The 144,179-nt window shown below is 47.9% G+C and overlaps 1 long non-coding RNA gene across 1 annotated transcript; it reads right to left on the reverse strand.

Annotated features, from left to right (window-relative positions):
• Positions 1–54,810: 54,810 nt before the first annotated feature.
• Positions 54,811–110,341, reverse strand: LOC140422753 (uncharacterized). The gene is made up of 3 exons (XR_011947581.1): positions 110,252–110,341; positions 74,855–74,999; positions 54,811–57,831 (listed from the first exon to the last, which is right to left on the reverse strand). It is a non-coding gene; the product is annotated as an uncharacterized lncRNA (long non-coding RNA).
• Between the last annotated feature and the right edge of the window lie 33,838 nt (positions 110,342–144,179).

Consider the following 144,179-nt stretch of genomic DNA (forward strand, 5'->3'; position numbering starts at 1 on the left):
ATGAGCAGAAATGGGTTATAAGCTGAGGCGGTTCCTTTCACCAGTCAATCTCCTGATGCCTTTTTAAGTACACGACTGTGGCAAACGCAAATTACATTCCATAACACGTTACAATACTAAATACCTTAACATAGAATAATGGTGACAAATGACTTGCGTAATTTTATTTTCTTTTATAAACTGTTAACTGAGCATTGTTGAACTTATACATTCGGGACAAGATGGCATTCAAATGCATCACTACACAGGGCTATTCATAAGCTGCATTCATTTTCCTGAAAGTGCTTTTTTATTCAGTGGCAGCTTCTTTGAATTCAGTAATCGCCACACTTACTGATTTTGACATGCTGAAAACTGCATTTATTTCCCCTTGCCCTACTTTTGCAATTATGTTGTGGAAATACACTGGAGAAGATGTGCCTCGTCTGATGGATATGCAGCCGGCTTGTTCTGCTCCTTTATCAGATTCCTCCCAATCTGTATTAGTAGTCAAATTTTCCAAACACTTTTCATAAGCTCCCATCCATCATTGCAGTAATGCCATCCAAAAAGAATCTCAGGCAACTGTGACCTTCTCTCTGCAGTGGGAATGATGAAAAGACAGAAATAAATCACCTCCCTCGTGATAATTGGAGGGGTTACTCAGGGAAATGATCATCTTGAACGTAGAAATGCTTCAAATGGTGATGTCAAGATTCAGTACTATTTTACAGAATATGAACCGTATTAATGGAAAATAAATTTACTGCAGTGACCAAACACTGCACACTGTCAGAAAGATGGATTTTAAATCAAAATTATTTGGCACGCACAAATGAGTAAAATAAAAAGATTTAGGATAAGTGGTGGCTCCATGCACTAAGTAAATTGGCAATCTATAGGATAGATCTTGTTGGAATGATGCAAAAATGATTGGCCTGCTAAAAGGCATGGAACATACATTTTGATGAGATCCAAATTGCCGGAAGCGTTAAATATCCAGATCAGGGATCATGTTTAATTCGACTGGAATTCTTGCTGTTCGCAAATATTAAGGAAATATGGGCCGGAATTGTCCAGCCATTCGCTGGTGGCAGGATTCTTTGCTTCCGCCGGCAGCGTACCCCCGGTGGCGTGGGGTGGTTTCAATGGGAAATCCCATTGACAGTGACAGGAACAGAGAATTTCCCGCCATCGAAGGGCATGCTGCTACCCATAGCTGAGAAACAAGTGGCTGGATTCTCCGTTGGCAGGTTCCTCCGCTTCGCCGGCAGCGCCCGCGGATTTCCCGACAGCGTGGAGATGCCCACTATGGGAAACCCCATTGGCTGGCTGCCGGGTCGGATGATCCTGCTGCTGGCTGTGGCACGCCGCACCAGAAAACGGATGTGGCAGGACGGAGAATCCCGCCCCAGATGGTTGTTGCGACCTGAGCTATGCATACTGATACAGTGGATTCAATGTGGACTCAATGATGGGTCAGGTTAGGAACAAGTCAAACAGCAGCCAGAAACCTCAGCTGTGTGAAACAGTGGTGCATATTAAGTTGCCACAATTAGCTATATTCCAGAGTGAGATCTGCTGACACAGGCCTCATTAAATGGATAGTCAAGTTTTATTCCCGTAACGCATGTGGTCGATTGATTAATATTTTGATTTATATTAGATTAATAACCTAGTATCTGTCTGATGAAACTACATTAGCCTTACCCAGCTGTGTCCAGAACTCCACTGGAACTTGGTAATGGAAAATTGGGTCAAAGTCTGCCCGAAGAGAGTCAGACTATGAGGTTAATGGCCGCGCTCCCTGTTTCTATGCGGTGCCATTTCTGGATTGTTTGAGAATGTGCTGCTTCCAAAGCAATGTATAAAATAAGATCTTTTTCTGTTGGAACCAAAGATGAGCTACTTGTCTCAGCAAGCCCTTCTATGCAATATAGCTAAGCATGGCAATTTATGTTGAGGAAACAACTTGAAAAACATGCTTCTGGACATCAGTTTGTGAAGCCAATTATTGTCAATTAATGTTGCTTTGTTAACATATCTTGCTGCAACAATTTAGTGACTTGCCTTTATATTAGAAATTGAATTCCATTTGTCCATGTTTCTAACACCTCACCAGAGTAAGTTTTCAATTGAACTGTTCTTGTCAGTTATCTTCATCACTAAATTTGCTCTCATACATTTCTCTACCATGACAGAATAATCTACAACCATATTGATGTGTATATTGATGTACTGTGATTTACCAACGCTTGTGTGCAAAAGTCTCTGTGATGTCAGTAATTGCTAGTGACATAGCCATTGTACGGTTCTAGCTCCTCTTTAGGCAAACAATCTGAATTTATTTCAAGATTGTGAGTTTCACCCTTGTGACCTTGCTGTTTTTCAATGCCACTGGAATGACTTCTCTTTTCTGCTTTGGCCTTCACTTGGCAAGCCGTTTCAATACAGCCTATTTATTGACAATTGAGTAGATGGGGCTGAATTCTCTGTTATTGGGACTATGTCCCCACGACGGCGTCAGAACGGTGGAGTTTCACGCCAGAAAAACTGGCATGAAAGGGCCACGAATTCCTAGCCCTGCATGGGGCCAGCAGGACCCGGTGCAGATCTAGCAGCTTTTGCTGCAGATACGGGCCCCCGGGCCCCCACACTTCTGGGCTGGAGGCCGTGCATGTGCACGGCGGCGGCCGCGCCATGCTTCATGGTGGACTCGGACCGCGGAGTTGGACCTGAAAAATAAAGCCCCCCGATCGGCCACACGCCCAACCCTGAAAGCCCGCGCAAACATTTCCTGGTTGCCTATAAGGCCTACCCCTGGCCTCCGATCAGCCCGCCCCTCACCAGGGCAGCCGCGGACTGAGTCCACAGCTGCCACACACGTATCCCGACCATATTAGATATTAGATCCACGTCATTGGGACTTTGGCCGGTCGGGGGCAGAGAATGGTGGAGCGGGCCTCTGCCAATGGTCCCAGATAGGTCCTCGGCAGTGCGACGTACTCCCCAAGTACGCACTTTTCATGGCCCGCAGAATCGAGGAATCGGTGCCGATCCCGATTCTTTGTGAGAAAATGGACTCTCTGCCTTTGCGCCGGCCGCAATTTCGGCATCGGGGTGCAGAGAATCCAGCCCTTGGTTTTTCTGTACTGGCATGTCTGTGCCATGTAGTTGCCATTCCAGTGACAACAAGTCACTAAACAGCTATCACCAGCACCCTTCGGACCGGGTGTTGCTACTTTAGGCTTGGTGGAAACCTTCTGCCATTGGACAGAAGTGACCTCCAGAGGACAAAGTTCCTCAGTATTCTTTTGCTATTTCCATTGAAAAAGCAACATTACACACTAACTCAAATCTAAGATTTTGTGTGTTTTGTAGCTTTGATTGGATTAATTCATCTACCAACTCACAGACAAATCTATCTCATAACACATGATACAACTATGTGCTGAGTTTGCAATGCAATGATAAATTCTTCAGTATCACAATGTACTCACCAACTGTTTCACCACATTTCTGGTTCCAAATTTCCACTATCTCTTCTCACCCAGGATGAAACGTTCTTTTAACTTGCTGATAGTTCTTTTGTATGGCACATCTTTTTCCTTGTTCATGTGTCATAAACCTATCGGGCAGTCTTCGTTCAGAAATTGTTTCCGTGCATTCAGGAATTGCCTTATTCTGAGTCTGGACTTATTTACTTTTGCCTCGGAGTTCTAAAATATTATTAACTCTTGAAAGCATTTTCATTATTTGAATATATGAACAAATGGTTCTTTTGCTCTCCTATATATCTGTAGCCTTCCAATGTATACCGCAGACACAGCCACACCTTTCCACTTCCAAACTCATAGTGACCTAGTGAATACTTCACATGACAATTACAGTAAAGTCTAAGTCAGGCTATAATAAACTCATCCCAAGCCAGTACAGGCAGTAATTGAATCAGGTGTATATTAGGACCCTACACCAGCTGAAGGCGGCCACGCAATGTTAGAAGCAGCGAGGTTGAACACAATCTAGAACGAGAGATCATCGTCTCAGGATAAGGAGTAGCAAATTTAAAACAGGGATGAGGAGAAGCTACGTCTCCCAAAGGGTCGTGAATTTGTGCAATTCGTTACCCCAGAGTGTGGTGGATGCTGGGACAGTGAGCAAATTTGTGGAGGAGTTAGACAGATTTTTAATTAGTAATGGGTTGAAGGGTGACAGAGAACAGGCAGGAAAGTGGAGTTGAGGCCTTGGTGAGATCAGCCATGATCATATTGAACGGTGGAGCAGGCTTGAGAGGCTGAATTGCCTACACCTGCTCCTAGTTCTTATGTTTCTTCCGAGTGGAATCCATCATGTTCTTACTGGACATAGACGTTTCACAAATGGAAATTTAATTTCTGTTTGTCTGAACTTCAGCCAAGCCCTTTTGGCTTCGCTGTTGGTCAGGTTTGTCTCCGATAAAGTGTTGACTTGTTTCTATGCTGTTGCCCTTCTTGTAGGCTATTTCATTGTGCTCCTTCTGGAGTCTTTCAGTGCCCTCCTTCTGGAATCTTTCATAGCCTTCCTTCTGCGATCTTTCATTGCCCTCCTTGTCATGATATGCAAACATGCAGCTAATGAACACATAGAATAGGACACGACCAATGAGCAGTCATGACACTCAGGGGTGGTATCTCACAAGAAAGGGGATGAGGCACTCACATCCCACCTCTTTCCACAGACCAACATCTACAGAGTGAGACAGGGTGTATCCTCAGCATCACACCCCAGCACATGGCTTAGAGCAAGGCTGGTTCAGTTAGAATGAGTTACTACATTTAGATTAGCAGAGAGTCGAACTCATTGAGAACTGTGCCAATAGTTCCATAAAACACATTGACCTCACTTCAAAGTCTGGAGCATCTTTTACTCAAAACTGCATCAAGTGGCAGCTTGTCTTATTCCAAATTACATAACACAACATGATACCAGGAGTCTGTTCAATCTAGTTAGTTCAACTCAGCAAGATCCATGACGACCAGCGAATGTATACCGGCACAATGGAAAAGATTCCGGTTCCTCACCAGCTCAGGACCTCCGGCAATTTCAGGGCCAACTGGCGGACATTCAAGCAGAAATTTTAGCTTTACGTCCAGCAGTTACTGAAGGTCAAGCATATGACCCTGCCAGTCGCGATTGAAACATGCACAGAGCATGAGCACGCTGAAAATCGCCATTCCCAGTACAAAACGGCAGAAAATGATAAACTAGCCTTCCACGATGCGTAGAGGATGCAGGCCATCTCCCGGATGCAGCGCCTCAACATTGACGAAAGCGACCATTTTGCGCGCTCTTCCCGGGCCCGACGCATGCACAATGCGAATGGGATAACAAAGCGGCCGAAACCCGCAGGTGCAGATGTCTGAGAACCACACTGCACATGTGCAACGACGCACAGAGCGACAGGATGCTGACGTCATGACGTGTTCGAACTATGGCACCGCCCATTTAAAGAAACACTGCCCTGCGAGAGGCAGAGGCTGTTTAAAATGCGGGAAGCCAGGCCACTATGCAGCCCTGTGCAGATCTGCACCACCAGTCAGGAGCCAGCGCTCCCAATTCCGACGATGGCGCACCCGGAGTGTGCAACAACGCCTACAGGATTCTGATTCCGGCAGTACAGTGGATCCAGATGCTGAATGCCTGGACAACGCCTACCATGTGGCATTATTACAAAGTGTGAATATACCACACCAGACTCATCACAAGTCCAATCGATCCTAGCTGTGGATCCCGAGGACGAATGGCAAGCAGTGATGAAGGTCAACCACTGCCCCATCCAGTCCAAGCTGGACATAGGTGCCTCTGCCAACCTCCTCTCACAGGCAGACTTCAGATGCATTAAGAAGCCCCCCACAGTCCGTCCAGCTGCCTGCAAGCTCCTGGATTACAACGGGAATGCCATCACGGCACTGGGATCCTGCCATCTGCATGTATCCAACTGACACACACAAGCACGGTTACGCTTTGAAATTGTTAAGCCGGACAGGGCATCCCTACTAGGTGCGCAAGCCTGCAAGCAGCTGAATATCATTTAAAGGGTTTACACCACAACATCCTCCCATGTGGATCTTCAGGCCGGCATCGACGATGTCCTCGCCCAGTATCCAGATGTGTTCAACTGGATGGGCACGCTGCTGTATCGATACAAGATTCTGCTACGACCTGATGCCAAGCCAGTGGTCCACACACCAGAACGTGTCCCTGCTCCACTGAGAGAGTGCCTGAAGGCACAGCTCAAGGATCTTCAGCAACAAAGCATCATAGCCAAGGTCACCGAACCGACTGACTGGGTCAGCTCGATGGTGTGCGTAAAGAAGCCATTGGGGGACGTGCGCATCTGCATTGATCCCAAGCATCTCAATAAGAATATCATGTGGGAACACTACCCCATCCCGAAGCGGGAGGAACTCACAAGTGAGATGGCACACGCACGCTTCTTCACCAAATTGGATGCATCACAGGGATTTTGGCGAATCCAGCTGGAAGAGTCCAGCAGAAGGCTTTGCACCTTCGACACGCCTTTTGGCAGATACTGCTACAATCACATGCCATTTGGCATCATCTCGGCATCGGAGATATTCCATCGCATCATGGAGCAGATGATGGAAGGCATTCAAGGGGTTCGTGTGTACGTGGACGACATCATCATATGGTCCACGACCCCTGAAAAGCATGTGTCCCGTCTCCAGAAGGTATTCCGCCGTGTACATGCCAACGGCCTAAAGTTAAACAGGTCCAAATGTTGTTGTGGTACATCGACGCTCAAGTTCCTAGGCGACCAGATCTTACAGCATGGTGTGCGCCCGGACACAGACAAAATCCAGGCCATCGAGGCGATGAAGGTCCCTGAGGACAAAAAGGCGATGCTGCACTTCTTGGGTATGGTCAGTTTTCTGGGCAAGTTCATTCCAAACATGACCACACACACCATGGCCCTACGCAACCTGGTGAAAAAGTCAACTGCCTTTGAGTGGAAGGCGGCACACCAGACAGAGTGGCTGGAGTTGAAAGCCAAGCTCACCACTGCACCTGTCCTGGCATTCTTCGACCCGGACCGGGAGACAAAGATATCCACAGATGCGAGTCAGGATGGCATCGGTGCGGTGTTGCTTCAACAAGATGACACATCATCCTGGGCACCAGTAGCCTACGCATCAAGGGCAATGTCGTCCACTGAAACCAGATTGAGAAGGAGTGCTTGGGCCTTCTCACCGGCATCCTCAAATTTCATGATTATGTCTATGGCCTGCCGATATTCACTGTCGAGACGGATCATAGGCCTCTGGTCCACATCATCCACAAGGACCTGAATGACATGACACCTCGGTTGCAGAGAATCCTGCTGAAACTTAGGAGGTATGACTTCAAATTGGTGTACACACCTGGCAAGGAGCTCATCATCACTGATGCATTGTCCCACTCCGTCACCTCGCCCAGTGAGCCGCTGGAGATCATCCAGCACATCGAATCGCAGGGGCAGCTGTGTGCTAGCACTAACCCGGCGACAGATGAGAAGGTAGTTCTCATCTGTGATGAGACAGCCAAAGACCTCCTCTTGCAGCGCATCATCCACAACCCCACCAATGGCTGGCAGAAAGGGCAGTATCACAATTTTACAATGTGAAGGATGACCTGTCGGTGATTGATGGTATCCTCCTCAAGCTGGACAGGATTGTCATTCTGCTTAGTCTCCAGAGCTTGGTGCAGCGCCAGATTCATGAGGGACACCTGGGCGTCGAGAAGTGCAGACGCAGAGCCCGGCAAGCTGTCTACTGGCCCGGCATCAGCCAAGGCATCACAAACATGGTCCTGAACTGTGCTACCTGTCAGCGGTTCCAGCCAGTGCAGAGCAAGGAGATGCTCCAACAGCATTGTCGTGTTATTCACCCTGGGGTAACACGGACTGCAACAGGATACAGATGAACTGTAAAGCAGACACCAAACTTAGGCGTTGGTTCAATACGATTTATTGAACTTCTGTAATAATGCACACAGCTGGCTGTGGGTTGACGCTCTACTACTCTAAGTGTACTAACTCTAACTTACTTGACCAGGCTAGCTCTGATCCACGTATAGAAGGTGCTGACTGATTTCTACACCCTGACTGTCACTACAGTTGTCACCAGTAGAAAGAGACGGAGTGCTGATGCCTCGTGTGTTTTATAGTTGGAAGCCCCCCTCTGGTGTTCTGTCTGGTGATTGGTTGTGTTCTTTCCTATATGTTGATTGGCTAACCTGGGTGTCTGTCACTGCCAGTTTTTACCTCATGATGTGCATGGGTGCATATTATGACAAGTATGACATAGTGACCTCTCCGTGGTCCAAGGTTGGCATCGACCTCTTTCATGCGAATGGTCGCGACTACTTATTGATCATCAACTATTTCTCGAATTACCTTGAGGTGCTGAAGCTCCCAGACCTCACCTCTCGGACCATCATCAAAGCCTGTAAGGAGACGTTCTCAAGGCATGGCATCCCAGTCACTGTCATGAGCGACAATGGCCCGTGCTTTAACTGTCGAGAATCGTCCACGTTTGCCAGGTCATACAATTTCCAGCATGTCACCTCCAGTCCGCACTATCCGCAGTCCAATGGAAAAGTCGAGAAAGGGGTGCACATTGTGAAACAGCTCATCTGCAAGACCGCGGACTCTGCTTCCAACATACACCTTGCACTGCTCGCGTACAGGGCGACTCCACTGTCCACTGGCATGTCGCCGGCTCAACTCCTGATGAACAGGGATCTGCGGACGACGCTTCCAGCCATACACCTGCCCAACCTGGATCACCTCCCGGTGCTGCAGAAGGTGCAGCAGCTCAGAGACCATCAAAAGCAGGGCTATGATGCCCATGCCACCGATCTGGCCGTGCAATCCCCGGCAGACACTGTCAGGATCAAGATACCGGATGGTGGGTGGTCTGCCCTAGCTGTCATTGTTCGACGGGCTGCGCCCCGCTCTTATGTTGTACATATGGCTGATGGTTCCATCGTGCGAAGGAATCGATGGGCACTGCGCAAAGTTGCCTGCCCACAACCACTTTCTCCTCCATTTCCATATGTTGAATTGCCACCTCCTGATACCTCGCACTGCGAGGCCACCTGTCAGGCTTCCATCCCGCCTGTCAAGGCGCCGTCGTCCCCTCCGCCACCTCTCCGGCGGTCGACCAGGATCAGTTGCAAGCCTCAGAGACTGAACTTGTGAACGTTTGTTTTGTTTGCTCTGTTCTGTTGTCCTCCGTCAGTCACGTTAGACAGACTCATTCACATGTAAATACATTCACATACGCCAACAAAACATTTTTTAAAAAGGGAGATGTCATGATATGCAAACATGCAGCTAATGAACACATAGAATAGGACATGACCAATGAGCAGACAGGACACTCAGGGGTGGCATCTCACTATAAAAGGGATGAGGCACTCACACCCCGCCATTTTCCACAGACCAACATCTACAGAGTGAGACAGGGTGTATCCTCAGCATCACACCCCAGCATGTGGCTTAGAGCAAGGCTGGTTCAGTTAGAATGAGTTACTACATTTAGATGAGCAGAGAGTCGAACTCATTGAGAACTGTGCTAATAGTTCAATAAAACACATTGAACTCGCTTCAAAGTCTGGAGCATCTTTTACTCAAAACTGCATCAAGTGACAGCTTGTGTTATTCCAAATTACACAACACAACACTCTTTCATCAAAATTCCTTCTTTTAAAATTTGAAGCCACAACTCTTCTAGCTGCAGCTCCGCAAAGCCACCTTTGCTTTTTTTTAACTTTGTACATTTCTTTTTTAAACCTTTGACTCTGCCAGCCAATTTTACAGGTTTGTTTTTCTATGTCTAACATTCAGTTTCCTTCATGCACTGAGCCTCCCGGACTGCACCTAGTTTCCAACATAAGTAGAGGTGCGTTTCTGTATTTCGCTCACCCTTCTTGTTGGTTCTGACCCAGGGGTCTCTCCATTGCTCACCCACCTTGTAACATTCCATCTTTTATGAGTCTACATTACTCACGGTCTGGCAATGTCTCAATATCTTAAATGGGTTAATTTGTCCATAGAGAGGCATTCTTTTAAGAACTTTTTTTCGGCTTCCATTAAAAACATATGCTCACAGGTGTCAGGTCAGAGGCAGTGTTATGATCATTTGACCTCGGCCTAAGATGCAATGATGTACTTTCACAGACTTTGAGGGCAGCTCAGTGGTACAGTGGTTAGCACTGCTGTCTCACAGCACCAGGAACCCAGGTTCAGTTCCGGCCTCGGGTTACTGTCTGTGTTGTCATGATAGGGAGATATTAGGAACTTGGGACCAGAAATGGGGTCCAAGATGGAGCAGGCAATTTAGAGTTAAACAGATTGGAGGAAAAGACTGTTAGCAGCAGAATCAGAGAGATACATCCACAGCCTGAGTTACCTTGTCCCATTCAGACTTAACCTCGTGAGTCAGAATACACAGGATGCCCCGGTTAAGACAAGATGATGCATTGTCATTCGGGACAACCTTTGTTTGACCAGAAAATATCCCACCACAGAATCTGATGACCTAATTGTCTGTTAGTGGAAGGTTAGTTGCATATGAATGCATACCTCTGTCCATTTGTGGAAACGGGAGTGGGAAATCAGACAGCCAAGATAACGACAATGGATTCAAGTCTGGTCACCTCAGGGAGAACCTTTGTTTTGGGGGATGGGTGGTGCTTAGAGAGAGAAAGCGATAGATTAAAAATTGCTGGTTTAAACAGTTAGAGGAGAAGACTGAAAACCAACCAAAGAGGTCATCGTAGTTGTTACCGAGGCAGGCATTGGAAAAGGGTTCAGATCAAATGTCCCTAACAGAAGAAAGGTGTTAAATGCTAGAATGAAAACATGGAAGTGCAGAAAATAGAAGCAGGAGGAAGCCATGCGGCCCTTCGAGCCTGCTCCGCTATTCATTATGGTCATGGCTGATCATCAAGTCCAATACCCTGATCCCACATTCCACCCATATCCCTTGATCCCTTTAGCCCCAAGCTATATCTAATTCCTTCTTGAAATTACACAATGTTAGGGCAGCACAGTGGCGCAGTGGGTTAGCCCTGCTGCCTCACGGCGCCGAGGTCCCAGGTTCGATCCCGGCTCTGGGTCACTGTCCGTGTGCAGTTTGCACATTCTTCCCGTGTTTGCGTGGGTTTTGCCCCCACAGCCCAAAAGATGTGCAGGGTAGGTGGATTGGCCACGCTAAATTGCCCCTAAATTGGAAAAAATGAATTGGGTACACTAAATTAAAAAAAAAAGAAATTACTCAATGTTTTGGGCCTCAACTACTTTCTGTGGTAGCGAATTCCACAGGTTCACCACTCTCTGGGTGAAGAAATTTCTCCTCACCTCAGTCTTAATTGTATTTTCCTCTTATTAATCAATCCCTTGGTCAGCCTTTGCTGAACTTTTAACTGTTCCCTATTCTCAGGTCTATTGCTTTTTCGAGCTAATTTGTATGCCTCTTCTTTGAATCTAATACTATCTTGAATTTCGCTTGTAATCCATGGTTTGGCCACAATTCCCTTTCTACTGTTGCGCCAAATAGGAATAAACATTTTTGGAGTTCACCGATTCTTTCCTTGAATGACTACTGTTGCTAACTTTCCGGTTGGTTCAATTGCTCTGTTTTATTGCCTTTGCTCTCATGTCGCCAGGTATCTTTATGATACCGCCACGAGGTTCAAGTCCAAGTAATGATCAATAACTCAATACACTGATTAGTAAGATTCAAATCAAAGCACATTTATTATACACAGTAATCGCTACTCATGCACAAATTCTACGTCTAAGCTACTTCTACAACTAACAGGCCTATACTTAGCTTCGGACTGGCCCACCAGGTCAAGGGAACAAATGGCCTTTCGTTCGGGTTCTGTGTCTGCGGGATTCGAAGTTGGTACGGATTGGTAGCTAGGAGCGCCTATCTCGTAGCGAGCATTGACTTAAGACTTACTTCTTTCGGCGGTCACTGCACCGTTCACGGTCAAGGTTAATTTGCGTTGCTGGGTGACACGGGCAGGACGAAGAGAGAGAGAGCGGTTTGAACTTGGGGCTTAACTCTTATAGTCCCCAGGGGCTTCCCGCCTTTCGGGGCAGACCCTGTGGCTGGTCCCAAGTGATTGGACTTTGTCCCAATCGCTTGATTCGATTTCTCCACTACTGGAGCGGTTCCCTGATCGATGGGTGGTCTTGAGGTGTTCGTTCACCTCCTTTGTGTTGGCTCCTGCTGGCGCCGGGAAGTCTGGCTTTGCTTTGTGTGTCCCAAATGTTACTTATTGTTCCCGGGGATTGCTCATCAGTATGTAGATGGCTGCTACATTGTTATGCTGATGGTCGCTGGTATCGATGTTGTCTGGCCTTTTGTTGAGTTAAATACACAGCAAACCAGCACCTGCTGGTTTCTGTCTGTGTTGGCTGACTTTCCCATCATCCTTTGCCGTTCGCCATTTTAAATCGGGAGCTGGCCAATTTAGGTGGCTACACTACCATTTCCTGTCCGCTGTCCTTCCTTTCAGAAATTTTCCCCAGTCTGTCGTAGCCAGCTCATGCCTCATACCATCATAGTTACCTTTCTTGAGGTTCAGGGTCCTGGTCTCAGAATCAACTACCTCACTATTCACCCTGATAAAGAATTCTACCATATTATGGTCACTCTTCCCCAAGGGTTCTCTGACAACTAGATTGCCAACTAATTATTTCTTATTGCTCAACAGCCAGTCCAAGATGGTCTGTTCCCTTGTTGGTTCCTCAGCATACTGGTCCAGAAAACCATCCCGTATGTACTCCAGAAATTTCTCCATTATTATATTGTGACTAATTTGAGTCACTCAATCTATATGCTGATTAAAGTCCACCATAATCACAGTTGTTCCTTTATCACATGCACCTCTGATTTCCTGTCTAATGTCCTTTCCAATGTTGCCACTGCAGTTTGGTGGTCTGTATACCACCCCTATGAATGCATTTTGCCCCTTCATTTTTCTTAACTCCACCCAGAGTGATTCCACATCATCATATTAATATCTTTCCTTTTTAATATTGTTTCAATATCTTCTTCAATCATCAATGTAACTCCACCACCTTCTCCTTTCTGTCTGTCCTTCCTAAGAACTGAAAAGCCCTCAATGTTTAGCTCCCATCCCCAGGAATCTGAAACCCTTCCCGCGCACCATCTCATCAGCCACAAATTAATCCGATACATCCTATTATTTCTACTCTGACTAGCACGTTGCACTGGCAGTAATCCTGAGATCACTACCTTTGAGGTCTGACTTCTCAACTTTCTTCCTAACTCCCTATATTCTGCTTTCAGGACCTCATTCCTTTGTTTACCTATGTCATTGGTACCAAGTGCACCAAGACCGCTGGCTATTCACCCTCCCCCTCCAGAATGTACTATAACCGCTCCAAAACATCCCTGACCCTCGCACCAGGGAGGCGACATGCCATCCTGGAGTCTCGTTTTCAGCCATAGAAATGCCTATCTATTCCCCTTACAATCGAAACCCCTATAACTATTGCATTCTCACACTTTTTACTCCTCCCCTCTGCAGCAGAACCAACTGTCATTCAAAAAATTTGACTGTTGCTGCTTTCCCCTGAGAGGTTATTCCCCTCAACAGTGTCCAAAATGGTAGATAGTTTTTTTGCAGGGGATTGGCCACAGGAGATTTCTACACTGGTTGCCTGGTGTTCACCCATTCCCTTCCTGGCTGAGGAGTCTGAGACTGCAGTGTGACCACCTCTCGATATATGCTATCCATGACTCCACCTCATGGATGCTCCACAGTTTCACCAGCCCCCGCTCCCGCTCCAAAACCTGGGCTTCCAGGAGCTGCAGTTGGAGACACTTCCTGCACACATGCTTGCCCCTGGCAATGGAAATGTTCCCGGCCTCCCACATGGAGCAAGAGGAGCAAACCAAGGCTTTGAGTTCTCGGCCATGATTTTCCCTTTTAAATTAAGCTTTGGAAAAGGCTTGATATTAGATTAAATCCAATTCTCTATGGCCCTACCTTACTTGTCCTCATTACTACCAATTATATGCTTTACAGTTTATAAATCACAAAACGTATTTTCAAAATGGATGAACGTTGTAAAGACTGACTGACAATGCCCAATACTTACCAATCAACTCTCCCTTGTAGCCTCAGCTGTGGCAGGGCAACACCACTCTGAAGATTTAAAAGTTACAAAGCATGGAGAAAAAGCAAAGAGCACCTCTTCCTGCTCTGCAGCTAATCCCCACCCTGCTTCAAGTGTCCTCATTCTCACTGCTCCTGCGCAAAGCACACTGTGACTGCGCTATGAAGCTCTTTACCTAAATAGAGCTGAGATTGTCTGAGCTGACTCACACACCAGTTAAGCTTCAAATTATGTAAATAACACTTCTTGCCTGTTAATCAGGTTTCAGGAGATTGACAGGTAACTGCAACTCGGCTATTTGGGATAGCATCTTATTAACCCATATTAACCTTTTAACTGGACAACTAAACTTATGGAAAAGGAATAGACTTATCAATTCAATCCCCACTCTATTTCAAATTCACTTTGGCTGCAGCCTCACTCCAGATGTGACCTCTCTCCCTCAGCTCATGTGCAAAGCCTTTGTATGTTTGTGCAAGTGGAACAAGGGCTGCATGTTGATGTAAAGGAGTGTTCAATAGGAACTAGGGTGTTTAGGTTAAGAAACTGCATGTAATCTGTTACAGTTAGAGCTGAAGTAAATATTGTTTTTTTTCTTTTGTTTTAATAAACTTTATTTAAAAAATAACCAAGCCATATTTCTTATATCATCCCTCCTGGAAGAAATTGATCTTTCCACACCACATTAAAATTTTAAAAGAAGTTGTCGGGTAGATGCCAGTGCTGTAGTTGTATTGGAACAGCTTGGCTATGGCTGCTGCAAGTACTGGAGCACAAGTCTTCAGTACTATTGCCGGAATGTTGTCAGGGCACATAGCCTTTGCCATATCCAGTGCCTTCAGCCATTTCTTGATATCACGTGGAGTGAATCGTATTGGCTGAAGACTGACATCTGTGATGCTGGGGATGTGCGGAAGAGATCGAGATGGATCATCCACTCGGCGCTTCTCACTGAAGATTGTGAATGCCTCAGCCTTGTCTTTTTCACATATGTGCTGGGCTCCTCCATCATTGAGGATGGGGATATTTGTGGAGCCTCCTCCTCCAGTGAGTTGTTTAATTGTCCACCACCATTCATGGCTGGATGTGGCCTACTCTGTATCCTGAGATTGTGGCCCCTTGTTCTAGTGCCCCCAGCCAGAGGAAACATCATCTCTGAATCCAGTATGTCCAGCCCTGTCAGAATGTTATACACTTCAATGAGTTCCTCTCATTCTTCTAAACTCTAGTGAACACAGGCCTAGTTGAATGAATCTCTCCTCGTACGACAATCCTGCCATTCCAGTGAATAATTGGCCACTTAAGGATCCTAATTGTGGCAAGAGCGGCCGACCTGCCTGCCCCAGCAAAGAATTGCTGAGTGGTCGGTGCAGTTGGAAACCCAGCAGGAAGCCCATCTGTGATATTCCACACTCACCACCCCACCTTCAAACTGGCCTGTGGGGGAGAGTAAAATTCAGGCCTCTGTAATACTTACTTTCCAACTAAAGGCACATAATTAGGTTTATTAAAGCCTTGAAATTAATGAACAATATTATATGTGAAGTTTCTGAAACTATTACAACATTTAATTAGTGTTTAAATTGAAAACATTCAACCATGGTGGGTGATGTCACCAATGAGCTCATGAGTAAGGTGGATAGAAAATCCATTACAAAGTAGTAATGACATACAAATTGAACATCTCGCTCACGGTATTTTTTTTAATGGATGCTACCGGAGACCCATAAATATATCTTTCATATAAGTTGCTACACACCAGAGATTGCTGTATCCAGACAATCTGGTGTTAATATTACTGCTGTGATGGCTTTATTAGACCCTGCAATCGCAAGATTATTTAAGAAGACAATTTGTATTTTCAACACTGTTGCTTTGGTCCTGCATTTTCAGCAAAATCTCATTTGATTTATTCCACTATGACCAGAAGGTACAGCTTATAAAACCCAATTCTAAGTTCTGTGTGGCTGCTGCCGCATTTGTGAAATGAATAAATATCCCACACTGTGAACTGTTATACAAGATCTTCTGATAATAAATATACATGTACGTCCTTGATGCGAAATTTATTATGTGTATTAGAGGAACAGCATAATTTCGGCTGTTTTCTTGATTGATTGGAAAATCAAACGAAACGATGATTTCCTTTCTGTATCCTATCTCCAAATGTATCCAATACTAAATAAAATGCTGGACCTGAAATTTAATCTCCTTTCATCAATATTTTAGTTCCAAAAATGACAGAAACAAATTTCATGCCGAATACAAATTGAAATGATGTGTGTTCAACATTTTTCCTATGTAATGTAATCTACTGATTATTATATCTTACTGTGAGCTCTCTCTGAGTTCATCTTGGTGAGCTTTAACGTGCTATCAATGTATTGTCTTACACACTCAACATTTGTTGTATGAGTGGGAAAAATAATGGAAAAGTTCGGTATGCAATCAAAACAGGAAGATTATTCTAGTATTTATATGCTATTTGTATTCCCACAGAAGGTTAAGGCTCTAGCAGTTTCCAACAAGATCAATTAATAGATATTACAATTATTTTGACGAATAAACTCATTTACTATTCAGCATTTGATCGTGAGGTGGCCTTTGCAGTTTTAGAGGTTTGAATTGGACACAGTTCAAAAATTTTCATGGGGATGTGCTGCCTGCTTTTCTTTACCGGATTGTTGCATTCAGCCTGGGTTCATTGATTGTCCGCATTCTCCAAGGCCCAGTATCGCAAGTGGCTGGCACTATTAAATAGGCACGATTACGTTCTCGTGCGTTGCAATGATTGAGTCAGTGCATCAAAGAACGTCTAGTTCGTGACGAGTTAAGATTTATTAAATTACAATAACGTAGGTAGAAAACAACACTAATTCTACTAATGAACTGTAAACTGTTGACAACTAGAATATGAAAACTAATACAAAACACGACTATCCACGATGACTCCTCATTCAGACTCCCCGAGGTTGCAGTGTCATGTGGTAAAGTTCTACTGCCACCTGCTGGTTGGAGGTCGAACATATTAACATACAGAACTGCTTATGTATATCATTGCATCACCTTTCCTTTAGATTTCAACAAAAATATAATATACATCATTTCAACCAATCATCATACATATGATTTGCATAGCATAACAATTCTGATTATTTACAATTACAGTGTTCAGTACAAATTCAGTTTATCAGGCTTCTTTCGATGTCTCGTTGACCTTCTAAGCTTTTGCTGATCTGCCAAATCTGCTTGACATTCTAGTGGCTCTGAAGAAGCTTCTGGAACTACATTCCGCTATGCATCTTCAGGTTGTACACTTGATTCTTGTTCAGGTTGTGTTGGTTTGGATAGACAGATGTTTCCACACACAACATCTGCTGACAGTGAAGTAACAGGTTGTTGAATTTTTAACAAGGCTCTTCTGTTTTTCCTGAATACCTGTCCTTGTTCTGTGATGACTGTGTAGGATCTCAGACCTATCTTCTGTATCACTTTTGCACACTTTGATCAGCCACCCTTATGATATCATTGTGTTCTAAAAGATGTAGAGGCATCGTTGACCTGTCATAGTATCTCTTCTATTTGTCATAGTATCTGCTGCCTCTTTTGAGACGACAGTTGATGTTTTATTTTGTGACTTGATTGTTGATTTGAAAGACATGGCAACGTTGTTCTTATCTTCCTGTTGATCACTAATTATGATGGTGACAAACCATTGCTCAAAAGTGATGCTCGATAACCGAGCAATGCCAGATATGGATGATCCTGGCTGTCCATTGATGGTTTAAGTAATTGTTTTACTATTTGGACACCTTTCTCTGCCTTTCCATTTGACTGTGGATATAAAGGACTGGATGTGACATGCTTGAAGTCGTATTTCTGCGCAAATTCTCTCCATTCCTGACAGCTGAAACATAGACCATTGTCACTCATGACAACCTGTGAAATGCCGAAATGAGCAAAGATAGCTTTAGTATGCATTAAAACACACCTGGCTGATGAGCTGGATAACTGTGTCACTTCAGGAAAATTGGAAAAGTAATCTATGACCAGTAAATATTCTTTCTCTTCGAGATAAAATAATGTATTCCTATATTCTGCCATGGAAGTGTCACTATGTCGCCCATCTGCATTGGTTATTTCATTTGTCTATGGTGGAATTTTTGACATGTCGCGTGTTCTTCTACCATCCTTCGAATATTGTTGATTCCTGGCCAATATTCCGTGTCTTGTGCTCTCCTTTCACACTTTTCAATTCCGAGGTGGCCCTCATGAATTTTTTGTAAAATTTTGGCTCGCAGATTGTGATATTATTATTCTTTGTCGCCTTAGTAGGAATTCATTGGCTGAACTTAGTTCTGCTCTGATGCTGTGGTACATTGAACGTGACCCTTTTGGCCATACCTCATTGAGATTCATGATTACCATCTGCAGAACTTCATCCTTTTTGATTTCTGCCACTGTTAGTTTCGATTTTTCATCAGACACCGGCAGTGTCTCTGTTATCAGATTGACATGCACCTGCACATCATCTTCAATATGATTGTCTTTCAGCACAGCTGTAGCTCTTGATAGCGCATCTGCAACTACAATGTGTTTGCCTGGAGTATAACTTAGATCAAAATCATACCATTGGAGCTTCATCATCATCCTTTGGATGTGTGGTGACATCCTACTTGTTTTTATTTTTACGATGGCTACCAATGGTCTGTGATCCGTTTTTACCAGAAAAGTTGGTAGGCCATCCACGTAGCTATGAAACTTTTCCAAACCATTAACTAGTCCAAGACATTTCTTCTCAATTTGAGGGTATTGACTCTCAGAGTCGGTCATGGACTGAGACGCAGAAGCAACTGGCTTCCAATCCTCTCCACCTTTCTGCTGTAACAAAACTGCACTTAACCCATCCTTTGACGCATCAGTCGAGATTTTAGTTTTCTTGGTCGAGTCGAAAAATGCTAGCACTGGAGCTGTTGTCAAAGCTGTCTTCAGAGTAAGCTATTCTTGCTCGTGCTTATCTGTCCATTCAAAAGTATTCATCTTCTTGATAACTTCTCTTCGGCACGTTGTCTTGGCTGATAAATTCGGAATATATTTTCCTATAAAATTGATCATTCCTAATATCCTCAGAACTCCTTTCTTGTCTGACGGTCGTGGCATATTTATTATAGCCTGTATTTCATTTGATCGGGTTGTGCGCCTTGCGCACACAACCTGGGCGGGATTCTCCGAACCCCGCCGGGTCGGAGAATCGCCGGGGGCAGGCGTGAATCCCGCCCCCGCCGGTTGACGAATTCTCCGGCACCGGAGATTCGGCGGGGGCGGGAATCGCATTGCGCCGGTTGGCGGGCCCCCCCGGCGATTCTCCGGCCCGGATGGGGCCCTGCTGGAATCCTTGTCCCGCCGGTAAGAGAGGTGGTTTAATCCACGCCAGCGGGACAGGAACCCGCGCGGTGGGTTCCGGGGAAAAGGGCCCCGGGGAGTGCCCCCATGGTGGCCTGTCCCGCGATCAGGGCCCACCGATCCGCGGGTGGGCCTGTGCCGTGGGGCCACTCTTTTCCTTCCGCCTTCGCCATGGTCTCCACCATGGCGGAGGCAGAAGAGACCCCCTCCACTGTGCATGCGCGGGGATGCCGTGAGCGGCCGCTGACGCTCCCGCAAATGCGCCACCTGGCAATGACATTTCCGCACCAGCTGGCGGGGCACCATAGGCCTTTCCCGCCAGCTGGCGGGGCGGAAATCAGTCCGGCGCGGGCCTAGCCCCTCAAGGTTAGGGCTCGGCCACTCAAGATGCGGAGGATTCCGCACCTTTGGGGCGGCGCGATGCCGGACTGATTTGCGCTGCTTTTGGCGCCGGTCGGCGGACATCGCGCCGATTACGGAGAATGTCGCCCCCCTGTCTTCCAGAAATATGATTTCTTTAACGCCAAATTGACACTTGGCTTTGTTCAACCTTAGCCTATACTTCTTAACACTCTGTAGTACTTTGATGAGTCGGTCGTTGAGTTCTTGCTTCGTAAAACCCCATACTATTATATCGTCAACGTACACATGAACTCCTGGAATACATTCCACAATGTGCTCCATTGCCCTGTGAAGGATTTCAAATGAGGATATTATCCCAAAAGGCATTCAAAGAAAACAGAAGCACCCAAATGGAGTGTTAAACATACAATACTTTGTACTCCCTTCATTCAATTTGAGTTGCCAAAAACTGTGATGCATCCAGTTTACTGAAGCACATCGCACCTGACATTTCACTCATCATTTGTTCACTTTTTGGAATTGGATAGTGTTTTCACTTGATGTTTTTTGATTGAGGTTTTTAGGATCCATGCATATTCTAAATCATTATTGCGTTTCTTAACGCATACCATTGAATTTACCCAATCTGTTGGTTCTTCGATTTTCTTAATGACCCCCAGATTCGTCATTCTATCAAGTTCATCTTCCAACCAATCCCTTAATGGTGCTGGTCCTCTCCTAGGAGCATACATTACGGATTGTGCATTATCCTTTAGATAAATTCGGTAAGTAAATGGCAAGACACCAAAACCTTGAAATATCTCTGAAAATGCTTGTACTATTGAATCCACTGTGTGCATTCAAAGCACAGTCAGTAGTCTTGACTAACTGAAGTGTTTCACAAGCTTCCACACCTTGTAACGATTCACAATCTGTGGCTACAATTGAAAATTTCACTTTATGGATTCTATCTTTGACTTGAACTTCAAGCTCACACACACCTAAAGAATCAATCTTTTCACCATTGTAATCTTTTAAAAATACTGGTATGTTCAAAATCTTGGGATTGATTCTCATCGCTTCAATATCCGTGATACTGATGAGATTCGCTCTCGCTCCTGTGTCGAGTTTGACATTTGTAAACGTTTGATTTATGAGTAAAGAAACTATCCAGTTATCTTTATTTATAGTACATACCTTATTATTACTACTTCTTTTGTTCATTGAAGACGTTTCATTTTGCTTGGCTACGTTAGCCCTGTCTTCATTAGTAATGACATCAATGAAGAATGTGTCATAAAACATAGAACATACAGTGCAGAAGGAGGCCATTCGGCCCATCTAGTCTGCACCGACCCACTTAAGTCCTCACTTCTACCCTACCCCCGTAACACAATAACCTCTCCTAACCTTTTTGGATACTAAGGGCAATTTAGCATGGCCAATCCGCCTAACCTGCACATCTTTGACAGTGTTTATAAATTTTTGTGAGTTAATTTTTTTGTTGGAAAAACACTGCTTGGCAAAGTGTTTTTTGCCTTTGCACTTCGCACAAATTTCCCCAAAGTTGGGACATTGCCTCTGTAAGTGCCTATTTCCACACCGCTTATAGTGGCATCTGTTAATCGTTTAAAATGGCCACCGCTGTTGAGATCACGTTTTACATTTGGGTCACAACATCTATGGCGTTGACTTCGTGCCCGATTTTTGCGCCGCAACTTCTCACGTTTAACATGTTGATTTACTGTGCTGCTAACACCTGGCATGGCACATTTTTATTGCGTCTTCAAGTTGGAGCTCATTCTCCCTCAAAAGACGTTCACGCACTTTATTGCTTTTTTATGCCAAAATACGATTCGATCCCTGATCATTGATGATTTTAATGTCGCAAAATTACAAGTCTGACCCTTCAATTTTAGATCCGTGAGAAAACTGTCCACCGACTCGCCTGTCGTGCGCATTCTGAAAATGTACCTTTAAAAGTTTTGTTTTGCTTCGGGGTACAATGCTCATCAAACTTTTTAATGATGGCATCAAATGTCTCACGATCTGCCTCTCGTTCAAATACAAACGTGTTAAAGATTTTGATCGCCTGTGGACCTGAGCTGCAATGCTATTTTTCGCTCATCAGGTTGTGCCTGTAGACCTAGAGCCGCTATGTACAAGCTAAACTGCTGCTTACAAGTGTGCCAATTTGCATCAATGTTACCAGTTTGTGGTGTTTTCAAGCTGTCCATCTTTTTCGTTAGTGGCCAGTTAAGCGTTGAGATGTTTGCCCCGATTCCCCGACCCTGCGCCGGCTCGGAGATTCCCGGGGGGGAATCGAGAATTGCGCCCCGACGCCGGCTTACCGATTCTCCAATGGCAATTCTCGGACACCCGCGGGATCGCCGTCGCGCCGATTGGGGGCCGTTGAAAGCGTCGGCGATTCTCCGGGCTCCGATGGGCCGAGTTCAGCCAAGTCCCGCCAGCGTGTGTTACTCAGGTCCCACACGGTGGGACCTGGAAGGTGTGTCTGTGGGGGCCGTCCTGGAGAGGGGGCGGGGGGATCCGACCCAGAGGGGGGGCCCCCACGGTGGCCTGGCCTGCGATCGGGGCCTACTGATCTGCGGGCAGGCCGGTTCAGTGGGGGCCTATGTTCCTCCACGCCGGCCCCCTGTAGGACTCCACCATATTGCCTGGGGGCCGGCGCAGAGGCGGGAAGACCCGCGCATGCGCAGATTCACGACGGCCATTCCGCACATGCGCGAACTTGTGCCGGCCGTTCCGTGCCGGCTGGAGCTGCGAGGACAACTCTGGTGCCAGCCTAGCCCCCTAGGAAGGGGAGAATTCCTCATTATCGGGGACAATTGATGCCGGAGTGGTTGGCGCCGCTTTTCACGCCGGCACCAGAACTTGGAGAATCCTGGCCCTGGTCTTTTGATGCTCTTTGTCGATTAGTAGTTTTTCTTTAATAATTTCCTAAGTTCTTTCATTCAGATCTTCAATTCGTACATCATCACTTTTGGCACCATGTTATGTTCTTGTGCTTTGCAAATATTAAGTCAGTGCACCAAAGGACGTCTAATCGTGACTAGTTAAGATTTATTAAATTACAATAAGGTGGGTAAAAAACCATACTACGACTACTAATGAACTGTAGACTGTTAACAATTAGAATACAAGAGCCAATACAGAACATGGCGATCCACGGCGACCCCTCATTCAGACTCCCCGAGGTTGCAGTGTCAGGTTGTGTGGTTCTGTTGCCTTCTGCTGGTTGGAGGTCTAACATATTAACATACAGAAATGTTTATGCATATCATTGCAGGCACCCTGCAAAGTTCTAGGGCGGGATTCTCCGACCCCCACCTCGCTGCCCCGACGCCGGCTGCCGTATTCTCCGGCGCCGGTTATCGGGTTGGGGCGGGGTTCACACCACGCCGGTCTGGGGCCGTTGGCAGCGTCTCCCCCGGCAATTTTCCGGGCCCCGATGGGCCAAGTGGACGTACGTTTTTGGCCAGTGCCGTCGGCATGGGCTACACATGGCCCCACATGGCGGGACCTGGCAGGTAAGTCGGCAGGGGCGGTCCTTGGGGGGGGGGGGGGTGGGGGCGGGGGGAACCGACCCTGGGGAGGGGGGCCGGGATCGGGGCCCACCGATCTGCGGGCGGGCCTGTGCCGTGGGGGCACTCCTTCCTTCCGTGTCAGGGCTCTGCCATGGCTGGCGTGGAGAAGAGAACACCCCTGTGCATGCGCCAATATACGCCGGCTGGTCAGACCAACGGCAGCGGTTCCGCGCGTGCCGAGATCACGCCAGCCCTTTGTCGCATGTGCGAACTTGCGCAGTCCCTTCAGCGCCGGCTGGAGCGGCCCTTCCGGCGTCCACTTATCTCCCATAATTGCGCACTTTCGGGGGCTGTTGATGCCAGAGTGGTTGCCGCCGGTTCTCCCGCCGGCGTGGGGACTGAGTCCCCAGAAGGGAGAATCCCGTTGCTAAACTGCGGAAAGACCGATTTTAATATGATCAGTTATGACCTGGCCAGAATGGACTGTGAGCAGGCACTTTTATGTAAATCTGTGACAGAACATTGGGATACATTCAAGACGGAAACAGGGAGAGTACAGGGCCAACATGTTCCAATCAAGAAAAAGGTTGGGACCAACAACTCCAATGAACCCTGGATATCGAGCATTGGATTAAAATGAAAAAGGGAAACTTATGGCAGATATCAAGGGCTCAAAACAGCAGAAGGAAGCATTAGAGGTATATAGAATGTGCAAGAGTTAAATTAAATGGGAAATTAGGAGAGCAAAAGAGGACATGAAAGGATTCTGAGATAAAATAAAGGAAAAGTGTAAGTTATTTCACAAGTACATTAAGGGTAAAAGGATAACTAGGGAAAGAGTAGGGTCATTAAGGGCCACAATGGTAACTTGTGTGTGGCGCCGGAGGATGTCGGTAGGGATCTAAATGAATACTTTGTGTCAGTAACCATTTGTGAGAGGAACAGAGTGGGTATAGAAATCAGGGAGAAGGACTGTAATAAAATTAAAGAGAACAACAGACAGAGAGGAGGTTCTGAGTGGTCAGGTAGGCTTAAAAGTGACACATCTCCAGGGCCATATGAAATGTATCCCAGACTGTTGAGTGAGGCAAGGGGCACTGGCAATAATTACCAATTACTCTCTGGCCAGAGGAAAGGTGCTGGAAGACTGTAGGATAGCCAATGTGGTATCATTATTAAAGAAGGGAGGAAGGGATAAACCAGGAAACTACAGGCCAGTTAGTCTAACCTCAGTGGTGGGGAAACTATTGGAAGCAATCCTGAGAGACAGCATTAATTGGCATTTGGTGAGGCAGGGATTAATCAAGAACAGTCAGCATAGTTTTGTTAAGGAGAGGTAATGTCTGACCAACTCGATTAAATGACCTAATAAGGTATCAACAGACCTCATTGTGGGCCTGCTGTGCAGGCATGTCTCGGTACCATCCCAGATCATGAGTGTCACGATATGCACTCATGCACATAATGAGATACAGACAGGCAGTGACAGACACCCAGTACAGCCAATCAACACACAGGACAGAACTCAACCAATCACCAGGCAGAACACTAGACAGGGGTTTCCCACTATAAAACACGCGAGACATCAGCACTCTGCCTCTTTCCACTGGTGACAATTGTAGTGACAGCCAGGGTGTATATATCAGTTAGCACCTTCTACACGTGGCTCAGAGCTAGTCTGGTCTAGTTAGTTATAGTTAGCACACTTAGATTAATAGAGTCTCAAACCACAGCAAGCTGTGTGCACTGCTCCAGAAGTTCAATAAAACGTATTGAACTAACGTGTCTACTTTACAGTACAACTACATCCAGTTGCAGTCCGTGTTACCCCAGGGTGAATAACACGACAATGAGCAGATAAGACTTGTCATCCAGTTGCCAGCCTTTGATTTGTCGTGATGATTCAAATGCACCAAGGACTGGTGCAGAATGAAGGAATCACTACTACTTCCAGGATCTTGGGCAGGGCAATCACCTACTTGGTGAACGACGTGCAGTCAGCTGAAAATAGGAGTTGAATCCCTCTCAGTTTAGAAAATTTGCAGAGTTAGTGTGAGGTGCAAGCAGGGTAATGTGTGCAGTCAATGGCAGCATTCCCCATGGAGGAGGTTGTAGTGCATGCAAACCGTCATGCTCGCACTGCTTGCTTGTCTCCGGCCAGAAGGAAAAAGCAGAAGCTGTCTCTCTGAGAGCCTCGAGTGACCTGACTTATGCAGCAGTGTAGGGCAAACCGTGAACATTGATAATACCCTCTGGAATAATCCAGATGCATTCAAGTTAAGAGGCATAGTCACATACACTGCAAACTGCTTTGAGGTTGTAATTGTGACTGCAGCGATTGGCCGATTTCACTCATGGCCTCGTTCTTGAAGCAAAGACAGCTCAAGAACTCGTCATCACAGCCAGAAGCTGAGTGGGTGTGCGCGGAAGAGGCCTCCTGCATGGGGACTTCCCTCCGGGCCCTCGCCACGGTGGCGCTCCCATCCCCACCCAAAAAACACTCCAGCACGGACCTATACACGGACGGCAGGATCGCAACACTGGGCGAACTGACACAGAAATTCCAGCTAGCCAGGGGGAACAAGCTAAGGTACCTGTAACTAAAAAACTTCCTACGAAAGGAGACAGGGACATACCCATAACAACCACGACAGACACTACTGGAAGAGTTACTGGACGCAAGCATACTAGATAAAGGAAACTGAAGTGACATGTATGACTGACTGGTAGAAGGGGCCGACACCGTACTGGACGCAACAAGAATGAAGTGGGAGGAGGACCTGGGGATCGAAATAGGGTGGGGACTCTGGAGCGAAACCCTGCATAGGGTCAACTCCACTTCCACGTGCGCAAGGCTCAGCCTGACGCAACTAAAAGTGGCGCAGGGAGCCCACTTATCAAGAACCCATATGAGTAGATTCTTCCCGGAGGTGGAGGACAGATGTGAACGGTGCCAAGGAGGCCTGGCCAACCACGCCCACATGTTCTGGTCCTGCCCCAGACTTGTGGGGTACTGGACAGCCTTCTTCGAGGTAATGTCCAAGGCGGTGGGTGTGAGGGTGGAGCCATGCCCAAAAGTGGCGGTCTTCGGGGTTTCAAACCAACCAGATCTATCCTGGCGAGGAGGGCGGAAGCCCTTGCCTTTGCCTCCCTGATCGCCCGCCGTAGAATCCTGTTCGGCTGGCAGTCAGCAGCATCACCCAAAGCTGCCGATTGGCTGTCCGACCTCTCGGAATCTCTCCAAATGGAGAAAATCAAATTCGCCATCCGAGGGTCAGACGACGGCTTCCACAGAACATGGGAGCCATTCACCCAATTGTTCCGAGATCTATTTGTGGCCAACAAACAAGCAGAAAAATAGCCAGGTAGCCAAGAAACAGGGGAGAGTAGCCAAAGCATGAGAGGGAGAGATAGACCGGGAGAAGGGGGGGGGGGGGGGGGACAGCTAAGTCTAAGAGGAAGGACAGGCGAGCCACAGGGTGGGGATGGGGGGGTGGGGTGGGGGGTGGGGGGGGGGTGGGGTCAGGAGCGGGGAGGGGGGGGGGTAGAGGGAAGAGACAGAACAATAGAGGAGAGCCAGGGAGGGCGAGGGGGAGGCAGGGAAACGTTAACAAACTTAACGTCCACAGGAACAGAGAAAACGGGGAAGACAGGAGGGCCGCAGAAGCGGAAGTGCGCAGAAACGGAACAAGACGACAACGGCAGCGAACACCATCTGGGAGAAGCAAGGGACGACAACACCACGAACAGATGCCTACTTATGTGTGTAAATAATTTTGCCAAGTCTACAGAGCTGCTGCTGTTGAGCGGGGGCATAATATCATCCGGTGGCTTCTCAGGGAAAATTAAAACGTCAGCAGCAGCGACCCATAAGGGAGTGGGAGTGAGTGCTCCGTTGGGAGGGTGTGGGAAGACTGAGGCGTGTGGGGTCACATCTAGTCAATTGCTATTGTATATTCTCTTTTTGCACTATGTTAATATTCACTCTATTTTGCTGTGTTAGGATTATTACTATTTATTATGAAAAACTTTGCAAAACTTTAATTTAAAAATTATTTTTAAAAAAGAATTCGTCATCACCAGAGTTGAGATCAGTGGGTTGCTCCCTAAAGATACCGGGCGATAAGAAATGTTTTAAAAGTTGCATTTTTAAAAAAATAATCCATTATAAGGTTGACGTTCATGCTTCACTATTGGCTTTGTTGGATGAGAGTTAACAATTGTCCCATGGGTACCAATAAATATCGCACAGGCTATTGGAGATCTTATGCATTATGGGTGTCAGTAATCCCTCATAGCTCACTAAGGTTCTCATTGTTAGTCTTGGGATATGAATTGCACTATTTTTTCTGTTAAATTGGTCTGAACCAAGATCTGGCTTCAAATTTCTAAGTGCTTTGCCTGAGAACAGACATTATTTTTTGGTGCTTGCAGTGCACTTCAATGCCTATTTGTATTAAAAAATATATGCTTACCTGGAATGTACAATTCTGGAATAAAAAGTGCATCATTATTCACAATATTTGCATATATAACACACATTAAATTGAAATGTCTGGTAACACTTCACATAATGGGTTACTTTTGAAGTTCAGTGATTGTGCTTGCGTGGCCAGTGTTAATGGGATGAAATTATGAGAATGATTGACCTTGTTCACACATATTTGTATAATCCTCAAAGTAATATCTATAATAAAGATCTGTCTGGATGAAGCTCCCCGAGTTTCAATCCCAAAAAGAAACTTTGTCCTTCAGGCATTGACTTTGATCTTCAGTGATGCAGATGAGAGTATATTATGACTATCTCCACTGTCTTTCTGGCTTCCCTTATGTTACTCATTCCAGCCCCGGGTGCCAAAAGCATTTTGTCTCCTCTGATCATTACATATTTTGCCTTACACTGCTTTTCTGTCTATTTGAGATCATTTGAGCTAATTGACTCTGTTTATATTTCGCTCTCCTACACTAACTTGATATCCTTGAGCAATTTAACTCTTCACCCTTAATTTCCTACCCAGCTGACCTTCCTCTATAGTGGAACACACTGGCCCCGGTAATGATCCAAAAACCGGATATATTGACATAAGTGCTGATAATCTCACCGTCCTTTGCTGTGAGAAGGGATATCAGCTAACAATATCACAATGGCAGGACACCACTGACCCTGAGAACAACTGTTTGCTGAAGTTATTGCAGTAGAATGCCGAAATGAAATGAAAATCACTTATTGTCACAAGTAGGCTTCAAATGAAGTTACTGTGAAAAGCCCCTTTGACATAAAATGTGTAAGCAAGACACAGTGAAAGTAACTTTCATTTCCCTCAAAAAATAAAAGGTTTAATTGTGCATTAATTGTATTAAGGGAAGCCAGATGACATTGTTTTATTTACCAATGAATAACAAGGTATGAAATAATATGGAACAAGGTGTGAAATAATATGGGGCAGCACGGTAGCATTGTGGATAGCACAATTGCTTCACAGCTCCAGGGTCCCAGGTTCGATTCCGGCTTGGGTCACTGTCTGTGCGGAGTCTGCACATCCTCCCCCTGTGTGCGTGGGTTTCCTCCGGGTGCTCCGGTTTCCTCCCATAGTCCAAAGATGTGCAGGTTAGGTGGATTGGCCATGATAAATTGCCCTTAGCGTCCAAAATTGCCCTTAGTGTTGGGTGGGGTTACTGGGTTAGAACATAGAACATAGAAAATACAGCACAGAACAGGCCCTTCGGCCCACGATGTTGTGCCGAACCTTTGTCCTAGATTAATCATAGATTATCATTGAATTTACAGTGCAGAAGGAGGCCATTCGGCCCCCTGAGTCTGCACCAGCTCTTGGAAAGAGCACCCCACCCAAACTCACACATGGTTATGGGGATAGGGTGGAGGTGTTCACCTTGGGTAGGGTGCTCTTTCCAAGAGCCGGTGCAGACTCGATGGGCCGAATGGCCTCCTTCTGCACTGTAAATTCTATGAAATTACCAAGGACAACCTTCGAAGTGAATCACATAAATAAACTTGAAACAAATAGACGTAATAATAAATGAAATTTGGGGATTTGGGGATTTGGTAATTTGGGATAAGAGGCATTGCGATCAATCAAGGAAGGATGGCTCCTCTCTAGATTCTAAAATCTATTCTGTTTGAAGAGTAGCAGAAATTAGCTGAGATGATTGGTTTGTGATGCAGAATAAGGTTAATAGCGTGGGTTCAATTCATGTACCTGAGGTTATTCATGAAGGCCCTGCCTTATCAACCTTGCTCCTTGCCTGAGGTGTGGTAATCCTCAGATTAAATCACCACGAGCCAGGGGTCTATGGTAATCTGGGACCATGGTGACGTTACTTTACTTTAGTGGAAATGCACAACACTGTTAAATTCCGAAATAAATGTGGACAAGAGTTAAATTCAGGTAGGAATAAACAAAGCAATACCAATGCACACATCAGTCCTCAGACCTAACTGTATTAAAACACACCAATTCAACATATGCTCTAATTGAGCACAGTTACAGTTAGGAATTTGTGATATATTTTTCATTGCAAGGATTTGGTGACGAATTATGATAAGTCTGTTTTAAAACAAAATTATTTCATCCAGGTTTAAAAATCCACATCCTGCAACCACTGATACAGAAATGTACCTGTTAATGAGCCAGTTAATGAAGAGGTTTCCACAGGGACTCTGGACATTAAACGATTTGTAATCTCATCTCAGATGGCCTTAAAAACATCCACACCTATTAAGGTAAGGACAATGCTCCTCACGTGAGCTGTGCACCAGGTGTCAGCTATGCATATGCCACTGGGAAAAGGAGCAACTGACTTTATGATTAGAGGGGATTTCTCTTCTCCACTACCCACACATCAATTATTTTGCTGCCCTGCACATATAGTGGGAAATATCGAGGGAGTTAAATTGGAGAACCCACGAAAATTGATGCAGAGATTGTGTCACAAGATTAACCCATGCCATGCACAGTGGTTAGCATAGTGGTTGGCACTGCTGCCTCACAGCACCAGAGAACCGGGTTTAATTCCGGCCTTGGGTCACTGGCTGTATGGAATTTGTATGTTCTCCCCTTGTCTGCCTGTGTTTCCTCCGGGTGCTCTGGCTTCCTCCCACAGTCCAAAGATGTACGGGGTAGGTTGATTGGCCATGCTAAATTGCCCTTCGTGTCCAGGGATGTGAAATTTAGATTATGGGGTTGCAGGGATAGGGTGGGATATGGATCAGTGCAGATTCAATGTGCCAAATGGCTTCCTTCTGCACTGTAGGGATTCTATGAATAAAGCAGGATACTTCATGCTGCCTGCTCATTATAATATTTGTGACCTATAACAAATGCTACTTTGCTGTTTATTAGAACCATTGAATTTATACAGTGCAGAATTAGGCCATTCAGCCCATAGAGTCTGCGCCGATCTTTGAAAGAACACCCTACCTAGGCGCAATTACCTTGCCCGATCACTGCAACCCTGTAACCTGCACATCTTTGGACTCTAAAGGGCAATTTAGCGTGGCCAATCCACCTAGCCTGCACATCTTTGGACTACGGGTGGAAACCTGAGTCCCCAGAGGATCCCCATGCAGACAGGGGGAGAACGTGCAAAATCCACACAGTCACCCAAGGCCAGAATTGAAATAAGGGGTGTCATTCTCCGCCGCCGGTGTCTCCGTTTTGCCGGCGCCCGGGGGTTTCCCGACGGTGTGGGGCTGCCCCAAAATGGGAAACCCCATTGACCGGCCGGTGTAACGGAGCATCCCGCCGGCCGGCCGGGGCAGAAATGTGGTGGGGTGGGATGGAGAATTTCGCTCCAGGTCCCTGGTGCTGTGAGACAGCAGTGCTAACCACTGTGCTACAGTGCTGCCGTGGCTACATACAATAGTAGGGGTCCCATAATCATGGCGATTGAGCACAAAGCTAGCCTGCACTGTTTAAAGCTATCCTACCCCGCTTCAGTGGAAGGTGATTTGCAGCTGGAGCAGATGCTAGCAATTTCATAGGAAGTGAATATGACCAGGCAAACAAGAATGATATAACAAATTCTTGTGCCGAGAATCAGGATAGCCTTTCCTCAGCTGAAAAAATCCCAATAAAAAAGAATGTCGCTGTTCACAACATATTGAATTGATCCGGGGCATGTTTCAAAGAGGTATGGCACACTTTAGAATACAGTGCATTCATGTGGTTTGACATGAATATTCCCAACAACTAAAAGTTATGCCTTGGAAATGCTCTCATTTTGACTACAATTGACTGACGTTAAAAGGTAATGAGCGGAATTCTCCATTTGGGAGACTAAGTGCTGATGCCAAGACTGAATCATGACTCTTCTACATGGAAGAAAGTGGTGCAAGTCCCAGATCCATTCAGGGCCCATTCATGGACTAGCACCAATGCAATTCCAATGCCGACCCTCATCCCAGCCAAGATAATGGCACTGGTTGCGCTGGTGCACGCCCATCCCGTTGATGGGGCAGCTAGGGCCAGACGGTACCTAGGGGGGTGGCCTAGGGGAGCACCCATACAACCCGTGGCGCTAAGTACACAGAGGGCAGTCAGCGGCATGCACTGCTGGCATAGAATGCATTCACAAAGCTGTTGAGGGACCGGAGCATGGCATTTTGTTTGGCGCCAGGCGCTAACCTCGATTTTTGGCTGACGCTGAATTCTCCGCCCGATTGCATTTCACGATTCCGGCATCGCTGGACGGAGAATCCCGCTCAGTATCTTTGAAAGAAGTTCCTTAATATCATTACGCAGTGCAGTTCAAACCCAAAATTTCACATTTTTAAGTCCAACAAGGCGTTGTTTCTACGGTTAAACCTTTGTGTCTTTTTGTTGAAATATCAGCTGCAGACAGGCATCATATCTGACAGCAGAACTTTTCCTTCCAAACCTTCCACAATATTTTGTCCTTGTAAAAAGTAACATTTCACTGTGGTGTGCATTCAAACATCCTTTTCAGATGAGAATCTCATTTAAGGAAAGGAGCTACTTAAAGCTGACTTGTGTCAGTTGTAATGATGAATCGATTTCACTGCATTCTCAATAACCTTTGAGGTCAGGGAGAAACTTGAGTTTTATCTTTTATCCTTTGTCTTGCTCGGAAGACTGAATTAAGTTAAGAACAGTCCTTGCGTGTGCAAATTGTGTGTGGGATCAAATGTGAATTATTTTTATGAATTATGAATACTTCACAGTTTCTTATGCCTTTATAAAGATTTATTTCTGAAATGAGACAAAATATTTGAAGCTACATACTGAAGTAGTTTCTAAAAAATAGTGCATAATTGCAATCGGAACATAGGAACAGGAGTAGGCCATTCAGCCCATTCAATACTATCATGGCTGATCATCTATTTCAATGCCTTTTTTCCAAACTATCACCATATCCCTTTACTTCACTGGCATTTCAAAATTTATCAATCTACTTTAAACACACTGAATGACTGAACTTCCACAACCCTCCTATGGTAGAGAATTCCAAAGATTCACAACCCTCAAAGTAAAAATAAATTCCTCATCACGGTTCCACGTGGCTCCCCCTTATTTTGAAATTGTGTCCCCTGATTCTGGACTCCCGAACAGGAGGAGCATCTTACCTGCATTTACCCTGTCTATCGCGTTAAGTAGTTTGTCGGTTTCATTGAGATTCCCTCTCATGGAGAATACAGGTCAGTTTCCCCAATCTCTTTTCATTGGACAGTCATAGAATTATAGAATTTACATTGCAGAAGGAGGCCATTCAGCCCATCGACACCGGCCCTTGGAAAGAGCACCCTACTTAAGCCCACACCTCCACCCTATCCCTGTAACCCAGTAACCCCACCTAACTTTTTGTACACCAAGGGGCAACTTAGCATGGCAAATCCACCTAACCTGCACATCTTTGGACTGTGGGAGGAAACTGAGGCACCTGGAGGAAACCCACACAGACACGGGAGATAGTGCAAACTTCACACAGACAGTCACCCGAGGCTGGAATTGAACCCAGGACCCTGGAAGTGTGAGGTAGCAGTGCTAACCATTGTGCCACCATGCCGCCCCATCCTGGAAACAAGGCTGGTGAACCTTTGTTGCACTCATTCTATGAAAGTTCTATACAATTGAAGCAAGACTATGCTACTTTTGTACTCAAATCCTCTTGCAATAAAGGCAAACATGCGATTAGCTTCCTAATTGTTTGCTGCACCTGCATTCTAGCCTTCAGTGACTTATTGATGAGGACACCCAAGACCTTTTGTATAACTGCACTTTCTAATCTCTTACCATTTAAGAAAGAATCTGTGCATTGTTTCTTCCTACCAAAATAGATTATCTCACATTTTTCCGCATTATATTCCATCTGCCTTGTGCTTGCCACTCATTAAGTCTGTCCAAATCCCCTTGAAGCCACTTTGCATCTTCCACACACCACACATTCCCATCTATTTTTGTGTCATTTGCAAACTTGGAAATATTACATATAGTCTCCGTGTCCAAATCATTGATATATATTGGGAACAGTTTGGGCCTGAGAACTGATCCATGTGTTTCCCCATTAGTCATAGCCTGCCATCGCGAAAATAACCTGTTTATTCCGACTCTCGGTTTGCTGTTTGTTAGCCAATCCTTAATCCATGCTGGCATATTACCTCGTACCCCATGTGCTTTAGTTTTGCTAACCATCCTTTGTGGGCTACTTCATCAATCCAAGTATACTGGGCAGGATTCTCCACTCCCGCGCCGAAATGGCCGCGCCGTCGTGAATGCCGTCGAGGTTCACGACGGCGCGAAACGGCCCCGGTCCCGACCGATTCAGGCCCTGACAATGGGCCAGGATCGGGGCCACGTCATCTACACGCGCCAGGCCTTGTCGCCCGCGTAAAGGCGGCACCACATAGATGACGCGGCCGGCGCCGCATAACAGGCGTCATCCGCGCATGCGCGGGTTGGCCAGCGCCAACCCGCGCATGCGTGGTTGCCGTCCTCTCTAAGTCCGCCCCGCAAGAAGATGACGGACGGATCTTGCGGGGCCACGGAAGGAAGGAGGTCCTCCTTCAGAGGGGACAGCCCTACGATCGGTGGGCACCGATCGCGGGCCACCCCACATTTAAGGTACCCCCCCGGTGCAGGCTCCCCCCCTCGCTCCCCCCCACAGGCTGCCCCCCCAGCGTTCACGCACCGCTCACGACGGCAGCGACCAGGTGTGGACGGCGCCGGGGGGGAACCCGCCGTTTTGGCCTGGCCGCTCGGCCCATCCGGGCCTGAGAATAGCAGGGGTGCCGGAGAATCGCCATTTTCGGTGTCTCCGGCGATTCTCCAGCCTGCGGCCTGCGAAACTCGACCGGGTCGTTCCCGCCGCTTGGGAGAATCGCGGGAGGGCGTCGGACCGGTGTCCCGGGAAATTTTGGCGGAACAGTCGATTCTCCCAACCGGCGCGTGAGTGGAAAATCGCACCCCATATGTCCACCGACTCCCCTTTATCAATTTTATGAGAAACATTCTCAAAAAAGTCCAACAGGTTTGTCAAACATGATTTCGCATCCATAAATCCATGTTGACTATGCTGAATATCATCATTATTAACCAAGTGTCTATTTAGCACATCCTTTATAAAAGATTTGAATATATTCTCCCTCCACTATTAATGTAAGACTAATATGCCTGTATTCACTGTCTTCTCTATCCCTTCCTTCTTAAATAGTGGAGTGGCATTTGCTACCTTCCAAACTGCAGGAACCAGTCCAGAATCTATAGAATTTTGGAATATGATCCCCAGTGCATCCGTTATCTGTATAAGCTACCTCTTCCAACAATGTAGGATGTAGAGCATCAGGTCCCAGAGACTTCATGACCTACAGCCTTATTCATTTAATAATAAATCACTTAAATGGGGTTTTCACAGTTAGAGAAAATATTAGTATTATGCATCAGAGGATACATTTTCTATCCATTTAATTATAGGACTGTACATAATAAAATGTTACTTGTGTTTAAGATTACAAACCTGATGATTGTAGTCTTTTGGGCTCAACCAAGGACCTTGAGTATCATAAATAAAATCTAATTTCACCTGTGTTGTGACTCCGGGTCAAGTGGGATTGAAATTGACCTCGTACTAGCCCAGGGTGTCGTGAAACAACTTGTTTGCAATGCCTCACCCGATGGGGTTGATGCGTTGTCTTGCACATAATGCCTTCAGGAGAGGGATAACCAATAACATTTGCTTCATGAACTCTTACTAGCACAGAAATGAATTATGATCAGCTACAAAAAGAGGATTTGAACATCATTTATGGGGTAAGAGGGTTCCACCATTGCCTTTATAGGCATCATTTCACTCTTTTGATGAATCATAACTTATCCACAAGTGATGATTCTCTTGACCACAATCTTTGGGCCTTCTTTGGCAGCTGGTAGATTGCAATGATGGCCATTGATACTATCAGCACACAGTTTACGATATCCCATCTCACAAGGCAGAGCAGCCTGCAAAGCTGATACATTATCACAATTGTCGTTACAAGCATGAACCTGAAGAACATTTTGTCAACATTCTGATTTTCTCGCTTGTGGATAATGTATCTGTGACTTCTTCTCAAGTTCCAAGGTACACAAGAACCAATCCAGTGGTAAGGAAGATGATGGACATGGTCCAAATAGGAAGCCTGTCAGACGTTCGTAGGAAAAATCCAGGCCTTTAGCCCTACATCACATGAAGACTTGAGTTGACAGTACAGAATGGAGTTCTATTATGAGAAAGCCATGTGATCCATGCTTGCGTAGTAGAGTCCTTGACCAGCTGCATGAAGGACATTTTGGTGTGCTGAGGGTGAAAGAATTGGCACCAGTTATTTTTGGTGGTTAGGATTAGATGCTAACATTGAAGAAAAAGTAGAGAAATATCAATCTTGTGAAAAACTAAGGAACACTCCACCATTACATCCATTACATCCTTGAAAATGGCTGGCACATTCATGGCAGAGAATACACATCGATTATGCTGGTCCACTCGAGGTTCATATGTTCTTAGTGGTTGTGGGAACACATTCTAAAAGTTGAGATAATGAAGTAAATGATGACTGAGCAGACCATTGAGAAACTAGGCGAAATATTTCAAGATTTAGAACACCAAAGCAGATTGTTAGTGACAATAGTACTCAGTTTACTGTGAAGGAGTTTGAGGATTACTTGAAGGAAAAAGATATGCACCATATCAAGTCAGCTCTGCATCATCCTGCAATAAATGGATTGGCCAGGTGTTTTGTGCAATCGTTAAAGCATTCTATCACAGCGGCAAAGGACCAGGGGACATTGACAAAAAGAGTAATCAAATTCCTAATGTCTCGTTGGAACACTGTACAGGCTACCATGCAGAGTTCACCAGCAATGCTATTGTGCAAAAGAAAACTATGAACAGTTTGATTTACTCCACCTTTTACTTCAGAGATTGTTAAACGACAACAACAAGCACAAAAGAGTACCTGCTATGATGCTAGCAAAAACAGATCCAATGAAGGGGAGGGATATTATGTATCAGAAAATACATCCCTGCTGATAAAGCCTCAAGGGATGTGTAGAGGCATCAGCAGAGTGTTTGCATGGGCTTTGCAGAGTTCTCCGTCTCCGATTAACCTCTTAATAAACATCTCGTTTTTTGAAATAATCCAGAGTGTGAGCACCTCCTTACCTTTTCCCTTTGTGGCAACAAAGAAAGATAACAGTGCGTAACTTCTCTTCCATATCTAGTAATGATTTATAATTCTGCCAATAGCTTTGATAACCCACATGCACAACCTCGGACATTCCAGAGTCATTATGTTACAAGCGACTACAGCTGGAAAATGTTTCTGGGCATCCACATAAAAGCCAATATATAAATGAAAGCACTTTCTTGGCCCACAGTTTTCAGAAACTGCGATCTGAAAATGAACTCCCAAAAATAGATGGGATTCTGTCAGAGTTTAAATTTCAAAAAATCTGAAATAGGAGTTCAATTTGTCCACTCAATTTGCCCACATCCATGTTTGAACAGAGATAGGGTGAAGTTCAGCAACAAATCTGTGGCAAGAGGTGGGTTTGTTAGTCAGAGATTTTAATGAGGTCGCCAAACTCAAATTTACCTGTGATTTTATTTGTAATTCATACCAACTAGGTGTACTGTTGCCTTCTTTACTTTGGGGTGAACCCAAAGTTTCTTATATTGACCAAATGACCACACAACCAATATGTTAGCCCAAAAACACAGTTTATTAATAACACAAGACTTGTATCTCTGTGCAATAACACACTCGGCCCGTACTAAACTACACCTAACGATTAAGATGGCCTTTACTTAACTTCGAGTGACCGGCACTGTGCGAGATAAGGCCTTTATCCGGGTCCACGTGGTCGGTTTGGAAGTTGTTGGGTTCGCCTCAGCTGTCCTTCAGGAATGGTCGCGGGTCCTTGAACTTGGTTGTTCTACTGCGGTTGGCCGCACACAGGCCGGTCCCAAAAGAGGCAGACCTCTAGTGCGCAGGGCTTTTTATCCTTCATCTCTTTCGCGCCCTTTTGGGCGGTCCTTCCTCCGGGTCCAATGGATCGATAGGGCTTTCGATCACCCGCATCGATCTCAGCCAGGTAGGGGGCGGATACCTCGATAGCTGGGCAGGTCCTAGCTATTATTGTCGCAGGCACATAGGCCTTTCCAAAAAAGGGGGGGTGGCGCCGGTTAGTCTGCTACAGTTGTGACTCCTTGATTCAAATTCTATTGTCCCGGCGGAAATAGTGATCAACTCTTAATGGATACAAGTTTCAGCCAAGTCTGGTTTCTTTGCGCAATACACAGAGGCTGTGTACCAGTCTGTGTCCCAAATTGACCAGAATTCCCATGGTCCTTTGCAGGTGGCCATTTTACATGGCTACATTCTGTCCTCTTGATCCCATAGTCTACCTTATCAAGCCGGCACTGGTCAGTCAGTTCAGGTCCTACTCTACTCTGTCCTGAATTCATTATACAATTTTACCTAATTCATTAATATTACATACATTCATTAAAACAATTCACTACTGATAGCTATTTCATTCCTAAATTCGGATCCATGTAAAACATTTTAACTTAAATTAGCATATAAAATAGTTGGTTTCTAACTAAACTTTCTAAAATACCCTCATGCTGCTGGTTTTGCCTAAAGAACTTATCGATAACACAAAATCTACAAAACTTAAACAGCACCACCACATTCTTTTGTCTTATCACATTTCATCGATATAAAGGGTCCATTTAGCAGCGGTTATCAGTTTTGTAAGTTGTACATTCTTAGTAGAGTTCTGTTGGATTCCAAAGAGGGGGGCTCGAACTGTGTATATCGGAGGCCGGGAGGCTTTTGCCTTCCATTTACGGAGTTTGAATGTGAGGACTACACTGTAGATTACTGCAATCAGGAAGAGGGTCTCTGTTACGTATGAGAGTGGGTTCCATTTTGCAATGCCTTCCCACCAGGTGGGGGTTTCAGTTTCTATCTCTAACAGTTGTTGTGTGGTATCCTGACTGGAGGTGGTCTGTGGGGTGGTGGCGCTCCGGGCTGGCTTAGGTCCTACTCTAATTGTGTGTATTGCCAAATTACATTTAGTGGGTGTCCCAGGGCAATTTTGACCGATTCTTATTGTGTTCCCTGCAATTTTATTTAAACATCCAATTTTGGGGCACCCTTCATTAGTAAGTTCCCACCAATCCTCTGTTCCGGTTGTGCTAATACTGTCTTCAGGGGACTGGAGAATAGCCAATGTTGTTCCTCTGTTTAAGAATGGTAGCAAGGATAATCCAGGGAACTACGGGTCGGTGAGCCTTACGTCAGTGGTAGGGAAATTACTGGAGAGAATTCTTCGAGACAGGATCTACTTCCATTTGGAAGCAAATGGACGTATTAGAGAGAGGTAGCACAGTTTTGTGAAGGGGAGGTCGTGTCTCACTAACTTGATAGAGTTTTTAGAAGAGGTCACAAAGTTTATTGATGCAGGTAGGGCAGTGGATGTTGTCTATATGGACTTCAGTAAGGCCTTTGACAAGGTCTCTCATGGCAGACTTGTACAAAAGGTGAAGTCACACGGGATCAGGGGTGAGCTGGCAAGATGGATACAGAACTGGTTAGGTCATAGAAAGCTGGGAGTAGCAATGGAAGGGTGCTTTTCTGATTGGAGGGCTGTGACTAGTGGTGTTCCGCAGGGATCAGTGCTGGGACGTTTGCTGTTCGCAGTATATTTAAATGATTTGGCGGAAAATGTAACTGGTCTGATTAGTAAGTTTGCAGATGACACAAAGATTGGTGGATTTGCGGATAACGATGAGGACTGTCAGAGGATACAGCAGGATTTAGATTGTTTGGAGACTTGGGCGGAAAGATGGCAGATGGAGTTTAATTCAGACAAATGTGAGGTAATGCATTTTGGAAGGTCTAATGCAGGTAGGGAATATACAGTGAATGGTAGAACCCTCAAGAGTATTGACAGTCAGAGAGATCTTGGTGTACAAGTCCACAGGTCACTGAAAGGGGCAACACAGGTGGAGAAGGTAGTCAAGAAGGCTTACGGCATGCTTGCCTTCATTGGCCGGGACATTGAGTATAGGAATTGGCAAATCATGTTGCAGCTGTATAGATCCTTAGTTGGGCCACACTAGGAGAAAAGTGTTCAATTCTGGTTGCCACACTACCAGAAGGATGTGGAGGCTTTAGAGAGGGTGCAGAAGAGATTTACCAGGATGTTGCCTGGTATGGAGGGCATTAGCTACGAGGAAAGGTTGAATAAACTCGGTTTGTTCTCACTGGAACGACGGAGGTTGAGGGGGCGACCTGATAGAGGTCTACAAAATTATGAGGGGCATAGACAGAGTGGATAGTCAGAGGCTTTTTCCCAGGGTAGAGGGGTCATTACTAGGGGGCATAGGTTCAAGGTGCGTGGGGCAAGGTTTAAAGGAGATGTACGAGGCAACTCTTTTACACAGAGGGTAGCGGGTGCCTGGAACTCGCTGCCGGACGAGATGGTGGAAGCAGAGACGATAGTGACATTTAAGGGGCATCTTGACAAATACATGAATTGGATGGGTGTGGTAAACCACTGTTGCACCTGTATTAGGTGATGTAAGGTAGGACCAGTACTACAGGTTCACCGGTAGCCCCTGCTTGCTGGCTCCACCCAGTAGGAGGAGTATAAATATGCGTGTCCTCTATTCAGCAGCCATTTCGCCTGCTGCTGTGGGAGGCCACACATCTTACTGCAATAAAGCCACAGTTGTATCCAACCTGAGTCTTTGTACAATTGATCGTGCATCAATTTATTACAGTAAGATTTTCTAGAAGATGGACCTCCGAATCGAACCAGATCGCCTGCAGCTGGACCGCAATCTAGCGACGCCAGAAAGGACTTTAATCACTGGCTAGTCTGCTTCGAGGCCTATATTAACTCAGCGGCCACCCCTCTGACGGAGGCTCAGAAGATACAGATCCTGTACTCAAGGTTGAGCTCCAGCGTGTTTTCACTGATCCGAACTACGCGGACGCCATGGAGCTCCTGAAAGAAAACTGCGCACAGAAAGCGAACACACTCTTCGCCAGGCAGGTACTCGCCACTCACTCTCAACTCCCTGGTGAGTCCATAGGAGAGAAGACTTCTGGCGGGCCCTAATCCCACTCGTCCGGGACTGGGACTGTCAGGCCATTACGGCCACCGAATATTCTAACCTTCTTATGCGCGATGCTTTTGTCACGGGGATTGGGTCGGACCTCATTCGCCAAAGGCTGCTTGAAGGGGCCACGCTCGACCTAGCGGGTCTACGAAGCTAGCACGCTCCATGACGGTCGCCTCACGTAATGCTCAGGCCTACCCCTATGGCCGTGCGGCCCACCCCTCCTATCCCTCTTGGACCCCACAAACGGTCGCCCCAGCCGGGGCTTTACCCAGCCAATACGTCTGCGCCACACGTCAATCCGAGCACCCCGGTGTTACTTCTGCGGCCAGCAGAAGCACCCTTGCCAATGCTGCCCGGCCCGTGCTGCTATTTGCAAGGCTTGCAGCAAAAAGGGCCACTTTGCCACGGTGGGCCAGGCCCCCTCCCCTCTGACCCACACACAATGGGCACCGCCATCTTCATCCCGGACCATGCGCGGCCAGTGGACGCCGCCATCTTCACCTCCCGGGGCCACACGCGGCCAGTGGGCGCCGCCATCTTCATCTCCTGGGGCCGCGAGCGGCCAGTGGGCGCCGCCATCTTCCCCACAGCAGTCCACGTGTGGACAATGGGCGATGCCACCCTGTCCAGCCCCCACAACATGCCGCCCATGGGCGCCGCCATTTGTCCAGCCCCGCAACGTGCGGCCCATGGGTGCCGCCATTTTGTCCCCGCAGGATCTTCAGGCACAGCCATCTTGTCTTCCCCACAGGGCATGGACGCCGACAACATTCCACGACCTGGGCCCCCCACGCTCTCCATCTTCGGATGCCAACGACGACCAACCGCAGCTCGCCTCAATGACGCTCGACCAGTCTCGTCCACACAACCTGGCCACCGCCTCGACTACGGTGAAAATCAATTGCCACGTGACCTCTTGCCTGCTGGACTCCGGGAGCACCGAAAGCTTCATCCACCCGTATACGGTAAGGCACTGCTCCCTCGCGGTCCACCCCCCAGTCTCCCTGGCCTCCGGATCCCATTCTGTCCCGATCCGGGGGTTCTACACGGTCACTCTCACGGTCCAGGGTGTAGAATTCAGCGGCTTCTGCCTCTACATCCTTCCTAATCTCTGCGCTGCACTACTACTAGGCCTGGACTTCCAGTGCGATCTCCAGAGCCTCACCCTCAAATTCGGCAAGCCCCTACCGGCCCTCACTGTGCGCGGCCTCACGACCCTAAAAGTCGACCCACCCTCCCACTTTGCCAATCTAACTTGAGATTGCAAACCCGTTGCCACCAGGAGCAGACGGTGCAGCACCCAGGACAAGATCTTCATCAGGTCCAAGGTCCAGCGGCTGCTTCGGGAGGGCATCATCGAGGCCAACAACAGCCCCTGGAGAGCTCAAGTGGTAGTCGTTAAAACTGGGGAGAAACACAGAATGGTCGTGGACTACAGCCAGACCATCAATTGGTTCATGCAGCTCAACGTGTACCCCCTCCAACGCATATCTGATATGGTCAATCAGATTGCGCAGTACCGGGTCTTCTCAAAGATAGACCTTAAATCCGCCTACCACCAGGTCCCCATCCATAAATCGGAACGTCCATACACTGCCTTCGAGGCAGACGGTCGTCTCTATCACTTCCTCAGGGTTCCCTTCGGCGACACTAATGGGGTCTCGGTCTTCCAAAGGGAGATGGACCGAATGGTCGACCGGTACGGTTTGGGGGCCACCTTTCCGTACCTAGACAATGTCACCATCTGCGGCCATGATCAGCAGGACCACGATGCCATCCTTGCTAAATTCCTCCGCTCCGCCACTCTCCTCAACCTCACGTACAACAAGGAGAAGTGCGTGTTCAGCACAACCCGCCTAGCCATCCTCGGCTATGTGGTCCAGAACGGAGTTTTGGGGCCCAATCCCGACCGCATGCGCCCTCTCATGGAGCTTCCCCTCACCCACCGACCCAAGGCCCTCAAACGCTGCCTGGGGTTCTTCTCCTACTACGACCAGTGGGTCCCAAACTTCGCGGACAAGGCCCGCCCACTCATTCAATCCACCCACTTTCCCCTTACAGCCGAGGCACAACAGGCCTTCGCCCGTATCAGAGCTGATACAGCCAAGGCCGGGATGCATGCAGTAGACGAGACACTGCCCTTCCAAGTAGAAAGTGATGCATCAGACGTCGCACTTGCCGCCACCCTCCACCAGGCATGCAGACCCGTGGCAATCTTTTCCCGCACCCTTCATGCCTCAGAAATTCGGCTCTCGTCCGTCGAAAAAGAGGCCCAAACTATCGTTGAAGCTGTGCGGCATTGGAGGCATTACCTGGCCGGCAGGAGATTCACTCTCCTCACTGACCAACAGTCGGTAGCCTGCATGTTCAACAATACGCAGCGGGGCAAGATCAAAAATGATAAAATCTTGCGGTGGTGAATCGACCTATAATTACGAGATTCTGTATCGCCCTGGTAAACTCAACGCTGACGCCCTATCCCGAGGTACATGTGCCAGCGCACAAGTAGACCGACTCCGAGCCCTACACGACAGCCTTTGTCACCCGGCGTCACACGGTTGTATCATCTTGTCAAGGCTCGCAATCTGCCCTACTCCGTTTAGGAAGTACGGACAGTCACCAGGGACTGCCAGGTTTGTGCGGAGTGCAAGACGCACTTCTACCGGCCGGACCATGCGCGCCTGGTGAAAGCCTCCCGCCCCTTTGAACGCCTCAGCGTGGATTTCAAAGAGCCCCTCCCCTCCACCGACCGTAACACGTATATTCTCAGTGTGGTCGATGAGTACTCCAGGTTCCCCTTCGCCATCCCGTGCCCCGATATGACGTCTGCCACCGTCATCAATGCCCTCAACACAATCTTCGCTCTGTTCGGCTTCCCCGCCTACATCTACTGTGCCAGGGGATTCAAGAGTGATGAGCTGCGTCAGTTCCTGCTCAGCAGGGGTATAGCCTCCAGCAGGACGACCAGCTATAACCCCCGGGGAAACGGGCATGTAGAGAGGGAGAATGGGACGGTTTGGAGGGCCGTCCAACTGGCCCTACGGTCCAGGAACCTCCCAGCCTCTTGCTGGCAGGAGGTCCTCCCTGATGCACTACACTCCATCCGGTCACTACTGTGCACCACTACGAATAACACACCCATGAACGTCTTTTCACCTACCCCGGGAAGTCCACTTCCTGGGTGTGGGTCCTGACTTGGCTCGCAGCTCCAGGACCGGTCCTGCTCCGTAGGCACATCCGACTCCACAAGGTGGACCCGTTGGTGGATAGGGTGCACTTGCTCCATGCCAACCCCCAGTATGCCTATGTGGCATACCCCGACGGCCGCCAAGATACTGTCTCCCTCAAGGACCTGGCACCAGCAGCTTCTACTCATACACACTTTCCCGGCCCGGCGCCACCTTCCCCTCCCCCGGCGCTCCCAACATTAACCCCACCAGGACCATCCCTCCTTCCCCTGCCCACGCAAGAGGATGAAGAGGATTTTGTCACGCTCCCGGGGTCACCTGACATCAGGCCAGCACCGACGTCGCCGGCATCAACATCTCCGCCACCGTTACGTCACTCCCAGCAGAACGTCAAGGCACCGGACCGGTTGAATCTCTAACTGGCACTGGACTTTCAAATTACATTTTTTTTCTCTCCTAATAAAACACTGTACATAAATTCACTCCTGTATATAGTTCTCCACCACCCCCGCCGGACTCAGTTTCAACAGGGGATGAATGTGGTTAACCACTGTTACACCTGTATTAGGTGATGTAAGGTAGGACCTGTACTACAGGTTCGCCAGTAGCCCCTGCCTGCTGGCTCCGCCCAGTAGGAGGAATATAAATATGCGTGTCCTCTATTCAGCAGCCATTTCGCCAGCTGCTGTGGGAGGCCACATATCTTACTACAATAAAGCCACAGTTGTATCCAACCTGAGTCTTTGTACAATTGATCGTGCATCAATGGGAATAGAGAGATATGGACCCAGGAAGTGTAGAAGATTTTCGTTTAGATGGGCAGCATGGTCGGCACAGGCTTGGAGGGCCGAAGGGCCTGTTCCTGTGCTGTACTTTTCTTTGTTCTTTGTTCTTTGAGTCGAGGGGAGAGTGTTGTCCTGGGGGGGGCAGGGTTGGAGCCGGCATCGGGCTGAGTCATCAGTGGGCAGAGCATCATCCTCTCCCATTACCAAGGCTAAGTGGTGGGCGTGGCTACGTTGTGATCCGTAGAGTTTGAGTTGGTTGATGTGGAACCAACCAGTCTTACCGTTGGGGTACGCTATCTTGTACACAGAGGGGTTTACTTTGTCAGAGATGGAGTAGGGGCCTACGAATTTAGGGGCTTGGAAGGAGCAGGGGTTGTACAACGAGATCATAACTTGCTGGCCAACTGTATACTCTATGGGGTGAACCTTTTTGTCAAAGCTGGCTTTACTCTGCTTTTTCCTATCGCCTAGTCGGACAGCAGCAGCTAGTTGTGCCGCTTTCATGTTTTCTGTGACCTGTTGGACTGCTTTTTCATGGGTGAGCGAGGTTACTGTGGGATTTTCCAAATCGATCCCTAATAAATAGTCAATGCCTTTCAAGGGTCTCCCTGTCATAAGGGTGTGGGGGGTAAAACCTGTGGAACTGGAAACTGTGTTCCTGATAATCATGAGAGCGAAGGGTAGTACCGTGTCCCAAGTGGAATTGTTCTGCTGTACCGTCTTCCATATGGTCATTTTTAAAGTGCGTTTCATGCGTTCTACTATGCCGCTGGACTGGGGGTGGTCGGCTATGTGGAATTTCTATTTAATACCGAAAATGGTCATCACATTTTACATTACTCTGCCGGTGAAGTGGGAACCTTGATCTGACTCAATGCTGCGTGGAAGACCCCAGCACATAAAGATCTGTTGGATCAAAATTTTAGCAGTGGCCTTTGCCATGTTTGAACGTGTGGGGGAATGCTTCAACCCATTTTGTAAATGTATCGATGACGACAAGCACATACTTGAAACCATTTCTGCAGGGGGGAGGGGACCAAATATGATCAATTTGCAGATTTGTCCAGGGGCCTCCTTTAGATCGGGTGTGTCTTAATTGTCCCTTCTTTGCATAATGTTCTGGATTGTTCTGGACGCAAATGAGGCAATTGTTCACATAATGTGTGACATCGCTTTTTAATTCGGGCCACCAGCACAAGGGTCTTAAATGGGCAATGGTTGTGTCTATTCCATGATGTCCGTGTCCATCATGGAATTGGTAGATTAACTGGTTTCTGTCTTGGGTGGGAACCACATAAATTCTGTCCTTTAACACTATTCCATCCTGTATTGTGAGTGTGTCCTTCCATTTTTCATAGGGGGCTGGGTAGGTGCCGTTCAGTATCTGTTTGAGGGAGTCGTCTGTGTGGTAGTCACCACTAGTGGCATATTATATGTATTATGGCACTGCCCGTATATTAAGGGTACAACGGTAAGTCCTTGCCTGCTGGCTCTGCCCAGCAGGCGGCGTATAAAAGTGTGTGCTCTCCGATGCTGCAGCCATTCTGGTTCTAGCTACAGGAGGCACAACATCTTGCTCAATAAAGCCTCGATTGTTCCACTATTCTCCTCTTTGTGATAATTGACAGTGCATCAGTCTGCTTTCTGTGCCTGAGATAAATCCTCAATATTGGCTTGGGAGACCTGGATTGAATGTATCTGTTCACACTCGGGGGGGTTGCCAGAAGTGACGAGTGCGTGATCCAGCTTTAGCTAAGGCGCTAGCCTTACGATTCCTGGAGGGGTGGTGTGGCGATGGCTCTTTACTTTAATGATGCCGTATGTGCGGCCGGTGGCTTTCTCAAGAATATGTTTCAGGAGAGGGGTGGATGGTAGGGATTTTCCATCGGTGGATACAAAACCTCGGGATTCCCATAGGGGAAGGAATTCTGTTAGACTGTTGCAGACATACAAACTGTCGGAGTGTATGTCCGCAGGCGTTGGAAAGGAGTCTGGGTGGTCAATTACATAAGCTATGGCTGCCAGTTCGGCTGCCTGTGAACCCAAGTGGCCGGGTAATTTTAAAGCTACCTCTTCTAGTGGGCGCCCCTGTGAGTCCTCCATGTAAATCCCGCATCTGTGAATCTTACTCCATCCTCAACAGTAGAAGAGCCTCTACATAGATCTTTACTGTGTCTCCTGTCTTGGGAACTTTGTGTCTCACCGTTTACACGTGGTTGTAGCGATTTGGGAACAAAGGGTCCCGTGGGGTGTGTGGCTGTAATTATCTGGCATTCGTGTGGGGTCCCTGCATATTGTAAATTGTCTGCTAAGAACGTGTGGGTCTTGGTGCGTTTCACAGAAAGAACCCTGTCTTGTAATAAGAGTGTCCAGCGAGCTTCTCTGATCTGGCTAACTGAACCATCCTTTAGTTTGCCGTCTAACAGCAGTTGGGTGGGGGTGTGCTCAGTTAATATCGTGACTGGGTTGAGGCCTGTAATGTAGGCAAAGTACTGGACTGCCCAAAAGTCTGCAAGCAAGTGTCGTTCACAGGCAGAAAATCCTTGTTCTACGGGGTCTAAAACTCCAGAGGCATAGGCTACCGATCCTAATCGGTCGTGGCGTTCCTGTAGGAGCACTGCTGAGAGGGTTCGGTCAGTGGTTGCTACCTCTATGGCATAGGGCAAGCTGGAGTCGGGGACTTGTAAAGCGGGAGGTGTACCTAGGGCGCGTTTTAAATAGTCTATGACCTCGGTGTGATGGGGAAGCTAATTCAATGGGGTGTTCTTTTTCAGAAGCTCTGAGAGCGGGGCGGCCTTGGTGGCAAAACTGTCTATGTAATTTCTGCAGTATCCCACTGAACCTAAAAATGAGCGGAGTGCACTTACATTATGGGGCAGGGGCAAGTTCACAATGGAGTCAATTCGTTTTTGTTCAATTTCACGTTTGCCATGTGTAATAGTGGTGCCGAAATAAAGTACCTTTTCCCTCAATATTGTGCCTTTTTGGGGTTTACCTTACATCCAATGGTCTGGAGCAGGGTTAGTAATTCGGCCAATAGAGCCAAGTGCTCTTCCCTGGTATAGGTTAGCAGGAGCAGGTCGTCTACATACTGAGTTAGGCATTCGGGGCGGGAGAATTTGGAAAGACCAGCAGCTAGCTGTCTGTGGAAAATGGAGGGGGAATTATGGAAGCCTTGGGAGAGACATGTCCACGTATACTGTTGTCCTTGAAAAGTGAATACGAATTTGTACTGGCAAGCCCGATCTAGGGGAATACACCAAAAACCATTGCTGATATCCAGCAAAGTGAAATATTTTGCTTGCATTCCCTGCTTAAGCATGGTCATGGGACTCATAGCAATGGTGGATGCTGTGAAAGGGATGACTTTGTTTAGTTCGCGGTAGTCAATGGTGAGTCACCATGAACCATCTGGTTTCTTTATGGGCCAAATCGGGGCATTATTAGTGGAAGCTACCTGTCGAATCACTCCTTGGTTTAACAGACTGTGAATTACCTTTAAAATTTCTCTCTCAGCCTGCTGTGGAAATCCATACTGTTTCTGTAGTTTGGGGTAGGGACCTGAGACCTCAATCGGACCTGGAATGTGCCCGCAGTCGTGCTTGTGTTGGGCAAATGCACCTTTGTGTGTGGCTAATACCTGTCTAATGGTGTCGTCTGTGCTAATTGTCGAAGGGTTAAACCAATAGTCCCCTACTGAGCAAATCCTGTTTTCGTAATCTCCCACTGAGAGCGTGGCGGGGGCTCTAGCTGTCTTGGACATTCACCAGACACACTTGTTTACGGGGTCTAAGGAGAGGTTACATGAGTTCATAAAGTCTATGCCTAGGATGTGTTCCGCAGTCGGGGACAGGTCTACTGGAACAACGGGGTTGGTAGTGGTTACGTTTCCTATTTGGACAGATATAGGGGCTGTGATGTATCCCTCTTGCATGTGGCCTGTGAATCCACTGAGTGTGATGGTATCTGTGGTGGGCCAGGGTGTTTTGTGGAATAGATTTGCGGCGTTTAGCGTGGTTTGGGATCCTTCTGTGTCCCAAAGAAAATCAACTGCTTGTCCCCGGACTGTGCCAGTGACTACCGGTCTTCCTACGTTATCCCAGCATGTGTCACAGACCCATGTTGGAGACTCTGGACACCGTCAATCTCGGGAGTTATAAGCGAGGTTATCTGAACGGGCATTTACGTTATCCATGGGGCAAGTGTTGCCTTCTAGCTATCGCGGCTGGTGATCGTGGTCTGGCCTATTGTTTCTGGGTGGGGGTTGGGCTTTTGGGATCATTGGTGGTGTGGGGGAATTTGGTCTGCAATCGCGGGCATAATGTCCTACTTGTCCACAAGTGTAACATGGACCTCGTGGTGTGTGGGCTGTGGCTTGTGCTCTGGGGTACAGTTCTCGAGAGAAATGTTCCTCCCTTCTGCCCTCATTTATCCATGCGGGTTCCTGGCTAGTTCTGATTGGGTACATTGTGGCTTCGACTGCATTCTGGTCCATCTGATCCTGAAGGGACTGTTCCCATGCCCAGGATAGGCGTCTAAGTACCCAAATCTCATTATGCGTGGTATCTGCCGGGTCATAATTCACACAAGCCCGTTTACCTATTTCAGTGGCATGTGAAACTAATGTATGGGGCCGTTTAGTAGTATCTTCCTCATCGAGGTGAAAGCGATCTAAGTTTCCGTATCCTGCCTTGAAATGTATCCAGAGGCGACTGGCAAAGGCGGTCGGATGTTCCCCTTTCTTTTGCCTGCATTTGTTCAAACCCTCCACCGGATCCCCTTTGTTGTATCCGATAGCATCTAATATTGCGGCTTTTATTTCCTCTAGGGTTCCTCCTCCTACGTTTTGGGGTCTGGCAAAGCTGACCTTACTGACTGGCTGAGGCTCATTACTATCAATTTTCCCTCCTCACTCTCATTTAATCCGTACATAAACTTTTGTTGGTGCACCTCAAAAAAGAAGCTATGCGGGTCTGCGGTGGGCTGAAATGGAGTAATTTTACTGCAAGCGTCCCTAAACTGGGTTACCGAAAGTGGGGTGGTGTAGGTGATATCTGGACCTGCCTGATCCCTTATCCTTCTTTCCGTGGTTACGGATTCATGTGTGTCGGGGCAGCTGTGGAGGTTGGTGTGACCTGTGCGGCCTGTGCAGCCGTTGCCTTTCCTTTTTGGGATGCGTGGCGGCTGCTTTTGACGTTCCGCTCCTTTAACATACATTTGCGCGCTTTCAGTTAACTCTTCCCAGTCTGCCATCTCTTCCTCATCTGTCTCGTCTGTCCCGAAGGCACACATAAACCCATTCTGGACTGAAAGTAATGACTGGAGCTTATCTATCTTCCGCTGGCATTTAACGTGGTCAACGGAACTCTGTCTTTGTTCTTTAGTGGGCTGGTGGAGCGCTCGTAAAGCTGCCTGTAAATCGGTGCATTTCTTTGTTAGCTGGGTGACCTGGTGTTCATTCTCCTCTCTTATCAAGACTGCGCGCTGTGTATCTTGATAGGCCTTGTCGTACTGGGTTTGGAAGCTGCTCAGGTGTTCTATGCAAGACTGGTGGGCGCGTTTATCATCGGCGATTTCCCTGTCTTTAGCGGCTAACTTCTCCCGGAGTTCCATAATAATGTTCTCACTTTCTTTACTGTTTCCCTCATTCTCTTCCTCCTTCTCTGCTAACTGTCTGTGGAGCGTCTCGACGACCTCCTCGGTGCCTCGCAACTGTGCCAAGCAGTACACTATTGCCATTGCCTTTCTAAACTTTGCTGCGTTTTTCTTATATATCTCACAAAGATTCTCCCACCAAGTCTGTCCTATCTTTCCTGGACCTGTCTCAGTGTTTGCACAGAAATTCGACCAAGGGGGCCATCCTTTCCCCTTTAAGTACTTTCTCAACACATCCTCCCATATGGGGCACTGCTCTGATTTATCAATGACTCTAACCTCGGATTGCTGCTGTGGGTTCATCAACTTCTCTATCATCTGCGCTGCCATCTCTTCTCTACTTAAAACTTGGAACGGGGGGAATAAGGAGTCGATCGAGCAATGGGTACAGCTTACGGCTATATTCCGGTTCACAATCCCTCTAGATTTGCATACAAGTCTGACGAGTTTGCCTTACCCTTCCCTGTTAGTTACGCATGCGGTTAGTGCACATTTCCGAAAATTGGTTATTTGGCCGATATGAAACTTACTCTTGTGGTTCATTCTCTTTCCCCAATTTAATTCCAAGTTGTGGGATCCTTCGGAGTAAGAAAGTCACTTCTAATCGAGATCCCACCAGAGTCGCCGATAAATGTTGCCTTCTTTACTTTGGGGTGAACCACAAGCTGTTTCTTATATCGACCAAATGGCCACACAAACAATATGTTAGCTCAAAAACACAGTTTATTAATAACACAAGACTTGTATCTCTGTACAATAACACACGCGGCTCCGTACAAAACTACGCCTAACGACTAAGATGACCTTTACTTAACTTCGAGTGACTGGCACTTTGCGAGATAAGGCCTTTATCTGGGTCCACGTGGTTGGTTTGGAAGTAGTTGGCTTCGTCTCAGCTGGGCCCGTCCTTCAGGAATGATCGCAGTTCCTTGAGCTTGGTTGTTCTGCTACAATTGCCGCGTACAGGCCGTTCCCAAAAGAGGCAGATCTCTAGTGCGCAGGGCTTTTTATCCTTCGGTCTCTTTCGCGCCCTTTTGGGTGGTCCTTACTCCGGGTCCAATGGATCGAGAGGGCTTTCGATCATCCTCATCAATCTCAGCCAATTAGGGGGCGGATACCTCAATAGCTGGGCAGGTCCTAGCTATCATTGTCCCAGGCACATAGGCCTTTCCAAATAAGGGGAAGAGGTGCCAGTTAGTCTGCTACTGTTGTAACTCCTTGATTCAAACTCTATTGTACTGGGGAAAATGGTGATCGGCTCTTAATGGATACAAGTTTCAGCCAAGTCTGGTTTCTTTGCACAATACACAGAGGCTGAGTAACTGTCTGTGTCTCAAATTGACCACAATTCCCATGGTCCTTTGCAGGTGGCCATTTTACATGGCTACAGTACCACATCATGGTGAAACGAGGCTAGTGCTTTACAGAACTAGTTATAGGCCCGCAGCATTTATACAGGACAAAAAATCCACCCACTCAATCCCTCCCCACAATCTGTCTTCTCCCACTCCACATCACCTGAATATGGCTCCCACCCCGGTAACCACCATCAGACTCCTGAGAGATACCATTACAGCCTACCATCTCCCCTGCTCCCCCATCTCACAACCACTCCAATACCACTGCCTGATTTTACCACTCCCAATTACACCTGCTCTCCCTAACTGTGATGGGCACCCCCCCCCCCCCATCAGCTGCAACCCCAACCCCCCACCCATGATCTGACACGTGTCCCCTTCAATTCAACCTCTCCCACTGATCGGGTCCCTATACAACCAACATCCTCACTGATCATTTGAGGCCAGAAACGGGAAGGACAGAGGGAATAGTGTAAATACAACAAGTAGTTAGATTGGAAGCGTTGGGGTCAGAGGGAAGTCGACCCTTTTGAGGAAGAATTCAGAGTGCAAGAATTCAACAATGCAAGAATTGTTGAATCTTGCAATCCTGACATCCAAAAGGAAGAAAAAATGTTTGTGTTGAAAAGCCGGATGAGGCGAAGGGTGAAATGAAATTGCAGGCAAGGGCAGCATTGCGATAGTGTCAGTCTGTACTGCTAAGGGGAAAGGTCAATTGCATACCTGTTGCGATACATGGTGTTGAGCATGGATCTTAGATACAACAACAGTGGTCCGAGGAATACTGAAAGTGGTAAACCACTGTGTTCTGATATTAGAGGTTGTACGGTAGAACCTGCAGTATAGGTTCACCTGTGGCCCCTGCATGCTAGCTCCGCCCAGGAGGCGGGTTATAAATATGCGTGGCCTCCAGCTTGCAGCCATTTCGCCAGCTGCTGTGGGAGGCCACACATCTGATACTAATAAAGCCTCAGTTTGGATTCAACTTCGTCTCCAGTCAAATTGATCGTGCTTCACTGAGTATCTTGAAAACGCCTGTACTCATGGGCTGGATTTTTCCAGCCCTCTATGGATAAGTTGGGAGGTCGTGTAAAATGGAAAGGGAAGCTAGGAATAAAATGCCCATCACCTTCCTGCAACTATGGCTTTTTACTAGATGCGGTCAAGGTGAAGGATGACATTCTGCCAGAGACCAATTCTGCCACCTACATTGCTAACTAAGGGCTTCATACTGTGTCCACTGGCATGCGGTCAGTGCATCCTCTGCCGCTTCATGAGACTGTCTGGTGAACTCTAGTGGCCCCTCTGTGGACTCATGATATGGGTGCCCTCCTAATTGGCAATCCACTGCACTTACACACCACCCTTTCACCCCACTGCCTCACTGATACCCACTTGATTAACCACGGAGACCTCAGGTCCCTCTTATTGGTTGGGACATCAACTTGCTCCCATGGCATCCTCGTTGCTAATCTGTAGGCCCTCCAATTGATTCTTGAAGGTGGGCTCTCATCTAGGGCAGGACCCTTAGTGGCAACTGATGTTGGACATCCAAAGTATGTGGCTGGTGGTCCCACAGACTGCCAATGTGATGTTTCGCCCTAGTTTTTAGGCCCACTGTGGTGCCCCTTTCCCCCACTCCAAACCTGCTCCCTCAGTATTCCAATAAAATTCCAGCCCATGAGCATATTTGGAACCTGAAAGATGGAATTTTAGTTCAGATCCCCTCAGAGTGAGCCAGAGACAGTTGCTGAGGAAAGAGGCTGTGAAGGCAAGTTTTGCTGGATACCTGATCAAACACGGGAAGAGAAACAGAAGGCAATGAAGTCGGTCCAGGTCAAAGAGACAAATAAAAATGCCCTCGCAGAAAAGAGCAGAGCATCTTCAAGGTGGGCATTCCTGGAAGGGAAGTGGCAGTGAATTAACTACTGATGGAAACTCAAAATGCTGTGGATTTGGGAACAGTGAAAGAGAATAGAAAATGCTGTAAGGATTCAGCAGGTCAAGCGGCATCCTACATCCAGAACTGGAAAACATCAGAGATGTGACAGGTTTCAAACAGGAACAGAGACAGAGAAAGGAAAGTGGAGTAGAAGTAGGAAAGATAAGGGAAAATCTTTCAGAGGGCAGGAAACAGAAGTGATTAAACAACAAAAGGGTTGATGATGCAAGGTAAAATTAATTGTTAATATGACAAATAGAGAAACAAAAGATCGATCAACATCATTTGAATGAACACAGGGTTAAAGGCAGGCTTCTTGGAAGTGTGGAGGAACAGAGGGATCTTGGGGTCCACGTACATAGATCCCTCAAAGTTGCCACCCAGGTTGATAGGGTTGTTAAGAAGACGTATTCATTAACAAAGTGCCACGAAGTTTTGCTGCAGCTTCATAAAACCCTGGTTAGACCACACTTGGAATATTGTGTCCAGTTTTAGTCGCCTCATTATAGGAAGGATTAAGATGCTTGGGAGAGGGTGGAGAGGAGATTTACCAGGATGTTGCCTGGATAGGATGGCATGTCTTGTGAAGAAAGGTTGAGGGAGTGATAGGTTTGTATTTTGGTTAATATATCATGTGTCACTGCACTTTATATATTACTCGACAGACTTTGAAACTGAGCTTCATACGTGAAGTAAATTGTCTTTTATTCAGTTAGTTTCAGATGTCTCTTGATCAAGTCAGTTTCCTTGCAAATACAGAGTTTTTTAAAGTTTGTTTTGTCCATGCAAATACAGAGTACTGAGTTGAATTCAATACAAATTACAGCTCTTGATAATTTCTTCTAATTGAATACACGATACAGAAAAGTTGAAAATAAACAAAATGGCGGTTCAAAGCGGAAGTGCAGGAAGTAGCTTCAGAAATTATGTCAGTTCATTCCGGAATTAATTGTTCAAAACCGGCACGTACTTTTTAAGATTTATGGTTATCACCAATGTCTTTCCCCTTTCTGGCTGTGATTGGGTTAAAGTAATTACACAGTTAATTGAATTTGATTGAGATGTCTGTCCATCAAATTTTAATATGGGGTGATTGAAATACGTCTTTCTCATGAGCCTTTGTCATGAAAACAGTTTCTGGGAATATCGCCCAGAAACTTTAAATTAGCAAACTGTGTCCTTGGTCTGCCTGGCTTCATATCTTGATGTTTCTCATGGGATTCAGCATTTTTACTGTCATGCTTGAAATTTGGTTTTTTTAACAAACCATTTCAAGAAGCCATTTTAAATCTTGGGCCATTTATTCCTTTACACTTGTTATATACTAAAACGGTAGATTTATACTAAAAAGGTAGGTTCCAGCAGGGAGCTCGGGCTTTTCTCACTGGAGCGAAGAAGGCAGAGAGGTGGCTTGATAGAGGTGTTAAAGATGGTGAGAGGCATGGACAGAGTGGATAGCCAGAAACGTTTCCCCAGGGCGGAAATGGCTGTCACGAGGGGACATAGATTTAAGGTGATTGGAGGAAGGTATAGGGGAGATGTCAGAGGTAGGTTCTTTACACAGAGAGTGGTGGGTGTGTGGAATGCACTGCCAGTGGAGGTGGTGGAGTCAGAGTCATTAGGGACATTTAAGCGACTCTTGGTCAGACACATGGACAGCAGTAAATTGAAGGGGTGTAGGTTAGGTTGATCTTAGATTAGGATAAATGGTCGGCATAACATCGTGGGCTGAAGGGTATGTACTGTGCTGTACTATTCTATGTTCTATCAGGTGTAAATGTCTTTGACTTGCCACACTGGATGTCAGCAATGAATGTCAGCTTTGAATATCACCCATTGTTCGATTAGGCCCTTACATCTTTCTGCATTCAATAGTGATTTCAAGTCATGACTTCTGTGCTCAGGTTGTTTAGGAGAACAGATTTCCAGTGCCAAACAGATTTGTTTTCCATTGTTGTCCTGAAGTTGTTTGTTTTCTTCACAGTAAACTTTGCTGTTTATTCTTGTACAATCTTCAACTTTTGATAATACCCCCCAAACACAAGCTATTTTTGTAACTTTAATTGGAAGAGCAATGAACTCAACACTGGCCTCTCCACACTGTTTTGCCATTACTCCAGTCCAAAAGCAGCCATTATACACTAATCTCTCTTCTCTCGGCTTTAACCTAATTTTGAATTGTGCAGCATGCATTCCGCACAGTATTCCCTTGTATTCCAGCATTCCACAGCATTCTGCAGTATTCCTTAAATACCACTCACACTAATTTTATCGACAAGGGTCTACTTTCATATGCCTTTTGAAAATCTGTTCAAATAAGATCCAATGGAGTTCCTTTTCAATACATTGTTACTACTTCAAATATGCTGCCACATGGCTTGCTTTGAAACACATTCCCAAAGCACAGGAGTCTTGAAGTTAGAGCATATAGTATTGCAGTTGACTTAAATACAGTTGTTAACACAATGGAAAGTCTGGATGAAATAGACACTGAATCACAGTCTTGAACACTGCACATTCCTTTGGCAATAACACTCCGGAAGAGGAAGAACTGCATTTCCCCCAAAATTGAAAACAATTTTGTTTCTGAGCTGGAACTGTCGCTGCTGAAGACCATTTTGTAACTGGATAAATGGTTTATCTAAAAATTGTCCACGAGACAATAATAGACTGGTGTTTCAAAACCTTTTTAAAAAGGCTAAATCCTTTAAATCTGATTTCCTTGTGCATTCTTGTATCCCATTAATTGTAAAATTAGGGTTATATTTCAGTTCATTAACAGCTGATGAATGCTACATTTCAGTAGAAGACTAGCCATTTCTCCATACAAGAGAAATGCTCGGTTACCAAAGATATTCAGTGAGAAATCTGAGTCCCAGGTGCTACTGCTGTTGACGTCCCCAATTTTTTCATTAATACCCTGTCTAAATTTCCCACCTAAATGTTGCCTTTGTCCACTCTTTGCTAAAGAAATAATGATGCTCCAATACATTTGTGCAAACTGGTGAATAATTTGTTCAAACATGCAAATATATTTCATATAAATTAGTAAATAATCCTCATCCTCACGGGGAACTGCCTAACTAAATACGATGAGCAGATAATTAGGCAATGTACTTGTAATTGCTGTAGCATATCTCCAGGGACATGTTCCTGAACATCTGTTTATAGCCATCAAATATAATCCATTGTAAATAACAAGCATATTGTCTCTCCAGAAATTCATGTGAAGCGTATGGTTCAGATTTATATATTTGCAGATGCAGCAGACTTTGTTTGCTATTGCAGCAGCAGTGCTAATGGCAAAAATAAAATAAAAATTGTGTTTTTAATCTGCTAATTTATCATTTAATTCCAAAGCAATGACCACTAAAACTCAACAGAGCATGCCTAATACAGTACACTCCTGTTAAAAGAAAACCTCCAGTACATGCCAATTTAATTTAATTAACCTTCTACTTTCCTTATGAAGTACCATTTCAGGTGTGCTATTCAGCAGACACAGTTGGAGTAGAATATAGAAGTAAATTGCTACAATATTTTAAGAGGAAAGTTTTTCCTAAACGAAGGGCGGGATTTTCCGTTCCCCCAACCATGTTTTTTCGGAGGCGCTCCATTCGCTGGCGAAGGGATCTTCTACTCCCGCTGTTTGATCAATGGGATTTCCCATTGAAGCCACCCCACGCCGCTGGGAAACCCGTGGGGGGGTTGCGCTGCCGGCGGGAAAAGAGAATGCCAATGCCCGGAAAAGTCTGGCCGAGATCCGTGTACGCAGCCTCATTAAAAAAACAAATTAAAATCAAAGCATATTTCACATATTTGTAAAATTATGGCACCGAATGCAACTATCAGCAAAACAATAAGATGTTATAAAATGCCAAACTGTGGCATGGATATAGAGTAAAGCTCCAACACATTTTCAATTATGCAAGGATAAACCGTCCTTTGTGTCACTGAATTGAGCTATTTTGCTTTAGTTTCTAAATCCCTTTTCTCCCCGATTTCCTCCTCCTCTTTACTTTGGAGGCATCAAGTCTCTGTTTTTAATGCAAAAAACAGACCTGCAATCTTCATGTTAATGCAAACAATTAGAGAAGTGTAATGGACTCAGATCTTGTTCACAAACAGTGGTGATAATGAATGCCCTTGGAGCAACATGATCCATAGTAGTCTATAAATTGGTGGAGCTCACAGTTGATGGGCATCGTTTCATTTTATTATTATTACCAGTGACAGTTATTAGTCAATGTTAAAGATTGTCTTTAAACCAAGAGCTGACAATACTTCCTGGAAAAAAATTGAGCTTTGAAGTCGCCTAATCTGCATCAACCCAGATTGTCTGCCACGGTTGTAAATAAGCAGTAAATACTTTCCAATTGAAAATCTGGCAACTTTGATGTGAATCTTAAATTAATTCATCAATGCAAAAACATTATTGGGTAATCTAAATGCTCATGTCACACAAGTTTAATCTGGAGGGTTAGTGAATTACAATTTTAATAAATCAGTTTTCACGTGTTTCCACAAAAAATTGATTTGTATTTTCATTGCATTAGCCTCTTATTTACAGCTTTCGACTCAGTGCTTGGTGATCGCACTTACATAGGATAGCCACATACAGTGTGAAATTATTGGTGTGATCTAACGGCTGCACCAGCAAGTAGCACCAGCAAGTGTGATGATGGCCTGCCAACATACAATTTGAAGGTTTGGACCCAAAGAGAAGGAAGTGCCAGAATAAAATCCACACAGGAGAAAGCAGTATCTTGGTTCAGTAATGCTTCTTTTGTTGTTGGTGACTGAAGGTCCACAGGAATACTCGGTAGCCAAGCAATGGGAAAGTCCAATTGGTACACCAAGAAATGTGTAGAGGAGGTGAGCATTAAGAGCATGGTGACATGCACTTGAATACAATGTAGAAAACAGTACAATAACCGAAGATGGGCAGGAATGGGGAGATCAATGTTACTTTCACCCATATCCTGATGTGGGCAATACCCTATCCCTTACTCTGCCTTCTCAAGCCTGCTCCAGCACACAGCCCCTCATATTGTCTTATAGGTGGACCCATTCCTCACTCTCTACTCAATTCCTCACATCCCCATCTGTCTATCCACCCACTGACACTCTTAGGGCAATGTCATGCCTCTTCCCTCATAGATAACCTAAATTGAATGTTCTGCATCTATGCACTCAACACATTTCCTTACTCTTGGAGGAGTCCCCCAATGGAAGTGCCATTCTGTGGATCTGTCCTGCAAGTGGCAATGAGTCTCTGGCAGAGATTGTGCATTGCTCCGTCAAGAGAGAAATCTTTATGCGCTTATTCGTGCTGAGATGAGTATGAGACATTGATTAGAATTGAGCCCTAGCCAACAAGAAAAATGTACTTCTTCCTTAACAGTTGTAAAGAGTTCACAATAAAATTAGTTTGGATAGTTTGGACACAGTGCTTGGTGGACACAGTGCTTGGTGGTCACACTTCCATAGGATAGCCGCATACAATGTGGCATTATGGGTGTGATCTAACTCTGCGCCTGACTCAGAATGGGACGTGGCCGGTAAATCTCGCTAGAGGCCTCGGGCTAGATTTACCTGACTCACTATTCCTTGCATGATCTAAGGGGATCTCGTGAGGCGTCGTGATCTGGATCCCGCCCACAATGGGCGAGGCCCAGACTTACATATTCAAGTGTTCAGTGAGGCGCACCTGGCAGTGCCAGTGTGACACTTGGGTGCCACTGCCAGGGTATCCAGGTAGCACTGCTAGCCTGGCTGGGGCACTGCCAGGGTGCCAGGTTGGTGATGCCCAGGTGGCATCATGCCCATGCCAGTGATTGGGCCCAGGGGTGCTCTGCCCTAATGAGGTGGGATGTGGGGGTCTTGATGAAGCCCTTATAAGTGAGTTGGGGTGCTGGAGGGGTTCAAAGGACTTGGTGTGGGAACTAGAGATCAGGGCACCATTGACAAATAGCGCCCCGCCAGTGCTGGGAAACACCCAGCTAAATGCGCTCGACACGGGTCTCAGGACAGGATTAACCGACCACCCTGCCGCATGTTTCTTGGTAGCGGAGGCAGCCCAGCACTACCGACCCCGCCATTGTCAACGTGATTTCTCGGTGACAGCACCCCTCGGCGCTGACATGGGACCGCCAGCGTGAACAGCTAGGAAATCCATCCCTCTTTTTCATTTCCATTAAATCATGCCCTTTACTTGGTGCATTTCACAAAATATGATCTGTAAAGATGCATGCATGGTGCGTGGGGCAGAGCATTGACTCAGTAAAGAATGCTCTTTTGAAATTGGGGCAGTCTAGCCAAGATGCTGACACTAAGTGCAAGAAGTGGCAAGTCCCCAATTCTCCAGAATTGCGATTCTTCATATTGTGCCTGACTTGAGGGGCTTGTCCTGTGATGAGATGCTAAGGAAATTGGGTTAATATTCTGTGGAGTTTACAATAATGAGAGGTGATCTCAATGAAACTTACAGATCTCTGCAGGGGAGAATTTATCTTGTCACTTAGCAGCCCAAGTCTAAATGTTGAGTCTATCTTGCTGTATATTGACAATTCTGTCATTTAGATGTCAAGCTGTATACATTATTTCTGTAAGTTAGTTCATAATATTACAATCTTTCTTCCTTAATTTGGCATGCTAGAGCTTGTGGACACTAGAATTATAGTTGAATAATGTAACAATTATTACTTCAACCATTGCCCTTGTATATCTTCCTTCCACAAACCTTCTACTAAAAAAAAATGTATTTATTTATTCTCACGAGAGCAATGTTAATAAGGTTACATTTATTGCTCAACCCTTGCCAGCTCAAAAAATGGATCGCGTTCTTGAGCCTTTGCAGCCTTTGTGGTAATGGTAACCCCAAAATGATATTGTCAGAGAATGTCAGGAATTTCATACAATGAAAGAATGGCAATGTATGTCCATGCTATGCTAGTTCAGTGACATGAGGAAGAACTTGGAGGTGATGATGATGTTCCATGGTATTGCTCTTCTTGCCTTTCTCAGAGGTAATAGGTCTGGAGACTCCAGTATCAGATCCAAGGTCCATTTTTAATTCTTAAACTTAGGATATGATATGAGCAATTGGTTTGACTTCAACCAGAGGAGGTTGCAACGATCAAGAGCGATCTTATCCTTAAGTGGCATCCAGACAAAAGAAACTCCAGAAGGAGTGGACTTGCGATGCTAAGGCATACAAGACTGTGGACCAAGTCTGGAAAATGGGATTCGAATACTTAGCTGGTTGCTTTTGACCGGCACAGACCCAATGGGCCGAAGGGTCTTTTCTGTGCTGAAGGCCTCTATGACACGAAGGGTCACCGGATACAGTTAAAAAATCTAGTCCATAACTCCTCAGAGTAGCAATTGCCAGCGGATTGCCGCTCTATAAATCGCTTGAAATACAAAGCCCTTATCTCGCCCGACGTTCCTGACTCAGGCCGAGTGAGACTGAAACAGCGAAGCAGCTCAGGGGTTCCAGGAATGAAGTGTAATAAGAGCAGAGAGAAGGAGGACCCCACCTCCCCCCTTTTAATCCAGGGGGAGGGGTGGGGGTGTCGGGGGGGTGTCGAGTTGATCGGGGGGATTTCAGGTCGGCGGGGGATTTTGGTTCGATGGGGGGGGTGGGGTTTGAGTGGGTGGGGGTGGGTGCAGGTCAAGCGGGGCTCGCTCTGGGCCTTTTAAATAATTGCTCTGAAGTTAATGCTTTTGAAAATTCTAACTCTTTCAGATATGAGTGTAAAACTGGTAGAACTATCTGAAGGCATACTTTGTCGGATGATTCTTAGCCCAGCCCAATTGTCCAGGGGACGTTAACCCTTCTGGTTAGTCATTACATGGAAACTCCCAGTTAGCTCCACAAAACGACTATCCATTCTGGAACCTTTGGTTTGTGTGTCTTAACTGCATGTCATGAAATGAGCTAATGTACAGACAAATTGGCACATAATCCACTGAAAAAATGTGACTGAAAGTGTAAAATGAAAAGATCTGTAGATATCCACTAATCATAGAGATCATTGCTCAATCTTTTAGTCACATTGTCATTGCTACTAAAACTTAGTCTTACAAAAGTTAGAATTATTGTTATTATAAAAAAGGTAGTCAGAAACATTTAGAGGCAATTACCACTTATAAAATATATTGCACATTTATTTAGTTCCACTGTGTCACAATCATTGGGATGGATTGCCGACGTTATGAAATAGAAGGTAAATTCAGTGATCTTGAAGTACACTTGAATGGGACACAGATCAGAGAATCCGCACTATGTTTTTTTAGCTCGAGATCAAGCAATCTCCACTGGTAGTGTGTCAGTCTGAACCTTTTCTCCAATGCTCTATTTTCTGACAAGCTGGCTTTTAAAGCAGACCAAGGCAGGCCAGCAGCACGGTTCAATTCCCGTACCAGCCTCCCCGAACAGGCGCCGGAATGTGGCGACTAGGGGCTTTTCACAGTAACTTCATTGAAGCCGACTCATGACAATAAGCGATTCTCATTTCATTTCATTTAATTTGTCAAAAGAATATACATCACAAGGTAAGATACAAGGGGTGCGATTTCACCGCAAAAAGTCTATATGCGATTTTGGGCATATTTAGCAGGGTGTTTCTCGGTGGCTGCAGTGCCAAGGAGCACCCCACTCTTTAATGGCACTTAGCTGGGGGGGTTTTGGTATTGAGGAGTTTGTCTGCTGAGGCCACACAGAGTCATTTCCTGCTGGATCCTCGCACACCGGGGTGCATTTTGTCTGGCTGCCCTGATCATTCTCCCCCTTTAAGCTCCCCCCCACCCCGTTTTCAACCCCCCAACCTCAGGGAGGCCCCCAGGAACACCACTTCAACATCCCCGCTCCGCCTGGTAAGGATCCCCCAGGCCCGATCCCTGGCAGTTCCAACCTGGCACCCGGGCACCCTGGCACTGCCACCGTGGTTCCCCTGCCAGCCTGGCAGTGCCATCCAGACACACTGGCAGTGCAAAGGTGTCCAGGTGCCAGAGGGAGTGCCATGATGCCACCCTGCTCTGTCCTCGACCACCCGGGGTCTCTAATCGTCTGAAAGGCCACCCCAGGTGCCATTACGACTGGTTCACGTTTATGGAACCATGACTAAATGGTGCCCTGGTGAGGTCTTGCAGGCACTGCTGTTAGGTCCCTGGCACTGGGGGAATCCGGCAAACGCATATTTAAATGAGGTGGGCTGGGTTGAGGCACTGTTGGCTAATCAGATGGTCAGAAAACTCTCATGGGCCGGTCTTCCTTCCAAGGGTAAAAAGAAGTCCCACCAACAACCAGTCAATGCTCAAGTGAGCGTCAAATGGTAGTGGGAGTTTGACAGTCAACAGCTGCGTGTTACGCGCTCGCCATCCTTAAAATTCTACCCATAGAATATAAGAGCATGGAGGTTATGCTGAAACTATATAAAACATTAGTTGGCCACAACTTGAGTTCTGTGTGCAGTTCTTGCCACCTAATTGCAGAAAGGATGTATTGCATTGGAGAGAGTCCAGAGAAGATTTACGAGGGTGTTGCCACAACTGGGAAATTGCAGCTATGAGGAAAGACTGGATAAGCAGGGGTTGTTCACCTTCAAACAGAGCAGGCTGAGGGGAGATTTGATTGAGATGTACAAAGTTGTGGGGGGCCTGGATAGAGTAGAACAAAGAACAAAGAAAATGCAGCAGAGGAACAGATCCTTCGGCCCTCCAAGCCTGCGCCGATCACGTGTCCTATCTAGACCAACCGCCTGATTCCTTCTGTACCCCGCCTGTTCATGTGCCTATCCAGATAAGTCTTAAAGGTCGCTGACGTATTTGCCTCAACTACCTCACTTGGCAGTGCATTCCAGGTCACCACCACCCTCTGTGTAAAAAAACTTCCCCCGCACATCTCCACTGAACCTATCCCCGTTCACCTTGAAATTGTGCCCACTTGTAATTTTTAATTCCACCCTGGGAAAAGATCTCCAACTGTTCACCCTGTATAACCCCTAATAATTTTATAAGCTTCTATCAGGTCGCACCTCAGCCTCCGTCTCTCTAGTGGGAACAATCCCAGTTTCATCAATCTCTCCTCATAGCGAATAGCCCCCCCACGCCAGGCACCATCCTGGTAAACCTCTCCTCAGCCTCCACGTCCTTCTGGTAGTGTGGTGACCAGAATTGGACACAGTATTCCAAATATAGATGGGAAGGGTCTGTTTACCTCAGCAGAGAGATCAGTGACCAGGGGGCATGAATTTAAAGTGATTGATAGAAGCGTTAGAGAAGAGATGGGAGCATATTTTTCACCCAGTGGGTGGTAGGGGTCTGGAACTCACTGCTTGAAAGGGCAGTCGAGACAGAGGCCCTCAACTCACTTCAAAGGTGTCTGGATATGTACCTCAAATACCGTAAGCTGCAAGGCCATGGAGTGAATGCAGGAAAGTGCGATTAGCTTGGGAACCTCATTTTGTAGCCAGCCGCAGTTGGGATGTCCAAGTGGCCTACACCTGTGCCAGAAAATCTCTATGATTCTGTGATGCTAATTGTACTTACAAGCTTAAAATAATTTTGCAATAGTGCTCTCCCGATTAACCTTATTATGGAATTAATTATGGAAGAACAGTAATTGGTCATTTGCTAACCCTAAATATTTTTCTCTGTTGCCGGTTGTATCGAATTATCATAGTTATCTACTAACACACAAGAAAAACATTCCATTGGGAGGGACAGAAGCATGTTTGCGGTGTTGTATGTGATGGCCGCTGGGATAGACAAGATAATTCTTCTCAAATCCCCTGGTCTGCTGGACTGTATTGAGTTCAGGACCATAAAATTGCCTTTTCCTGCAAATGCCAACAGATCTATGAAATTACTTCACTGGATGATGGATATTGTCTCTGTAGAACTGAAGGCGCTGTTTTGAAGAGTTTCTCTCTTCCTTTGGTGTTTTCAGTCATCTCTGTCTGTATTTTTTGAAACGCAATATGCACTGAACAGCATTACTGTGGAAATGGATGGAACACTTAGAAGTTAATGTAGGACTCCTATACTATACAGGTATATGCCAACACGAAAGTCTTGAGATTCTCAGTACTGACACAGAAAATCACTTCTCTGTACGCAGTCTCCTTCCTTTTCCTTTATCCTGCAGCAATCCAATCCCCGTATGTATTTAAGATGATGAGTTAACCATTTTTCAGAAGGTGGATTAAACATAAAGGAGAACAATGGTCCTGAATGTCTATGGGTCTTTCTGCTGGCCACTTGCTATGAGTCCCCTGGGGAATGGGATGAAACCCAGATGGGCGACACGGTAGCACAGCGGTTAGCACTGTTGCCTCAGAGCGCCAGGGACCCGGGTTCAATTCCCGGCTTGGGTCACTGTGTGTGCAGAGGCTGCATGCTCTCCCTGTGTCTGCACGGATTCCTCCGGGCGCTCCGGTTTCCTCCCACAAGTCCTGACACGTGCTTGTTTGGTGAATTCGACTGCTGAATTCTCCCTCAGTGTACCTGAACAGGCGCTGTAGTGTGGTGACTAGGAGATTTTCATAGTAACTTAAATGCAGTGTTAATGTAAGCCAACTTGAGACACTAATAAAGATTATTATTATTATGTGCTGGAGTCATGGGGCACAATTCTCCGGCCTCGTTCAGCTCTTTCTCAAGTGTAATGAGGCTGGTGAATAGTGCGAGAGGCCAAAAACAAGATCCGCGTCAGGCGCCCAACAATGCAATGTTTGCAATGCAACAGGCTCACTCCCATAGGCAAAATCGGGATGACGCCATAGCGCGGCGAGAAACCAATTCTCACCTCTTAAGCCCCATTTCCATTCAAATAATGAGAGCCACCCCATATCCGATGGTCTCCTGTCATTCAGTGGCCTCCCCAGAAAGTGTTCATTCTGGTGCTGATTAGTACTCCTTTTTAAAAACGTGAACCTGGCTTCTGTGGGGAGCCGAGGAGGTGAGCAGTCATCTTTGCCACAGGCAAAGAGCCCGGGGACGCTGGAATTGCCACCATAGTGCTAGGCGGGGGGTGGGGGACCTCCGTGTGGGTGGGCCACCATAGCGGGGGTGAGGAGGAGCTGGGGAGGGCAACTGGGAGGCATTCACTCGCGTCACTCCCGTACCAGCCTCCATGAACAGGCGCCGGAATGTGGCGACTAGGGGCTTTTCACAGTAACTTCATTTGAAGCCTACTTGTGACAATAAGTGATTTTCATTTCATTTCATTTCACCACCATGCCAACTCCTGGATCTCAACCCCATTCCAGGGGCAACTCTTGTCCCTGCCCATCTGTCCCACCAATCACCCATAACCACCCACCAACTGCTGAGGCCTCTGGTCGTGCGGCTGGGGGCTAGCGCTAATAGGGAGTTGGCAATCGTGGTTAAGTGAGCACTTGACACATGCCCAGTGAATTCCCAAGGGTGGGCGAGCCATGTAGCATGTGGGAGTTATTGCCTAGCATCCCAATCACACCTTGATGCCTGGGCACTGTGCTTGAAAACTGCGGGTGGCAACACCTGACAAGTAGCAGCCAACATCCAAACACCCAAGGGATCGGACACAGCTCTGGGGACTTGTCCACGCCAGAGGCTGGATGAGCGCCACGGGGAGGGGCTTGACTGGATAGATGGGACACGGGTTTGGAGGTCGGCCCACATTGCAGAAGAAAGTGACAGAGACATCGGAATGGATGTGCAAAAAGATGTTTAATCTGCTGTACAACACCCCACTCCCGATGGTGCCAGTCCCCCAACTCCTCCAGCCCCCAACACCCCTCCCTCCCTCCCCCCTACCTACCCCCCCTCACCTCCACCTGTGCTCTCAGTGATCCTCAATAAGCCTGGCCCTCCGAGCTCTACAACTATGTCTTGGTGTTCCCCAGGATGCACAAAAGAGGTGGAAGCAGCCAGCTGCTTATCTCGTCCCATGGCCTTCGATGGGGGCTCTGAGGCTGGAGGGCCCCGGCTCATTTGTCAACAGCACATGCACAGCCATGCCGCCCTGTCCCATGTGCTGACCCCGAGATGTAGCCTCATCAGACGGACAGAACTCGGGGGGAGCTGGCGGCCACTCACCATTCCATGGGTCGGGTCCGGCCTGGCACTCAGCACCCCGACCTCCTAATCGGTACCGATAGGGCCCAGGGATTTATCTTGAAATGGAGGGGAATCTGGATCGAGCCCCGGTTGCCCCTGCATCGCCTCGCTCTGCCAGCTTTGGCGGTACTCCATGGTCTGCATCATTGTGTCAACACCCTCAGTGATACTCCACAGTGACTGGGCCATGATCTGCAGTGCCTCAGCCATGCCCATCCTCAGTGACGGCCATGATCTGCAGTGCCTCAGCCATGCCCAACTGCGACTGGGACGAGCTCCACAGCACCTCGGCCATCCCCACTGTCGGGATATTCACCCTGGGGTAAGACGGACTGCAACTGGATGCAGTTGTACTTGAAAGTAGACTCCAACTGTGATGTTGGTTCAATACGCTTTATTGAACTTGTTAAGCAGTGCGCACAGTTCGCCGTGGGTTTGACACTCTACTAATCTAAGTGTGCTTACTATAGCTAACTAGACCAGACTAGCTCTGAGCCACGTGTAGAAGGTGCTAACTGATATATACACCCTGACTGTCACTACAGTTGTCACCAGTGGAAAGAGGCAGAGTGCTGATGCCTCGTGTGTTTTATAGTGGGAGGCCACCCTCTAGTGTTCTGCCTGGTGATTGGTTGTGTTCTGTCCTGTGTGTTGATTGGCTATACTGGGTGTCTGTCACTGCCTGTCTGTATCACATTATGTGCATGAGTGCATATCATGGCGTCCCCCCTTTTAAAAAAAAATTGTTGGTTACTTGGAGCATATGCGACTGTATTTACATGTATAACTATTACATTAAATGGCGAGTGGATGAATATATACATTAGAGGTATCTAGCGTGCAGATACAGAACAAAATTTACAAGATAAATGTCTATAAGTCCAATCTTTGGGGCTTGCTTCGGATCCTTGTCGACCGGCCTGAGAGGTGGAGGTGGGGACGACGGCGCCTTGACAGACGGGATTGCTGCCAGATTGGTGGCCTCGTGGTGTGAGGTGTCCGGAGGAGGCATAATAATATCTGGAAAAGTAAGATTTGCTGGTGGGCAGGCAAGTTTGCGCAGTGCCCTTCTGTTGCGCCTGACAATGGAGCCATCAGCCATACGAACTACAAACGACCAGAAAGCAGCATGTCGAACAACAACAGCTGGAGCTGACCAGCCTCCATCAGGTAGCTTGATCCGAACAGCATCTTCTGGAGATAGCACAGGCAAATCGGTAGCATGAGCATCGTACGTCAGCTTTTGCCGGTTCCTGAGTTGCTGCATCTTTTGCAGCACTGGGAGGTGATCCAGGTCTGGTAAGTGTATGGCCGGAACAGTCTTTCGCAGGTCTCTATTCATGAGGAGTTGAGCCGGAGACATACCGGTGGACAGAGGGGTTGCCCTGTACGCCATCAGCGCAAGGCTGAAGTCAGAAGCAGAGTCTGCAGCCTTGCAGAGCAGTTGCTTCACTATATGGACCCCTTTCTCAACCTTCCCGTTGGACTGCGGGTAGTGTGGGCTTGAGGTGATGTGGTTGAATTGGTACAACTTGGCAAAATTGGACCACTCTTGGCTGTGGAAGCAGGGACCATTGTCACTCATGACAGTGAGTGGAATACCATGCCTGGCAAATGTCTCCTTGCAGGCTTTGATGGCTGTCCTTGATGTGAGGTCTGACAGCTTCACAACTTCCGGGTAATTTGAAAAGTAATCTATGATGAACACATAGTCACGCCCATGAGCGTGAAAAAGTGTGATTCCCACCTTGGACCATGGAGAGGTCACTATCCCGTGTTGCTGGAGTGTTTCTTTGGGCTGAGCAGGCTGGAAACGCTGGCAGGTCGCACAATTGAGGACCATGTTGGATATGCCCTGGCTGATTCCAGGCCAATAGACAACCTGCCGGGCCCTGCGCCTACACTTTTCGACACCTAGGTGTCCCTCATGGATTTGTTTGAGCACTAAGCTCTGCATACTGTGAGGAATAACGATACGATCTAGCTTGAGGAGGATCCCCTCGACGACTGTCAGGCCGTCCTTTACATTAAAGAACTGAGGGCATTGCCCTTTTTGCCAGCCACTTGCAAGGTGGTGCATTTCACGCAGCAGAAGAGGGTCTTTGGCAGTCTCTTCACGAATGCTGATCACTCTTTCAGCTGAGGCCGGGAGGTTGCTGGCACACACCTGCACCTGTGCCTCAATCTGGCAGATGAAATCAACCTGTTCACAGGGCGAGGTGATGGAGCGGGACAGGGCATCCGCAATTGTCATCTCCTTGCTTGGTGTGTATACTAACTCAAAATTGTACCTTCGGAGTCGAAGGAGAATGCGCTGAAGCTGGGGCGTCATGTCATTCAAGTCTTTATGAATGATATGGACCAAGGGTCTGTGGTCAGTCTCCACTGTGAAGGTTGGTAGACCAGAGACGTAGTCATGGAACTTTACAATGCCGGTTAGGAGGCCCAGGCACTCTTTTTCTATTTGGGCGTACCTCTGTTCAATGGGAGTTATGGCCCTTGACACATAAGCAACTGGGGCCCAGGACGAGGAGACATCCCTCTGGAGGAGCACCCCACCAATGCCGTCCTGGCTTGCGTCCATGGATATTTTTGTTTCCCTGTCTGGATCAAAAAACGCTAGTACTGGAGCATTAATTGTCACAGGGTTGGTCTGTGAAGTGGGTATGCTAGTTTCCTGTTAGCAGATGCCTGGTGCGGGACATCTTTTAATGTGGGTATGCTGTTGCACATCAGCAAACACACAGTCCTTGACAGAGGGTAGGGGTAGGTCCAGTTCCAGTGTCATGGGAACTTCGACGACAGGGATCTTCCTTCTTTGCAGCCTTCATCCTGATCTGCCGTTGAGGTCTCAGTTTGGATTGTGCTATGGCTGGTTCTTCCCCTCCGACCATCATGTGTGATCCTGCAAGGAGCTTAAGATTTCCGTCAGCACTGCTCTTGCAGTCAATGGAACATTTGAGCCTCTCCACCACAGCAGGATGGCAATCTAAGGAAATGTTGAGTTGCGTGCAGAGTAAAAGGCTGACGGAGCAGGGTGAAAAGTATAATGCCAAGTGACTGGAAGCTCTGGGGTCACGCTGTGAATTGAAGGGAGGTGCGCTGTAAAGCAATCGCCCAATCTGTTTGGCCTCTGCAATGTTTAGAAATTGTGATCAACGAATGTAGAACACTAAACTGGAAGAAGTAAAAGTGTCACTTTTTCACCTGGAGAAAGTCGTAAACAGCATGGATGGTAGCAAGGGTGGAGGTAAAAGGGCAGGTGTTGCACTTGCAGAAGGTGGTGTTGGCTAGGGACAGGGTATTGGGAGTAATTCAAGACGGGGCAGAGTAATGTTTTGGTATGTACCTTTTATGATGACCAGTATTCTATATTCCAGATATGCATTTAGAGTTGACAGAGTAAATAGATTGTATGCCCTGGCTTGTGCTGCAATAACATACTCATTCCCAAATGGAACTCCCTATTTCATGAGATTCACTTTGGGTGGTTTAGAGAGCAATTCTTTTTCACTGTCAGTTGGCTTAAAGTGGTTACTGCCAACTTGGATACTTAACTCTGAAGGTTTTTACAGCATAGAACGAAGTCTTTTGACCCACCATTAGCATTGGAAAGGGTGCAAAGGAGATTTACCAGGATGCTGCCTGGTTTGCAGGATAGGTCTTATGAGGAAAGGTTGAGGGAGCTAGGGCTTTTCTCTTTGGAGCGGAGGAGGATGAGAGGCGACTTAATAGAGGTTTATAAGATGATGAGGGGGGATAGATAGAGCGGACGTTCAGAGACTATTTCCTCGGGTGGACGTAGCTGTTACAAGGGGGCATAACTATAAGGTTCAGGGTGGGAGATATAGGAGGGATGTCCGAGGTAGGTTCTTTATTCAGAGAGTGGTTAGGGTGTGGAATGGACTGCCTGCTGTGATAGTGGAGTCGGACACTTTCGGAACTTTCAAGCAGTTATTGGGTAGGCACATGGAACACACCAGAATGACAGGGATTGGGATAGCTTGATCTTGGTTTCGGACAATGCTCGGCACAACATCGAGGGCCGAAGGGCCTGTTCTGTGCCGTACTGTTCTATGTTCTATGTTCCATGTTCAGTGGTGAGCTTTGCTTTGAGCTCGAGCCACTCTGCTTGATGTGTGGATAGCCACTGGAATGCAGTGGACTTCTTCACCAGATGCCTGAGAGCCATGGTGTGTGAGGCCATGTTGGGGATAAATTTTCCCAAGAAGTTCATCATTCCGAGGAAACATAGTACCACCTTTTTGTCTCCCGGGGTCTTCATGGCGTTAATGGCCTTGACCTTGTCCGAATCTGGTCGCACACCCTGCTGGGATATCTGGTCACCCAAGAACTTGATGGATGACATGCCAAAGGAGCACTTGGCCTTGTTCAGCTTGAGGCCGTTTGCATGGACACATCGAAAGACTTGTTTGAGACGAGATATGTGTTCATTGGGGGTCGTGGACCATATGATTACATCATCTATGTAGACACGCACACCCCCTATGCCCTCCATCATCTGCTCCATTATCCTGTGGAAGATTTCAGAGGCTGAGACAATGTCGAATGGCAGACGGTTATAACAGTACCTGCCCAATGGTGTGTTGAGCGTGCAGAGCTTCCTGCTGGACTCATCCAGTTGTATCTGCCAGAAACCACGCAGTGCATCTAGCTTTGTGAAGAATTTGGCATGTGCCATCTCACTGGTCAGTTCCTCACGCTTCGCGATCGGGTAGTGTTCCAGCATTATTTTCCGGTTAAGATCTTTGGGATCTATGCATATCCGCAACTCTCCTGAGGGCTTCTTCACACAGACCATCGAGCTGACCCAGTCAGTCGGTTCCGTCACTTTGGATATGATGCCCTGGTCTTGGAGCTCCTGTAGCTGTGCCTTTAAGCGTTCCTTCAGAGGAGCCGGCACCCGGCGTGGTGCATGGATTACAGGCGTGGTATCAGGTTTCAGTAGGATCTTGTAGCAGTATGGCAGAGTGCCCATTCCATCACACACATCCGGGTATTGAGCAAGGATGTCATCAATGTCAGCCTGAAGATCCACATTGGAAGAAGACATGGCATGGACTCGCTGTACGAGGTTGAGTAGTTTGCTTGCATGGGCACCAAGCAGGGATGCCTTATCAGGCTTGACGATTTCGAACCGCAGTGTGGCATTGGTGGTCTTGTTGGAGACGAATAGATGACAAGATCCAAGTGCAGTTATGGCATTGCCATTATAATCGAGGAGCTGGCAGGCTGGCGGAAGAATTTTGGATTGCTTTTTAATGCGGTCAAAATCAACTTGAGAAATGAGATTGGCAGAAGCACCAGTGTCTAGCTTTACTGTCTGCTGCATTGATTTACGTGTATGACAGCACGCCATTCATCCACGGAATCCACATTGAGGATAGATAGGTGTCTTGCTGAATGTGAGGAGGCATACTCACATGTAGTGATGATGCCCACACGATAGGGGGACTCCAGGCAGTCGTCCTCTGGATCCATAGTGCTACCAGGATCAGAACCCAGTCAACCTTGCTGTACACATCGAACGCGCTTGCGTTGGAATTGGGATTGCTGGCCCTTGACTGGTGGTGCAGACCTGCACAAGGCTGCATAATGTCCAGGCTTCCCGCAATTTAAACATCGCCTGCCTTTTGCAGGGCATTGCTGCTTTAAGTGGGCGGTGCCGCAGTTTGGGGACATCATGACGTTGACGTCGTTACGCTCCGTGCGTGGTCGCACATGCGCAGTGCGGTCAGCCGATGTTCGCACCTGCGCAGTTTGGTTTTGGCCGCTTTGTTCTCCCGTTCGTGTTGCGCATGTGTGGGGCCCCGGGAAAAGCACGCAAAATGGCCGCTTTCATCGATACTAAGGCGCTGCATCCGAGCGATGGCCTGTACACTCTCTTCCTCGTGGGAGGCAAGTTTTTTGTATTCTGCCGATTTGAAACAGGAGTACCGATTTCTCGCATGCTCATGCACTTTACACGTCTCGATTGCGACTGGCAGGGTCATGTGCTTAATTTTGAGAAGTTGCTCCCGCAAGGAATCGGAGTGCACCCCAAACACGATCTGATCCATGATGATGGTATCAGCGGTGTCACCATAATTGCAGGACTGCGCTAATATACGGAGATGAGTTAGAAAGGATAGGAAAGGTTCATCCTTACCCTGAAGGCGTTGCTGGAAGATATAGCGCTCAAAGCTCTCATTTGTTTCAACTACACAGTGACTGTCGAACTTCTCTAAAACGGTCTTGAATTTGGTCTTGTCCTCGCCGTCGGTAAAACTAAGCGAGTTGAAAATCTGGATGGCTTGGTCCCCCGCAGTTGATAGGAGCATCGCGATTTTTCTGGCATCTTTGAGGCCTGAGGCCTCAATGTAGAGAAGGAACCTTTGCTTGAAAACCTGCCAGTTGGTGCCGAGATAGCCGGAGATCTGTAGCTGTGGAAGGGCCTGGATCTTCTCCATGCCGCTGGAAGGCACTTGCTGGTCGTCACGGAATCACTCGAGGTAAACCACTATTATTGCGATAAAGTAGATAAAGTAGACTACTGGTACCATGTCGTGTTATTCACCCTGGGGTAACACGGACTGCAACTGGATGCAGTTGTACTTGAAAGCAGACTCCAAACTGTGATGTTGGTTCAATACGCTTTATTGAACTTGTTAAGCAATGCACACAGCTCGCTGTGGGTTTGACACTCTACTAATCGAAGCGTGCTTGTTATAACTAACTAGACCAGACTAACTCTGAGCCACGTGTAGAAGGTGCTAACTGATATATACACCCTGACTATCACTACAGTTGTCACCAGTGGAAAGAGGCAGAGTGCTAATGCCTCGTGCGTTTTATAATGGGAACCCCCCTCTAGTGTTCTGCCAGGTGATTGGTTGTGTTCTGTCCTGTGTGTTGATTGGCTGTACTGGGTGTCTGTCAGTGCCTGTCTGTATCTCATTATGTGCATGAGTGCATATCATGACGCCCATCTGAGAGCGAGACATGTCCCGCAGAACCTCATCAAGGTTGGCCTGGTGCTGGGTGACATCCCCCAGTGAGTCGGACATTCTGCCGAGACTCTCAACCATGGCCGTCATCGATTGTGCAATGCCATGAACACCTTCACTCATGGTGCCAACGTCATGCAGCAGGCTCTCCACTGCGATCGCCAGCCTAGCTGTGTTGGCCTCGATGCCACTCATTGCCGATGCCATCTCCTGTGCCCGTAGCCTCTGGGACTCCTCCAAGTGGCTATGCATCTGCTGGAGTGACACTGACATCACCCTCTTAACATCCCAGTCATTTCCTATCATCTCCGTCAACTCCGGTTAACCCACTTCCACAGAGTCAACAACAGGCTGGGACCCAGCTGGGTCCAGGGATCCGGCAGATCTCTGACTTCTGTCTCGCATGGGGCGCCTGCATCATCAGCAGTGTAATGTTCACCAAATTGTGCCCCAGAAGCCTGACTTTTATAATTTCCTACCGAGGCGTGTGTATCTGCGCTGGTAGAGGGTGGGGATGACAGCTGTGCCACGACTATTATGGTGGCAGCCTCAGAGCTCACCCCGGAGGTGTTCTCCTCGGATTCAAGAGAGGCGGCCACCAGGGATAGGCTGATTCCAGCTGCAGGAGAATGGACATGTGGTCAGTGGGAGGGATGGGTCAGTCAGTAAGGCAATCACTACTCACATTTGACAGGTCCCCCGGGTGGATCCTCACCTCTACAACGTCCACCAGCCTCCACATGGGTGACCGACCCGTTCTCCAGGACCCGCTTTATGTCCGGCACTTCTCCACCAATCTGGGCCCTCTTCCTCTTGCGGGAGAGCTTTTCCTGAGGAGACGCGGAGAGGGCATCGTTAGCCACATGTGGTTCAATGGTGGGAGAGGGGGTGTGAAGGCAGGGTTGGAGGGAGGGCGAGGGAGGGCTGGGGGGTCACTTGGAGAGTTTGGAGGTGGATGCTCTCTTGCAGGGGATGGGTGGCGTTGGTGTGTACTCACTCGTGCTGCCCAGTGTAGGTCATTGACCTTCTTCCTGCACTGCTGCCCAGTCCCCAAATGTTGGGGCTGGTCTCTTCAGCGCTATTGTTGCGAGCTGGCTGGGGTTGGCAGAGCAAGTGCAGCTTAAGTGCTGCTTGACCTTGTTAGCGGGGAACTGGCGAGCGTGGTCCCGTGAATCAGCTGGCGTGGCGTTGTTTGCGGTGAGAAACCCGTGAAGCCTCGCAAAGTGAATCAATTAATGTTGAATTGCATTGGCGGTTTCGCTGAGCCGATCGCCGGGAAGCTCATGGCAATTCCCGCTCACTATCACACTTGGAAATGTTTTCAGAGAATCACGCCCTTAGCCTTTGTTTCAGGTTTTTGAAGTGGGTGGGTGGTGGGGGGGACCTGTTGCTTGGTGTAAACCTCCCGCCTGTCACAAGCACGGCCGCTTAAGTCAGAAGCTGTGGAAGGGGAGTTCTCAAACCAGGAATTTCCTCTGCTCTGCAGCTTTACGGCAAGCCAACAGGATTTATAGGACCCACTCGGAGTACAGAAATACTCAGAATAGCAGGGTTAGCACCAAAATGCTGAGTGACAACATCTGTAAACTTCCAGTGGATGCTTCCTGTTCTCGTACTAATTTCCTCAGGAAAATGGTGTCCACTGTGGTCAGCACCCAGAACTCTACGTGTGCACCATGGACGCCATTTTGGAGGCAATGTGGCAGTGAGAGCACTGAGAACTCAACACTCAGGAGTGTCATGTCATGGTCATTACGTCCAGCACTTAGAACAAGGGGATATGAATCTAAGATTAAATGTAAGGGATTTAGGACAAAGAGCAGGGGTAAACCTTTTTTACAGCTAGATCTGAGGCTGTGTTAGGCACTGCCAGAGTTGATGTTTGAAACAGAGAATGGACATTTGACAAAAGGTAGGTGATTGGAGAAAAGAGGAATAAAGGCTTTTAAAATCATTCATCAATATCCATGTACAGTAAAGCAATTGCTAAATTAATTTCTAAAATATCTCCTATCTAGGTACCAGGATCTCATTGCAAACAATAGAATCTAATTGATTAAAAATGAGGACGTTGCTTTGTGTATTGAGATATATTTATTGATGACAAGTAAAAATTCCAAAGCAAATCTAAAATATTAGTCATCTGTGCCCCATTGGAATTTCGCAGAGAGCCTGCTTGATTGACATGCTGCCCTCATGTTGCAAGGTTTAATCATTGAAGGAAACTCTCTTGATATGGCTTATTTCAAAGGAATATTCTGAGCAACATAATATGCTTTTCTCCCTTGCTCAGGGATCCTGAAAAACTGACATCCTTTTGAAAATAATAGGACTCCGCGCATGGCCGTACTTAAAAAAAACAACAAAAATAAATATCCAATAATCTTTACAAATAGTATTGACAAACCTCAGCCATAAACTAAATGCAATCGCTCACCTTGTTCAAATTTTTCTAAAATAAACAATTCATAATAATTCATTGTCGAAGCCTGAGCCACACATGGAAGAAAATGTTGTTTATTAAGTAGCTCAGGAAGTGAGAAGTCAAGCCCCAAGTTGTTTCTGCACATAATCCTCACATATTTCCAACTTTGTTCTTCGCAGCACTCAACACTGGGAACTGAAGGCTAAGAAGACTGTATTTGATCAACCGGGATATTTCATGCTCGGAGCTTGTAGCATTAACATAGAATTTCTGACATCCACATAATTGAACATGTTGTCGTTGGTTCATGTCCAAAAGAAGATTAAAAAGTAGTAGATGCGAAGTTGCTTCTCCAATATTCATTACAATCTGACATCCCTCAATATAATTGTGAAGAGAAATGAATGATTGACAGATTGAAAAACATGGCAAATGTAGAACCAAAATTTAGCCACATCGTATCGATTGGCAATTGGCACGTAATTTTTTAAAGATTCATTTATGGCATGTGAGCATCACTGACAAGACTAGCATTTATTGCACATCTCAAATTGCCCTTGAGAAAGTGGGACTGAGAGACTTCCTTGAACCACTGCAGTCCATAAGGTGTAGGTGCAGCCACAGTGGTGAGAGGGAGGTAATTCTCTGATTTTTCTGGGGCAACAGTAAACTAATAGGGCGTCATTTTACGACCCCCCAGCGGGTCGGAGAATGGCCGTTGGCCGCCGTCAATCCCGCCCCCGCTGGTTGCCGAAGTCTCCGGTACCGGATATTCGGCGGGGGCGGGAATCGGGCCGCGCTGGTTGGTGGGCCCCCCCGCTGGATTCTCCGGCCCGGATGGGCCAAAGTCCTGCCGATAAATTGCCCGTCCCGCCGGCGTAAATTAAAGTACCTATTTACCGGCGGGACAAGGCGGCGTGGGCGGGCTCCGGGGTCCTGGGGGGGGCGCGGGGCGATCTGACTCCGAGGGGTGCCTCCACGGTGGCCTGGCCCGCGATCCACCATGGCGGAGGCGGAAGAGACTCTCCCCACTGCGCATGTGCGGAAAACTGTCAGCGGCCGCTGACGCTCCCGCGCATGCGCCGCCCCGACATGTCATTTCTGCGCCAGCTGGCGGGGCAACAAAGGCCGTTTCCACCAGCTGGCGGGGCGGAAATCCCTCTGGCGTCGGCCTAGCCCCTCAATGTTGGGGCTCGGCCCCCAAAGATGCGGAGCATTCCGCACCTTTGGGGCCGCGCGATGCCCGTCTGATTGGCGCCGTTTTGGGCGCCAGTCGGCGGACATCGCGCCGTTTGGGGAGAATTTCGCCCATAATCTTTCCCTGTTTCTAATTCAGGAAACTTGCAGGTAGTGATGTTCTCTTGTGTTTGCTCCCCTTGTCCTTCTAGGTGGGGGATGCTTGTTGCCTGGCGCTAGTGTTGCACAAATTATAAACAAATGATTATCTGCCAAGCCTGAATGCTCTCCAGGTTTTATTCCATTTGGACGTGACTGCTTCAATGTCTAAAGAGTTGTGAATTGTAATGAACACTGTGCAATCAGTGCGATGGGTCGTGCTGATTGACTTGACTAAAAGATCAGCAAATAACTAGTTAAGGAGTTTGTATTTTTGAGTGCAAAGTCATTCAAACACTTACAAATTAATGACAATAGCAAACTCCATCGAGGTGTAGGGAAAAGGCATCAAGGAGTTATTAAATTTGCTCAAGGCAAAATAATTTCACACATTTGATGAACACCTCACTGTCAGCAGGAGCTGCTAATAACTTGGCAAATTGCTCTCGGCAGTGAATCTGAACGCAAGTTACAAGCTGTCAGACATTTTTGCTGGTTGCAAAACTTTCATTTTGTCTCAAATAGTCTCAGCTTCTGGACAAAATTTTTGCAACGTGGGATTTACTTAGTTCAACTTAATAGGTCAAAACGTACTGCTGGTCTGGAATAGCAACTTGCATATAAGTGGAGCTACCAAGAACACTTCAGTGAAGAATTACTCCTGTTCCCTATTGGCTTATGTCACAAAAAAATTTGTCTTACAAATCTGGGATGCTCTTGACCTAATCTCAATGAATAAACATTGCACCGATATGTCTGATCAATGACAGCTAAAAGCAAAAACCGCTTTGATGATATGCTCCTGGTTGGTGATATTTAATTTACTATGTCATAACATGATGTATCTGGCTCATTTCCTTTTCAAGTCATGAGCCAATATCTTGGCTCTTTGAGTAGCCATATTGTGCCAGGGATATTTTGAATGACACAATCAAAAAGGAAGAGGACTATGACACTTTGAGGCATAGGAGTCCAATGATATCAGCATGGAAGTGAGCCATGTTGTAATTTGGGGATAAGCAATGCCAAGATATTGTAGAGGAGATCAATGTCATATAACTTAAAGACATTGGGCGACATCCTCCATTTGGGAGAAAATATTGCCCTCCAGAGGGGAATTGAAACTGATTCACGCTCCCGCTGGGATTCACTATCCTCGCATGGCAAGGATTCCGAGGGATTCCCAAGCCACCATTTTGAGCAGGCAGTCCGATAATGAGGTCCCGTGGCTGGCCACTGCCCACGCGCACAACATCAACCAATACAAAGAGAGTTAAGCGAATTCCAATCATCCCCTTCACGCTTAAATGATTTTGAAGTGCTCAGCTGGAAATTGCCCGCACTTAACTCTCTTTGAAGTGATTGATGTTTGTAAACATTGTGGCTAGAGCACTTTTGAGTTATTCAACCATGAAGGAGCATGAATGAAGCAAGGCTGACAGCTATGTGTGTGTGGAACCTGTCAATCACAGCCAAGTAAAGGAAATGAATGAATGACTTGCAGCTCAAGGATCTGAGTGCATTTCTCTTTCCAGAAATGGGCATGTGGTGCTTTCTATGTCTAAGCCAACAGTTCATAGCCCAGGTGAGTGTTATAACAGCAATGTTTTTTCACTGCCTCTATCTGGACTGCTCTGTAGCTTCCACACAGGTATCTCTTTTCTTGGTGCTTGGGGGTGGGGGAGTGGGGGGTGGAGAGCTTCCTGATATATTTCTCCTTTTTGGCCAGCTTCCTGACAGGGGCCTTTTTTCTGGATGACTTCCTGACATATTTCACACTCTTGAGGAATATCTGGGGTTCTCTTTATTTAGGTGGTCTCTGGGAAGGGTCTCTTTATTTAGAGGGTCTCTGGAATGGCAGAGGGGGAGTCTTATGTGGTGAGCCAGTCTTGTATCATGTGGGGGAGGGTGGTTCTCGGATGGATTTTGGGGGCAACTCCCTTAAGTTGTCACCCCATTGGCCTACCGCAAGGTCCGCAAGGTCCACCAAGTCAGGCCTACGCTGGGAAATTCCTGGAGTAAACCCGGCCCACATGATTCCTGGACCAGAGTCCCGGACAATCACCAGAGCCCAGAGAATATGGTGCCCGGCCCACTAAGTGAATGCAGATAGGTCATTAGTACCCATTTGTATCCTCCTGCTGGTGCGCAGATATGAACCTCAAACCCACCACTGGAGAGCCAGAGCCGGAGGGGTGGCAAGGTAGCACAGTAGTTGGCACTGTTGCTTCACAGCGCCAGGGTCCCAGGTTCGATTCCCGCCTTGGGTCACTGTCTGTGCCGAGTCTGCTTGTTCTCCCTGTGTCTGTGTGGGTTTCCTCCGGGTGCTCCGGTTTCCTCCTATAAGTCCCAAAGACGTGCAGGTTGGGTGAATTAGACATTCTGAATTCTCCCTCTGTGTACCCGAATAAGCGCTGGAATGTGGCGACGAGGGGCTTTTCATAGTAACTTAATTGCAGTGTTAACGTAAGCCAACTTGTGACAAGAAAGATTATTAGAGAGTATCAGAAAGAGATTGTTCCCTGTTTTCTTCACAATACCCGATTGTCCGCTGCATCCAGAACCCTGCTACCGGCGGCAGATGGTGGAACTTTTAGCACATTGTTTACCTTTTCATAGTTTGAAGCATTATCAGCAGAACCCACAGGAAAGGCATCTATTGTGATTCACAACTTACACACAAATTGAATGTGAGGAAATTGTTACATAATGAGGTTCTGAAGCCAAAGGAGAGATAAGAGGAACTGGAAAAAATATTTGGGCGTGGAATCTCCACCACCGGTAGCGGTGTTCCGGCGTCGATGGAGAATAAGCATCGGGCTAAAAACAGGATTGATGCTGGGCATCAATCCCATTCCAATGCTCTGGTCCCGTGTAAGGGTTTTCCCTGTTTATTTCCTGTTCATTCCCTTATTTCCATTTTCTTTTATTTTTTCTGTTGTTATTTTTGATCAATGGATGATTAATGGACTTGCCCCTTTAAGGCAAGAAGCCTGCATCTCTAATTCAAGCACTAAGACTCCGGAAGGTCGAGCTGGTTTAAACAGAAGCTGCAGACTGGCTGGCATCAGTGACAAAGAGTTTGACTGATTGGCTGGTGGCCAATGGATTGGCCCAAAAGGCTATGCACTGCCTGGTAACAGGTGGTGATTGGATATTATTTCACTTTAATGCTTTTCAGAATCCCAGGGTTCCAATTTGCCAACAGTTTTGATTCTGGCAGTGCAGAGGCAAGAGCCGAATATAACTCTCTCCAGAAAGCTGCTGTGAATAACATAACTCTCTCCAGAAAGCTGCGAAAAGTTGTGAGTACTGCATTCTTGAAACCACAGGAAACCTGACTGATTCAATCTGCAAGAAAATCACCATAGTCTGTAGACAAAGACAAGGAACTATGTTTGTTGCAGAGAGACTGAGTATTTATTTATGAAATCACAAATACCGGAATGAATCCGCAGTAAAACCTTGAACTGAAGGCCAAGATTGAAGCAAAACTTATAAAAAGCAAACAGCATTCGAAGCTCAGGGGCAGGATTCTCCGTCGCTCAGCACCAGATTTCTGGTGTGGAGCGCCCACAGATTCTCCATCTCGGCAGGCCGCCAATGGGGTTTCCTGTTGTGGGAAGCCCCACGCCAAATGGAAATCCCCTGATGCAATGGAGAATCCCGACAGCGGGGAATCCAGACCCTTATCTTTTGCCTTTCATCCTTATTATCCTCCCTCCCAACCCCAGATTGTCTGTCTGTGTTTGTGTGTGTGTGTGTGTGTGTGGGTAGAGGCTGGGGGCAGGTAAAGTGGAAGACAGCTCTTAAATGATAGTTATCCAATTGGTTAACTGCAAAGCTTATTATAGTTCTTGTTATAAAGAAACAGTAAATGTGTTTGAATTTACAAACCTGGTGACTGTAATTGTTGGACAACCAAGGCTTTGGGTATTTTTATAAGCATGATTATTTAATTCACTGATGTTGTGACTCCGGGGCATGGGGGTTGGATTTGTCCGCACACTAGCCCAGGGTCTCTTAATGCCCTCGCCAGTGGTGACAGCGAGCGACACGCCCCGCACCAGTGGGAAGATGCAAATGGATCATTTTCACCCATTTGAATTTGATTTATGCATTGGAAGCCCTGTTCGCCAGGCCCCCATGATGCTCTAGTCCTTTCATCCAGCATGGTACTTCCAAGCATAGCCCTGATGCAGTGGAGCCCGTGGTGTGTCAAGGAGGTAAGTGTGCAAAGTAGCTGCCTCCAAAATCCATCGGAGGGTCACCTCCCCCACAATGCAAATCCTGCCTCTCCAGCCCTCCCATCAGTCACCCCTATATGATCCCTCCCCAGGCCCCCCCATCAGACTACCAACAGAGACCCCTATCAGAGACCACTGCCTGAAAGCTGAAGAGTAATCCAGGCACTAGGTTGAAATATCACTGCGTTTTCACTTATCCTTTCCTAACAACATCTGCTTTCTCAGACAGAAATGTTCAAAGCAACAGCTGTTACAACTGTCAGAGGCTTCCTCGAAAGAGCAATACACTTCAAAGGGCTTGAAATCCTTTGTTAGCCTTTGCAATGCGGATCTTCCAATTAATTCCACGCAGCAATACATTGCACTAGCCAGTGATTGACAGTTTTATTACTCCAGCGATAACTGCTTGGTGAATTGTTCATTGATATTTCCCTTCATGCTTGAATGCAACTCCATTACCCTGCTTTGACACTGATCACAAAGTTTATAAACACTTGTTATGGTCGACAGCCCCTCACCACATCAAAGGTAGCTAAGTTCCTCCAGCTGTGAGAAGGAGGATGCCAAAACATTTAGTTGCCCTGGATCCGATAAAAAACAAGAGAGTTTACATTTATGCAGCGTCTTTCAGGAGGGCAATCCAAAGTGCTTCACAGTCAATTCAATGCTGTGTGGTCACAGCTACATATAATGCCAGAAACATGACAGTCAATTAGCACACAGCACATTTTAATATTCAACCATGAAATAAATGACCAGAACCAGAACCTCTGTTCTACAGATTTTAGTTGCAGGGTGTTGGACAGGACACAATGACCACTAACTAATCATCTTCAAATAATACCATAGAACCTTTTGCATTCACTGAGAGGGCAGACAGGGCCAACCATTTAATGTCTCATATTAAAAATGCAACAGCACTTCCACAGTGTCATATCTTTAATTCTTGGAGCATTTTCTCGATCCCACCTATCATGTCACACTTTGCCGCTATCACTGTTTAGCATATATTTCAGGTTTTTTTATATGATTACAATAAGCAGTACATAGATGATGAAATTTGCACTGAAGTGGCAGCTCAGGTTATGTACTGTGGAGCATGACTTAAGTTCACAATCTTCTAATTGAGAGATGGCTGACATGATGGCTGGAATTTTTCTGAGGCAGCGCGGGTGCCTGTGGCAGGGCTGGAATCAGGGTCGGAGGGGTGGGGGTAGGGATGGGGGGGTGGGGGGGAGCAGGTGGGGGAGGTGGTTTGTGGGATGCTGAAGCAGATGCTGCCAATGCTAGGAATGGCCAGGGCTGCCAGCTGAGCCCTTCATGGGCCAAAGAGTGCCCAGAAACAAGGGTTACCCGCCCTCCAAGGCAGAGTTCGCTTGGAGATCGTCCAGTGAGTCTACCACTTGGCAAGAGGTCCTTCTCCTGTTCCAGGCAAAATGTCAATGAAAACAGCAGGAGGACTCCAGATAGCTCAGTTGTGTCATGGGCAGGTGGCTTGTCTGTCACCTTTCCCAACTGGAAAAATGACAACGTGGCAGGAAGGCATCAGGCAGTGTACCATTATATACCATTTTGCCAGCCTTCCTGCCTCAAACCCAATCCTCAAAAGTCCTCAGCCTATGCTCTCCCTATCAGCCAGGCTGTTCAATTATGTCAGCACTGATGATCATGAAAACTCCAAGTGACAAAGTGTGTTGAGGAACATGAGTTCAGGAAGTATGGAAAACGCACAATTAATATTGAGAATTGGAGCACGACCTTCAACCTGAATCTGACCATGCCAGACCAGAGTTTGATGTTGTCATTGGATGAGAGAAATGGAAAATAATTTGTGGAACCCGAACTACTATTCTATACTTTAGTGAATGCTAAAATTATCTGCATACAGACAGTATTTAAAAAAAAATTTCAATTGAGGACAATTTAGCGTGGCCAATCCACCTACCCTGCACATCTTTGTGTTGTGGGGGAGGAGACCCTCGTCGACACAGGGAGAATGTGAAAACTCCACGAGGACAGTGATCCTGGGCCGGGATCGAACCTGGGACCTCGGTACCATGCGGCAGCAGTGCTAACCACTGCACCACCGTGCCACCCCGCATGCTATCAGTCTTAACATCAGCTGGCACTTAGTGTATGTATCGCCTTTATGTCGAGTAGTATTTAACTCCATCCCATGTACGGTGTCACACTTTGCTGATATCAACTACTCAGCCTGTTATTTTTTAGATATGATTATAACAAGAAACACAGAGTTTATGAATTTAGGTATTTTCGCAGAATAGTGTGGCCATTAGCATCACACTTGCATACTTTCCATTTATCTAGGATTGTGCTTAATATCAAGAATGTGTTGAAATGCCTTTGTCTTCTTCCTGACTTAGCTTTTGTAATGAAACAGAGATGACATTGTGAGTTGGTGCTTAGCAGTTTCTTTGATATAAAGCTTGAAGGTTTGATTAAAACTTACTAACATTTCACTGTAGGCTCATGACATTGAGCAGAATTTTAAGAAAATAGGCTGGATTCTTATTAGTAGGTTATTGTATCTTACAGGCACACAACCTCAGCTTTCTAGACCCAATTATTGAAATAAACTGAATATTCTAAGTCAGTTTGGCAGAGCCACAAGAACATGTTGTGAAGTTATTCTGCATGATAGCCAGTGAACGAGCTTGCTGTATTTCAGGACGATACAGAAAACCAATGAGAACGCAATGGTGAAAATTTAAAGACATTCCTTATTTGTAATATTTAAGCAACGTAACCAAATTAGTAAGTTGCAGTGAAATGTACTGAGAAAAAGAGGATCTGAATTAAGTTTAATTGAAATTAATATGAACACCTACATTTAGTCCAATTTAGAGCATTTCATCTTTATCTCTTTAAATTAAAAGGTGGCGCAGATGAGTAAGGAACCAAAACCTGTCTTAGCTGTGCGCATTTATATGCTGTCCATCATGCTGATAGTTATGCAAAGAGAAGTTAATATTCCTCTGCATGAACACTGCTATTTTTACTTGCCCCAGGTACTCACTGCCTCATCATTTCTGCAGTCACCTCTAATCATTCTTCTCTTCTGTGTACTGTTGAGTATCTACAATTTTCAGTTTTAATACCTTTCGATGTAAAAAAAAATGATTAACTGAGTTGTTGCCATGACTCCTGATTGCATTATGGAGTTGGACTACAAGCGTAATGGGGCTGGCAGCAACGTACTGCCAGGCTGGTATTGAGCATGCCAAAATACCATCCTGCCCAGAGCCCGACAACCCACAGCCAGTATGCCTGTTCCACATTGGTGTAGGCCAGTGTTAAATGGCGCTTGCTTGAGGTCTCCAAGGCATGGTGGTTAGATCCCACACATTGGGTAACTCCAGTGAAAACATATTCAAGTGAACCTGACGGCACACTGGAATATTCAGATCAGGGGCGACATTCTCCAACCCCACGCCGGGTCGGAGAATCACCGGGGGCTGGCGTGAATCCCGCCCCCGCCGATTGCCGAAGTCTCCGGCACCTGAGATTCGGCGGGGGCGGGAATCGCGCCGGTTGGCGGGCCCCCCCGCTCGGTTCTCCGGCCCGGATGGGCCGAAGCCCCGCCGATAAATTGCCTGTCCCGCCGGCGTAAATTAAACCACCTACCTGACCGGCGGGACAAGGCGGCGTGGGCGGGCTCCGGGGTCCTGGGGGGGGGGCGCGGGCCGATCTGGTCCCGGGGGGTGCCCCCACGGTGGCCTGGCCCGCGATTGGGGCCCACCGATCCGCGGGCGGGCCTGTGCCGTGGGGGCACTCTTTCCCTTCCGCCTCCGCCACGGTCTCCACCATGGCGGAGGTGGAAAAGCCTCCCCCAACTGCGCATGCGTGGGAAACTGTCAGCGGCCACTGACGCTCCTGCGCATGCGCCGCCCGGAGATGTCATTTCCGCGCTAGCTGGCGGGGCAACAAAGGCCGTTTCCGGCAGCTGGCGGGGCGGAAATTCCTCCGGCGTCGGCCTAGCCCCTCAATGGGGTTGCCCCTCAATGCCGCCTTTGGGGCGGCGCGATGCCCGTCTGATTGGCGCCGTTTTGGGCGCCAGTCGGCGGACATCGCACCGTTTCCGGAGAATTTCGCCCCAGGATCCCATCCATTGTTGGTGGGATCCAGATTGCGACGCCGCGACAGGAGGCCTCTCATGAGATTTAGCAGCCTTGTCGCGTCGCGAATTGGGCACTATGAGGCCAGTAGATCGTGGCCATGAGGTTTTAGTCTTGTGAAGATAATAGTTGATGGTCAGCTGGAAAAATGCAGGCCAGGGCGTTCCATTGTGGTGGAATCCAGCCTAAGGCCAGTGTGGAGGGCACTGGTGCTCATGAATGCAGATCATTTTCCCAGGTTTGAGTTTTTTGTCACCAGCCGAAATCGTCCATCTTCGCTCGGGGCTGGGATTTTCCGCCGCAGCTGAAACTGAATGGGGTTTTTGGCCAGAACTGGCCAAATTTTCCATTCTCGCTCGCAATAGGTCCCGCCACAGATGAGACCAGAGAATCCCACCTACCATCTGGGACCCAGTTAGGTGAAGGGGGTCAATGAAAAATGGCAGTAGCAGGCGTAACCTGACCAATGACGTTCAAAGATGGCCTTGAAAGAGAAATTAAGAAAATCCCCTAAAAATGTCATCCACACTTTTTAAGTTCACCCATTTTCTTGCATTCACAACCCTAGGAAGCGACAGGGTGGCACGGTGGTTAGCATTGCTGCTGCACAGCGCAGGGACCCGGGTTCAATTTCGGCCTCGTATGACTGTCTGTATGGAGTTTGTACGTTCTCCCTGTGCCTGCATGGGTTTCCTCCGGGTGCTCCGGTTTCCTCCCACAGTCCAAAAATGTGCAGGTTAGGTGAATTGGCCATGATCAAATTCCCCTCAGTGTCTAGGGATATGCAGTTTAGGTTATGGGGTTACAAGGATGGTGGGTAGAGTGCTCATTCAAAGGTTCAGTGCAGACTCAATGGGCCAAATGGTCTCCTCCTGCACTGTAGGGACTCTGTGTAGGGATTCTAGATATAAAGAATGTAATAATGAGGTGCAAATGGTATGTGATACCTCAAATAACCTACTTCCGCCATTTGCCTCTGATATGCAGGTAACGTTCTCATACAAGAGCACAATTTATATTCCCCCTCACTTCTGGCAGAAGAGGACAGAAAACTACAGGAGTCATTCCCTAACTGATTTGTTATCCGCATCGTCTGGAATTATGCCGTTAGATAATTGTTACTTCATCACATAATCCTCTCTAAACCCCTGACACTTTAAGCAGTTTACCTCTAATGTGGGGCTGTAGTCAAGACCCTTAATGGCCTAGAATTGAATTCTTATCAGTGGGTGTGTTTAATGCCCAGTAGAACAGAGAGGTATGTTTTGAATTAACCTGACGTTCGAATTGTGGCCGAATGTGAAGAATGGTGGCTGCAATACTTCATTTATATGGATTCCTCAAAATTAAATCTTTATTACGTGGAGCATATATTGCAATCATTTTTCTTTCGAGCATACTTTTTCTGTTCTATGCAAGCGAACAACAGTGCAATTGTCCCAAAGAAGATATTTTTGAAAATTCACAATGAAAAGAAGAGAAAAGGCAAGGAAGAGACCGGGGAGCGAGGAAGAAAGAGGAAAATATTATCCTAACAATGGGGGGTGAGAAGCTGTAGAACATCCAATCAATCAGGAAAAATTACCTGGGATTACTTGATAATGGCTACAATTTCCTTTGCTTCACAGAAATTAATAATCTGATGTAGCAATGCCGTCTCTCTGAGCTTTGATACATGCTGTGTTTGCTCCATAGATTTGAAGGTACCAAATTTTCTTTTCAAAATATTGTGGTCGGGGGAGGTGATTTCCCCTCCTCTGCATTATTGAAGGTAGTGAGCATATAATTTGTAAAGTATGTTGTTAGAAATAGCACCATGAGAGCTATTTGCCTGATTTATTGAGCAGTAATTAAATCAATTGTCAGCTTTTTGAGTTGTGCCGTAGATTTTCTCTTGGTTCTTTTTTTCGAATCAAAATGAGGCATGTTAATAATTCGGATTGAAACACTCTGCCATTTAAAGTACCATATGTCATCGGCAGGCACTCTTAGATTTTTTTGTAAAATATTTTAATTCTCCATTTTTACATTTTCTTCAGAATTGACACCCCACCAACAAGCAGTGAACGGTAACAAATACAAAGTCAATCCCCTTATCAACAACAACGATCCCATCCTCCCACCACCCCAAACAACGTCCCACCTGATAATATAAGTATCAAATAAAACAAACCCTCCCACGGTGGGAAAAACAAAGGAGAAAAAAAGAAAAAGGAATCAGGAATCGCCTATGGTCACCATTGGCCTATAGAGTCCACCCCCCCCCCCTAACATTGAATGCCATCCAATCCCCGAAAGAGTACCATAAATGACATCCATGAATTGTAAACACCACCCCCTCCCCGACTCCTCCTGTCCACTTCCTCCTATAAAACTCCCCCCCCCAACCTCTGTTCCTTCCCCCCAACATTCCACCCCGGCTAGACTCATCGGAACCTGTTCTGCCAGGCTCCGATGGCTGCACCCCCTCGCACCACCTCACTCCCGTTCATTGGCCGGCTTAAACTGGCCAGCGTGGAGGCCCCACGCCCGGGTCTCTTTCCCCCTTGCCCAGTCCCAGGAAAACCAAGAAATCCCCTTTAGCACACAAACCCCGTATACACACCCACGCCCCAAAGAACCATCATTGCAAGTGAAAGTCCCATCTCTTCCCTTGTCCAAATGTATACAACGTTGGCTCACTTAGCACATACACTAGCACACAGTGAAAAAATACAGTTACATGAGGCTACATCGGTACATGACCATTTCTCAATTCAGCCACAGTCCTTCTGCCTTCGCAAACTCTTCCACTGCTTCCGCCGTCCCAAAATAAAAGTCCTTGGATTTGTAGGTCACCCTCAACTTAGCTGGGTATACTATGCTGCACTGCACCTTACTGATGTACAGTGCCTTCTTCACCTGGCTGAAGGCAGCCTGTCTCCTCGCCATCTCCACCGTAAAGTCTTGATATATGCGTATATCAGCTCGAACCCACTATACCACCCTTTGCCTAGCACAGGACCTTCACGTTCACACTGTACCTACGAAAACACAGAGTCACTACTCTTGGCGGCTCACTCTCCTTTGGTACAGGCCTCCACGACTGATGAGCCCGATCCAGTTCATATCGGGAGGGATCACCCCCCTCCCCCAATAGCTTCGCCAACATCATGGCAAAATACTCAGTCGGCCTCGGGCCGTCCACTCCTTCGGGCAGACCCACAATTCCATTGTCACATTCGCAACACTGCTTTATTTTTTACACTGGCCACCTTGCGGATTTAAGCTCACACCCCAGAGTTGAATGTCAAGTGCCCAATATATTGATAAATCTATTTCCCAACCCTTTATGCCAATCTTAATCACTCCCCTTTTGTGGCTCGAAGGAGAACTCCTGGTTCTCCCAGACCTATAAGCTTTCCACTTACCCATGGAGACCTCTTCAATCTCCTGACAACAGACAACCTGTCTCCAACTGCAGTGGGCAGGCCAGAGTATTTTTTAAATCAGGTATCAGTTAAAAAGCAATCGGGGCCCTATTGATGCAATGGGAACCTAATTCGCATACAATTATGAAGCCCTGCCTGCCTCTGGTGGGCATTTTGAATACCTAACCTCAGTGAGTGGTCAAAATGTTGACCAGTGGGATTCTATTGGAAATAGGGCAATGGGAAGGTTGGAAACTTTCATTTTAAAGGCACCCACTTCCCTGTTCCTACTGGAGAGTGGGGTTGGGGCCCTATTGATCTCAAAGCAGCAGCCACTTGTGCGTGAACGCGTGTAGGATTCCTTCTGGGCCACATTGCTCCCAGAAATCCATACTAATGTCACAGTTTTTCCGGTTGCTTTTAAACATGTCCTCACATCCTTGAAAAGTGTTCTTAGCAAGTGTTCGGCTTCTTTCATTTGAGAGTAGAAGATAATTCGAGCCAGCATATCATCAGATAACCTCAAGGTGCACCACCGAGCTAGATTAGCAATGTTTTGTGTTCAAAAAAGGCAGTAGTATAAAGTATGATTGAAAACTAATATTAAAATTGTAAAAAAATTGAGTATTTCCAAATGACCAATAAGTATTTCAAGCATGCCTTTTATTATAAAGGCACTGAATGGGTTATTCATCATTATAGGTATCATGTTGAGAAAGTAGGTCATTAATCAGGACACGGAACTCTAATCCGATCCGCAAAGGGCCATGAGGCCAATTAAAATCTGTTGTGGATGGTGACAGGATTTTTGACAGCTCAGAAGGCTACAAAGGAAGGAAACTATCTTACAAGCTATCAGGGGAAAGGCTATTTCTAACGATGAATGGAAACTCCAACTCCCTCATCTTGACCGCATGGTTTTATTAAATCACATAAAAATGTATTGTTACCAGGAACAATGATATCCAACTTTTAAATAAATGAACTGTCGGCTAGAAATTGAAAATACCCAGGGGAAAAAAAACAGTGAAGTAGAATCCTGAACTGGAATTCCATTTTAAGATATTTAAGATCAGTTCAGACCAGTGCCAGTCATTTCCCAAGTTTTACTGTTTCTTTACCACTGCATGTTACGATATTTCTAATGCTGTGTTTATCGGTTTTAACCTTCCCTTGTTGTATTCCAAACTTGGCGAGGAAGGCTGAGTAATATACTTTGCTAAATGTCGTACTGGCATGAGGCATGTCAAACTGCTATTGTGCTTCAGCAGAATAATTTTGATTCAATCACGCATGTCCATAATATCATTTCATTGTTTAATGGAAAAGAAGCCAGATTGTGCCCAGAGAATGTTGGGTTATTGAGTGGTCCCACTGGTGAATATGTATGATTGGATAGGCATATACTGAATGAATAGAATGAGAGGGAGAGGAGAATTTTGGATTGGAATGGTATTATTATAGGTTTAGGAGCTCATAGAGAAAGAAGACTGAAAAGAAGCTAATAGATAACATTAGATAGAGCGAAACACAGCCAATGTGCAGAGACAATATCATAGGATATATTAAACTCTTGGGAGGTGATTTTCCAACTCCGTTTCATCCATAAACACTTGTGAGACCATAACGTGATTTGCGATGGGGAGATTCCCCCCCTCCCCTCCCCCACCCACCCTACCGGTGACATAGCACCCAGTGAGGGCATGGACTGGTTACCATACATTCAAATATTCAAAATCGGCTTAATGCCGGATCCTCTAGCAATGTCAGATATCCGCCCTCATCAGCGTGATGTAACTCCGGCGGGAATCACTACTGGTCGCCAGAAACAGAGACCAGATGTGATGACTACACTGGGGGCTCTGAGGTCAGTGTAGCCCCAGGGTAGTCAGGATAGTCAGGGCCATGGCCAGGCACCCTGGCAGTAGCAACTTGGCCAAGGGCAGAGCCTGAATGGGGTTGGGCCAGGAGTAGGGTCTATACAGAGAACCATTGGAAGAGCCCCAATGCTAGTGAGATAGTATAGGCCAAAACTGCCCAATCTCTCTTCATAAGACAGACCCCTCTAGATTGATTCTCTTGAATCAATCAAGTGAACCCCGTTCTGACCTGCCTCCAATGCAATTACATCTCTTCTCAAATAAGGGGACCAAAACTGTACGCAGTACTCCAGGTGTAGCCTTATACAGTTGCAGCAACACTTCTCTACTTTTATACTTTATTCTTTTAGTTATAAAGGCCACAATTCCATTTGCCTTCCTTATTATCTGCTGTTCTTGCATGCTAGTTTTCTGCGACTCATGTACAAGGACACCCAGATCCCTCTGTACCAAAGTTTCTTTCCATTTCGATAATAAGTTGCCTTTCCATTTTTCTGACCAAAATGGATATCCTCACACTTATCCACATTAAACTCCATCTGTCAAACTGTGGCCCTCTCACCTAACCTATCTAACCTAGACCGACTAACCAGCCCACTTTGGCTTCTGCCTGCCCTCGTGGCTACTTATGATCTGCTTCCGGGGTTGGCAGGCTGATTATATCCTGCTCCATGTCCACAGAGTGAGAATTGGGTGTAACTGGGCATTTCAAATAAAGGCGGTCCTGCTAAGTTGAGAAATTTCCTGACTCGAGCTTTTGTAGTGATAGCTGGCTTGGATTCGAATTGTTGATGGTACACTGTGAGGGCAGTCGGATCATCTGGAACCCTGGGAAATAAAGGTAGCCAATGAGATTTAAATATAGAGAAAGGAACAAAGGAAATAATGAAAAGGAGGGGTGATTAGAATTAAAGAGAACAGAATTAGACAGAAAGAGAAAGAAACAGAGAGAGAGTGTGAGAAAGCAACAAAATCATAGAATTCATAGTGAAGAAGGAGGCCATTCAGCCCATCGAGTTTGCACCGGCACTTGGAAAGAGCACATAATTCCACCCTATCCCTGTAACCCAGTAACCCAGTAACACCACCTAACTTTTTTTTGGACACTAAGGGGCAATTTAGCATTGCTAATCCACCTAACCTGCATATCTTTCGACAGTGGGAGGAAACCGGAACACCCGGAGGAAGCATGGGGGAGGAAACATGCGGAGGAAATACGCAGACATGGGGAGAAAGTGCAAATTCCACATAGACAGTTACCTGAGGCTGGAATTGAACCTGGGACCCTGAAACTGTGAGGCTAACCACTGTTCCACCGTGCCGCTCGTAAAGGGAAACAGAAATGAGAAGCAAGAAAAAAGCTGAAATTTTAAATTCCCAACAACTATTTACTACATGCAGAAAGGAGATTCAACAATTTAAATTGTTTCCTTTCTAGGTTGGAGTAGTTGATGGGTATTGTAATAACATTCATCACATCATTAAAGAGATATTTACACAATTAAATATGTAATGAGTTTAATTTGAACTAAAGGTGAATTTGCAGCAAGTTCTTAAAAATGGTTGGGAGGCTGAGGGCAGGCTGCTATTTTTCCAAGACTATTGATGTGCAAATTGTCGAGTAACTTTTTGGGATTTGCAATTCACTGGAGTATCTCTCCTTCATCAGAAGTCCCCGTACGTTTTATAAATTATTAACGGCGAGTGCCATTAAGCTCACCATCATTTTGTCAGCAAATTCCAAGCCTTTCATTTCAAATGCACTTACATTGTCATTACACAAAGCAGTCAGGGCAGTTCTTCCTCCATGCTGAAGAACAGGAGAATGTAATCTATAGCCCTACTTGGAAATAATCAGGTTAGACACTCAGGATATAAATCATGCCATACAGCTTCTCATTATGTATCTCCATATTCCCGTCTGTGAATATTGTGTTGCCATCATGTTACCACTTGACTTTCCAATGCGGCTTTCAACTGAGGCAATAAAAACAAAGCACCAGTTCAGACTGCAGGTGGAAACTAGTTTTCTGAAAATTCCCTGAGAAATTATAGACTTTTCTGGATGATGCAAACCCTATCCATCTTGGCAACTAATTGGTATTGTAAAACACATGCTGCGGTCATTCCAGTGTCAGCATAGTGCAATAGTTATTAAATGTGTTCCTGGCTAACAAATTGTAATTAAAATAATGGATAGTTGGCAGGGATTTGAAGGCAGTAATCACTGGAGGGGTTCAGATATCAGGCGAAACCACAAGTGCAAAGGACAAGCAGTTAATAACTGCTATCTGAACCTGCAAATTAAACTACAGCTTTCAAATCGCTCTCGGATATCTATTTCTTTTTATGTTTGGCAAGGATATTAAGGGATCTGGAATCTAAGCAGGTAGATGAAGTTACAGTACAGACCAGCCATGATCAATTTGGATGGCAGAACATTGCTTTATTCTTTCACAAGATATGAGCATTGTTGGCTGGGCCAGCATTTGCCTCACATCCCTAATTGAGAAGTGTGGGGAAGCTCCCTTCTTGAACTGCTGCATCCATGCTGAATGGGTGCACCCACAGTGCTGTTATGAAGGCAGTTCCAGGATTTTGACCTGATGACAATGAAGGAACGGCAGTATAGTTCCAAGTCAGAATGGTGTATAGCTTGGAAAGGAACATCCAGGTGGTGGTGTTCCCATGCCTATTCTGCCCTTGCCCTTCATTTTCAGCTCCTGACCTACGCCTTGTAGATTCTGGACATGCGGTGAGTTAGTCAATGCAGTAGATCTGGAGTCACATGTGAGCTAGACCATACTGCTTCAGTATCTGCGGAGTCACGACTGGTTCTGAACATTGTGCAATCTTCAGCAAACATCCTCGTTTTTGACCTTATAATGGAGGGAAAGTCATTGATAGTCATTGAGCTTTTCCAATATTTCTTATGTGGCTCAGTGCACCAACTTTGGTTTAATAGTAATAAAAACAAGCACTGCTGGCAATTCTCCATGGGGAGAAGAACAGAGTTAAACTTAAACATGTCAAATATGATTTCTTCAGAACACACAGATCATATTTGACTCAAAGCACCAACCCTGTTTCTCTCTCCACAGATGCTGCCAGACCTGCTGTGCATTTCTATCACTTGGTCTTTTAAATTTCCAGAATCCGGAATAATTTTCTTTTATTTGTTTGACAGTGTGTCTGTGAAGCACCTTGTCATTCTCACTATACTAAAGATGCTGTAGAAATGAAAATGGTTGTTTTCGCTGTGTTAGTTATATCACAATTTCCAAAAATATTGATTGCTCTTCGGCACATGAATGCTGAATCAGGGATATTATTTGCAGCCTAGCCAATGATTTATCCCCATAGACCAACCCATGCCACTTGACCAGTGTTTTTCAAACATTTTTTTCCCAGGACCCACATTTGCCAACTGGTCCACCTTCGAGACCCATGCCACGTTCGCTTTCCCAGTCTATCCTGAGTCAAGGCAGTGTTTTGGACACTAAAGTTTTCTTGCCCTGGGCAAGGGAGGGAAGGAAAATCATCTGTTCATAAACTCTGTGCAGCAGCCCCTGGTACACTGTGTTTATGCCAGGATTGAGTGAGGACAGGATCAGACATACACAGCTGTGATTGATGTCCTCCTGTTTCTGAAAGTTCACTGTCCAGGGCCAAACATGAGAGATGCAGGCGATATTCTGCCTTAATGAATTATTAATCCTTGGGGGAAGGACATTTTGTATACATTCAATGAATGGCCTATTTTCACTGGGTGCTCACTGTCTTGGGCACCAAGTACTTACATCGTCTCTTGTAAAATCCAGGAATAAAAGTAACAGGCGATATTCCCACGAAACAGAGGAGCAGCCATAGCTTCTTGCTGGGTATCTTCTCCATTGAGGATTTGGACGCCTTGCCCATTGCCTCCGACTCTGCGGCAACAACAATCTCGGCCAGTCCCATCAACCCTTCAGGACCACATTACTGCTCCCCCCCACCCCCGGGCTCAAACTGGAGCAAGAGAACATTCATTTTTTCAAAAGCAAAGATTCAGGTCACCAGCGAGCTACACCAATATTCCTTTCCCCATACCAGTCTAGGTTTTACAATGCTTCAATTTTCACAAAGCCGCTCGACATCAACTCCACATTCCTGCTTGTTGAAAACATTCTGTCCAATGCAAACCGTCAGTGGCATCATTTCCCATCATCGATACGCGGGGAACTTGTGCACAGAGTTTGGGCAATCCCCTCGTAGCGTGACCAGTGTATATTGCCCATTGGAATAGCTTTTCAGAAGACTTTCCAATTATATAGATTTGAACAAAGCTCATTCAAAGCACCGGAAAGGAAGCATCCTGTGAAAATGTTATTCTAGTCCAATGTGTTGCAAGTGAAGTATGTTAAAAAATTGCCAATGTCAGAATAAGTTGCTCACTGTCAGGGGGTGGGGTTGCTGTTGGGAAGAGAATGGACTTTGAACGCAGCATTCATGTGGCAGCTACTGCTGGAGATGGGCAGTCGCTGAGAGAAATCATTTGAGCTTGTTGGGTAGCTTGATGCAAGGGCGCATACGCGGAAGTGCTGGCAGCCGCGGCACGCTTGTACCCTTTGTGGTGGTATGTATTAGGGGTAGTACGGTACCTGTGAAGCCGAGAGACAGCCACTGGTTCCTGGTTGGATCAGTCGCCTGCTGGCTCCACCCAGCAAGGCGGAGTATAAGAGCCCGGGTTCTCCCAGCAGCCGCATTCTGTCACTGAGCTGCTGGGGAACAAGTCTTGCTTAATAAAGCCTCGATTGACTACATCACTTCTCGACTTGTGAGTAATTGTTGCGATACAATTTATTAAGCAGACTTAAAAAGACTATGGAGCTCCGAATCGCCCCGGAGTGTCTGCGAATCAGCCCCCATGCAGCAAACTCGGCGGCCGTGTTTAAACACTGGCTAGCATGCTTCGAAGGTTACCTTCGAACGGCCCCCGGCCGGACCACGGAAGACAAGAAAATGCAGGTCCTGCAATCCAGGGTGAGCCCGGAGATCTACACGCTCATCGAAGACGCGGAGGATTTCCTGACGGCGCTCACCATGCTGAAAGGAGTCTACATTCGGCCCATAAACCAGGTCTACGCACGCCACCAACTCACGACGAGATGGCAAATCCCCGGAGAATCGCTAGACGAGTTCTACAGTGCGCTGTTGATATTGGGGAGGAACTGCAACTGCCCGTCGGTGAGCGCAAACGAGCATACAGAGCTCCTAATCAGGGATGCTTTTGTGGCAGGAATGACTTCTTCTCAAATTTGCCAGAGACTGTTAGAGAGAGACTCGTTAGGACTCACAGAGGCACGGACCCTTGCGGCCTCCCTCGACGTGGCCTCACAAAATGCCCGCGCCTACGGCCCCGACCGCGCGGCAGCCCCTTGGGCTCCGTGGACTCCCGTTGCGACCGACTAGCCGGCACCCCCCACCCCCCCGCAAGCCTGCGCGGCCAGAGCACCAGACCATCTGGGTGGGCCCCGCTGCTATTTTTGCAGGCAGGCGAAACACCCCCGGCAGCGCTGCCCGGCCCGCGCAGCTATCTGTAAAAGCTGTGGCAAAAAGGGGCATTACTCAGTGGTGTGCCAGTCCCGGGGGGTCGCTGCTTTCTCCGGGGGAGAATGGGGACAGCAGACTCAACCCCCCCAACGATCCATGTGCGGCCCGCGGGCGCTGCCATTTTGGGTCCCGGACACCATGCGGGGAGGATGGGCGGTGCCATCTTGTGACCCCCACGGCCACGTGCGATCCATGGGGGCGCCATTTTGTCCACCCCCGACCGCGTGCGATCCATGGACGCCGCCATCTTGGCTGATAGCCAAGGACCCAGCAGAGGCGGCTCCACGGGGTCTGAAGAAAACGCCACCATGCAACAACCACGACTGGATTCGGTGACCCTGGACCAATCGCGGCCTCGGACGCTCCAAACAGCAACAACAACGGTGCTGATCAACGGGTACGAGACACCATGCCTGATCGACTCTGGGAGCACGGAAAGTTTTAAGACGTTGTTTCCTTTCCATTCGTCCGAGCACCCAAAAGATTTTCCTGGCAGCGGTATCCCATTCCGTAGAGATCAAAGGGTTCTGTATCGCGAACCTAACGGTGCAAGGGAGGGAGTTTAAGAATTATCGGCTTTAAGTCCTTCCCCAACTCTGCGCTCCCACTCTCTTAGGGTTAGAGTTCCAATGTAACCTCCAGAGCCTAACATTCCAATTCGGCGGCCCTATACCCCCACTCACTATCTGCAGCCTCGCGACCCTCAAGGTTGAACCGCCTTCCTTGTTTGCGAACCTCACCGCGGATTGCAAACCCGCCGCCACTAGGAGCAGACGATACAGCGCCCAGGATCGAATGTTTATCCGGTCTGAAGTCCAGTGGCTGCTGAAGGAAGGCATAATCCAGGCCAGCAATAGTCCCTGGAGAGCCCAGGTGGTAGTTGTGAAGACCGGGGAGAAGCAGAGGATAGTCGTAGACTATAGTCAGACCATCACTAGGTACATGCAGCTAGATGCGTACCCTCTCCTCCGCATATCCGACATGGTCAATCGGATTGCACAGTACAAAGTCTTTTCCATCGTGGACCTCATGTCTGCATACCACCAGCTCCCCATCCGCCCGAGTGACCGCAAGTACACGACCTTCGAGGCAGACGGGCGGCTCTACCATTTTTAAGGGTCCCATTTGGCATCACGAACGGAGTCTCGGTCTTCCAACGGGAGATGGACCGAATGGTTGACCACCACGGTTTGCGGGCCACATTCCCATACCTCGAAAATGTAACCATCTGCGGCCATGACCAGCAGGACCACGATGCCAACCTCTGCAAATTCCTCCAGACCGCTAACGCCCTGAACCTCACCTATAACGAGGAAAAATGCGTTTTTAGCACTAACCGTCTGACCATCCTGGGATACGTAGTGCGTAATGGAGTGATAGGCCCCGACCCTGAACGCTTGGAATTTCCCCTCCCCCACTGCTCCAAAGCCCTGAAACGCTGCCTGGGCTTCTTCTCGTACTACGCCCAGTGGGTTCCCCAATGCGCAGACAAGGCCCGCCAGTTAATCCAGTCCACTACCTTCCCCCTGTCGATAGAGGCCCGCCAGGCCTTCAGCCGCATCAAAGCGGATATTGCAAAGGCCACGATGCATGCAATCGACGAGTCCCTCCCCTTCCAAGTCGAGAGCGACGCATCCGATGTAGCTCTGGCGGCCACCCTCAACCAAGCGTGCAGACCCGTGGCTTTTTTCTCCCGGACCCTACATGCCTCAGAAATCCGCCACTCCTCAGTGGAAAAGGAAGCCCAAGCCACAGTGGAAGCTGTGCGACATTGGAGGCATTACCTGACCGGCAGGAGATTCACTCTCCTCACTGACCAACGGTCGGTAGCCTTTATGTTCGATAATGCACAGCGGGGCAAAATCAAGAACGACAAGATCTTAAGGTGGAGGGAGGATTGAGCTCTCCACCTATAACTATGAGATATTGTATCATCCCGGAAAGCTGAACGAGCCGTCCGCTGCCCTATCCCGCGGCACGTGTGCCAACGCACAAGTGGACCGCCTCCAAGCCCTCCACAAGGACCTCTGCCACCTGGGGGTCACTCGATTCTACCATTTTGTGAAGTCCCGCTACCTCCCCAACTCTTTCGAGGAGGTCCGTACAGCCACCAGGAACTGCCAAATCTGCGCAGAGTGCAAACCGCACTTTTTGAGGCCAGATAGAGCGCACCTGATAAAGGCTTCCCGTCCCTTTGAACGCCTCAGTTTGGATTTCAAAGGCCCCCTCCCCTCCACCGACCGCAACGCGTACTTCCTAAACCTCGAAGACGAATACTCACCTTTCCCCTTCGCCATCCCCTGCCCCGACATGACCGCGGCCACAGTCATTAAAGCCCTCGGCACCATCTTTACACTGTTCGATTTCCCTGCATATATCCATAGCGACAGGGGGTCCTCCTTCATGAGCGACGAACTGCGTCAGTTCCTGCTCAGCAAGGGCATAGCCTCGAGCAGGACGACCAGTTACAACCCCCGGGGGAACGGTCGGGTAGAGAGGGAGAACGGTACAGTCTGGAAGACCGTCCTACTGGCCCTACGGTCCAGAAATCTCCCAGTTTCCCGTTGGCAGGAAGTCCTCCCGGATGCCCTCCACTCCATCCGGTCGCTGCTGTGTACCGCCACTAATCAAACCCCTCACGAGCACCTCCTTTTCTTCCCTAGGAAGTCCTCCTCCAGAACGGCGCTGCCGACCTGGCTGGCAGCCCCAGGACCCATCTTGCTCCGAAAGCATGTGCGGGCGCACAAATCGGACCCATTGGTCGAGAGGGTTCACCTCCTCCACGCAAACCCTCAGTACGCCTACGTGGCATACCCCGACGGCCGACAGGTCACGGTCTCCCTGCGGGACCTGGCGCCCACCGGAAACACACACACACCCCCAACTCCAATCACCCCCTCCCTCCCACCGGCGCACCCCACGGCCGCTCCCTTCCCGGGTGGATCGGTTCCCCTCCCGTGCCCGCCCAGGAGTAAAGAACCAGGGACGAACAGCGCAATGCTCCCAGAGATGACAGTGCCCGAGCCAGCACCTGCACCACCACCAGGGCTGAAGCGATCGACAAGGGTGACCAGGGCACCCGCTCGACTCGTGGAATCCGTGTGACAAAAATCTGTAAATAATTCTGACAAAACCTGTAAATAGTTAACTGTTGAGCTCAATGCATAGCCACTGTACGAAAATAGTTCCAGGACCAGCTTTGTAAACCCCTACCACCATGTGATCCACCACCCCGCCGGGTTCCTTTTTAACAAGGGGTGAATGTGGTGGTATGTATTAGGAGTAGTACGGTACCTGTGAAGCCGAGAGGCTATTGGCAGACAGACACTGGTTCCTGGTTGGATCTGCCGCCTGCTGGCTCCACCCAGCAAGGCGGAGTATAAGAGTCCAGGTTCTCCTAGCAGCCGCATTCTGTAACTGAGCTGCTGGGGAACAAGTCTTGCTCAATAAAGCCTCGATTGACTTCATCACTTCTCGACTTGTGAGTAATTGTTGTGCTACACCCTTCAGTGGTGTTACTCTGAGCTTCGTATCGAGTTAATGGCTTGATAATTTTTTGTTATTACAGGGGAGCGGCTTTACCCTATGAAATACAGAATTGATACCAGCCGTGGGTTCCGCGACCCTTCTGACACCCGCTTGCAACCTACCTGCAGGTCACGACCCACACTTTGAAAAATCCTGCACTCGACTACAAGAGGGAGCTGAGAGCAGACACCAGGCTTGAAATTTTACTTACCAATTCTGTCAGGAATGGATGTGACCCAAAAGCCACAGAAAACGCATTGATTAGTTCCCTCCCCAAAAAAGCCAAAGGATGAATATAGGGACCAAGAACTCTATGGATGTGGACCTACAGCACCCCCCCCCCCCCCACAATGAGGTAGTGTGACCAGCTAAAGGGGGCATCGAGGGGTAGAGCTCTCTGTGGCTTAAGGGGCAGCCTAAATAATAGTGGAACTCACTTACACCATTACTTCCTGGAGCTCCTGTACTGAAATCATATTCTTAAAATGTGCCCAGGAAGCCCTGGGCTATTATTTTTGATGTAGTTAACCCAGTCAGTTAGCAATAATAAGGTAACAATCATAACTTGCTAATATCATCAAAACAGTGTGTGTGCGGGTCTTGTGCACAGTTAGTTGAAGGTGCCACCACTGCAGTTTGTCGAGAGACGTTTATGGGCTGCAGCATTCTTAATCAAAGTGTAAAGATGAACTGTGCAGCCTGCACATTTTCTTGTTGTTGATATCATCTGTTTGATGTTTCACACAGAGAGGAAATCGTTGTTGCTCTGACAGGTCCTGCGGTGTATTGACATGTTTACCCTTCAGACACTTCCAATTCTAACTAGCTCATCACATATTGAATACGATTGGTTGAATGTTTCCATCTTGTCAGGTTCAGAATCAAGAGCCTGATCACTTAGGCCAACACATTGGCAGACACACATTGATAATCACCCCATCTGTGGTCACACTGTTATTTCTGCATTAACCATAATTTTGGTGTAATTACCTCGCACTTATATTTTACATTTAGTTAATTAAAATAATAATACATGACAAAATGCCATTGATATAAAAGCATTTAAGGGCTCATGGCGGCATGGTGGCACAGTGGTTAGCACTGCTGCTTCACAGCACCTGGGACCAGGATTCAAATCTGGCCTTGGGTGACTGTGAAGAGTTTGCACGTTCTCCCTGTGTCTGGGTGGATTTCCTCCGGGTGCTCCAGTCAAAAGATGTGCAGGTTAGGTGAATTGGTCATGCTAAATTGCCCCTTAGTGTCCAAAGATGTTTAGGTTTGGTGGGGTTATGGGGATAGGGCAGGGAAGCAGGGCTAGGTAGGGTGTTGTTTCAGAGGGTCAGTGTAGACACGATGGACCGAATGGCCTCTTTCTGCACTGTAGGAATTCTATGATTTTATATGATTCTAAAAGCTGATTGAAGCAGGACAACATTTAATCCTGCCCCATTTCTATGTGATATAAGCATCATCCTTGCCATGTATTTACTGCTACTGACATTTTTAGAATAAATCAGATTCCTTCCAAAATATAATGTGATCTTGAAAGATGTTTTTGAAATCAGTTTCTTCTCATCTAACCGATTACCCTACAATCCAGAACTTATTGGAGGCACAAAATAAACGATACACTGCATATCTGCATAAGGTCATGGAGATAATTCAGGAAAAAAGGTGCAGTAAATTTGAAAAAGACCTTGGAGTAAAGGTGCAGGACACAGGTTCTTATTGCAGCAATACTTTCCCATTGTGTTTTTTATAAGAGTGAATGCTGCTACTACTATGTTAGTCAATGAGCTGAGGGTGAAGCGGGACCTAGTAGCAAACCACATCACTTTGCAGCAGACAGAATCTACTTTAACAGAGTCTCTCAGCATACAGAAAATAAAACTTAGGATCAAAACTACAGCAGTGTCAAAATCGGGATAATGACTCCAGCAAAATGGAGGAGAGTACCTAATACAGATAAAATCAAATCCAGTTACTTCCAGTAATACAATGTTTAGCTGACAGGGAAAGTACCCAATCAGGATTTATGCTGTTCCTATATATATATAACCTTTTTTATAATGGCTTACTATCGTTAAAGAAGCAGGAGTAATGCAAAATGCTAATTTTAGCAAATTTTCAACAGAAAGAATAACTGATATTTGTGCACAGATCAGCAGAAATGGCTAGCAGTTGATTTTACAATTATTTACCTTTAATTGCATATGCAGGACATTATTTGAAGTAAGGTTCTGTACTTTCATCATTTCATACTAACAATTGATGCTATCTTGGTAGCACTCAATGAAATCTTGTCAACATTGTAAGAATGATCATGGCTTTGCAATGGGGACAATGAATATACTCAAGATCTGATCAAAAGAGTTGTCGGTGAGAGAATAAAGTAACTATCAAATTGACAGGAACACCTGTCGGCCTGGCGAACTAGCCAGGTTTTGTACAGTGAAACAAAGACGTGGGCCTGAATGTTAGCAGGGTCTAGTTTTGGGGGAATTGAATATCTATCCAAGGGATAGTGTAAAGTATAATTGTGAAGTAGATTTTTGGTTGTATCAAAAGTAAAAGGGGAATGTTCTGTTTGGTGGCTTAAAGTCCGGGTTATCTTCACAAAGAGTGTTCAGTCATTGTTGCTCCTAGTTTGCTTATTACAGTAAAAGTCGCAAAATGTGGTATCTTGCTGTGCCACCCTTTCAGCTGTAAACTGGAAGTTCAAATTTCTTTGTGTGAAAATTCTAACAATAGAATTAAATGATCAGTGGATTAACTCTGTCTTACACATTGTGGTCAGCTTTGATCAATGCTGTACATCTATCCTTGCCTCTAGATCTCACTTAAGGATCACTTTGAAAGTTATCACTTTATTGAACTGACTTGGGTGCTTTTTGAAACCCTTGATTTTTTAAATTTGCATTTTAACTCCGGATATTTTGAAAAATAGCAACAACTTATATATTATAATAATATAATAAAATATAGTGGGAGATGGTGCTATAGTGGCAATGTCACAGGACCAGTAATCCAAAGGCCCAGGATGGTGCTCTGAGGACATAGTTTCAAATCACATTGTGGCAGCTGGTGGATTTTAAATTCAATTAATTAAATCTGGAATTGGGAGCTACTCTCAGCAACGGTGACCATGACAACTATCATAAATTGTTGTAAAAACCCATTACTGATGGTCTTCAGGGAAGAAAATCTACCTTCCTTACCCGGCCTGGCTTAGACGTAACTCCAGGCCCACAGCAGTTTGGTTGACTCTTAACTGTCCTCTGAAATGCTCCAGCAAACTACACAATGTCAGTGCAATTAGGAATGGGCAACAAACACTGGTTTTGCCAGGGACACACACATGCCATGAAAGGATTTTAAAAAACGATTTAGAATGCACAAAATCTCTGTTTCTTTGCTGATGTTTATGCACAAAAATGTGAAGAATGTACCTCCTGATTCACACTTTACAGCATTTAGAGTTTTGAAAATTATTTTATTTGACTTGTGCCTAATGGAATATGATTCCGTTAAAAAAAAGTGATGGGGTTCATTTTGAATTTTCCATTACTTAATTTGCATTAGGTTAGTTTCTGTTAACTACTAAATTTACAAATAAAACATCAGAAGGTGGTCTTCTGATGGTTTACAAAGTTGCATAATCACAGGATTGTGTTGTTCTACTCAGATAACCCTAACGGCTACAGAAAAGATTAACCTGTCATTTGTTATCTTCTCAAAATGAAGCTCTACCTTTAGCAGAAAAAAATCTATTCCATGTTATTATCCGCTTCACATGTTTCCCTGCAGATTGAGTCTCTTCGTGACAGCTAACTGAAATCACAATGCTATGGAAATGCTGTAAAATATTAACTTTCAAAAAATCACTTCTGCTTTTGGAAACATAAAATAAATCTTCAAAGAGCATTATAAGTCCATCAACCAGCATAATACTAGGACAACCTATGTGAGAAATATGAACCCTCTACATGTTCCAATGTCAGATATTGGGTATAAAAATCATCATTGGAAATGCAGTCAAGTTTATCTTTCCTATTGCATATTTAATGGTGACCTTATTGTATTTAATTTCGGCAATGCCTTTGAATAAGGACTCTCACTACATACTGGATCTCCACTAAAGTTGACAAGTCATTGCTTCTGGACTCATTTAGGCTCAGAATTAATTTGTACTGCATATGTCCTCTAAAGCCAATTTGATAATGCAACTGTAATATAAATCTGAAGTGACACTTAAACACCAGATCGTAGATATGTTGATGTTCGTGAGTGTGCTCACAAAAGGAACACAATAGTTAGCATGCAGGTACAGCAAGCAATTAGAAAGGACAATGGCATGTTCGCCTGTTATTACAAGTACAAAAACAAGGAACTACACAAATAAGAATGTTTTTCTACAATTGCACAGCGTTTTGGTGAGGTCAAACCTGGGGAACTGTGCGCAGTTTTGGCTTCCATATCTGAGAAAGAGCACACTTGTATTAGATGGAGTACAGGCAGGTGGATCCAATTCACTAGAATAGTACAAAAGGGTTATGATAAGAGGTGGAGCAGATTGGGCCTTTACTCTCTGGAGTCAAAAGAATGAGAGGTGAGCTCATTGAAATATATAAGATTATGAAGAGATTTGAGCGGGTTCGCGGACACTGAGATTGCTTCTCTTGGCTGGGGAATCTAGAACACAGAATCTCAAGATATAGGGTTGATTATTTAGGATTTGGATGGTCTATCTGTGGACTTCTGGTTATTAGACAGACTGTAGACGTACTCTGGTATTTGCTTAACACTTGTTTATTGGAATGACATTTAAACAGTTTATGTAGTAGGCATGTTGCTTGTATGCATGATTTCAACCTCTTTCTCTCCTCTCTCTCTTTCTCGAGTCTAACACATGACTGATTTCAGTGGTACACCATACATTCGCATATACCATCTCTTCATTCTTTATATTACAACTTCCCATAAGGATACCACTATTTTCAAAAACAACATGAAACTATACCTTAAACTATTTATATTATGTTACATTTCTGCAATTCCCTTTTCACCGCTACAGATTCTGCCCAACTCCAACTCTTACTCTTCTCCTGAAGTCACAGACCTGAGAGATTCAATCTCCCACAATATTCTCTGCCCTTAGGGAAGATATCTTTCAGACATGAGGACTTTCTTCTGCATTTGGTAGTACATCATCTTCTTCAGAATACACCGCACTTGAGCAGCATTGCTGGTAAGCAATGTGTAAGGTTCAGAATGACTGTACTGCAAGGGCAATGAGGAATTTTTAACAAAATACTGATCAAAGAGAGAATATTGAAGAGAATCGAGCTTTGGACCCTCTGGGATGAGAAGAGAAGTCCTCCAGGCTCATTGAGGGGCTTGTTGCCCCCTCAAAGCACATTGGACACAACCTTCAGAAGAGGAATGATTTTCAGTTCCAGGCAATACTGTCACAGCTGCATCATTTGCTGTAGCATCAAAGACTGGAAAGGTATTGAAGATACAAAATTTCAAAGAACTTAGATGACTAAAGGGAGAAAATGACAAAATTCCTGTATGCATTCGAGGAAAAGGTGAAGAGGTAATTTCCCAATTAGATTGCAGGAGGACAGTCTACTTTCTGCTTACTTCTCTCTGTATGAGATTGCAGCACCCTGGGAAATGGGAAGAATTGCTGGGAATGCGGAGTCAAGACAACCTCAACTTCTGTAATGAGACAAATTTCCTGCAAATAACTAACTCAGGGACAAGACTGCTGGACAGGGTTCTGCAGCTTTAGAAGTGCTAAAGATTCTGATGCAGCTGCTATGCTGGCATCCAGTTCTAGCGGGAAGATTTGCAGCTGGGACTGAAGCACAGGTGTCGAGTGATTTTCACCCCTCAAGATAACAGCACTGTGGTAATATGATCATCTCTGGACACTAATGTGGACGCCTCCCTGGAATATGCTTCATGGACAACAAGAGAAAGATGAGGCAATACCTTGGTAAGGTCAGTGCAACAAAGATCTGAATGTTGCTCGGTCATTAGAAACTAGCTAACACCTCTAAAAAGACAACAGACACTTAATTTGGTGTGTTTATCAACTGGAAAGATGAGTTATCCTCCAGGACCTGAACCTCCAACAGATGACTTTGTGCTACAAGGGCTTCCTTCTCATCATTTTCTTCTCAGAGATACGTTCTTGTCTTCTACTTCGATTAAAATTATCGGATTTCCACAAATGCTTGTAATGTCTGTCCTTTGCTGCACTCAGAAGCATTATGCATCCCCTGCTGGGCTGACCTAGCATCTATGCTGGATTTAGCATTTCATAAATGCTGTCATTTTGGAGTTTCCAGCCCTTTATTCTCGCTTGGCCAGCTCTCTTGTGGATGGGGCCACTGCCTACCCAGTCAAAAGAATCATGTGAACCCTTCACCCCACCTGAATTAAAGCTCAATTAAATTCTCCAAGCTCAGCCTACCTCATATACTGGACCACATTGTCCAAAGCAAAGTCATCTGTGGTCTGCAGAAAGTCCTTGAAATTTCAGTCTGGGCACCCACGACTGTGTGATCACAAAATATCTCACCCTTAAACGCTCCACATCCTATGCAATATAGATCAATTAGAAATAATTCAATCAATTCCCCAGGTCATTGTGATCTCTGGTTAAAATGTGTTAGTTCAATTACTAAGGGCGAGATTCTCCTGAAAATTGGCAAAGGCCAATAGCGAGCCGGAAAAGGGGTATTGAAGCTGCTGATAGCAACGTGGCTTTCTCCGCCCTTTAGTGCAGGACATGGAAAAATGACATCAAGGGGCAGTTCCCATGGTATATCACTAGCAGGTCGGCCCCTGTTTCACTCGTCCCGCCAGCAAATAAGTAACTCGAGGATCGGGGCACCCTTTTTAATGGATTTTCTGAGGGGGAAGGATGATGCAATCGTAAAGGCCTGATAATGCTATGTTAATCAACGCAAATGATGTTCCCGATGTTGAACGTTGGGAAACATGCCCCGTTAATGATGGGAGAGAAGACAATCACATCACCCATTTATGTCAACGTAAAATGTAACTTGGTTGTTCTTTTTATATTTTCCACTCCAGTCGCTGGACTTTCCCAGCGCGACCGGGAGCAGAACATCCTGGCCTAAGTTTGACTTTGCGCTAAGATAAGTGTCAAAGGCTTTGAGAGTGGTCTCAAAGTCTGCAGTGGACTCTTCCACACCATACCTCAGGAAAATGTTGTCTGCTACTGCGCCTACAGCATAAGACTTGACACTTTTGCTCTTTAGTGTTGGCCGAATATTGCTCAATACTGGAGAAAATAGCATTTCCATAACATACTGGCCTCTCTGCGGTCTCTCAAGGCAGTCAAGTGGGTGGGGTAGAAATGGGAACTGCTCACCAAGTATGGTCATCGTTACCTCTCTCCAGAGCGCCTCCTCCTCCTGTTGATTTGTCGCAAGCTGGGGGGCCGCTACTAACATTGAAATGTGTTCAAATTTATTAAAATGAGGTTCATGCCTTTTCGTGCCATCAGTGGCGACGGGCGGGGAAAATCGGGAAGCTTGATCTCGCATTTCCCGATTCTCGCAGGATTTTCCGCCAGTGGCAAATGGAATTCAATCCGGAAAAGTGTGAGGAAATGCATTTGGCGAGGGCAAACAAAGGAAGAGAATATGCAATAAGCGGGAAGATATTGAGAGGGGTTGAGGAAGTGAGAGGCCTTGGAGTGAATGGCTACAGATCCTTAAAGGTTCAGGACAGGTGGACAAAGTATCAAGGAAGGTATCAAGGGTAGCACAGTAGCATAGTGGTTAGCACAGTTGCATCACAGCTCCAGGGTTCCAGATTCGATTCCCGGCTTGGGTCACTGTCTGTGCAGAGTCTGCACATTCTCCCCATTTCTGCGCGGGTTTCCTCGGGGTGCTCCGGTTTCCTGCCACAGTCCAAAGATGTGCAAGTTAGGTGGATTGGCCACGATAAATTGCCCTTAGCTAAGGTGGGGTTACTGGTTTACGGGGATAGGGAGGTGTGGGCTTAGGTGGGGTGCTCTTTCCAAGAGTCGGTGCAGACTCGATGGGCCGAATGGCCTCCTTCTGCACTGTAAATTCTATGATCTACGATAAGAAAGCATATGGAATGCTTTCCTTTATTGAGTGAGGTATTGAATACAAAAGAACAGATGTAATGCTGGAACTCTATAAAACGCTGATTCGGCCACATCTGGAATTTTGTGTACAGTTCTGAAGCTGTAGAAAGTTTCAGAAATGCAAAGTAAATGCATTTGTAATTGAAGCATAATAAATGTATTTTCCTGAAGTAACTAATAACTCTGATATAAAATTAAAGATGCGTTTTGGACAGGTAGTGGAAACGTTTGTTGAATTTTCTGGGTTTCATAGAATTTACAGTGCAGAAGGAGGCCATTCGGCCCATCGAGTCTGCACCGGCTCTTTGAAAGAGCACCCTACCCAAGGTCAACACCTCCACCCTATCCCCATAACCCAGTAACCCGACCCAACACTAAGGGCAATTTTGTACACGAAAGGCAATTTAGCATGGCCAATCCACCTAACCTGCACATCTTTGGACTGTGGGAGGAAACCGGAGCACCCGGAGGAAACCCACGCACACACGGGGAGAAAGTGCAGACTCCGCACAGACAGTGAACCAAGCCGGGAATCGAACCTGGGACCCTGGAGCTGTGAAGCAATTGTGCTATCCACCATGCTACCGTGCTGCCCAAATGATTTTTACCCCAATGATTTCAATAAAAAATTATTGCATATGTACAATGATTCCATGTGACAGAATAAATCCTCAGGGAGGTGTATACAGAATTGCCCAGTCTGTAAAATCTCAATGCTCTTGTGTGAACAATGTTTATCATGAGTCATGAGCAACTGATAATTATGTTTATTTTAATTTGAATGAGATTACTTTTAATTTAATAATAGAATGATGTTAAAAACAAACAGACATATCATGCAATAAATTGGCAAATTCATTTTGTGAGTCATCCATTTCTTTATCACATGGTTCATTCATTTGCATTTTGGTCTGAATTTTATTCTCTCCCTGCCGTTGGGATTGTAGGTGGGTGAGTGTCAAATTCCTCGTATGGGCTTCCAGCTGGGTTTCCACTCACCTGAACCTCTCAGTTTTACGCTGAGGTGGGTGAGGCCTCTAACAGCCCGCCCAGCCTTGCCCCAATTGAGGCCCTTAAGTGACCGATTATTGACCAATAGGATGGTTTCTCACTCAGCCTCAATCTTTAGGCTGGCAGGAGGAGTTCCAGGGTTTGGGGGAAGCCTAAAAATAATCAGGTTCAGGCCTAGGATGGGAAGTGTGGGAGGGTGGGAAGTTGCGAGGTCATCAGCCCCCTTTTTAATTTCTGGTGCATCCCCCACCCATCCCCCGAAAAGGTCCGGCAACTGCAAAATCTCCTTCCCCACCAACCTCTTCCACAAACAATCCAATCCTCCCCTGCTCTCCCCACTCTGGGTATCCCCAAACATACCTCTTCCTGGAGTCCTCGGAATTCGACTCCGACAACTGCATGCAGCCCCAGTCCTGTCCACTGCAGCTTCTGGCGCTGCAGGGACTAGAGAGCTACCAGCCATTCTGGTTGGCCGGCAGTTTTCCAAGGCGGACTTCCTCCCGAATGATGGCCGGACGTCCTGCCTGCAGCTAATGCTCATTGGAGTGCGAAATCCCTGTGGAGGAGATAATGCCGGTCGGGATGTGCTCCCACTGACACCTGGGAAATTGGGAAGGGAAACCCCTCCATTCTAAAAATCCCGACCTTAGTGATTTTATGGCAGTGACATTATTTCATCAAATTTCAATTGTAGGGAGGCCAGGAATATAAATTTCACAGCAAATGATGCCACCCTGTCCAGAACAGTGGAACCAGAGGACATAGCCTTTATTTAAAGGAGAGGGGAATTCAAAATTAATCTGCAGAAGTAATATTCCAGTCAGTGAGTGGAAGCAAAAAGTATTAACTTATTCAAATATAAACTAGATTTCTTATAGAAAATAGCACTGTGGGTATTATACATGAGTAATTGATAGATTATATGGTAAGTGTTCCATCCTTGGGGAAAAAGAGATATGTTCTATGTTCTATCTATGTTCTTCATCTTTGGTGGTTTTCCTCACATCATTTTCGAGTCAATTGCACTTTAAACTATGCAAGTTAATTATTTTGTTTTGTCACAACTCCACTATCATTATTTCCACTATGAAGAAGATGGTAGATGGTGAACAAGCTAGACCTTGGTCATTCTCTCACATAATTATTCCTATGTAAAGAGGGGGCTTAACATTTAGCTGCAAAATAAGGTGTTCCTTAGAAATGTTTCTGCTGCATTTCTTAATCCCAATAAACGACATTTGAAGAAAGAGCTGGATTATATGCCAGTGAGGACTGAATACATAGAATATTTAGGGGATGATGGGTGGGATTCTCTGATCCTGAGGCTAAGTGTTGATGCCGTCGTAAACGCCGTTGCATTTCATGACGGCATCAACATGCCCTCAGGAGCAGCGATTCTGACCCCGATGGGGGCCAGCATGGCACTGGAGTGACCCACGCCACTCCAGCTGCCGATGCCGGCATCAAATGGGTGCCGCGGGTCTGCACATGCACATTGCGACCGGCGCCAATGCACACCGGCACCGACGCACCATGGCGTAGGGCTACAGAGGCCGGTGCAGAGAAAAAGAGGCCCTCAGACCGAGAGGCCGGCACGCCGATTGGTAGGCCCCGATCGCGGGCCAGGCCACAGCGGAGCCCCCCCCCCGGGGTCGGACCCCCTCTCCCCCCACCAGGCCGCCCCCGGACGCATGAAAGCCGAGGTCCCACCGGGTGAGACCACACGTGGATGGCGCCGGCGGGACTCGGATATTTTGTGCGGCCGCTCGGCCCATCCCGGTGGAGAATGGCCGGGGGGGCCGCTCCGGTGCTGCGCCAACCGCGCCAGCGCCAATGGTGCCGATTCTCCGCTCTCCGGTGAATCGACGGACTGGCGTCGTGGCGGCGTTGCACGATTCGCACCATGCCCGCCGATTCTCCGGCCCGGCGTGGGCCGGAGAAAAATCCCACCCGGGATATTTCAGTCATATTGTTTTGTTTTAACAAGTCAAGTAGATACTTACACCGGGCAGATAACATCCCTGACAATGTGGTCAGTAAAGAAAAATGTTTGGTACAATGCTCAGCCACACGGATGAGGAAAGGGATCCTCATAGGTTTGATAATTAGTCTGTTGCCGGTCTTAACAGGCTAACAGTGATGGTGTATAGTTTTCCTGGGTGAAGAAACGTGCACAAAAGGGTGTTGGTCATCAGAAGAACAATCTGTTGAGTAAGGTCCTTGGTGCCTGTTGGACAATATTGTAATATTTTCTGAGTGAAGAAAGCTGGGGGGTACAGGGACAGGAAGGAGATAATCACACTACTATAGTGATAGTTTATTCAGAATCTTGAGCAAAACCTGCTCAGGAACACCTCTGACCCAACTGCCAACTTCAAATAAAGTACAGGAAACAGTTGGATCCAAATAACAACACAGCGGGACAGATTAAAAGCAAACAACTGCTCACCAATTACCCTAGACCACAGATTTTGTTCTGCAGATCACTTTAACAATAGCTCAGTGGACACCATCTTAGTGATGGACATAGCTGAACTTGCTTTCGGTTCTTCATACTCATGATGAAAGAATAGAGAATTTTTATTTATATCATGCCTTTGACAATCTCTAGATGTTCCAAAGTGCTCTAATGAAGTACCTTTCAGGTGTAGTCACTGTTGTAATGTTGGACATGTGGCGAACAACTGTGCATAGCAAAGCACCACATAGAACAATAAAATAAATGACCAGATCATGACTACAACATGATCTACAACAGGGGCAGCACGGTAGCATTGTGGATAGCACAATTGCTTCACAGCTCCAGGATCCCAGGTTCGATTCCGGCTTGGGTCGCTGTCTGTGCGGAGTCTGCACGTCCTCCCCGTGTGTGCGTGGGTTTCCTCCGGGTGTTCCGGTTTCCTCTCACAGTCCAAAGATGTGCAGGTTAGGTGGATTGGCCATGATAAATTGCCCTTAGTGTCCAAAATTTCCCTTAGTGTTCGGTGGGGTTACTGGGTTATGGGGTTATGGGGATAGGGTGGAGGTGTTGACCTTGGGTAAGGTGCTCTTTCCAAGAGCCGGTGCAGACTCGATGGGCCGAATGGCCTCCTTCTGCACTGTAAATTCTATGTAAACACTTGCATCCCACAGCATCATGTGTTTTGGCACTACTGTTGCCAGTATAGAAGCAAGCAATGCCCACTTTCATCCATTTCAAGTGTAACCCACACCAAATGTAATTTTGGCACGGACATTAGCACAAACATTACAAATGTGTGCTGGGAGCTTGCAGAGTAAGCAGATTGTAAGTCAGTCAGCTTCTAATGCTGAATTGAAGCCAGTGCTACCATTTTAGACCTCACCACTGAAGTTAATGCCCTCTTTTCTTTTAATAAATGTTTTTTATTGGGTTTTTGAACAAAGTCTACTTACCGTTATGTACACAGAATAAGATATATATATATGTATAGAAGAGAAGGGCACACACAAACATACCAAAAAAAAGTAATAATAAAAAATAAAATAAAGTAACTGGTAAGGTATTAAGCACCAGCTCAACAACAGCAACTCTGTACAATTGAAAATATTATTTACAACACATAAGTAGGCATACGAACATAAGAACATAAGAACTAGGAGCAGGAGTAGGCCATCTGGCCCCTCGAGCCTGCTCCACCATTCAATGAGATCATGGCTGATCTTTTGTGGACTCAGATCCACTTTCCGGCCCGAACACCATAACTCTTAATCCCTTTATTCTTCAAAAAACTACCTATCTTTATCTTAAAAACATTTAATGAAAGAGCCTCCATTGCTTCACTGGGCAAGGAATTCCATAGACTCACAACCCTTTGGGGAAAGAAGTTCCTCCTAAACTCAGTCCTAAATCTACTTCCCCTTATTTTGAGGCTATGCCCCCTAGTTCTGTTTTCACCCGCCAGTGGACACAGGCTGCCCGCATCTATCCCCTTCATAATTTTATAAGTTTATGGGGGACGGGGGGGGGGGGGGAGACTGTTTGTGGGGGGTGGGGGGGGGGGTGGAGGCTGGGGTGGGTAGATATACATTTGGGTGCCGGAGAAACAATTACAGAGGGCAATACTCGAATGGGTCTGATGGTGTTGTCACTTGCTTCTCCCGGACGGATTTCGCTGCCGTTGTCGTCTCGTGCTCACCTCAGCTTCAGCCGTTCGTCCCGTCTTTTGCCTGGATTCTCCTTGCTCTCTGTTCCTGTAGATGCCAAGTTTGTTATTGTTTCCCTTGCCCTCCTTCCGGCTATCATTTCCCTGCCTCCCCCCCACCTCCTTGGTTCTCCTCTATTGTTCCCTGTATCTTCACACTTCCCCCCCTCCCTCCCCCATCTGCCCCCTCCCCCCTGCTGTGGTTCGCCTTTCTTTCCTCTTAGGTTTAGCTGCCCCCCCCCCCTCCCCTCTCCCGGTCTATCTCTCCCTCTCATGCCTTGGCTACTTTCCCCTGATTCTTGGCTACCTGGCTATTTTTCTGCTTGTTCGTTGGCCACAAACAGGTCCCGGAACAATTGGGTGAATGGCTCCCACGTTCTGTGGAAGCCGTTGTCTGACCCTCGGATGGCGAATTTGATTTTCTCCATTTGGAGACATTCCGAGAGGTCGGACAGCCAGTCTGCAGCTTTGGGTGGTGCTGCTGACAGGATTCTATGGCGGGCGATCAGGGAGGCAAAGGCAAGATAGTACGCCCTCCTCCCCAGGAATAGATCTGGCTGGTCTGATACCCCGAAGACCGCCACTTTCGGGCATGGCTCCACCCTTATCCCCACCACTTTGGACATTGCCTCGAAGAAGGCTGTCCGGTACCCCGCAAGTGTAATGAGAAGGGTTTCATTTACTCCACAACTGGCTGGTATTGGGTGTCACAGATAACTGTGTCTCTCCTGCAGGTGTTGAATCCACAACCCGGAAGTGTCTCACTGGGACAGCTTCACACAGAGAGAGCGGACAAGTCTCACTGTTTATACCTAACCAGTGAGGTTGCCCTTATGCCACACCAGTTACCTTGACTGCCACCTACGCCTGTGAGTCTCTCTCCTGTGATGGTGAAATGTCACCAGGAAGTGCCCCACTAGTGCAACTTCACAAGAGAGAGAGAAAGAGGGACTGCCGTTTATTACTGACCAGTAGCCTCTCTTGAGTGAGCATGATCGAAGTGCTCAGATTCCCTTTTCTGGTCCTTGACTACGGGATTATGTCCTGGCAATTATTGTAACTTTTTTTTTAAATTTAGAGTACCCAATTCATTTTTTCCAATTAAGGGGCAATTTAGTGTGGCCAGTCCACCTACCCCGCACATCTTTGGGTTGTGGGGGTGAAGCCCACGCAAACAGGGGGAGAATGTGCAAACTCCACACGGACAGTGACCCAGAGCCGGATCGAACATGGAACCTCGGCGCCGTGAGGCAGCAGGGCTAACCCATTGCGCCACCGTGCTGCCTAGCAATTATTGTAACTTGACCAGAGCAGACAGTGAAAGGAAGGTGAGACCACAATAATGGTAGTTTTAAAATAATTGATTTATTCAAGAGAAATTAAGCCTTCTGCAGCTCAGATGAACCCACACACAAACACCGATTATGAAATACTATGTGTAAAACAAGAGACTAAGCGGCACATCGAAAATTCTTACAGTTTACACAGATTTACTTTAGCGCCTGCAAACACGGATACACAGATATATTCACTCACCCACCCCAATCCTCAACAATCTATGCTAATTGGGAGTTTTCTGTCAGCTGGAGGAATATACTCACTGCTCCAGGGACAGGATAGTTAAAAAAAACATTGGCACAGATTTCTTTAGATCTTCTTCCAAGCTGGCCAGTCCTTGCGGCTGTTGTTCCTCCGGTTCTCGTGGTCTGTTTTCAGCAAGGCAAAGCGTGTGTCAGGCAGGAGAGTAGAGTCCCTCCACAGTTCCTCAGACTTGTCATTTTTAAGGGCAAAACCCTGAATGGGTCAAATATTGACCCTCCGACAGGTGAGTTCCAGGACAAAGGAAGCCTTTCAGATTGTGGACAGGATGGAAGTGATTAAGTTCCCCAACCAAAAGGTGGCATAATCTAATTTGATTTTAATCAGTGCCCTTACAAAAGCTTGCAATGTCTCTGGTTTCTGCTGGTCTCTTGACAATGGTCACTGGAGACAACTTTAATTGTTATCCATTAAGGTATTGTGGTTCCGTCTGGCCAGGGCAACAAGGATTTTGCATTTCAACTGCCCCTCTTTGAATGAGGTTGGGCCGTTTCATGACTCATGGCCTGCTTGTCTTGAAAAGATGCATATTCAGTTGTCTGCCTGCAGACATGGTTTGTGCAGCAATCTGTCCTTTTAAAATGGAATGTCCTTTTCCAACGTGTCCAGTTCATTTTTGGTCCTTTGATGAGTTTGCTACAACTGACTCAAGTCTGGTGCAAGGCCAAAACATGTGGGCGTGGTTGGCCTGGCCTCCTTGGAACCGTTCACATCTATCCTCCACCTCCGGGAAGAACCTACTCATGCGAATTCTTGTTAAGTGGGCTCTATGTACCACTTTTAGTTGCGTCAGGCTGAGCCTTTCGCACGTGGAGGTGGAGTTGACCCTATGCAGTGCTTCGCTCCAGAGTCCCCACCCTATTTCAATTGCCAGGTCCTCCTCCCACTTTATTCTTGTGGCGTCCAGTACTGTGTTGGCCCTTTCTACCAGTCGGTCATACACTTCGCTCCAGTTTCCTTTATCCAGTGTGCTTACGTCCAGTAACTCTTCCAATAATGTCTGTCGTGGCGGTTGTGGGTACGTCCTTGTCTCCGTTCGGAGGAAGCTTTTGAGTTGCAGGTACCTTAGCTCGTTCCCCATGGCTAGTTGGAATTTCTCTGTCAGTTCATCCATTTTTGCGATTCTGCCGTCCGTGTATAGGTCCCTGACTGTCAGTGTCCCTCCGTCCTGTCCCCATCTTTTAAAGGTGGTGTCAGTCAGCGCTGGTGTGAACCTATGGTTGTTGCAGATGGGAGCTTTGTCCGACATTTTGGTCAGTCCAAATTGCTGCCGTAGTTGGTTCCGGGACTGGAGGGTGGATATCACCACCGGGCTGCTGGAGTGTGTTTTGGGTGGGGATGGGAGTGCCGCCATGGCGAGGGCCCGGAGGGAGGTCCCCTTACAGGAGGCCTCTTCCGCGCGCACCCACTCAGCTTCTGGCTCCTTGATCCATCCCCTTATTTGCTCGGCCGTCGCCGCCCAGTAGTTGAATTGTAAGTTTGGAAGGGCTAGCCTTCCCTGGATTTTGTTTTTTGTAGGACCTTCTTTGGGATCCTAGCGTTCTTCCCCCCCATACAAGCGCCATGATTAGTTTGTCTAGTGCTTTGAAAAAGGCCTTGGGGATCCAGATCTAAGTAGGAAGAGGTACCTGGGCAGTACATTCATTTTGATCGTCTGGACTCTCCCCGAGGGAGAGTGGGAGTGTGTTCCATCTTTTCAGGTCCTTTTTTACTTCCTCTGTCAGACTGGTGATGTTCCATTTGTGGATCCTTTTCCAGTCACGGGCTATCTGGATCCCCAGGTAGCGGAATATGTGTCGGGCTTGTTTAAACGGCAGTCCCATTAATGCTGCCCCACCTACTTGTGGGTGTACCGGGAAGATCTCGCTTTTGATCATGTTGAGTTTGTAGCCCGAGAAGGTGCCACACTCTTTCAGGAGCGCGATGATTCCGTCCATGCTGCTTTGGGGGTCCGAAATGTGGAGGAGCAGGTTATCTGCATAGAGTGAGACTCTGTGCTCTCTGCCGCCCCTTTGGATCCCCCTCCAGCGTTTTGCTGCTCTGAGCTAGTGCCTCGATCGCTAGAGCGAACAGCAGCGGGGACAGTGGGCATCCTTGTCTGGTGCCCCTGTGCTGCTGGAAGTATCGGGAGTTGGTATTGTTGGTCCGTACGCTCGCCATGGGAGTGTTGTATAGTAGTTCTACCCAGGAGGTGAATCTTGTTCCAAGCCCGAACCGCTCCAGTACCTCTATGAGGAATTTCCATTCGACCCTATTGAAGGCCTTTTCTGCGTCTAGGGAGACGATCACCTCTGGTACTCTCTCCCCGGAGGGGGTCATTATCACGTTCAGCAGGCACCTGGGGCGTCATTCTCCGACCCCCCAGCCCCTCCCGTGACTCGAACCTCGGGGCTGAGCGGCGGCCAGCCATCCAGTCGGGTGTTCCCATCGGGTGTTCGGGTCGGGTGGGGGGGAGCAGCGCGGCCTTATGAGCCGTCACGCCATGCGGCGCGTATGACGCTGCACGGCGTCAACCACGTGCGCAAGCGCGGATCCCGTTACGTCGCTGCTAGCCCATTTCGGGCCGGAGACTATCGACCCATTTTTCCGACGTGACGCAAGTCGGATTTACGCCGATCGGCGGACTTTGCGCCGATAACGGAGAATTTCACCCCTGATGTTCGAGGTAAGCTGTCTACCTTTGACAAAGCCCGCCTGGTCCTCTGTGACCACCTCTGGTATGCAGTCTTCTAGCCTTTTGGCTAGGATTTTGACCAGCATTTTGGCATCTGCGTTCAGCAGTGAGATGGGTCTGTATGACCCACATTCCATTTGGTCTTTATCTTTCTTAGGTATCAGCGAGATTGAAGCCTGTGTTAGTGTGGGTGGCAGTGTGCCCCTAGGTGGCGAGTCTGTTAACATCTCCCGCAGGTGTGGGGCCAGTGCTGCCGCAAACTTTTTTAAGCACACACGGCTGAACATGCATTCGGGGGCACAATGCTGTTTCCCAACCAATGCTTTTTGGAGGCATTATCATCGAACCTGCAGCCTAGTTGCTTTTTGCACATTATTACTACTGCAGACACAAACTCATACCTTAAAGCTTGTACACACTCCCAGCTACTCAACCTTGGTAGGCACATCACCCAAACACATTGCACCATGTTTACTAACACACTTCCCTAATTTCTTGAAGGAAAAGGTAACCCATAGTAGTTATTAGCAGCTAAAGTGTGGGGCAGAAACGGTTGCATATGCCAACCCCAATAGAGGAGACAGTGATGGCTAGCAGAGGTGAGGTGACAGTGACTGCCCTTGACATCAAGGCACCATTTGACTGAATATGGCATCAAGGAGCCCCAGCTAAACTGGAGTCAACGGGAATCAGGGAAAAATCTCTCCACTGGTTGGAATCATACCTGGCACAAAGGAAGAAAGTTATGATGGGTGGATGTCAATCACCTCAGCTCCAGAACATCACTGTAGGTCTTCCTCCGGGTAGTGTCCCAGGCCCAAACATCTTCAGCTGCTGTTTCAATGAAGTTGTGTAAACATTGTCCGGGACACTGGGAAGTATTTGCCTGCTGTGGTTCAAGTAATGTCTTGGGATCATTTACAATACTTGAAAGGGCACACGGGGCTTCAGGTCGAAATAGCTGGTACCTCAAATGATGCAGCAACTCCCCCCGCACCCCCCCCCCCCCACCGCACCCCACTATTGCAGTACAGATTTAGACTAGATTATATTGTGATAAATGTAGAAATTAACATACGTAATATTTTATATTTGTGGCAGTAATTTTATTATAAACCCTAGTTTAAAATACACACAGGCAGTGTGTCTACTAAAGCAGTAATTAAGGTGTCATAAAAGAGTGAGGTAATCATTCAACCCAGCACTTACTTGGTAACAGATAAAGGGCTAATGGAATACTGTCCTGGTTTTTGGAGATGTCCTGGGGTATAGATAATTTGAGATATTGTATTTAGTCCTAACTAAGCAGGTTGTGTGACATGTCACGGGGATACAGATTACGGGCAGGATTCAACCACCATGCTGCGCCCTGTAGAAATCTGGGCACATTAGGTAAATAGTGGGAAAGGCCAAAATCGATATTTACGCCAGGTGCACATCAGTTTGCTATCTTACCGGCTCGCTCCAGGTGGCAAATTCCGGATCACGCCCAAATATGACAAGTACATCATTAACCCTCATTAGCATTCATTTCAATCACATTTATGAGATTGAATCGAATGCAACCACCTCCCGGAAATTAGTCGGCTCCCCAGCAAGAAATCACATGGGTGACGTTTAGTACTCCATTTTAAAAACTTGAAGCTGGTGCAATAGCTGCTGAATGGAACTGAGGAGGTGAGTAGCCATTTCCATTTTCCAGCGTGCAGTTCGAGGGCAGTGGAGCTGTTGCACCAGTGCTCAGGGGAGGTGGGGGACTCCACAGCAGGGTTAGTCTTGGCCAGAGGGCTAAAGAGTTCCAGGTCGGTGATCGGCCCTGTGCCCGGGCGGGGTGGGGAGGGGGGTGGTTGAGTTGAGAGACTTTTCGTCTGTGAGACTTTCAAGCCATCTTTAAATAATGTGGATATCTATTACAGGGACAACAACAGCTGCTGCCTGTCTGTCCTACCAACGCTTCCAGGACAAACATGGTTACATGCTGAAAGTCACTTTAACTCCCATTGACTGTGAGCAGGCGGTCTCTAGCCTCACAACTGAAGGGTATTGCTAATGAGGAATTGGCCTTGTTAGTTGTGAGAGCACTTGACAACTGTAGGTTGTGTTTCCTGCTTACTGCTGCTTGTGGCTGCAAATGCCTGGAGGCTGCTGTTGCTGTTTCCTTCCCTTTCTGTAGCCAGAAAGAAGTACAATATTTTCTAAGATATCTGGGTCCTACAACACCGGGCTCAGGGGTACGAGTCCGGAACGCAATCCGGTTTGAAGCAAGAAGACGCTGCAGGTTCTGGTGCGCGACATTGATCCAAATGAGCCACCTGATGATGCCATTGAAAAAATGCTTCTGCAGATTGCTGATGCTTTTGTTGCCGTGTGATGAGTGCTGCATCTATCTCACATGTCAATGCAGGTTAAACATGCTGGAAGGATGTTCAACTGCACCTTGCGCGTGAGTGGAATATGTGGATGTCAGGATTTGGTTCCAGCGAGATTGGGCCATGTGGGAGGGGCCTGCACAGCTGCAGCTCCTGGACAGAGAATGGCACTGATACATGGAACAAATAACACATTGATGGACAGATAATTTCTACAACAAAGTTCCGGATATGGTAACACATTCTCAGGCTTCTCCTCTGTTTCTGTTGAAGAACCTGCGAGGGGTATGAAAATGAGTTGCTGTAGCTTTGTATTGGTACCAATATGGAATGGTGAAGTTTTCTTGTTGTTTACTGGTCAGTGTGATATGTAGAATGATACGGAGTTGATTTTTAAATCTTTGTTACTGTTGACCGTGTAATAAACAAAGTGGCTTCTCATGGGTACACATGCCATGCCTCAGACGATAATTATTGCATCATATTTCAATCCAACTTCGAAGCCTGGGCAAGCACAGAGTTTCACTCGATGCAGATGATCTGCTTCTCTGTGTCTCAAAGCCACAGGAGGGACTGACGGCAATACTGCAAATCCTGAAAGAGTTTGGAACCTTTTCGGGCTACAAACGTAACCTGGGCGAAGGGGAGGCATTCCGAGTGAACCCAAATGGGGTGGGGCAGAGCTAGAGGGGCTCACGTTTAAAACGGCCCAGAACAGATTCCGTTACCAAGGGATCCAGATAGCCAGAGACTAGACTCAGATCCACAAGTGGAACCTGACCAGCCTGGTGAGGATGTAGAAATGCAATAGTCATGAGGGATTCAATTGTGAGGGGAGTAGATAGACCTTTCTGTGGCCACAAAATAGACTCCAGGGTGGTATCTTGCCTCCCTAATTCTCGGGTCAAGGAGGTCTCAGAACCATTGCAGGACGTTCTGAAGGGGGAGGATGAACAGCCAGTTGTGGTGGTATATATTGGTACAAACAATCTAGGTAAAAAAAAATGATGAGGTCCGAAAGCCGAATATAGGGAGCTCGGAAGCAAGTTAAAAAGTAGGACCTCAAAGATAGTTATCTCAGGATTATAACGAGTGCCACGTGCTAGTCAGCGTAGAAACAGCAGGATGCACCAGTTGAATAAGTGGCTGAAAGAATGGTGTGAGGGCGAGGGATTCAGATTCCTGGGGTTTTGGGAGCAGTTCTGGAATTTTTTGACGATGTAACTGTGGTATTGGAGGTATTACGGTACCTGATAGGCTGGAGCACCATTGGTGGAAACTGTATGCTTTCTATTGGTTAGGGTGTATGGTAGCTCCGCCCTGCAAGGCGGGGTATAAGTGCGCATGCCGCCCCAGCAGCCTTCATTCTGTACCTGAGCTGCTGGGGGAAACATCTAGCTTATTAAAGCCTTCAGTTGGACTACAACCTCGCTTTAGTGGTCACTGATCGTGCATCAATTTAATAAGCTAGTTTTTTTTTTAAAAAGGATGGAGCTCCGAATCAAGCCGGAGTATCTGCAACTCAGCCCCCACGCGGCGAACTCAGCGGCAATCTTCAAGCACTGGCTGCCGTGCTTTAAAGGGTATCTCGGGAGGCTGAAGACACACCCACCGGAGAGCAGAAAATGCAAGTCCTGCACTAAAGGGTGAGCCCGGAGATTTATATCCTCATCGAGGAAGCGGAAGACTTCAATGCAGCAATAGAGCTGCTAAAAGGACATTATATTCGCCCGGTAAACCAGGTCTACGCCTGGCACCTGCTTGCAACAAGGCGACAATCCCCTGGGGAATCGCTGGAAGAATTCTACCGTGCACTCCTGGTGTTGGGGAGAAACTGCAGCTGCCCGCAAGTTTCGGCGAGCGAACACACTGAACTCTTGGTCCGGGACGCTTTCGTGGCAGGTATGCTATCCTCACAAATTCGCCAGCGACTGCTAAAAAAAGACACTCTGGGTCTCAAGGAGGCACGGGCCCTTGCCGGCTCCCTGACATGGCCTCCAGGAACTCCCGCGCTTACGTTCCCGACCGCGTGGCAGCCCCCTGGGCAGCGTGCAACCCCTCCGCAGCCGACCCCAAGACATCCCCCATCCCCGCACAAGCCTGCGCTGCAAGGTGGCCTGGCAACCCCGGGAAGCCCCACTGCTACTTTTGAGGGCAAGGCAAGCACCCCCGCCAGCGCTGCCCAACCCGCGCATCCACCTGCAAGGGATGCGGCAAAAAGGGCCATTTCGTGGGGGTATGTCAGGCCTGTGCGGTTGCCGCGGTCTCCGGCGGCGAAAGCGGACCGCCACCACAAACTTCTCCACGGTACCCGGGCGGCCAACAGTCGCCGCCATCTTCCTACTCCAGGGCCACGTCTGGACTGCGGGCGCCGCCATTTTGGGCACCCCCAGCCATGTGCGATCAATGGGAGCCGCCATCTTGGATGGACCCCCAGGACCCCAGCTCGGCTGACCACGCACTGCCCGAAGAGAACTCTGAACTGCTGCGATTAGCTTCGGTGACCCTGGATCAGTCCCGGCCTCGAACACTCTCAACTGCAACAACGACTGTATTCATCAACGGGCACGAGACGTCCTGCCTAACCGACTCTGGGAGCACGGGGAGCTTCATACACCCCGACACGGTAAGGTGCTTTTCTCTCCTCATCCACCCCGTTAATCAAAAATTCTCTCTGGCCTCCGGTTCACACTCAGTGGAGATAAAGGGGTTTTGTGTAGCAAACCTCACAGTCCAGGGAAGGGAGTTCAAAAATTTCCATCTGTACGCCCTTCCCCACCTCTGCGTGGCTACACTCCTGGGGTTAGACTTCTAACCTCCAAAGTCTAACCTTCAAATTCGGCGGCCCTAAACCCCCCTTACTGTCTGCGGCCTCGCGACCCTTAAGATCGACCCACCTTCCTTGTTAGCGAACCTCACCCCGGAATTGCAAACCCGTCGCCACCAGGAGCAGACGGTACAGTGCCCAGGACCGGATCTTTATTCGGTCAGAGGTCCAAAGGCTACTGAGGGAAGGGGTCATTGAAGCCAGTAACAGCCCCTGGCGAGCTCAGGTTGTGGTGGTAAAGACCGGGGAGAAGCATGGGATGGTCATCGACTACAGTCAGACCATCAACAGGTTTACGCAGCTGGACGCGTACCCTCTCCCCCGCATATCCGACCTGGTAAACAGGATCGCGCATTATACGGTCTTCTCCACGGTGGATCTCAAGTCCGCCTACCACCAGCTCCCCATCCGCACTAGTGACCGCAAATACACTGCCTTTGAGGCAGATGGGTGACTCTACCACTTCTTAAGGGTTCCCTTCGGTGTCACCAAAGGGGTCTCGGTCTTCCAGCGTGACATGGACCGAATGGTTGACCGGTACGGTTTACGGGCAACATTCCCGTATCTCGATAATGTCACCATCTGCGGCCATGACCAGCAGGACCATGGCACCAACCTCGGAAAATTCCTCCAGACCGCAAAAATCCTTAACCTTACATACAACAAGGATAAATGCGTGTTTAGCACCGACCGCCTAGCCATCCTCGGCTACGTAGTGCGAAATGGAGTTATAGGCCCCGACCCTGAACGCATGCGCACCCTTATGGAGTTCCCCCTCCCTCACTGCTCCAAGGCCCTGAAGTACTGCCTCGGGTTTATCAGTTACTACGCCCAGTGGGTCCCCAACTATGCGGACAAGGCCCGTCCCCTGATCCAATCCACAGCTTTTTCCCTGTCGATAGAGGCCCGCCAGGCCTTCAGCCGCATCAAAGCAGACATTGCAAAGGCCACGATGCACGCCATCGACGAGTCCCTCCCCTTCCAGGTCGAGAGCGATGCGTCTGACGGCCATCCTCAACCAGGCAGGCAGACCAGTGGCCTTCTTCTCACGTACCCGCCATGCTTCCGAAATCCACCACTCCTCAGTCGAAAAGGAGGCCCAGGCCATAGTAGAAACTGTCGACATTGGGGGCATTACCTGACCGGCAGGAGATTCACTCTCCTCACTGACCAACAGCCGGTTGCTTTCATGTTTGATAATGCACAGCGGGGCAAGATAAAAAACGACAAGATCTTGCGGTGGAGGATCAAACTCTCCACCTACAACTATGAGATCTTCTCCGTCCCGGGAAGCTAAATGAGCCTCCCGACGCCCTGTCCCGCGGCACATGTGCCACCACACAAGTGGACCGCCTCCAAGCCCTCCACGAGGACCTCTGCCACCCGGGGGTCACTCGCTTTTTCCATTTTGTCAAGACCCACAACCTGCCCTACTCCATCGAGGAGGTCAGGACAGCCACCAGGGACTGCCAAATCTGCGCGAAGTGCAGACCGCACTTCTACCGGCCAGAGAGGGCGCACCTGATAAAGGCTTCCCATCCCTTTGAACACCTCAGCGTGGACTTCAAAGGCCCCCTCCCCTCCACCGACCGCAACACGTACTTCCTCAACGTGCTTGACGAGTACTCCCGGTTCCCATTCGCCATCCCCTGACCCGACATGACCGCAACCACCGTCATCAAGGCCCTCCATAGCATCTTTGCACTGTTCGGGTTCCCCACTTACAAACACACCGATAGGGGGTCCTCCTTTATGAGCGACGAACTGCGTCAATTCCTGCTCAGCAAGGGCATCGCCTCGAGCAGGACGACCAGTTACCACCCCGGGGTAACGGACAGGTAGCGAGGGAGAACGGAACAGTCTGGAAGACCGTCCTACTGGCCCTATGGTCCAGGAACCTCCCAGTCTCCCGCTGGCAGGAAGTCTTCCTGGATGCCCTCCACTCCATCCGATCACTGCTTTGTACCACAACCAACCAGACACCTTACGAACGTCTCCTTGCCTTCCCCAGGAAGTCCTCCTCTGGGACCTTGCTCTCGACCTGGCTGGTAGTACCCGGACCCATCCTGCTCTGAAGACGCGTGCGGGCGCACAAGTCGGACCCGTTGGTCAATAGGGTCCATCTGCTCCATGCTAACCCCCAGTACGCCTACGTGGTGTACCCCGACAGCCAACAAGATACGGTCTCCCTACGAGACCTGGCGCCCGCCGGAGCCCCACGCACACCCCAGCCACCAGTCCCACCCTCCCCTCCACCAGGGCACCTTACAGGAGGATCGGTCCTTCCGCCGGCCCCGGCTAGGCCCCCCCACCCACCGACGCTCCCCTCAGGCGCTCCCTTCCCAGGTCAACCGTTTTCCCCACCAGCATCGTCTAGGGGTGCCGAAGCTGCCTTGGAGATCGAAGCCATGCTCCCGGAGTAACAGACGCCCGAGCCTCCACCGGAGTCCCCGCCAAAGCTCCGACGATCACAGAGGATGACCAGGGCCCCCAATCAACTGATTGCTTCATTTTAAATTGTAAACTGTAAACTGCAAGCTGATTGCTCCATTTTAAATTGTAAACTGTAAACTGTAAATTTAAATCATCAAGTGTAAGTAGCTATCAGAATTGTAATTAGTTACAAAACACTGTACGGAGGTATTACGGTACCTCCATTACTAATTCTACCACGTTGCCATTTTTGTAGTATCAGGCCACCACCCCCGCCGGACTCTTTTTTTAACAGGGGGTGAATGTGGTATTAGAGGTATTATGGTACCTGATAGGCTGGAGCACCATTGGTGGAAACTGTATGCTTTCTATGTTAGGATGTATGGTAGCTCTGCCCTGCTAGGTGGGGTATAAGAGCCCATGTCGCCCCAGCAGCCTTCATTCTGTACATGAGCTGCTGGGGGAAACATCTAGCTTATTAAAGCCTTCAGTTGGACTACAACCTCGCTTTAGTGGTCATTGATCGTGCATCAGTAACTAGTAGAGTTGACCAGAGAAAACTGGTTGATGTGGTTTTATTTAGACTTTCAGAAGGCTTTCGACAAGGTCTCACATAGCAGATTAATATGTAGAGTTAAAGCGCATGGGATTGTGGGTAGTGTCTTGAGATAGAAAGCTGGTTAGCAGACAGGAAACAGAGAGTTGGAATAAATGAGTCTTTTTCCAAATAGCATGCAGTGACTAATGGGGAACACAGGGATCTGTGCTGGGGCACCAACTGTTATATATCAATGATTTAGACAAGAGGACAAAATGTATTAATTCTAAATTTGCAAATGATACAAAGTTGGGGGGCGGGGGTTAACCTGTGAGGAGAATGCAAAGAGACTTCAGAGTGATTTGGACAGGCTGAGTGAGTGGGCATATGCTTGGCAGATGCAGTATAAAGTGGATAAATGTGAGGTTATCCACTTCGGTAGGAAAAACAGGAAGGCAGATTATTATTTGAATGGGTGTACATTGAGAAAGATGGATACTCAATGAGACCTTGGTGTCCTTGTGCATGTGTCGCTGAAAATGAACACGCAGGTACAGTAGGCAGTAAAGAAGGCAAATGGTAGATTGGTCTTCACAGCGAGAGGATTTGAGTATCGGAATAGGGATGTGTTACTGCAATTGTATAGGGTGCTGGTGAGGCCAAACTTGGATTATTGTGTGCAGTCTTGGTGTCCTTATCTGAGAAAAGATGTTTTTGCTATAGAGGGAGTGCAGTAAGGCTTATCATGCTGATTCCTGGGATGGTGGGACTGTCATATGAGGAGAGACTATGTTGGTTAGTATTATATTCATTGAAGTTTAGAAGAATGAGATGGGATCTCATAAAACTTATAAAATCCTAAAAGGATTAGATAGGATAGATTCAGGAAGAATGTTCCCAATGGTGGGGAAGTCCAGAACTCGGGGTCATAGTTTGAGGATAAGGAGTAAAACTTTTGGGACTGAGGTGAGGGGAAATTTCTTCACCCAGAGAGCGGTGAACCTGTGGAATTCACTACCACAGAAAGTAGTTGGGGCCAAAACATTGTGTAATTTCAAGAAGGTATGAGATAAAGCTCTTGGGGCTAAAGGGATGAAGCGATATGGGGGAAAGCAGGATCAGGGTATTGAACCTGATGATCAGCCATGATCATAATGAATAGCGGAGCAGGCTTGAAGGGACGAATGGCCTCCCCCTGCTTCTATTTTCTATGAACGTTTCTCTGTAAATGTGCCCGTCGGCCGTCTTTAACTTCAATCTGCTGAATCGCACTGCAAATTTTGTGTGCTGTTGATAATTTACAACATCCTCAAACCGAATTAAAAGGGCAAGAATGCCCTAACAGTGAGGAACAGTAAACATATTTTTAGGGGCTGCAGATAAATTTTTTTTGAATGGAAATAAAAATATTTTAATATAATTTGTAAATTTAGGTGTTGACCTGACTAAAGAAGTAGTGGAGGAACATTTTTCCCTCAATCTCTCTTGCTAGTTCTACTGTGTTCAAAAATTAGCATCGGGCAGATTATCTCGTTCTGGTGCACTGGAAGGCTCTCTCTTCACCTGAAAAGTAGCAAAGTAGTTTTAATCATTTGGGGTTTCTGATTAGATATTCGTTCTCAGCTCCTGGCGTGGAATTGTCTAGTTACTCAGACTCTGCCAATGACTGAAGGAAAGCAGGGTTGCATGCAACTGCAGCTGCTCATGCATTTCAGCCACTTTAGGTGACTTTTATTTTCTCTGTTGGAGCAAGTGGTCAGAACCAAGAGATAATTCCTCAAAATCTCCCAGTGGTCTTACATATTAATTGCTGGGGTATTTCTCTTTCATGACATGTTCAAGTTAAAGTTACTGACCCCAGAGGCCTGCAGAGGAAAAGGATCATCACTGTGGTCACACATTCACAGGACCAAGGAACAGATGAGAAAGGAATTTCCTGAAGGTTGATTCATCTGCCAAGCCAAGAATATGGAGTGTTTCCCTGCGCATATTAACTGGGCAAAGTACGCATCTCACAAAGCGTTTCCTCTCACCCTCACTGAAACGACACAGAGAAGTGCATAACTTTCTCAGAAGTTTCACTCATGTCAGTCCAATGTCAACTTGTAACTGGGGAATAATATCGACAACATTTGTAATTATACTGTGTTTTTAACACAAAGAAAACAACCCGAGGCACTTTAAGAGTAAATAAAAATGACAGCTTGATTGACATGATGGATTTTGCGAGGGACCTTAAAGAATGACGATAGAGTTAAAGAGAGTTCGGAAAGGAATTTGAATCTAAGGCTGAGATGGCTGAAGGCAAAGTCACCACTGGTGGTCAAGGAAGGCTGTAATAAGCCAAACAGCGTATTTGGAAGGGAATGGAAGAGTTTAGTTTGCAATAGTAATGAAGGCGAGGTCATGGAAAGAATTTTATATGTGAGGAAAATAATTTTAAAGTTTATTCATCAGAGTTAGGGTGTCATTGTATTTCAGCGATGTCAGGACTGTCACCCAATAAAGAAACGCAGCCTGTGCCCAAGAACTCTGGCCAAATCAGAGGGTCAGCATCCGAGCACCCTCAGGAACATCACAGGAAGCAATGGCCTCTGTTGGGGATGCAAGTGGAGGCTGAGGGTGCATTGAGACCCATGAACCTTCATAAGCAGGTAAGTTGGATCTAGGACGCACTGGATTGAAACAGCCCCCAAGAAGACAGTTGAGAGGAGTCACCGAGGACAGCTGGAGTGCCCAAAGTGGAAACTTCCCCGGACCTTGCTTGAGACAAGCATGGTTGTCTCCCCACACAGAGGTAGCAGGCAACCTGATCTCGGAGATGAGAAGAGGATCAGTCACGAAGATCGCTCAACTGGGCTCCGGGAAGGCAGTCTGCCTGTCACCTTTCCCGCCATTGGGAAAATTCTGCCCATTGTTGCAGAAGTGCAAGTGATGAGATGTAGAACTTCAAGCTCCACTCAGGGTCAAACAAGGTTCCAGGGTTGTGACTAGTCCCATTTATCAATTACATAGTTCAGTTATGTGTCCCACAATATACCACCATGCAACTTGTGACAGATGCCCTGCTGACCCTTCACAAGTTTTCACACACATTGCGAGCCTTCTATTGTTGGCCATACATCCCAATCGGCAGATACACAGAGAAATCAACAGAGCACCACATTTGACATAGCTTCCAGTTAGACACCACGATGGTAAAAACCTGGGAGTGATTGAACCACTCTTATGGAAGCCACCTTTTTGAAGGACTTTCCCATTCTTCAGAAATTTCCAAAAGAGATTCTGTACAAACATTTTCACTGTGCTATTGGCGAAAATGAATTTACTTTCTCAGTCAAAATATTCCTACCATGCTGCGACCTAGGAACTGCAGAAAGGATTCAGGAACTATTAGCTGAAGAATATCAATTGTAAACGTATTGTAAGGAAACAGAGCTGTAGGCGTTTTAATGAAAATTGTCCCCATCCAGGTTTAGAGCATTTGACATCATTCTACACTCAAAAGTAAGAAAAATCCATTCTCATTCTTCATTCCAGTAACATTAAGGCCTCAGCAGGTGCTCAAGTGCAGCTTCTGAAGAAGTTATTCTATTCTAAAAATGCAATTTTATAAAACTGTTGTGATTTCATTGAGGCTCAATAATTTGATTTAAACATTAATCAGCTTGGAATAATCAGGACTGCATGATGAAATGCTCTTCTTGACTGATTTGACCTTGATAATAATATTTAATCCGAATCATTATTATACTTATAAAAATATTTCTACAATTTTAAATGTACAGCTATTCAGAAATCAACACAAGAAATGCATTATCCAGATACAATCCTAAACTCTGTTGCAAATACACATGAATAGGATTAATTAACCTTGATCTTTATTCTGATACATACATATTTCCAACATATTTCAGTTGAATTATCTCAAGTTACAATTCAATGGAACACTGTGAAATGTTAGGGTACAGAAGCAGAAAGGGATATTCTCTGCATTTAGATTTATAATCATAGAATCCCTACAACGCAGAAGTAGGCCATTCAGCCCATCGAATCTGCGCCGGTCCTTCGAGGCCCACTCCTCGCTCTAGCCCTGTATCCCTACCCAACCATTGGACAGTAAGGGGCAATTTAGCATGGCCAATCCACCTAAACTGCACATTTTTTGGATTGTGGGAGGAAACCGAAGCACCCGGCGGAAGCCCATGCAGACACGGGGAGAAAGTGCAAACTCCACAGAGTTACCCTAGGTCTGAATCGAACCCGAGTCCCTTGCGTTGTTAGGCAGCAGTGCTAACCACTGTGCCACCATGCAACTCTGCCAGAGATTTGCCTGCTGAGAGCAAGTACTCGACCTGGGCCGCAATTCTCAGAATAAAAACAAAGCCCTGCCACCAACGGGTAAAGTGGAGTGTTTCCTACTGGCAGTGCTGCCAAGATGCGATTCATCTCCACTATAAAACCTTTTGGGAGGGGGGTGGGTTATGCTCTGGACTTGAGAGGGGCCTAAACGTTATGACAGGTCCCGCTGCTCAGGAATCAGGGCACTGCGCCCTGATCTCAGAATAGTGGTGCAGTGCCAATGTGGAATATTGCATTCTGAGGGGGGGGGGGGGCAATAGGATGATTACCATCTCTATAGTTGCCTCCAGGGTCAAGAGCGGGTTCTTCAGGGGAGATGGGGGCTGGGGGGGTGGGTGAGAGCTGGGCTGGAGGGGCTCAGGTCTGGCACCTTCCTTGAGATGGGGTCATTTGTCTGATCTTCCCACCTGTAGCCTTCAAAATCATTAAAATGTCTTTCAGAATGTCAAGTTTTTGTTTAAAATCTACCCTCTGACGTATTGGAATCTCCCAGCTTGTCAATATCAATGATCTGTAAGAAAAAGTGAAAGTGTTCTCTCTGTAGCCTGAAAACCTTTAAACTCTCTCCTAGCATGTAAATATCAATTATCTGTAAGGAGAAAGTGGAAGTGTTCTCTCTGTAGCCTAAAAACCTTTAAATTCTTTCCCAGCATGATCAATGATTTGAGAAGAAAGTGCAAATCTTCCTTATAATGGGATGGAAACCTTTGAAGTCTTTTTATCCCAGTCAATTACATTGATCTTTAACTTTGTCAAGTCTTTGTGCATTCTTCAAAGTCTAAAAAGCTTTGAACCTCATTGTTCACATTCAATTTCACGGTTGAGCGGTTGTTCTGGGCGGGATTCTCCGAGCCTCTGTGCCGAAACCGCGCTTGGCGGGGGGGGCGGAGAATGTGGCATCAAACCCACGATCGGTTCCGACGCCTTCCCGCGATTCTCCACAGACTCGAGAATTGCCGGCAGTCATGAGCACGCGGTTGACGCGGCGCCAGTCGAGGGCCATTGACAGAGGTCCCCGTGGCGATTCTCAGATGACAGCTGGCCGAGTTCCCGCCGGTGTGGTTCACTCATGGTTCCACCCGGCGGGAACTCGGAGTGGCGCCTGCGGACCCAGTCCATGGCTGCCCTGGTGGGGGACGGGATATCCGTCACCGGCGGGAGACTCCAGGATGGCCAGGCTTCCGATTGGGGGTCACCAATTGGCGGGCGCGTGCAATCTGGGGGGGAGCCTATATTGTTGGGGCCAGCCCGCTGTGTGGGTCCGCCATATTGCGCAGGTCCACCAGCCGGCATGGCCCCATATCGGCAGCCGGAGCTGGTTTGGCTCGCCCCTGCCTGCAGCGGGATTCTCCGTACCGCCAGCCGGCCAATGGGCCCATTGTGGCCAACCCCACACCGTTGTGTGCACTGCTGACGCAATGGAGAATGCCGCCCCTGGTTTTTCGACTAAGCTCTTTAGAACAAAGAGACAGTCTCTATAAAAAGGGCTGTGGGATGGTGGGGGGTGGGGGCAGATTGGGGGTGGAGGCGGGAGGGCGTGGTTAGAGGTTGTGCCCAGCCAGTTCAGGTTGTGAGGATCATGTTTGAGAGGGTGGTTGGTTCCATTGTGTCCTGGGGCGTGCAGTCAGGTCAGGAGAGTGGGAAATACTGTGGGCCAATGCTTAGTTGCATGGGATTGGGGGGATGGGAATGTTGGTGGTGGTTTCTGGGGAGCCCAGTACAGGGATTGAATCGACTGTTTAAAATAGTTACGCTGAATTTGGCAGAGGTATGATTCCTTCTAACTTTTTCAAAGTAACTATGAGGATAGAACTGGCAGAATCATCCGAAGTTAGTGACTTAAATAGCATTGTTGGCTGGTTGCCATTCCAGCACAATGGTGCAGGGGAAGTTGGTGCTTTTGGGCAAATGCCACATCATTCCTTACCTGGGAACTTCTGACAGAGATTCCCCAGCACATCTTTAGGGTATCCCAGGATCTGCCTCTTGTCAGCCAGGACTTAATGGGCATGTGGAGCCTTTGCCGTTTCCAGGTTCAGTTCCAACAGGGATGCCGGAATGAACACAGTCGGGTGACAAATTGACAGATGTAATTCCTGCGTGCCCAGGCTCATTTTCGAATCAGGAACTGAAGACACGCAACGTAACATCTGTTTGCAGTTTACTTATTTACTCTGAAACTGCACAGCCCAAACCCCACTGAAAGTGCAAACTCCCACCCTACCCCACTGATAGTGCTAACCCTCCGCACCACACTGATAGTGCTAACCCTCCGCACCACACTGACAGTGCTAACCCTCCTCACCACACTGACAGTGCTAACCCTCCTCACCACACTGACAGTGCTAACCCTCCTCACCACACTGACAGTGCTAACCCTCCTCACCCCACTGACAGTGCTAACCCTCCTCACCACACTGACAGTGCTAACCCTCCTCACCCCACTGACAGTGCTAACCCTCCTCACCCCACTGATAGTGCTAACCCTCCGCACCACACTGACAGTGCTAACCCTCCCTCACCTCACTGACAGTGCAAACCCTCCCTCACCCCACTGACAGTGCTAACCCTCCTCACCTCACTGACAGTGCTAACCCTCCTCACCTCACTGACAGTGCTAACCCTCCTCACCTCACTGACAGTGCTAACCCTCCTCACCACACTGACAGAGCTAACCCTCCTCACCTCACTGACAGTGCTAACCCTCCTCATCCCACTGATAGTGCTAACCCTCCCTCACACCACTGACAGTGCTAACCCTCCTCACCTCACTGACAGTGCTAACCCTCCCTCACCCCACTGACAGTGCTAACCCTCCTCACCTCACTGACAGTGCTAACCCTCCTCACCCCACTGATAGTGCTAACCCTCCCTCACACCACTGACAGAGCTAACCCTCCCTCACCCCACTGATAGTGCTAACCCTCCTCACCCCACTGACAGTGCTAACCCTCCTCACCTCACTGACAGTGCTAACCATCCTCACCCCACTGATAGTGCTAACCCTCCCTCACACCACTGACAGTGCTAACCCTCCTCACCTCACTGACAGAGCTAACCCTCCTCACCCCACTGACAGTGCTAACCCACCCTCACCCCACTGACAGTGCTAACCCTCCTCATCCCACTGATAGTGCTAACCCTCCTCACCCCACTGATAGTGCTAACCCTCCTCACCCCACTGACAGTGCTAGCCCTCCTCACCCCACTGACAGTGCTAACCCTCCTCACCTCACTGACAGTGCTAACCCAGCACAGCCCACTGATAGTGCTAACCCTCCTCACCCCACTGACAGTGCTAACCCTCCCTCACCCCACTGACAGTGCTAACCCTCCTCACCCCACTGATAGTGCTAACCCTCCTCACCCCACTGATAGTGCTAACCCTCCTCACCCCACTGATAGTGCTAACCCTCCTCACCACACTGACAGTGCTAACCATCCCTCACCCCACTGACAGTGCTAACCCTCCTCACCACACTGTCAGTGCGAACCCTCCTCACCACACTGACAGTGCTAACCCTCCTCACCCCACTGACAGTGCTAACCCTCCTCACCACACTGATAGTGCTAACCCTCCTCATCCCACTGACAGTGCTAACCCTCCCTCACACCACTGATAGTGCTAACACTCCTCACACCACTGACAGTGCTAACCCTCCTCACCCCACTGACAGTGCTAACCCTCCCTCATCCCACTGACAGTGCTAACCATCCCTCATCCCACTGACAGTGCTAACCCTCCCTCACACCACTGATAGTGCTAACCCTCCTCACCTCACTGACAGTGCTAACACTCCTCACACCACTGACAGTGCTAACCCTCCTCACCCCACTGACAGTGCTAACCCTCCTCACCACACTGACAGTGCTAACCCTCCTCACCTCACTGATAGTGCTAACCCTCCTCACCCCACAGACAGTGCTAACCCTCCCTCACCCCACTGACAGTGCTAACCCTCCTCACCACACTGACAGTGCTAACCCTCCTCACCCCACTGATAGTGCTAACCCTCCTCATCCCACTGACAGTGCTAACCCTCCTCACCCCACTGACAGTGCTAACCCTCCCTCACACCACTGATAGTGCTAACCCTCCTCACCCCACTGACAGTGCTAACCCTCCTCACTCCACTGATAGTGCTAACCCTCCCTCACCCCACTGACAGTGCTAACCCTCCCTCACCCCACTGAGAGAGCTAACACCCCCTCATCCCAGTGACAGTGCTAACACTCCTCACCCCACTGACAGTGCTAACCCTCCCTCACCACACTGACAGTGCTAACCCTCCTCACCCCACTGACAGTGCTAACCCTCCCTCACACCACTGATAGTGCTAACCCTCCTCACACCACTGACAGTGCTAACCCTCCTCACTCCACTGACAGTGCTAATCCTCCCTCACCCCACTGACAGTGCTAACCCTCCTCATCCCACTGACAGTGCTAACCCTCCTCACCCCACTGACAGTGCTAACGCTCCTCACCCCACTGATAGTGCTAACCCTCCTCACCCCACTGACAGTGCTAACCCTCCTCACCACACTGACAGTGCTAACCCTCCTCACCCCACTGATAGTGCTAACCCTCCTCACCTCACTGACAGTGCTAACCCTCCTCACCCCACTGACAGTGCTAACCCTCCCTCACCCCACTGATAGTGCTAACCCTCCCTCACCCCACTGACGGTGCTAACCCAGCACACCCCACTGATAGTGCTAACCCTCCCTCACCACACTGACAGTGCTAACCCTCCTCACCTCACTGATAGTGCTAACCCTCCTCACCCCACTGACAGTGCTAACCCTCCTCACCTCACTGACAGTGCTAACCCTCCTCACCCCACTGACAGTGCTAACCCTCCTCACCACACTGACAGTGCTAACCCTCCTCACCTCACTGATAGTGCTAACCCTCCCTCACCTCACTGACAGTGCTAACCCTCCTCACCTCACTGATAGTGCTAACCCTCCTCACCCCACTGACAGTGCTAACCCTCCTCACCCCACTGACAGTGCTAACCCTCCTCATCCCACTGACAGTGCTAACCCACCCTCACCCCACTGACAGTGCTAACCCTCCTCACCTCACTGACAGTGCTAACCCTCCTCACCTCACTGACAGTGCTAACCCTCCTCACCTCACTGACAGTGCTAACCCTCCTCACCTCACTGACAGTGCTAACCCTCCTCACCTCACTGACAGTGCTAACCCTCCTCACCTCACTGACAGTGCTAACCCTCCTCACCTCACTGACAGTGCTAACCCTCCTCACCTCACTGACAGTGCTAACCCTCCTCACCCCACTGACAGTGCTAACCCTCCTCACCTCACTGATAGTGCTAACCCTCCTCACGCCACTGACAGTGCTAACCCTCGTCACCCCACTGACAGTGCTAACCCTCCTCACCTCACTGACAGTGCTAACCCTCCCTCACCCCACTGATAGTGCTAACCCAGCACATCCCACTGACAGTGCTAACCCTCCTCACCCCACTGATAGTGCTAACCCTCCTCACCCCACTGACAGTGCTAACCCTCCTCACCCCACTGATAATGCTAACCCTCCTCACCCCACTGACAGTGCTAACCCTCCTCACCCCACTGACAGTGCTAACCCTCCTCACCCCACTGATAATGCTAACCCTCCTCACCCCACTGACAGTGCTAACCCTCCCTCACCTCACTGACAGTGCTAACCCTCCTCACACCACTGATAGTGCTAACCCTCCTCACCCCACTGACAGTGCTAACCCTCCTCACCTCACTGATAGTGCTAACCCTCCTCACCCCACTGACAGTGCTAACCCTCCTCACCCCACTGACAGTGCTAACCCTCCCTCACCCCACTGACAGTGCTAACCCTCCTCACACCACTGATAGTGCTAACCCTCCTCACCTCACTGACAGTGCTAACCATCCCTCACCCCACTGACAGTGCTAACCCTCCTCACCACACTGACTGTGCTAACCCTCCTCACCCCACTGATAGTGCTAACCCACCCTCACCCCACTGACAGTGCTAACCCTCCCTCACCCCACTGACAGTGCTAACCCTCCCTCACCCCACTGACAGTGCTAACCCTCCTCACACCACTGATAGTGCTAACCCTCCTCACCACACTGACAGTGCTAACCCTCCTCACCTCACTGACAGTGCTAACCCTCCTCACCCCACTGACAGTGCTAACCCTCCCTCACCTCACTGACAGTGCTAACCCTCCTCACCCCACTGACAGTGCTAACCCTCCTCACCTCACTGACAGTGCTAACCCTCCTCACCCCACTGACAGTGCTAACACTCCCTCACCCCACTGACAGTGCTAACCCTCCTCACCTCACTGACAGTGCTAACCCTCCTCACCTCACTGACAGTGCTAACCCTCCTCACCCCACTGATAGTGCTAACCCTCCTCACCGCACTGACAGTGCTAACCCTCCTCACCCCACTGTCAGTGCTAACCCTCCTCACCCCACTGACAGTGCTAACCCTCCTCACCCCACTGACAGTGCTAACCCTCCCTCACCCCACTGACAGTGCTAACCCTCCTCACCTCACTGACAGTGCTAACCCTCCTCACCTCACTGACAGTGCTAACCCTCCTCACCTCACTGACAGTGCTAACCCTCCTCACCTCACTGACAGTGCTAACCCTCCTCACCACACTGACAGAGCTAACCCTCCTCACCTCACTGACAGTGCTAACCCTCCTCATCCCACTGATAGTGCTAACCCTCCCTCACACCACTGACAGTGCTAACCCTCCTCACCTCACTGACAGTGCTAACCCTCCTCACCCCACTGATAGTGCTAACCCTCCCTCACACCACTGACAGAGCTAACCCTCCCTCACCCCACTGATAGTGCTAACCCTCCTCACCCCACTGACAGTGCTAACCCTCCTCACCTCACTGACAGTGCTAACCCTCCTCACCCCACTGATAGTGCTAACCCTCCCTCACACCACTGACAGTGCTAACCCTCCTCACCTCACTGACAGAGCTAACCCTCCTCACCCCACTGACAGTGCTAACCCACCCTCACCCCACTGACAGTGCTAACCCTCCTCATCCCACTGATAGTGCTAACCCTCCTCACCCCACTGATAGTGCTAACCCTCCTCACCCCACTGACAGTGCTAGCCCTCCTCACCCCACTGACAGTGCTAACCCTCCTCACCTCACTGACAGTGCTAACCCAGCACAGCCCACTGATAGTGCTAACCCTCCTCACCCCACTGACAGTGCTAACCCTCCCTCACCCCACTGACAGTGCTAACCCTCCTCACCCCACTGATAGTGCTAACCCTCCTCACCCCACTGATAGTGCTAACCCTCCTCACCCCACTGATAGTGCTAACCCTCCTCACCACACTGACAGTGCTAACCATCCCTCACCCCACTGACAGTGCTAACCCTCCTCACCACACTGTCAGTGCGAACCCTCCTCACCACACTGACAGTGCTAACCCTCCTCACCCCACTGACAGTGCTAACCCTCCTCACCACACTGATAGTGCTAACCCTCCTCATCCCACTGACAGTGCTAACCCTCCCTCACACCACTGATAGTGCTAACACTCCTCACACCACTGACAGTGCTAACCCTCCTCACCCCACTGACAGTGCTAACCCTCCCTCATCCCACTGACAGTGCTAACCATCCCTCATCCCACTGACAGTGCTAACCCTCCCTCACACCACTGATAGTGCTAACCCTCCTCACCTCACTGACAGTGCTAACACTCCTCACACCACTGACAGTGCTAACCCTCCTCACCCCACTGACAGTGCTAACCCTCCTCACCACACTGACAGTGCTAACCCTCCTCACCTCACTGATAGTGCTAACCCTCCTCACCCCACAGACAGTGCTAACCCTCCCTCACCCCACTGACAGTGCTAACCCTCCTCACCACACTGACAGTGCTAACCCTCCTCACCCCACTGATAGTGCTAACCCTCCTCATCCCACTGACAGTGCTAACCCTCCTCACCCCACTGACAGTGCTAACCCTCCCTCACACCACTGATAGTGCTAACCCTCCTCACCCCACTGACAGTGCTAACCCTCCTCACTCCACTGATAGTGCTAACCCTCCCTCACCCCACTGACAGTGCTAACCCTCCCTCACCCCACTGACAGAGCTAACACCCCCTCATCCCAGTGACAGTGCTAACACTCCTCACCCCACTGACAGTGCTAACCCTCCCTCACCACACTGACAGTGCTAACCCTCCTCACCCCACTGACAGTGCTAACCCTCCCTCACACCACTGATAGTGCTAACCCTCCTCACACCACTGACAGTGCTAACCCTCCTCACTCCACTGACAGTGCTAATCCTCCCTCACCCCACTGACAGTGCTAACCCTCCTCATCCCACTGACAGTGCTAACCCTCCTCACCCCACTGACAGTGCTAACGCTCCTCACCCCACTGATAGTGCTAACCCTCCTCACCCCACTGACAGTGCTAACCCTCCTCACCACACTGACAGTGCTAACCCTCCTCACCCCACTGATAGTGCTAACCCTCCTCACCTCACTGACAGTGCTAACCCTCCTCACCCCACTGACAGTGCTAACCCTCCCTCACCCCACTGATAGTGCTAACCCTCCCTCACCCCACTGACGGTGCTAACCCAGCACACCCCACTGATAGTGCTAACCCTCCCTCACCACACTGACAGTGCTAACCCTCCTCACCTCACTGATAGTGCTAACCCTCCTCACCCCACTGACAGTGCTAACCCTCCTCACCTCACTGACAGTGCTAACCCTCCTCACCCCACTGACAGTGCTAACCCTCCTCACCACACTGACAGTGCTAACCCTCCTCACCTCACTGATAGTGCTAACCCTCCCTCACCTCACTGACAGTGCTAACCCTCCTCACCTCACTGATAGTGCTAACCCTCCTCACCCCACTGACAGTGCTAACCCTCCTCACCCCACTGACAGTGCTAACCCTCCTCATCCCACTGACAGTGCTAACCCACCCTCACCCCACTGACAGTGCTAACCCTCCTCACCTCACTGACAGTGCTAACCCTCCTCACCTCACTGACAGTGCTAACCCTCCTCACCTCACTGACAGTGCTAACCCTCCTCACCTCACTGACAGTGCTAACCCTCCTCACCTCACTGACAGTGCTAACCCTCCTCACCTCACTGACAGTGCTAACCCTCCTCACCTCACTGACAGTGCTAACCCTCCTCACCTCACTGACAGTGCTAACCCTCCTCACCCCACTGACAGTGCTAACCCTCCTCACCTCACTGATAGTGCTAACCCTCCTCACGCCACTGACAGTGCTAACCCTCGTCACCCCACTGACAGTGCTAACCCTCCTCACCTCACTGACAGTGCTAACCCTCCCTCACCCCACTGATAGTGCTAACCCAGCACACCCCACTGACAGTGCTAACCCTCCTCACCCCACTGATAATGCTAACCCTCCTCACCCCACTGATAGTGCTAACCCTCCTCACCCCACTGACAGTGCTAACCCTCCTCACCCCACTGATAATGCTAACCCTCCTCACCCCACTGACAGTGCTAACCCTCCTCACCCCACTGATAATGCTAACCCTCCTCACCCCACTGACAGTGCTAACCCTCCCTCACCTCACTGACAGTGCTAACCCTCCTCACACCACTGATAGTGCTAACCCTCCTCACCCCACTGACAGTGCTAACCCTCCTCACCTCACTGATAGTGCTAACCCTCCTCACCCCACTGACAGTGCTAACCCTCCTCACCCCACTGACAGTGCTAACCCTCCCTCACCCCACTGACAGTGCTAACCCTCCTCACACCACTGATAGTGCTAACCCTCCTCACCTCACTGACAGTGCTAACCATCCCTCACCCCACTGACAGTGCTAACCCTCCTCACCACACTGACTGTGCTAACCCTCCTCACCCCACTGATAGTGCTAACCCACCCTCACCCCACTGACAGTGCTAACCCTCCCTCACCCCACTGACAGTGCTAACCCTCCCTCACCCCACTGACAGTGCTAACCCTCCTCACACCACTGATAGTGCTAACCCTCCTCACCACACTGACAGTGCTAACCCTCCTCACCTCACTGACAGTGCTAACCCTCCTCACCTCACTGACAGTGCTAACCCTCCTCACCCCACTGACAGTGCTAACACTCCCTCACCCCACTGACAGTGCTAACCCTCCTCACCTCACTGACAGTGCTAACCCTCCTCACCTCACTGACAGTGCTAACCCTCCTCACCCCACTGATAGTGCTAACCCTCCTCACCGCACTGACAGTGCTAACCCTCCTCACCCCACTGTCAGTGCTAACCCTCCTCACCCCACTGACAGTGCTAACCCTCCTCACCCCACTGACAGTGCTAACCCTCCCTCACCCCACTGACAGTGCTAACCCTCCCTCACCCCACTGACAGTGCTAACCCTCCCTCAACCCACTGACAGTGCTAACCCTCCTCACCACACTGACAGTGCTAACCCTCCTCACGCCACTGACAGTGCTGACCCTCCTCACCCCACTGACAGTGCTAACCCACCTCACCCCACTGATAGTGCTAACCCTCCTCACCCCACTGATAGTGCTAACCCTCCTCACCCCACTGATAGTGCTAACCCTCCCTCACCCCACTGACAGTGCTAACCCTCCCTCACCCCACTGACAGTGCTAACCCTCCTCACCCCACTGACAGTGCTAACCCTCCCTCACCCCACTGACAGTGCTAACCCTCCCTCACCCCACTGATAGTGCTAACCCTCCTCACCCCACTGACAGTGCTAACCCTCCTCACTCCACTGATAGTGCTAACCCTCCTCACCCCACTGATAGTGCTAACCCAGCACACCCCACTGATAGTGCTAACCCTCCTCACCCCACTGACAGTGCTAACCCTCCTCACCCCACTGATAGTGCTAACCCTCCTCACCCCACTGACAGTGCTAACCCTCCCTCACCCCACTGACAGTGCTAACCCTCCTCACCACACTGATAGTGCTGACCCTCCTCACCCCACTGATAGTGCTAACCCTCCTCACCCCACTGACAGTGCTAACCCTCCCTCACCCCACTGACAGTGCTAACCCTCCTCACCCCACTGATAGTGCTAACCCTCCCTCATCCCACTGACAGAGCTAACCCTCCTCACCCCACTGACAGTGCTAACCCTCCTCACCACACTGACAGTGCTAACCCTCCTCACCCCACTGATAGTGCTAACCCTCCTCACCCCACTGACAGTGCTAACCCTCCCTCACCCCACTGACAGTGCTAACCCTCCTCACCCCACTGATGATACTGCTAACCCTCCCTCATCCCACTGACAGAGCTAACCCTCCTCACCCCACTGACAGTGCTAACCCTCCTCACCACACTGACAGTGCTAACCCTCCTCACCCCACTGACAGTGCTAACCCTCCTCACCTCACTGACAGTGCTAACCCTCCTCACCCCACTGACAGTGCTAACCCTGCTCACCACACTGACAGTGCTAACCCTCCTCACCCCACTGACAGTGCTAACCCTCCTCACCTCACTGACAGTGCTAACCCTCCTCACCCCACTGATAGTGCTAACCCTCCCTCACCTCACTGACAGTGCAAACCCTCCCTCACCCCACTGACAGTGCTAACCCTCCTCACCTCACTGACAGTGCTAACCCTCCTCACCTCACTGACAGTGCTAACCCTCCTCACCCCACTGACAGTGCTAACCCTCCTCACCTCACTGACAGTGCTAACCCTCCTCACCTCACTGACAGTGCTAACCCTCCTCACCACACTGACAGTGCTAACCCTCCTCACCTCACTGACAGTGCTAACACTCCCTCACCCCACTGACAGTGCTAACCCTCCTCACCTCACTGACAGTGCTAACCCTCCTCACCTCACTGACAGTGCTAACCCTCCTCACCCCACTGATAGTGCTAACCCTCCTCACCTCACTGACAGTGCTAACCCTCCTCACCCCACTGATAGTGCTAACCCTCCTCACCTCACTGACAGTGCTAACCCTCCTCACCCCACTGTCAGTGCTAACCCTCCTCACCCCACTGACAGTGCTAACCCTCCTCACCCCACTGACAGTGCTAACCCTCCCTCACCCCACTGACAGTGCTAACCCTCCCTCACCCCACTGACAGTGCTAACCCTCCTCACCCCACTGATGATACTGCTAACCCTCCCTCATCCCACTGACAGAGCTAACCCTCCTCACCCCACTGACAGTGCTAACCCTCCTCACCACACTGACAGTGCTAACCCTCCTCACCCCACTGACAGTGCTAACCCTCCTCACCTCACTGACAGTGCTAACCCTCCTCACCCCACTGACAGTGCTAACCCTGCTCACCACACTGACAGTGCTAACCCTCCTCACCCCACTGACAGTGCTAACCCTCCTCACCTCACTGACAGTGCTAACCCTCCTCACCCCACTGATAGTGCTAACCCTCCCTCACCTCACTGACAGTGCAAACCCTCGCTCACCCCACTGACAGTGCTAACCCTCCTCACCTCACTGACAGTGCTAACCCTCCTCACCTCACTGACAGTGCTAACCCTCCTCACCCCACTGACAGTGCTAACCCTCCTCACCTCACTGACAGTGCTAACCCTCCTCACCTCACTGACAGTGCTAACCCTCCTCACCACACTGACAGTGCTAACCCTCCTCACCTCACTGACAGTGCTAACACTCCCTCACCCCACTGACAGTGCTAACCCTCCTCACCTCACTGACAGTGCTAACCCTCCTCACCTCACTGACAGTGCTAACCCTCCTCACCCCACTGATAGTGCTAACCCTCCTCAACTCACTGACAGTGCTAACCCTCCTCACCCCACTGATAGTGCTAACCCTCCTCACCTCACTGACAGTGCTAACCCTCCTCACCCCACTGTCAGTGCTAACCCTCCTCACCCCACTGACAGTGCTAACCCTCCTCACCCCACTGACAGTGCTAACCCTCCCTCACCCCACTGACAGTGCTAACCCTCCCTCACCCCACTGACAGTGCTAACCCTCCCTCAACCCACTGACAGTGCTAACCCTCCTCACCACACTGACAGTGCTAACCCTCCTCACGCCACTGACAGTGCTAACCCTCCTCACCCCACTGACAGTGCTAACCCACCTCACCCCACTGATAGTGCTAACCCTCCTCACCCCACTGATAGTGCTAACCCTCCTCACCCCACTGATAGTGCTAACCCTCCCTCACCCCACTGATAGTGCTAACCCTCCTCACCACACTGATAGTGCTAACCCTCCTCACCCCACTGATAGTGCTAACCCTCCTCACCCCACTGACA

The sequence above is a fragment of the Scyliorhinus torazame genome, chromosome 5, assembly GCF_047496885.1.
Source record: "Scyliorhinus torazame isolate Kashiwa2021f chromosome 5, sScyTor2.1, whole genome shotgun sequence".
NCBI classification, from domain to species: domain Eukaryota; kingdom Metazoa; phylum Chordata; class Chondrichthyes; order Carcharhiniformes; family Scyliorhinidae; genus Scyliorhinus; species Scyliorhinus torazame.